The sequence below is a fragment of the Diadema antillarum genome, unplaced genomic scaffold (genome assembly GCF_040938485.1).
Source record: "Diadema antillarum isolate AM-2024a unplaced genomic scaffold, OU_Dant_1.0 seq00000420_RagTag, whole genome shotgun sequence".
Lineage (NCBI taxonomy): Eukaryota > Metazoa > Echinodermata > Echinoidea > Diadematoida > Diadematidae > Diadema > Diadema antillarum.
The window spans coordinates 796,948-941,126 of NW_027271405.1; the positions used below are offsets into that span (position 1 = coordinate 796,948).

The window sequence follows — 144,179 nt, forward strand, 5'->3', positions numbered from 1 at the left end:
AGGATTTAATTTTCAGGGTTGCAAAAAGGACACAAGAACTATCGGGTAAAATTTCTCATCTTGTTTACCGACCCATGAGTTGATGGTAAAAAGTGCAAAATAATCAGACGAACGGGAAGGTAGAGGTCTAGTAAAAAAAAAAAATGAACAAAAAGGAAAGAGAAAGTTGTGGAATTATAGGGCTTTACATGTTCACATCAATACAGTGCACTCCTGTTATAACCAAATTCCGGTTACAACGAAAAAAAATTCTGAAGAGATCTCATAAAATGACAAAATTTCTTGAAGATCGCCTATATTTCTTTTTTCTCTGAATTCTACGGATACCATGACAACAAGATTCAACCACTCCTTGGTTATGGAAGACGGTAAGCATCGTTGTGGCCGAGAAAACACGCTGTAATGGGTGATATCGGAGTAGTTAATGGCACTCTTTGGTATCATTTTCCATTAATTTTCATACTTGATTACACGCTCAGAATACCAATTTGTAATTAACTCTGTGATTAAGTCCTCTTAGAAGTGCACGCGCGTTGATACCCGCAAGTGTGTAATACTTTCCTGCCAAAATGCTTGTTGTCATGGTAATAAACCCCCTAATTAATTAAGCTCTCAGAATATCAATTCAGTAATTAAGTGCTAATTACACCTTAATTAAGCCCTCAGAATACGGCCCCATGTTTTTAAACATGATTTCGCAACTACAGTATACTCCCATTATAACACACATGGTCATAACGAAAATTTACTAGTAGTTACAAGTCAATATTCAGGTTCCAAAATTATTATCTATGTAATCTTTATATAGCTTTTTGTTTGGATGTAATGAAATTTCAATATAATGAAAGGAAACTCTAGTCAAATCTTTACTGAACAGATTGAAAAAATAAACTGCGGGTAGAAAGAAAAACAACATAAAATTCAAGAGAACTTGACCAAATGTTTCATTAGTGACAAAATTACGTTTATTCATTTATTTAAAAAAATGGCGACACAAACTGAAATATGTTCAGAAGTTTACAAACATACATTTCTTAGTTTGGGTTAAATGTTGTTGCAACAATCCTGCACCCATAACACTAACACTTTACTTAATTTATCATACACATTAGGCCACAGCCAGAAGAAATGGCTGCACATCACTGAACGTCAAAATGTCTCCACAAGCATTTCTCTTATGTTTTGTTTTTTTCTTCCACAAGTCATGATTTAACAAATACAAATATTACAGTGACAGCTATCTTACATGCCTTTGGTCTTTAAGTTTGCACATTACTATGTGCAAGCAAGGTCATGAGGTACCCCTCTTTTTTTTCATTAATATCTTTGTGTTTTAAACAAAATTACATTTTCTAAAGAAATGACATACAACACAGCATGACCATTGTGATCTAACGTCAATACTGATTCTTTGAATCCATTTGCTTTGCTTAGTCTTCACAACCAAACATTGCGATAAACAGTGGCGAGTATGTGAAGAATCTAATGTTTATTTCTCCACCATCGCTTGCCAATTGAAAATTCCGTTACCAGGACTCTGCGATGTATGAAAAAAACAAAGAAATGCTCTGATTAATTAAGGGAGTAAGGCTATTACTGCGACATAACACACGAAGACAAGTACATGTTGGATATTGTTATGCGGCCGTATTGGGAAGAAGAATCGATGGACCTCACAAAACATTCAGTCGTTGAGACACAGTAGCTGTAGGAGATGTGAAGACATTGGGCATTCTATGTGCTGTTCATTGGCATTAAATACCATCAGTATTGAGCACTTACCGTAAAAACCAGAAACATTCATGAACTGCCACTGGCACTCAATGCGCTGGGTAGACAAAACTCAAAATTCATGAAAGTTTGGGGTTTTACAGTAATTTTCAAAGGTAGGAACTTGACGTTACGGAGTGATGCAAGCATTGAGAGTGATAAACCAGATATTAATATCAATAATTATACATTAGGAATAATCAGTGTCATCTTGGCATACATAATACAAAATCTGCTTGAACATAACATGCTACCAGTAATATCATTCGATAACACATATAAATATATTTATACAATCATGTGCATAAATTTAACACCACCCTCCATAGGAAAAGTGATAATACAACCATGTGATGTATTATGACCTTTTAGTGCTTGTAGCAATTTGTGAACTATTTTGCTGCTTTGATGATACATTGTTATTTCTTCTTCCAATGATATTTTTCACATAAAACAGCAACTCTGTATCAGGTAGACTTCCAGTTATACTGTACCAATGATGGCTTGGAATAAGTTGTCATATAGGCAGTTGCTTGCAAACACATATCAAATTTTGTGTTATTTCGTCGCATTTCTCTTGCTTACAACCTACGACATTTTTACGATTTAGCTTTTCTGACAAATATATCAGCAAAAGCATCTGAAATTAGTCATTTTACAACATTTCTCAGTCAAGAGTCGCACACTGGAATGAAAACGAATTGTGACTTACACATATTTCACAAAACAACGAAACAACTTTCTGTCCCTCAACCACAGATGGTTTTCCATCAGGACTCCAACCAAAATCTTAACGCTGATAGTTTCCAACCCACAAATTTGAGTATTGTGCGTGTCATACATCTCTGGTGAAAATCTCATACATACATATTCTTGCGGTCGGCTACACGTCACTTCCGGTCGACTGGAGTGAAAACAAACAGCTTGCAAGCACAAAGCGCTAAGCCTGCATTATGCGCATACTGCATGCTGTGCATGTGCGACGCGTATAATTTATGTGCAACTCTACGCAGACATCATGGGGATCGACTGTTTTTCATTATTCATTTTGTCATTTGTGCCATCATTCATGAGATCCCTATTCTACATGCATCATGTCTTGCCAGCAATATTCTAATAATCTGGATCCTGTCGATCGATCGGTCCCGGTATTTTGCCAAGTTTAAGGCGGCCGGACTGGACCTGTGCCCGTAAGAATGAAATCGCGGCAGGACTCTAGATCAACGACCCAACAGAATGGCCAGATGTGCAGTAGAACCTCTTTGAGTAGGCCCTACCCCGATATCTACGCTTACTTAGTACCTCATATAGAAACTTCAGGTAGGTCTAACGTTAGTACTGTAGTACTTAGGGTAGGGCCTAATTTAGAGTAGGCCTAGGGCCTAATCCTGCCGCCCGCACAGCTACAGTACCAGCTTGCGCTAGCGCTATGCTCGCGGGGCGCCCCGGCAGAAAACACGTACAGCGTTCACTCCAGGCTCACGCGAGTGGTTTGTTTTCACTCCAACGCTATCCATGACCCCGTGACACGCAAAATACCCGGATGTCCGACCATGAGAATACACACATATATACACATGTACAAATCTAGTCGTACTGTACTACATGTATAGCTCCATACCAACATTCACCACGATTCACTAGCAAATTACCAAGTACAAATACTTTCAACATTGTATTTAACAGGACCTCACACTGCAAAAGCAGCTTTTCCAGCCTGTTTGCACTTTTGTTCATGCCAGACTAGACAGAAAAATAAAACTCTCCACGTGATACACATCACACACAGTGTGGGTAATCTTGCAGCTACACAAACACATACTGAGTTTTTACGAATGTAAAGCAATATACAACTGTCACCAGAATGTAGGATCTTCTTTATGTTGCAGTAACATTTATCTACTTACAGACATTGCCTCCTTTTCTTTTTTTCTTTTTTTTTTGGCAAAATAATGCAAGAAAAACAAGTTAAATAAACACATTTGAACAGCCTTCTTTCACAACATGGCCTGGGGATAATGTGAAATGCTTCCATGTGAGCTGTACTGCTATATCCTGAGCATATTCATAATCGTTGCTGTTAACTATAAACAATAGGAAACTTAGAAATGGAAATTCTGCTGAAACAATTAGTACTTTACTTTACACAATGTGTCTCCATATATTTTTATTTACACTGTAACACATATTCAGGCTGGTCTGTATCTCATACAGTAGAATCATCTAACGATATCTACAGGGAAGAAATAAATTCTAATTGGCATTCCTGCAGCATGAAAGAAAAAACCAAACAAGTAGTGTGATGCAATTTTTTTAACTTAACACCTGATCTTAAAATAAATGAGACCTGATTACCTCTGAACAGCAGATATGTCATCACGAAAATTCACCCAAAGAAAAATTGTTTTATAACTGCATCATCTTCCTGTTTGGCCAAGGGATTCATAAATTTGCCATCTCAGAGCTTCACGTTACAGTGGCACATCCTGAGAAACGACTGGTCTTCCAGCGCGCTCTTGATCTCCCTCTCAGCACACAGGACGCTGGATCCAGGAATCCCCCCGCAGAACTCCTGGTACCCACCCAGGCCCCTACACGCTGACACGGCCCCTTGCTCCACGCCAGTTACTTTCACGTTCCTACATGTGACACACCCCCAATCTGTCCAGAGCCTATTATCCTGCCACCAGTCGTATGTGTGCCCTGACCGTGCATTACATGTAGTGGGATCCTGCCGGGCTCTTGTCCCCGCTCCACCAGCAACGACGGACAATGCACTTCCTTCTCGCTCCTATCCCGCAGAGAGCGAGGGAATGAACAGGGTCTGCATCAGGCCGTTAGCTCCTGCATGTAGCTCCTGGTGAGCTGCCGAAGCTCCTGCAGACTGTAGTCCTCTGGGAGGGGGAGCTTGGTGACGTGTGGAGCCAGGAGCCGAGACGGGATGAGGGGGTTGGATCCCGATGTTGGTGGCGATCCAGCAGCACTGGCCAGACTCTCTTGCTGCAGAGAAAAAGAAGGGGCAAAACCAGAGAGAAAGAAAGAAGAAAAGAGCACAAATTAAAACACCAACCAAATTCAGTCAAAATGATACACAGGCTTAGACATAGTAAAATATGGAGGTGAAAGCGCACACTTTGTTATTTCACACTTCAATCAACTACCTTGGCATCCTCCGCTGATTGATTCATCCATCTCTTTCTGTGCAGAATATTTCTTTTCAAATTTTCAAGTTACTGGCATTTCTTTTCACTACTCATGTGTGTTCATGTTGGGGGTGGGGGGAATGGGAGAGCTGTTTGATCTTTTTTCCCAGTAGACACTCATTCATAAAATATTAAGCAAAATATGAACAGGATTATTGTACACACCGTATATCAAGCAAGTCTAATTTTTTGTGAATCGGGACTTTCCAATTATTATGTGAGTGTTTAAATTTGCGATCTCTAAATACAGTAATAAAAGGAGGAATGTATGCATGCATGTCACATTCATATCAGGATCAGAGTCAATAATTTCATGTGTTGTTAAATTTGCAAAAAATATAAATCCCATGAAATATATGGCATATAAAGTATTCTATTGATGCCGGTATGGAAGCTGAATATTAACAAGCTATGTCATGCTACATGGACACGGTCCCCCAAATCGATCCCTTACCTGAAGTGTGAGCACAGCCCTCATCATGTTGGCTGTCCGCTTGGCCATCTCTGACCGACACACCCGGTCCTTCACTGACTGGCAGTAGACCCCGCCCACCCTCAGGCAGAGGGAGGCGATGTCCGGATGGAGCTTCTCGATCTCAAAGGTGGTGGGATCACGGCCACGCAGCTCCTCAAGACGCTGCAAGATTGTTTTGAAGACGAGAATAACATGTGTAAGGACAGAGCAGGTGGGTCCAATTCTATTGCACAAAAGATCGCTTGGAAAACTTGTTTTTTATTGCAAGCTAAGCCACATGGGGCCTCTATTGACAGTTTGTGCTGCACGACTGTTACCAGTAGTAATTGAGTTAAGAAGTTTTTTTTTTACTGCTGTATTCTACATACCTTTGTCTTTTCAGGGTGTCATTTTTTCCCTATTATTTGTCAACTTATGTCTGTCATCTTCATCATCAATCCTCTTCTGTTTTTCAATCATGCTGTATGAAAGGGACACGTGCATAGTGGTGTTATTTTGTACACTACACGCAGTGCTGGTTAACACCTGTCTATTGAGCAACGACAAATATCTACTGAATGTATGCATTTTGATCTGCGCTTATCACTTCGACTTCTCCAGCTCCAAAGTGGATGCTTACAAGATGTCCACGCCATTAGGGACTTCTCAAGGCTTATAAGAATGAAACTAACTTGCATGGTCTGTGTTCAGTTACACACAGAGAATGAGATTAATGAGAACAGTTAATGGCCAAATCATGCACCCTGGGTGGTTCACAGGAGTCGCACACAATATGCTCAGCATAAGATTAATAGCGGGAATATTTCATCAGGAATATCATAACTTGTATAGCACTTTGGACATGTATGTGCTCTGATACAATCCAAGAAAACTGAAGTTTGTTACTCATTGCTTTTTAAAATAGATGTACTGTAGGCAAACTGATATGAGGAATACCTTGTTGATGTTGATGAAGTCCAGGTACACTTGACCATTGGTTGACCAGTCCTGAATCACAGATGACCTCTCCACAAAGCTCAGTTCGTCTAGGACACCCTTGAGGAATCCATAGCTCTCTACATAGTGGAGGAAAAGCAAACAACAAAAAAAAAATCAGTAGGAAGCAACTATCAGCATGAATCTGACTTTAAACTTTCATTTACATAAGTGAGCCTTGATGGTATTGATACTTATAACCCAGCATGATTATAATAAAACTTTTTAGCATACTTTAAACATGGAATACCTTGCAATGTAAAAATTCCACTCTATTGAAGAAGTGTAAAGATCTATTTAAAAAACAAACAAACACAAATATTTTGGGAAGATATACTTATGTACAAAGATAATCTCATTCCCAAATTAAAACACATGTTTACTAAAATTGGTCAAGTAAAAAATGTAAAGGGAAACAATACTTGTGTGAAAGTTTCCACTTTTACACTACAGGCAATATTTGCAGTAGTAAGTTACTTCCATTCCAGTGATGTCATTATCGCCATGCCTACCATTGATGATGGCATCAGCTGCTATCTTCTTGATGAGAACTTGGTGGCAGTCATTCCATCGCCCCGCCCTCAACAGGTGCCACGCCTCCTCGCGCTCCCTGCCCTCGTAGAGCGCCCTCAGCGCCTTCGCATCGTGGATCCACTCCTGGGGGACGTGCAACCGCTCCACCAGGAAGTGCTCTCTCGTTGTCAGACGGTCGCCCGACAGGTCGAGGGTCACGTGGCGAGACAGGAGGGAGCGGAGGAGGCCCTCGCGGGCCAGGTCGTTGGGGACGTGAAGCAGCACGAAGGCTGCCCAGTGCCAGAGGCCCAGGGATTCCAGCTGTGAGGCGAAGCTCGTGTGAAGGTGGGCCAGACGGTGTGGGGAGAGGTGAGAGTATCCAAGGGCCTGGAGAATCTGCAGAACATGCCAGCTAAAAAGAAACAAAAAAGAAATTATCATCTAATCATCCACATTCATACCTCAAACTCTTGCAGCAACTAAAACAAAACAAAAAATCTATATCCAAAGTTGATATTCCTACCTCAGTGGCAATATTAAAAGTGAACCCTGCCCCATATTCATTTTGACTGTAACTTATAGAGCTGAATCAAATCAAATATGCCAGAAGAAAGTAATGAAATTTTAAAGTTTCATAATTATGTTTATAATACAAAACAAGTGTTTTTGGTTTGTGATTAATAAAACATTTATTTATAGATATTCGCAATTCGCAATTCGCGTTTATTTCATTCAAACAGATAAAAAACATTCAAAGTATACAAATAAATTCAAATTGACAATAAAAATGTAACAGAATGTGGAGACAGCAAGAAAAACAAAGTTTTATAAGCAGCTGCCACCATAACAAAAGCATTATAATAAAAGTCATATTAAATTGTACAAATAAATATGCATAGATATTAAGACCAAAGAGATTGAAAATACATATTCAACAATAGACACATAGAGACAAAACAAACAAACAACAAACAAACACAGAGTAATACCCGAATGTGTAGATTACTTTTCTTTTTCCAATAAGAATAATTTAAATCTTCGTTTAAAAACATTTAAAGATGGACTCATTTTAATTGACTGTGGCAAGTTATTCCAAATTAGAGGTCCTCTATACAAAACAGAATATAAACCAACATTTGTTCTATTAAGAGGTAAATGATAATTCAGAGGATTTCTCAAACAATACGAATGAATAGCACTATTTAACTGAAACAAGGAAGAAAGACTTGGGGGAATACAATTTTTAAAACATAAATACATAAATACACCAATAATATATTTGTTCAATTCAAAAATATCTAAAACATTACATTTCATAAAAAGAGGTTTAGTGGAGGCAAGATAATTGGCGTGACATATAATTCTCACTGCTTTCTTCTGCAGACGGAAAAGTCTGACCATAGAATAATTTGATGTATTTGCCCAAGCAATGTTTCCATATTGAAGTTGACTTAATATAATAGCGTTATAAATCATGCATAAAATATTGTGAGGAAAATATCGTAATTTGTATAAAATACCGATACATTTAGAAATCTTATTGCAGACTGAATCAATATGTTTATGCCAAGATAATTTATTATCAATAATGACGCCAAGAAATGACAATGAACTCGTAATTTTTATAAGATTGTTATTCATATAAATTGCTGAATTCTGTATATCAATTTTCTTATTAGTAAAAATCATACATTGAGTTTTCTTCACATTCAAAACTAATTTGTTCATAAGAAGCCAATCATAAATTTTTTGAATCTCTTCATTAAAACGTAACAATAAAGTATTAATATTATCATCAGACATAAACATACTGGTATCATCTGCATATAAAATGAACTGTATTTTTTCTGTGACATTGCAAATATCATTGATGTAAATGAGAAATAAAAGTGGACCAAGTATTGAACCCTGAGGCACTCCACATCCCAGGCTACACAACTCAGATTTACATCTATTAACCAATACAAATTGTTTCCGATTATCCAAATAACTTGAAAACAATTTGAACAAATTACCTCGGATACCATAAATATATAACTTATCTAATAAAATAGAATGATCTAAAGAATCAAAAGCCTTGCTTAGGTCTAAAAACAAACCAATAATTAATTGATGAAAATTTAGTGCATTAGTTACTTTTGAAATAAGGTTAATCAAAGCATGGGACGTGGAGTGCCCAGAACGAAATCCATATTGACATGGTGTTATTATATCATATTTGTCTAAAAATAACAGTAATCTATCATATATACATTTCTCAAGAATTTTAGAAAAAACAGATAACACAGATATAGGTCTATAGTTATTAACATCATGACTTGGACCACTTTTAAAAACTGGTATAACTTTGGCAATTTTAAGTTTGTTTGGAAAAATACCAGTGGATAAAACACAATTAAAAATGTCACATAAAGGATAACAAATTACGTGTATTACTTTTTTTACAACAGCTATATCAACGTCATCATGACCAGAACTTGAACCATTGTCACAATTACATACAATCTTTACAACTTCTCCTGGGGTAATAGGGCTAAAAAATGCTGTATTCTCATTTTTCTTTACAAACTGAGTATAATTATCATTAGTACAGACTTGAATTGTGTTCTTCAAATACAAACCTACATTAACAAAATGATCATTAAAAACTTGAGCAATTTCTTTACTTTTTTCAACTTTCCTATCATCTGCCATAAGATAATCAATACTAGATTGTACATTCCTTTTGCCCAAAGCCTTATTAATAAGTTGCCAAGTTTTTTTAATATCAAATTTAACTTCCCAAAACCTGTTCTTAAAAAAATCATTCTTGACACGCTTAATCTCATTATTCACTTTATTACGAAATTGCTTATACACCTTTTCTCTATAAATTGTTGGATTTTTAATGTATTTTTTATATAAAACATACTTCTTATTACACAATTTTCGTAAATCATTGTTAAACCACGGTTTATCTATACGGCGTTTACATCTGCACTTCTTTTTAGGAAAACATTTATCATATAAATACATAAATTGAAAATAAAAATTATCATATGCAATATTAGCATCACAGTTATCCACATGCCAATTAACTTTTAATAATTCACCAAGAAAATATTGCATATTTCTCTCATTTATCAATCGTTTCTCAAAATATTCAAAATTAGCACTTTCACTCATTTTGTACCGCCTCAAACAAAAAACTGGAAAATGGTCAGATACATCTGCCAAAATAATACCAGATACCAAATAATTCATTTCATTAGTGAATATATTATCGATTAGCGTAGCTGAATGATTTGTAACACGTGTGGGAAAGTGAATAATTGGATAAATAGCTTTAGTCATAAACATATCAAGGAATTCATTAACTTGTGGGCAAGAATCAATATCATATAAATTAAGGTTAAAATCTCCTGAAATATACAATAACTTATTTTCCTTAATAATATTATCTAATATTGCGTTCAATGAAAATAAAAATTGAGGCAAGAGAGCATTTGGCGGTCGATAAACAGTAACAAATATAATATTTTTTGGTTTAAAATCAATTTCAATAAATATACATTCAATCCAGTCTGTGCATAAATCTAAATCAACTCTCTGTACAAAATTCAAATCATCGTTGATAAAAACACCAACTCCTCCCCCTCTGCGATTGTGACGAGAATTTCCAATAAAATTATAACCTTCAATATCAAACTTAGGATCATCACTTTTTAACCAAGTCTCGGAAATTCCAATAACAGAAAATTGTAAATCAATACCACTCAATAATGAACACAGATTATCAAAATTTCTTTTCAAACTTCTTGAGTTTAAATGTAAACAGGTGAAACCTTTCTTGCACAAAGACAAATTGCTATTATCCTCTAAAAATTCATTGAGTTCATTTGGAAGAAAACATTTTTTATTAGAGTCAGATGAATCATTACAGACAGAAGACAAATATTCATTAATTTTGAAAATATCATTTTCTTGAAGTTTTTGTTTATACAAATCAATATCAGGCATTACAAGGACAAATGTTACAAATTCAACCAAAAAAAAAAGAAGAGAAAGAATGGACACTTAACAAAAGAGAAGAATAAAGAAAACAAAACAAAACAAAACAAAATCAAAGAATCTCAAATTCAGACACAATGAGAGGAAAAAAAAAGAAAGAAAAATATTAACCAGGTATGTGAATATCAGGAGCGAGTAAAAACCATCGGGGATTATCGTAAAGATAACTTGCAAAATTACATGTACATGTATATAACGATTGATACTGTTTAGAGACATAATACTAGACAACTGAAGCATAACATTGGCAAAGTGTAAGGCTAAACGAGTTCAACGAATCATCTCAGTGAGTTCAGTTCAGACAAGTTTCTGATGGGTTTCTTGACCAGGCGACCATTGTCTTGCTTTACCATTGCAAAGACACGGCCATCTGAAGTCCATGAGGTAGTTACACTTGTGTGACGAGATGTCTGGGAAAGTAGATCAGCGTTTTTCTTTGTCAGATCTTCAACAATCACTATGCCAGAGCCTTTCAGCTTCCTACGGTTCCTCATCATCTCGAACTTGGCCTTGTAGGAAGTGAACTTCACAATGATGGAAGGTGGGGAAGCTCGACTCGCAGCGTTCGCGTAGGATGGCAGACCATCAGGCAACTGAGAACGACGACTAGGTAGGCGATGGGATCTGTCAATGTCGATTGGCCTGACAGTGACTCCAATGCGCTGGGCGATGTCACACACGACTTGGTCTGTGTTTTCACCTGGAGAAACCTTCACTCCTTGCAGACGGATGTTGTTCCTCCGGGAATATTGCTCGATGTGCTCAAGTCTCAGACTGGCATCCTGGATCTTCGCTGAATTGCTTTCGACAGATGACTCAAAACTGCGAAGCTGGTGAAGCTTGGAGTCGACGGCAACCTCCAGCTCATGTAGGGCTGCCATCTTCTCGTCCAGCAGTTCACGGAATCTGTTTTCACTTCTCTCAATAGCAGCATGTATCTTCATCCTTTCTGTCTCCATGGCTGCGGTAACTGCATTCTGAACCGCATTCTGAATTACAGCCTCGATGCTTTTGAGGTTATCTGGGCTCAGGCTGAACGTTTTGGGCAGGTGTGTCACCGTTGAAGGAGGAGTGCCATGAGATCTACATCTACCCTCTTGAACAGGCGTAAGAGAATGAGAATCAGACTTCATTCGAGGCCGTAGGTTGGGTTTTCTCGTATCAGTTTTGTCGACTGACATGATGAGGGTTTCAAGGTAAGTATGACCGATACACAGTAACACGAAAACACTCTGGTGGGACTATTCGAGAGACTGGTACGTATGACGTATACACTAACGCGAATACATAGGTATGGGACACGGTTTACGTTCAAACCTCTGATATGCGTGTTCAGCTGATAAACAAATTCCGTGTAAAGTAAATTTAGGTCCCCCGATGGTTTCAACAGGTTGTCGAGGTGAGTCTTTGCTACATCACAGGTAGTTGATCAATGATGCAGGTAGATTTAGGATTCTCACAAACACGGAAAACGGAGACTGAAACGGGTAGTCCCACGATCCCAGGCTTCTACAATATTACCACTCACCTGAGTCTGTAATCCAGGTGATATGGCGAGTGGGCCGTCGGAGCCAGGACGGTGCGCATGTGGTAGGTTCGGTCGCAGTAGAGCTTGAGGAGGTGGTAACACATGTCCCAGACGGGGAAGCGGTCCCTGGGCTGGGCTTCCTCCCCTTCCTCCATGGCTTCCAGGGCACTCAGGTCCTCCTTGTAGAACCCCGGGTTGCTCTCCATGTAGGGTGGGCGTGGCGGTAGGCAGTAATCACCCAGGGCCGATTCACCTGCGGTACCAGTGGTTGGGAGACCAAAGTAAAAAGTTTGGCAGAGTTTCAATGTAAAACACCTGAAATATACATCACATCACAATCAGAGAGGCAATTAACATCAAAATTTGATGATGACTTACATATCCCTTCCCAATTCCAATACATTCTCTGACACAGATTTTATGACATGTTGTTCCGCTGTTTATGCTATCATGATGATCTATGCCAATTTTGCAGGACTGTCAAACTTGCACCTTTAAAGTGAAAGCAATATTTTACCTTACTAATGCACAACCCACTTCTTGCTTCCTGCCCCTTCTGAAGATATTCTTCACCTACTGTTTCTCACCTGTGAAACCCTCCTCGTAGGCATGTACAGCATCCACGATGGAGGCTACAGAAGAGTTGTGGTACCAGAGGTGAACAGCGAGGGCTCTCTTCCAGTCCAAGTCTTCGCAGACATTGACCTCCCCCCTGGACGACTGCCAGACCAGCTGACCAGCCAGGAGTGAGTAGACTTTCAGGTACTCGTCCGCCACAAACTGGTCGGCACGGAGCTGCTCCCAGTGGATCAGCTGGGTCGTCACTAGGTGGCGCACTTCGTGGGTAGCCCCCGCTTGAGCCAGCAGGAATGCCAGCCTGTGGTCGCTAGCCTGCTGTGCCTGGACGCAGGCCTCATTAATTTGCTGCCCAGTGAGGAGGGCGAAGATGGCCTCCACATGACCGAGGTGACGGAACTTTGAGTCCTGCACCTCGCTCTTGATGTGCCGCCTGCACGCATCCGACAGCCAACGCGACAGAGCCTTCCTTCTCGCTTTGCGGTAGGGATAGCCGTTGGAGTCCAGCCTGGGTTTGCCCTCTTCCTCTGGAAGTTCGCCCCACAGGGCACCCATGAGAGACCAGACCAGTCGGGTGTGCTCCAAGAGTTCTAACTCGTCTCCCGAACCCTCCCGTTTGTCCTGCTGGGACACAGCGATGTACTGGTGCAAAGCGTCGATCCCCGGTTGAGAAGCGAACGCCGGGCACTGCTGATCCGTGGCACACATGCTGTGCTGCAGCTCCACTTCCAATGACTTCTCGTACATTTGGGTGGCTAGTCCAGGTTTTCTGATCATGGGAGCTATGTCCACTTTCTCCATTGTCACCTTGAAAGGGGAGCTCTCTGATGCTGGCTTGATGACAGACTTGGATGTGAGGAGTGTAAATGGCATAGGCTCCTCTTTGACCTTTGGCCTGACACCCTCCACACCCACAGCCTTTCCTGCGTGGACTAGAGTCCAGTTTGGTCCCCAACCCACCCTGAACGATCGCCCCATCAAAAGTCCTAAATCTGCCACGTTGTCGTGGCGACTGTTCGTGACTGACTGCTCAATGGGGATGAGACCCAGGTGGGGGCGAGATCCTACCACCTTGGGCATTTTCTCACGGGGACTCATACTGCTGGGTATTACGGGCATCTGGTGGGGTATCCCCAGGAGTGACGATCTGGACGTACCAAGCTGACTTGCATCCCTCGCATCCAAGGATTCCCTCAAGAGGCGCGGGAGAGGACTCCCAGGTCCTGCTCTGGTAGTTGGTGCGGACATCCCGGCCAGATATTTGGCTGGGCTACCCATGGTGGTGGACTGCCACATCTCCTGCGTCGATCCCCTGTCCTTCAACGGCTCCCGAGTGGGTCTCAGGAGGGAGCCCTCTCTGGCATCAAATGCGGAAACCTTGCCGGCTGGCCCCGAACGAGAGTGGGTCTCGTACTCCAGGGGCTCATCCTCCTCACCAAAGAATGATGCCTTCATGACCTGCATCCGGTGGGAGCTGACCCCCAGGGCTGACGCCAGGCGGTGGGACACGTCGAGCGACTTCTGACCTTCCATGTCTGCTTCTTCATGGGGTTGCTGGTCACGATCTGCACCATCATATGGCATGAAGGTGTCCAAGTCACCAGCTAGGGGCAAAATGGAACAAAGTATATCTAGTTTTTGCTGAGTAGGACATACACAGAGGAAAATTTTGCATCATATTCATCTCACAGAGTAGAGCATTATCTATGACAATCTTTATAGCACAATTATTTCAATCATCTTCTCCACACCATTATCTAATATGTGGCATGAAAAACAAGTATGAAGTGAATAAGCACATCTAGTCTACTTCCTCTAAAGTTTTAAAAAAAATGCTAATAGAAAATTGTATTTTATCAGATTTTTAACCACTACACTCCTTGTGAATGAAAGAAATAGAAAAAGCTAGTAAATTAGATTACACGTACAACAGATTGCCGTTAAGCCATCTTCTTAGAAATAGTAGGCACTCTATGTAAGCTGGGAAAGGTAACGAGCAGGATATGAGATGAATTTATGCACTGCTGCAAGTTCAAAGGCTGATGATGCAGCATTTTCCTGCCACAGTGAATACTATTTACAAATGTACGGTTAAAGGGATTGTACAGTTATTGTTGAGACCTAATTTCAGGTTTCTAACATTTTTTGGTGAGATAATGAGAAACCTCTTATAAAATGTGAAAGAGCATGTAATTCTATGAGGAATTCAACGTTTATTTGATGAAAATTGGTTTTGAAATGGCTGAGATATCAAAAAAGAGCGATTCTAATAAAGTGTGGGACCCACACTTTATTACGATCGCTTTGTTTTACTTTGTTTTTTGATGTTTCAGTCATTCCAAACCCGATCTTCGTCAAATAAACTTTGAATTCCTCTTAAAATGGTATGTTCTGTACTATATCATAAGTGTTTTCTTGGTATCTCGCAAAAAGTTAAAAACCCAATTCTCATCTCTACCAAAACTGTACTATCCCTTTAAGAAAGGCTAAGATACAAATGATAATAAAGTCAGGCCAAAGATAAGAAACTTCAACCATTGAGGACGAGTCGGTCATACTTGAGCAGGTGTCTACGGGAAATGCTTGTCCGTCCTCAACGGGTTAAAAAATGAGAAATAGACTCACCATCCCCACCCATGAAGTGATCCTGAATCATCTGACTGCCAAGTCCCCTCATTCTTGGAGCATTCCTGTCACTGATAGTGTCCATGTCCAAATCAGGCTCCTCCCTCATAGGCTCTTCACTGGGGGGCTGGGCGCTTCCATTCTCCTGTAGGGGTGCCTTGGATTTCTGCTTCTCCTCTGGCACTTTGGGTGGAACTTTGACTTGATCCTTTGCTGGCAGCTGTCGACATGAGGAAACGTGACGAATGAATGGTGAGTGCAGTTTCCAGGTTGACTGGAAAAGAGGAATCTTTTGATTCCTAGGGGACTGCACTGATACAGCATTTTGATAAGTTCAAGCTCACATTCATTTAACTATCACTCTATGGGAATATACACTTATACGCATTTTTTATGGATGAATAAAAGTATTCTTTTTAGAAGGTGGGGATGGGGATAATAAAGTAGACATATCACTGCATGCCTTTTAAATATTTGGCTACATTTCTCCCTCTATCTCTTCCTCTCTGTCCATATATCTATTACTCTATCCCTTTATCGCCCATCTCTCTTTTCCTGTCATTCTCTATCTCTCTATCAATCTACACTGTATCTATCTGTGCACCATCTCTTCCCCTTTATCTCCCTCTCTGCCACATATTTATCATTATATCACTCTATCTCTCTCTCTCTTCATCTATCCATCCATCAGCTACCTCTTCCCCTTCATCTTCCTCTCTGTCCACATATACATAATTCTCCTCTCTATCTATCTATCTATCCATTCATCCATCCATCCCTCCATTCATCCGTTAGCTATCTCTTTCCCCTTCACCTTCCTCTCTGTCCATATACCTACAAGTTTATCCCTCTATCTCTCCTCTCTTTCTCCATCCTTTCTCTACCCACCCACTATCTATCAATCTATTTATCAATCAATCTATCTATCTATCTATCATCTTTCTCTCTCTACTTTAACCTGTTGAGGTCAGACTGATTTTGCTATAACACGCATTTCCCATAGACTAAAAGACACCTGCCCGAGTATTCTCGGGAGTCGTCTTCAACGGGTTAATACCTTCTTCTGGCCCTTCTTGGCAGTCTGTTGGGCCTGGGGCTGTGATCCATCCTCCTCGTCGCTGTCCGTCAGGCCGTACTTGGAGAAGTGCTGGACCTGGAACACCCAGGACCCCGTCTCAGGGCGGTACTCGATGAACTTTGCCCCGAGCTTAGCCGTGGCTCTCTCCAGTCGTTCCTCGTACTCGATGCTGGCCAGCCTCTCTGGGTCCTGCACAAAAGAAGCAAAAAAAAAAATTGTCAACCAAAGCCACAGAATGATTAGTCTACTTTAAGATCCTAACAACCATGGCATTGGATGAAGCACCATAGAATGCTGTAAGAATGAAATCACATGTAACAGTATGTCAATTTACTGATGACATCAATTTTTTAGCGTCAAATTATTTGACATGGCAACTTATAAACTATAAATACCAGCAAAATTACAAGTTCCCTACAGTCCTACGAAGGGTCCAGTAAGATGAATTTCCTGTGTTTGTACTTTTGCCGACTGTTGGTATACTACTACTAATACCATAGATTCACATGGACAAAATACCTGTGTGTCACCATGTCCACACTCATGAAGTATGCAAGAATGTCCACATCGTGGAACCATTTCACATTCACAGTACTCTACCTTCCTATCCTCGGTCCAGCACATGAAATTAATCAACAAAGATGGGAGATACAAGGCTGCATCAGTATAACAGCATTGGGTCAAGAAAAAGGAAAAAAAATGTTGCTTTGGTGTAACGCGACCGACCCTAAATTTGTCCCTGACCCTAGATATTTCAAAAAAAAATTCTTCCCTATCGCGATCACGATAGCACAGTATTTCGATATCTTTCTTCATTTGAGTTTCACAACTTTTACCTCTTTTTTTTTTGCAATTTATCCGCTTGTTTTTATTCAATCCGCATTCTAGTAGCGGGATTTTTTTTTGTTTTGTTTTAGAACATTTGGCTGTTTTCACAAGTTCGTTTTTTTTTTCTTTTTTCTTTACTTAACCATATGGTGTTGCACAGTGTTCGCTTCACTGCAAAGTGCGGTGGTAAAAAAATTGACATATCGACCCTATTTTCATATGGCCCGATAGGCCAATACAACTTTCTTTTTTTTTTTGCCTTACTGAGCACTTGGTTTGTCTGTGGGCCTAGTTGGGACAGACAGAACACATTACCTTGATCGGTTGCCTTGTTGACTTGTCTATGGGCCAGGTTTGGTCCAGGGTGACCTCTGCTTTCTTGTTCAGTCCGTCACCCACCTCTGGTTTGCAGGTGTCGTCTGGATAGATCGTGATCTCCTTCCGCCGGAAGTGAACTGTGGAGAGAACAAAAAAGTGTGTTTTTTACTCACTAATCTGGCTAAACAGTTTCTGCACTACACAATACAGAATAAAGAGAATGAGGTAAAGGTACTTGAGCATTAATTTCTAACCTACAATCCTAGAAGCCAAGGTACACTTTCAGCAAGTTTTACCTTTCTATTTATTGCATCTTGAAGGTCAAAGGTTGAAAAAAGTAGCTATAATTCTCCCTATTTCCCACCTACCCCCTCTCCAGACCATACATCAAATGAGAATAATAATCAATGCCTGAGCCCCAAAGAGACACACACACTGACATCCATGACCTCATCATTAACACTGGACATCTTACAAACTTGCATGATGACACGACCCACCTATTTCGTCCAGGTTCAGACCCTTCACGTTGGTCTTGCCGGGAAAGAAGACACTACCGTAGCGCTCCCTGCCCACTGTAAAGTCCTCCACGTAGCAGTTGCCACTGTCATCCGTCAGCTCTGCCAGCTCCTCCAGGTTGGGGATGGTGTAGTAACCGGGGCGACGCAGGACCACCCTGGCCGGGTGGGGTGGGGGCTGGTTCTCCTGGTCTATGACATCATCATTTTCACCTAGCAAAACATTCGGTGGAGAAAAACCTAGGTTATGGCCACAGCACAACCATCAACATTCTCAAAGACAGGTTTTAAATCATGAAATAAAAGAGAATATTAAAATTGACCAAATTCTCTTCTTCCTAGAAGACACAGTACTGGCCTGAATGAGATTACATCGGATGAAACACGTGAAATGGAATTGCTTTGCCTATGTAAAACAGAAGTAGATGGCTGCTAAGGAACTACTGACAATTCTTTCTTTTTACAAGCAACATTAATATCGGCTTAAAAGTGTGCTCTACTCTACTCTGTGCCAAAGTAAGCGTCAGAAAAATAAATAAATAAATAATGCACAAATAGGAGAGTACAGAAAAGATAACAAAAACTATGTATCCAAGCTGCATTTCTCACATGAAAATTATTGAATAAGCACCTGAGACAAAGGGATTAGAGATATTTTTCTCCTTTCATCAGATGGCACACAGGAGTCCAGCTGATGGTTTGCTGTCTTGCAAGAATGCTTTTGGAGAAATCCTAACAGCTATGCAACATTTGGCACGGCTACAATACCTGTGAGGTCATGCGATGAATCCCCATGGCTACCTCTGCTGGTGTTGGCAGAGCCCGCATCCCTGGGCGTGGTCGGAGGAGGGCCGGAGGTGCCTGGCGGAGGGTTGGTGGACATGGAGCTGACGGGAGAGGTGCCTGTGCCAGAGGAGTGGCGCTGCCTGCCGCCAGGCTGTGAGTTGAGGGCCTGGATGGTGCAGTCTGCATCCTCAGACTTTCCTCCAGGGCTTTGGGAGGTAAGCAGGTGGATGGGATGAACACAAATGAAAGGTTATTATTATATATAGGCCAGTCATTTTTACATGATACAAACAACACATGATAGCATTCACTACATTACATTACATTATGAAAGCTGTACAGCACCTTTTCCAAAGGGTACAAACTGCTTTATACTTAGATATCAATGTATCAGAAAAATTAACTTAAATTGGATATCCAAATAAACAGACATAGCATTGGAATTGGAATTTCAGATGCTTCTTAAACAATAAGTTCGATGGTTTATTTGCTGGTGAGGGGGTTAAATGAATTCCACAGTTTGGGGACGATGTGCAAGAGAGGAATGATGTCTAACCCTTTTGTGGATCTCTGGAATGACTAGAAAAGTTTGCTTACACAATCACTGTAAATGATATGCATATTAATGGGTATGATGAATGTAATTAATGTATTGCGGGCTTCTTTATTAACGGATTTACAAACAATGGTTAATATCTTATTCTGATTTTTGGGGGGAATTCTAAACCAGTGTAGTTTAGCAATGGGGGGGGGGGGGGGCCTTCCCAACAGGCAAATCCAAGGGTAAACATCGGTGCTACGTATATGATGTCTGCTTTCCATTGCTTTCATTTCATTTTCAAATCTTACTAGTTTTCTTTTTTTGGCTGCTACAGTCTGATGCACAACCATCTATTATCCCGCTGAACTATTCCTGTTTTACTTACTATACCTATGTTTAAACACCTAACACTGCTGATTACCAAACTAAAATACATGCGTAAATGTTTCAGTATTCAAGTGAAAAAACAACAACATTACATACTGTGAGGATGCACATAATATCAAAAAGAAATAGAACATATCCAAAGAGTACAGAGATTTCTTTTTTTTTTTTTCTCAAGGCATGTCTTCCTGAATACTACAAAAGTTTTGATTTGTCATACCCTCTTAAAATCATTTTTGGTGGCTATACCTTGTAAGTGCATAAAAAGTATGTGTGATTTCCTGATGCCTAAAGAATGTTGGGAGTTGATATATGTCTGCATCGAATATCATTAGCATGCTTTCCTACAAAGATTGCCTCTAAATTACCTGTCCATGGCACTGGTGTCTGCCAGAACCTTTGGCTTGCTGAAGAGGGAGATTTCTGGAGTGTTGGTTTCATCCAAAGACCGTCTTCCTGTGGGACTTTCCCTGCTACATAGATATATAAATAGTGGGGTAAAAAAATCAAGTGTGAATGCAAGAAAGAAATATGAAGGTTTACATTACCAAATCATTGTGACAGACAATTTCAAGGAGAAATCAGCCTCTTATATCAATTTCATGCATGCACATGTATCCTTCATCATACGGTTCTTCTCTATCAAAGGAGAATGAAACCAAAATATATATGTCAATTGAGTGAAAGCAGCAACCTTAGTAGAACACATCAGTGAAAGTTTGAAGAAATCGCACAATCCGTTAAAAAGTTAGGAATTTCACAAGTTTGTGTGTCGCCATCGCTGGAAGAGAAGACTGCAACATCTTTTTATGTCATGTGTAGACAACGATATGAAGAAAATAAGACAAAAATTCAACATATTTTCACTCTAAGAAAGGAGCGGAATAATGTTAAGCTCACATATGTCAGTAACAAGTGAAAGGAAAGAGTACTTTCCACAAAAACTAAGATTTTGTGAATTTCTGGTAACTCTCTTTGTATGTGGAAAATTTAGTTTAGGGAAATTAGTTTTCTTCCTGTTACAAGCAAAAGTATAACTCAAGTTTTTCTATAAGCAATAAAGTACTTAATGCTTTGGAAATACAATCACAGATGTTATCTTCAAATTACAAAAAGAAAGGAAATAGAGAAGATTTGAAAAAGGCAATTTTTGCTTAGCTGCCTTTTCAATCTGCTTTTCTTGCAAGTTTCATACACTGGGGGCACTAAGGACTAATCATTCACATATCTTTAGGGCTTATGATGGATGTGCTTTTTTTTCTTCTTATATTTATTTTCATTTTTTTAAAAGAAGTGCAAAGGGGATCTAACTGACTCATTTTCTGAGGCGTCGTGCACGGAGGCGTGCGTCTGGTCCCGGGGGTAGACGGGCAGGGGCGATGCCAACTCGTCTGGCTTGACAGATGTCCTGGTGCTGGGACTGTTGCTCTGGGTCTCCTGGGAAGACCAAACCAGTCAGCAGAGGGAGGGCGGGGCAGGAGGAGAGGAGAGAAAGAAAGCAAAGTCAAAGACAGGGCACACGTTATTGCGAGAAGAGACTTATGTTTCAACCACACATTGAAATCAGTTCGCAGATGCGGTGTGCAGAGACCGCAACTAATGCCGTCTGTCAAGCTGCAGACATTCTCCAGGGACAAAACTGCAACGTTTGAAGCGAGCCTTGCATCTCGTATTTCTGTATCTCTGGGTGGGAAAGCTTTAATCAATCTTTGCTGGGAGCTGTTTCCAATGTAAACCTGTCATCATTGCCTCTTTCTCGTGAAGAGTATCAAACCAATGAAAGATATTCGATACAAGTTATCTGTTAAAAACAAATCAAACAACAATGCCACAAACCTTTAAAGATAATCTCTTCAAATCTGACATGATGAACATCACGAAAGGACGACCTTGCACTTATCAAGCACTCTGCAAAGATCTTGAGTCTTTCCTGTTTCCTGCCAATTTCTCATCCCAAAGCGCTCTTTCCCACCCCCTACAGAAATAAAACATAATGCCTCCGGCACCACTTCGTGGCGGAGGCATATAAAACCCATCCTCTTCTGATTTTTTTTCCTAACAGATGGATTCAGAGAAATTGGGGGAAAACCCCAAATAATCTGTCAAGATGCATGAAGGGCATTGTCAAATCAGTGCCAAATATACTCACATCAAGGGATTTGTTCTTGATGACAAGTTTCTTGATGCTCCGCCGGGTCACAAATGTCTCCGAGTTCAGCGTGCTGTCCTCCTCCTCGAGGCCATCAAACAACTTCGACTGCCAAGGAAAGAAAATAGCAACAAAAGTGATTAACAAGGGGGAAAAAAATTAAAGGGATGATACAGTTTCAGTTGAGATGGGGCTTGAGGTTTCCAATGTTTTTTGATGATGATCTTTTGAGACACTGAGAAACCTCTTATGAAATATGAAAGAGCATATAATTCTAAGAGGAACTCCAAGTTTATTTAATGAAAATTGGTTTTGAAATGGCTGAGTTATCTAAAACAAAATTATTCTAATAAAAAGGGGACCCACTTTTTATTAGGACCACTTTGTTTTTGGATATCTCAGCCATTTCAGAACCAATTTTCATCAAATAAACTTTGAATTCCTCTTCGAGTTATATGCTTTTTAACATTTCATACGGTGGTTTCGAAGTACCTCACACAGAGTTAGAAGCTGAATTCTCACCTCAACCAATACTATACCATCCCTTTAACCCAGGAGCCTAGAACTTTGGCGTATCATCGGGAAGGTTTACTGACTTTCCCTTCAGACTCTCTCTCTACAATGTGCCTTCAGTGTGTGGGTACCTCCTTGGCCACAGAACAAACAGAGAGTTGATAAAGATGTGTCTGCACACTGACGGAAAGTCAACCCTTCCATGTTTACATGAGGCACTTTTATTTTTAAACCGAGACAGGTCTCAGGGTTTGAAGCCACCAGTTTGGCCTCCATTTTGGTGTCTGCATACAGCAAATTTCACCATAAATAGGGCAGACTTTGTATAACATAAAAAGTCATTCGGAAAAAATTTTACAGCATGACAAAAGCAAGAAACATTGACTGGATGCTTGTCCATCTTTACACATTTACACACACAGTTTTGTTTTCTGTTTATTCTAAAAATATTTTGTATCAGTCCTTTTATCAAACTGCATTTATAGTAATGTACTTATTTGTAATGGAGATGTCACTTGTACAACATTCCTTATTCTTATGTCTAAATGTATATCAGTTTTGATAATCAATTTACCACATTCTCAATAACTTCGAATGAGTGACTCAAGATTGAGGTTAATTTGTATCACAGTCCTAAATGAAACATGACTTAGTGATGGGGGTGGGGTGTCACAGACAGCCTCCATGAATGTTGGAGCACTCTATAGCCATAATCAAAGACAGACTATCACGGCATGAGATGATACTTCAGTCAGAGTTACTTCTATGTGATAAGCTCACCTTCCCGACTCCTCTCTGTATAGGCTTTGGCTTCAACTTTGCTCGGGCAGACACCTTCAAAATAAAAAAGAAATGAAGTGGAATCATCAAATCATGAATTAATTATGCATGAATATGTGGCAGGAGTACATGATATTTTGCAAAGGGGGGGAGGGGGGGTAGGGTCATCTCAAGACAGGTGTTAACCTGATACAGAGACAGAAATTTCCCCCAGCCTATCAAGACAACTCAAATACCTCGTTAGTTAACAGAACTCGTCTTGTGCAAGATGTCATATGACACAAACAACCCTTACCTCACAGAAAGAGGTTATATTATGAAGATGCATAGTTTAAGGAGCGAGATAAGGATCATCCACATTGTTGGATTTTTTTTTTTCCTTCTTTTTTTTCTGGGTAATACTCAACAGCCCTCTCAAAAATCTGGAAAAAAAATAAATCTGCTAAGACTCATGACTATCAAACAAAGATCCCAGGTTCAAATCCCACAAAGTGCTTACATTTCTTTATTATAAGATCATTTCTACCCACAATGTTCCTCTTACAAAGGGCCCCACTGCATAAAACTATAACAATGTTACAATTAATGGTAACTCTACAATCAATGGCAGCCATCAGTGATTTCTTGGCTTTGATTGGCTATGAAATAGTACTGCTATGGTTTTTACCAGTGACTACTGTAAAAGTGGATATTTTCGCACAACTAATTTTTCGCGCTTGGCCAGGTAAGAAGGGTTTCGCGTGTTTATAACTCCGCAGAATCAATACATCACGCACAGGAACATATGGCAAGCAAAAATATTCGCGTGCTTCTATTTTCGCGGTACTTTCTGGTTGCACGAAATGTGCAAAAATTTCAACACTGAAAATTTCCACTTTTACAGTATTTTAAAGTTATAGGTGTATGAATGGGTGCCTTCCCTTGTGTGTGAGTGCGTGTGTGTGTGTGTGGGGGGGGGGGGGGGTGTTCAAATAACAGCAGGGCCCTGAGGCAGAGCAGTGGCAACACTGAAGTGGCTACTGGTTAAACCACATTATCATCATTTGTTACACCAGAACAACAGATTAAAATTTCATGTGACCTTGCTGAAACTATGGCAACAAAGTAGCCAGTGTCTTGGAACCAGCCGCTGGAATTCATAAGCCTTCATACCTTGTAGTGGGATGGTGAGCTCAGAGACTTCTGTGCCGACAGAGTGGTGACTGCCTCCTTCTTCTTGTCCGGGTCCTGTCATCAAAAAATCATGAGCATTTCATCTTAAAGATGCAGAATGATAGAATGGTGGATAGAATTGTAGAGAATATTCTCCCACAATCACAACAAAAATGGAAGACTCTGTACTGTGTCTGTCTGTATAAATGCTGACATGTAGAATTGTGCATCTCACGACTCCATGCCTTACAATATCACCACAGCTTTCACCACTCAATGTTATCACTATCTAATTCATTCCAATCACACACTTTTCTCCAGACATCACCAGTCCCGAGTATACTCTGGCAGGGGTTTATGGGAAATGCGTGTTGTAGCAAAATCAGTTCGTCTTCAACAGGTTAAAGAAATGAAGCCAGTACACAGTACTCACCACAAGAATGTTCTTGAACAAGGGATTGTCTCCGTATGGCGAGTTGAAGAGGGTCATCAGCTGCTGCTGTACCTGGGCATTCTGGTTGGTGTTGGCAGCTTGTCTGTTGGCAAAGAAGTGGGCAGACACAATACAGAATGTGGCCAATGTATTGGAAAGATGCAAATGTCCTCAGACGGATGCCACAAATGATCACACTTGATCACTGAGGAATGTACACTATATATTCATACCGGGCAGTAGGTATATACATATATATCATAGTTAAAGTCTGCATGCCAACTGGAACATGATGAATTTAAGTCAATTTGATTTGCTTCCTCCATTTATGGAAAAAACAACCAAACCAATTTTTTTTTCCATTTTTGGAGTTTTGACCATTGCCAAATCAAGATGATGAAAATGTGCCCACCATTTGATTTGTCTCTTCCATTCATGGAAAAAAAAAACACCCCATGACTAAACATACTGTCATCTGAAATATAAAGACAAGAAAGAAAAAAGAAAAGAAAAGAGGAATTGTGGATATGAGCTTTTACCTTTACAAACCTTTCAAGCATTTATGGGTTAACCTACTGTGAAGCTAACTAGACTTGACTATGGTACAGTGCTCTGAGAAGAGAAAAGGCAATTAAATAATGAGGTTACTCTCTTTTGACATACAGATCAGCAGAAGTGTGAAGTCCTGGACTTACCCCCCAAGTCCTGTTCCTGCACCCAGTCCTCCTCCTGCAAGACCTCCAGTTCCTCCAAGTCCACCGCCAAAGGTTCCTGGTCCAATGCAAAGGAGCACAATATGAGTAAGACTACAGCAATTCAAAGGCAGTACACTGCTGATTGGATGCCCCACCCTTCTTACACAAATTCTCTGTCTCCCACCACAAGTGTAGCTTTCATTCACATTTGATGTTCATTGGTCACTGACCAAAGGGATTGACCTTTTCACCTTTTGCTCAAAGAAAATATATCCAAATTTCATACTTACCCATTATACCAAATAACACTGCTGCTACGCAAGAATCATTATAAAAATCACGACAGTTTTTAACATTTCCTCAACTGTGACGCTCAATAATGACCTACTGTGATATCTCTCTCCTTATTAAGTTCAGCCTTTGTCAACAATTTCCAATCAATTTACCTTTGCCTATTGACAATTCTGAACTGGCTTGAATTAGCCGACATTGCATACTCCACTTACACAAGTAACCTATGGATTGTGGGGGTCACTCGATATCAGGTTAAAAGAGAATCAAAGTACACCACCCAATGTAATTGAAGTCACCTGTGGTTCCAAATGTTGTTCCTAACCCTGTTGGTTTGCTGCCACCAAAGAGGGAGCCAGAGGTGCCGCTGCCGAATGTGGTACCCAGTGAGGACCCAAAGCCGCCAGCGGTCTGGCCTGACGTACCAAAGCCGGTGGTGCCTTTACCGCCAAACAGACTTGAGCCGCCAGATGGATTTGACCCAAAACCTGTTGAACCTCAAAAGAAAACGAAACCGATCAAATAAAACTTGGGCCTTCAGAAGCAAATTCATTTTGATTCTTACAATTATATTGCAAAACTCTCTGCTTTCTTGTTACCCCAACTGAATATGTTATCACATAAAACAATACACTCTACATGTACATCTGTCTCAATGTTTTCATTACATTGATACAACACCTTTCTGCACACAATGAAGGGGGTACCCAGATACAATGATGTTCTATTTTACAAAAGGTGAATGCTGATTCAGAGCCACCAACCTATTTGAATACATTTTTAGCAATGTTCTATTGAAAAATCAGCATAATAACCCGTTCTGCCCCAAAATGCAATACATTTTCTTAATGAAAGAGACAAATCTGGTATCTGCAACATGGATTGCTGTAGGCCGTAGAAACTTTCCTCCAAGTTCAAAGTGTTTGGGAGGCATGAGTGCTTCAAAAATGTATCACAGAAGAGCTAAACATACCTAGTTCTAGCAGCATTTAGTTTGTTTTTTTAATGCATAAAGTAACTTGCTTCACATGATGATACAAAGCTAAGAACTTTAAAATACATATAGTTATGTTATATACCAGGGTAATCAAAGATATTCCTACAGGCTTTATACAGCAGCTAAAAATAATATGGTATAGCAATTTGCAAATTTCTTGTGATTTAATACTGGAAGTGGAAAGGAAACCACAATAAGAAATCCTGTCTTTAGTGCTGAAATATCTTATCGTCTCTAACACAGCAACAAAGTTTACAAAGTCGGGGTTACGTCCGACGAGGTAACTAACCGAAACCTGTTCCCGTTCCAGTGCCCAGCGTCAGGCCCGGCTTACTGGTGCCCCCAAACAGACCACCTGTACCGGAGCTGGTGCCAAGACTTAGCCCCGGCTGACTGGACGGGGTGCCAAAACCCGGGGTAGACTTTCCAAAGAGACCACCCTGCTGTGAGAAGCATTCAACAACAAAAATGAGAAAAAGAATGTGATAGATGACATAAAACAAAACCTCTAGAGATTTCATTTGGGGCAAAGGAAGCTAGGGTTACATTAATGCTAACATTTGTTCGAATGAAGCCTTTAAACCAAGTACATAGAAACTATGGTGGTAATTGAGCAGCACCAAGTGGAGATTTTAAAGGCAAAACATGCCATGTTCATTTTGGAGGCAGAAAGATATTTCATATCACTTAGGGAGTAGTCAATGAGGGAAAAAAAACACACACATATCACAACAAAAGATAAAGAACGATACGAAATACAGAACTGAGAAAGGGTTGCTCACTGAGAAATCTATACACCCTGGGTAGTGATACCCCTTTACACTAAAAAAACAGCAACAAAACAACAAAATTTGAGCGATTTTCTTTAAAAATAATCAATCAAAAAGAAAAAGTACTGAAAAAAAAAGAGTACACTCATTAGTATTGGGGGTATTAACTGTTGATCACAAAACACTCCTCCCTTCCCATAGTGCAATTTCTCCACGAAACTTGAGATAACTGCACCACCACTTAAAAACACTTGTATTTTCCTGCCCTTGTACTGGTAGAATAGGTTGAGCACCAGCTAACACAGATTTCTCTTGATTTTGATTACAAATAAAATTACATCTGCAACCTAAGTGCCAGCCAGAAGTCTCTGATCTGACAAGATCCCTTTGATTCCCAATGATACAGACATCTAATTGTCCACAAAAAATGAATGGAGGCAGCATCAGAGTGACCATTACAAAATCTCTGAAATTACCCCGCTTTGTTGTCCAAAGGTTCCTCCGCCGAACCCGCCCGTCCCAAAGCCGGTGGTGCCCGAGGCCGGGGTGCTCCCAAAGAGGCCCGTACCCTGCGCCTGGGGCGTGCTGCCAAAGAGACTCTGTGCATCGAACGGGCAAAAAAATTGTGAATGAAGAAAAAGAGAGATATGAACACAAAAAACAGGAAGAACAGTCAATGGATGCATGGGCGTGTCATGTCTTCCAACATTTATGGTATTCACTGCAACTTCACATCTTACATTTCTCAGGATACACGAATATTGGCATCACACACGAGATACATGAATTGAACGCCAGCAATCATACAAAATATAAAATCTCGAGAAATCAAAACACAGACATCCTATTCCAATCTTGAATGTCGGTGGGGGGAGGGGGAGAGGGGCACAGCCTTCTCTGACGTGGCTTGTGATTGGGAGAAGATGCATGGTAGTGTAATATTCAAATTGAGATGGTGATTGAACAAAAGTTTAAGTGGAAGCTGATGAAAAGAAAACAGACGTTTTCATTTTTCTTTTTTTTATATAGTATGGACAGTAGCTGTAAAATGGTTTGTATCTGACACATCTTAGCAAGAAATAAAAATCCTTCATCTACTTGCCCAAGAGGGCATTCTGGCAAGAGCCCAATACTTAAAACAAAGGCAAGTGCTCATTCATATCACTTGTCCAACAAGAAGTCTTAATTGCCCCCCAGTAAACAGGCACACACTTATAGCACCCTGCCTGGTCTGAAGCAAGCTGCCGTCTACAGAAGAAGACATGGGGCTTTCACCTTTTAGGATTTTTTTCCCATTTTGTAATGTGTCGCTTGTGTCATTCTAGGGAGCAGGACAGGAGAAGCAGGTTTGCACGAGGCGGCTGTAAAAGCTGTTATTTTTGCGAGGGTTTAATTTTCACAAATTTTGCAAATCACTGTTGGGCCAGGAATTTAACACCACGCAATCTATCGCCACCTGATCCTGACTGCATTGAATTTGAACCGGCATTAGTGCACTTACGATACCCTTGATGTCAAATCACAAAAACAACATCTTGCGAAAATGTCTGTGACCTTCTCATTTGTAAAGAAATATCTGTACGTGAAAAGAGCAGTTTTTACAATGAATGAAATGCACACACAAGCATAGAAATACCTTTGGTTGACTCGGTTGGCTCTGGCCAAAGAGACCGGTGCCCGTTCCACCAAACAGCCCTCCGCTAGTGTTGTTGTTGTTCTGTCCAAAGAGACTCTTGCTGCCACCAAACAGGCCACCACTCTGTTGCTGCTGCTGCTGCTGCTGTTGCTGCGTGCCGGCGGCACCAAAGAGGCCAGAACCCGTCCCAAAGGAGCTGGGGGCTGCAGATTGTTTTGTGGGTCAAACAACACAGAATCAGAATCAGAATCTTGAAATCTCCTCTTTCATCCAAGACTTTTACGACTTACATGTATGTAGCAGACTTGAACTTATGTTGAAATGCTCTCTCTCATCACTTTTGTCAACAATTGTTCATTTTTTTTTTCACGATACCTTTTGTTCTGACAAGCCAATCATTCTACATGTCAAAGAGAAGTATTCACACGGCAGACTAATTTTATACAGACACACAAACATACACACACATATACATGTGCATTCATTGTCTCACAGGTAAAAAGGAACAAGAAAACACTGGATCTTAAGGATTAAAAGCTTTAACTTTAGTCTCAGGCAAATAATACAGAACAGAGTTATTCTGTGTCTGTGTCAGGCTAACATTCAACATACCAGAAATACTACTACTACTACTACTACTACTACTACTACTACTACTACTACTACTACTACTACTACTACTACTACTACTACTACGACTACTACGACTACTACGACTACTACTACTACGACGACTACTACCACTACTACGACTACTACGACTACTACTACGACTACGACTACTACGACTACTACGACTACTACGACTACTACTACTACTACTACTACTACTACTACTACTACTACTACTACTACTACTACTACTACTACTTCAATCTCAATGAACATTATATTCATTAATCGCTTCATAAAAGCACACATTATATACAATAAAAGATTTTGGTGATGTTTCAATGACGTTTCAATCATGCTTCTCTCCAGTTGTCTCGACAGATATCAAAGAGCAGACTTACTGCTTCCAAATGTACCCTTGGAGGTCTGCCCAAAGTTGAAGCCAGTACTGGCTGAAGAGCTGGTCTGTCCAAACAGGCCACCCGGCTTGTTGTCTGGCTGCGAGATTCCAGTCGGCCCTAGCAACCCGCCTCCTGACGAGCCGCCCTTCCGGTTGCTAAGGTAGTCCTCCACTCGCAGCTCCTGCAATGTTATCGGGCAAATAGATGCAACATAAATTCATCAAAATACAAAGGTCTAAAGAATGATGATGCACATTTTGCATTTTCAGGAACAAATGGCAATATAATTATTTCACAGTGCACATTCTGTCTGGTATCCAAGATAATCATGCCTATACGCACACAAAATTGGAGCAAGCATTTCCGTTACATAGCTGCCAACACATCCGAGTACAATTTACTAATTGAAAATTACTAAGAGGGAGTTGTTTTTGCATAGAAGCACACAGTATACTTATTACAAAAAATGAAATATTAATATGCAAAATCTTAAGAGGCCAAAACAGGGGGTCTCATGCTCGAAGTTACTTATAATCATTAAATTTTACTAATAGTTGACATCTATGCCGTTAGAATACAACTTGGGGTCGCTTCCTATGTGCCGATATAACACTGAAACATACACCATCATGGATGGGATTAAACTTTGCATCTCACACAGAAATTTTGTCTCAAGGTGAAATTCAGCAACAGATACTTCAATTATCATTGTATGCCAAGTCAGTTTACAATGAAAGTGACAACAGCAGTAACTCTACCATACATGGTGATGTTAAAGGGAACCCAAACCCAAAAAGCAATGTGGATTGAGTGAATGCAGCAACATTAGTAGAACACATCAGTGAAAGTCCATATGAGGAAAATCAGACAACAATGCAAAAGTTATGAATTTTTAAAGTTTTGGTGTTGGAACCACTGGATGAGGAGACTATTAGAGGTTATGACGTATGTGTGGACAACAATATAAAGAAAATATAAGGAAAATTCCACAAAAATTCACTTTTCTATCATAATGAAAGAGCACTTGACTAACTGCTTTCAGAAAGCAGTGGGAATAATTGCTACCCTTAACATATGCCAGTATCAAGTCGATGGAATGTGTAATTTTCATGAAAAGTGAATTTTTGTGGAATTCCCTCATATTTTTTTCATATTTGACACCATAATTTCTAGTAATCTCCTCATCCAGCAGTTCCAACACCAAAACTTTAAAAATTCATAACTTTTGCACTGATTGTCCGATTTACCTCAAACTTTCACTGATATGTTCTACTAGTGTTGTTGCTTTCACTTAATCCACATTGCTCTTTGGGTTTGGGTTTTCTTTAAAGGCACATCTCTCTCTCAAAAGGATTTGGTGTCAGTGTATGGACCAAAGGAAAGAGGAGCAATGCACACTTATATGCAAAACCTACCTCAAAGCTTTTGTTGGAATATTCCTTCATTGCGGTGATAACTTGATGCTTGGTGGTCACATTAGTGGACACACCGTTCTTGACCATTGTGTCTGTCCCTGAAACAGGCTGATTGACAAACAGGACAAAGAAAAAACAAACAAACATATGCATTAAAAATTCATTATTTTGCTTTAAGCTGCAATGTATGACAACTCAATGTTTACTTATAGTTGTATTACTTCGCAAAACTGTTGTATCTGTGTGATAGATTATATACTGTTCAGCATGTTAACCTCAGTTTCAACTAAAACACACACACATACATACACACAATTCTACACTACACTACAATTAACGGTATCTTTATGGAAGCTTGTGCTTACAGTTGCATAGAAATTAAAATGTCTCATTTAAGTGACATATATATATTAGAGTGATTTGAGAGCGTGTATTGAATCCAAGAACCTTTGATCCAGTTACCATGAATACTTGGTTAAGACATGAAATTTGACCGAAGGTCTGAACAGCTTTTAGAATCACAAATCAGCTATCAGAATCCAAGAGCACACTGTGTAAGAATAACAGAATATGGCTCAGATTGACACAATATATGTGTTGCAATTCTCACACAGTAACAGTTAGGAATTTCAGCCACATCTGCACAAAAAACAAAAACTTTTTATCTCAATCAGAGCTTGCCCACTTAAACATGGCTTCAAAACGATGTTGCATACACTCAACCATCTCTATTGAGTAAATATGGATTAAGGACGACATGAGACTGGCATGAGTGCAAATGTAGGAGTATTTTTTTTTCAAACTTTTTGGCAAAAGAGGAAGGGAAGAGAAGTATAATCCGCAAGTTGACAAAGCAGGCTGCAAGTCAGGTCTCATTCATTCCATCCTGCCGAATGGATTGGATGGGCGCCTGGAGTGCATCTCTCTCACATTTTCGGATCTCGATGTGAGGAAACAAAGTTCCGTCCGACAGTCCTCGCTAATTTTTCGCTCCATCAACTCCCTAATTGGGCCGACCTTGGTCATGTTGTTTTTCTGACTCGTTTCCCCCCTTCGGAGGAGGGGCGCATGCCTCCGCTCCCCCCGCTTCCAACGGCATCACGAGGAAGAGATGGATTGAACGAGAACATTTGAAGCATCAAAACCAGCCCATCCTGAGGAAGCGGGATGCAAGACTGCATCATGGAAGCTGCCCTGCACAACAGGTCACTCATCAGAAGCTAGTTTATGCTAATGCCAGGCTCATCTTTGTAAGACAAGGCTCCTCTTAATTGAGAGATTATTAAATGAGAAGAGATATGATATTTGTTCCCTCTTCCCTTTTCAAATCTATTATTCTTTTTTGTTGTTGTTGTTGCTTATAAAGCAGGGGTCGCATTTAACTTTTTTTTTTGACTAGCCAGGCGGACTACTTAGAATCAATTTTGACACTGAAGCAATATTTTGGCTAGCCAGACGGACTAGTTACTTCAGAATTTTATGATTTCTGGCTAGTCCGACGTGATTTTGGGTGGCCAATGGCCAGCGGACCATTGCCAATTTCGAACCCTGTAAAGGCAACCACTGATTATTTCCCACTCACAATGATAGTATCTATAAAAAAAAAATCAGCAATAATCAATCAAACAAACAAAACAAAATCCAACAAAAATAAATGGACATCTATCAATGACAAGTCTCTCCACTTCTAGCAAATTCCTCCACACTGATCACTGGAAACAGGAAGTTGAGAAAAATTTATCCAGGTTGAAACATGCAATCTTGTATTCATTTTACATTTGTTGGTACAAACAATTTTTCATCTAAACCTTTTCCATAATATGTTCCAGTATTTTTTTTTTACTTCTTTACCAGAAAAAAACAAAACAAACAAACAAAAAATGTTGGCCATAAAGTTTGTATCCCTTCCATATGGTAAATTTTAAAAGAAGCATGACAATGAAGCACAGTGGGGGAAAGTCTAAATGTGATAACACGTCCCACAATCAACCCCGTAACTCCCAAATCAAATGTCAAGTCCAATTTTTCCACCCAAATCTAGACATATCAATCCACGAAGCTCCACAGTAGAACCCTAATCTCTCAGGATCTGTTATCACCAGTGATCTAAACCATGCTTTTACAAGTCTGCAAGATTATTCGGGGGGGGGGGGGGGGGGGATAGGACAGAGAAAGAGAAAGAGAGAAAGAAACAGAAAGACAGAGAGAGAAGAGAGGGAGAGAGAGAATGACAAGAAAAGAAAGGATCTCGAAACTCCCTGTTGGGCTTCAGTCCCATGCTGCTGTGGCTTTATAACGCGATATCTAGCCTGGCATCGGGGCGTGAGTCAGGCTTACGGATGGGTTCCCTGTGATGACATACGCAGGCGCTGTGTCATCAACATTCGTGCTGACGGACCCAGGAGTGCAAATGTTAGGCCAATGAGTGAGATGTGGGGGAAGACTGCAATCTGCACAGACAATGACTAAACAGAGGCAGAGGGGTGGGAGGGGGCGACATGCTAACCAGCAGGTGGATACGAGTCTGGGGAATTATGAGAAATCAAATAGAAGCCAAAGTTTTAAACGCCCTGTGCAATGGGACCACCTAGTCCTTTTGAACCTGCCCTTTATCCCTGAATGTGCCCCTCGAGGGATAAAGCCTGTGCCGAGATGCCAGTTCAACTCTTTCCCCCCCCCCATCCCCACCCCATGCCAGATTTAGTTTGCAACATTGACAAACAATCTCTCTGATACTAAGCAGTGATATTTTTGCCATCATTGATTTGACAAGCCCACCTGAGATAGAAAGACAGACAGAAAGATAGAAAGACAGACAGAGAGACAGACAGACAGAGAGACAGACGGACAGAGAGAGAGAGAGGGAGAGAAGTTTCATGCCCACAATAGGATAACTTCCGCACACAATGTAAGCCTCAAAGAACAATAGGCCTTGGGACAAGTGAGTAATATGACTCCCAGTTCGTACTATCTTACAACTGTGACTGTGGTGCACATCTACGTATAAATTTTGCACTCTGCGATGTGTGTTTTTTTCCCCAAGGACAACGTCAGCTACTCTTCCATGCACATGGAAACCGTTTTGGCTCGCGACTCCTGAGCCGCAATAGCGTTCCCTGAAAACTAGTCAAAGCTCAATGACCATCTTTGAGCTTAGAGGTGGCTATCCAAGCAAAAAGACAAGATGAATGTCGGCAAAAAAAAATATCACTTGATATCAATGTGAAGGAGGACGCTTGATGCGAAACCTGGTGAAACTAAATGAAGAAAAACAAGATCAATAAAAACAAACCAACAAACAAAAATATCACTTCCCTCTGATTCACAGCAAAAGCATTTCATCATATTCACTAGCTTATGGAAAGCAGTGAAACTGACACTTACGTTGAACTTGATGGTGGTCCCATTTTGCTGCGTGGCCCCAAACAAGCCCCCTGTGCCCGAGGATCCAAAGAGACCCCCTCCGGACTGAGTACTGGTCTGGCCAAACGGGGTGGAGCTGGCTGAAGACTGACCGAACAAGCTGGTCCCTGACGTCCCTCCGCCAAATACTGGACAATGCAAAGAGGTAGGAAGTGAGGTTAAGGGTTAGACAGGTTAATGAAGACATCGAATATAAGTTGATATAATGATAAATGTATTTCGATCATAGGCAATAATGAAAAAATGCAGAATAAGAAGCAGGCATGGCATGAACTCAGTCTGAGCTTAATTTCTTCCAGCTGCTTCTCAAGGCACTCAAAGCATAAATAGAATTGGTCGTAGCACACAGATGTATATAATTCCATTCAAAAGATCACATGCTCTGTCAATATTAGATTTTATCATTCTGTCCTTGGCTTATCTCCCTCTCTCGATTCCTCTCTCCCTCTCAGAAAGAGAATGTTGCCATCTTAAATCAACACAAAACATTTCAGTCCTTCCTACTTACAAGACATCATCTCTGAGCAGCGCAATTCTACTGTCGGATGTGTACATTAAGGTCAAGTTTTTCCCAAGAAAAATCAATCCCCCTAGTCTCATTTCACATCAGAGATTGCAATCTCGCTTTCCACGGGTCCCCGCGAATCCGGCCCCGTGTGCCAATCGCCTTCACGAGTACACGCTGCCAAGGTGTATGCACGCAAACAGAAGAAAAAGGCATGCTGGACTCGGGAGCACCTCGAGACCACACTGTGGGAGTGAATGAGCGGTAAGGAAATGCTGCCTGACACGCTCCGCTCTGTAATGAGGGGTTCAGCGGGTCATGTGTCTGCCCAAGCTCCAGAAGGCTCACTGGGATAATCCGCAACATGAGCCGCCGTGACAACTGCTCGCCATGTCTAGCATGCCAAAAAAAAAAAAAAAAAAAACCTCATCATTCCACATCCAACAGCAAGAAGAACCTCCCAACTGCAAAACCGAAAACCAAACAAACAACCAGGTGGCTCTCACTGGCACAAAGTCATACAGGGTGTCACCTCTGTACGCTGCACATCATGGTTGTAGTTTCCTCCGCGGCTTTTGACGATGCTCCTCAAACTTGACAGTTGCACACATTTCATTTGTTCACCCCCTTTCCGTGAAATGATTCTGATATATACTGATGACACTGCTTTGCATCACATCAGAGAAACCTGGTTTTCCCCCGGTTCCAGACATGCACGTCACGACATGTCAAATTTTCGCAAGGCTCCACCTGGTTTCATGGACAGTCTAGCATGCATGGTCCCTCATCTTCACGTCTGTAAGCATCACACACTTGGATGACCCTTAATGCAGGACAAAGATTGCAAGCACTTCCTTGGCAATACAAATGTCATGAGTTAGTATATCTTCTCTGTTCCTTTTATGTCATGAGGGACACATTTCATTCAAAACAGAAATGAAGATCTGCATCAACTTGTGTAAAAATACATAGTGAATGTCATCCAAGCACATGACATGACAAACAGCAATGGGAAAGAAACATATGTGTAATAAATAAAGCTACACTCCTTACAATAGTCTAGTGTATTGGATGACAGTTATGTGTTTTGTTTTTGTTTTTTCTTCAGTCGTAAGTACAGCTTGTCATTATCAATCTTGGAAAATATACTTACATGGCTTGCTCCCTCCACCAAATGCTGAGCCACCCCCGAAGGAGGTCGATGATGAAGGGGTGGAGAAAAGACTCCCTCCAGTGCTTGTACTCGTTCCACCGAACAACCCAGATGAATTTGTTGTCTTAGCTGCAAAACTGAAACCTATGGAAGATACAGTAACACATGTAATAAAAATGCATGTTGCATCCAACTTTGAAGACGGCACAGGGCTTGTACTGTAACACACATTGTACAAACTGGGGTGATAAAATCATTACTGTAAAAGAAACATTTGCTGCATGAAACTTTAGCGAATAGCCTTTTTCACGGCATGAAACTTTTGCGAATTACCGCTGGCATTTAATGCATTGTTTAGACAAACCCTTTCATATGCATTTCACTTTCCCGAATCTTCGCTCCTTGCAGAAGTTTCATAAATACAAAAATTTCTAGTTTTACAGCATTGCACATTTTCTTTTTGATTCTTTACAGTCTTGAACAAGAACTGTCCCACTGTGAGCAGAGCAAGAGTATATATGTATAATTGCAACCACTGATGTTTCTTTATGGTGTATCAGAGTAAACTCCAAGCAGGATATTGTTACTTTCAACCCACATCCTATTATTCTCATTAAACACTTCATATCTGACAGCATGCTTCCTTCCTCGCGGCTGCTGTCACAACATAAACTGCTAATTAGGCGCGAAGTCTCAAATTGTGCTCTTTGATGACCAGGAGTGTGCAAAGCTCTAAAAACCACACCGTAATTAGGTTGGAAAACCTGAATTACGGGACTGAGGGCACAGGGAGGTGTGAAAGATCCAATGTGAATCATGTACAAATGTTCTTCTTTCTCTTCAAAGTCCTCTTTTTCTCTATCTCTTTCCGCTTTTCTCTCTCCTCCCCTCCCCCTTCTCTTTCTTACCTCATCCCTCTCCCCTCCCCCTTTCCCCCCTCTCCCCTTTCTGTCCTAAGGATGGTCAAATTTAAGTTGAGTCTGGAGGGGAAGTGTTGTTGGGTTATATTTTGCCTGCAGTGTACCCACTGCTCCTTCACTGTCGATTTACCTCAAAGACACTGCTTATTAGTGCGGAGTGAAGGGCCGTCAGGAGAGCGGCTCTCCCGCGCGTGGAAACAGACTTGACAGAATCGTACCCACGATGCCGCGGGGTATGGAAGTGAGTCAGAAAAGGGAAACAGATTAGAGCTTTGGCCATTCAACCACCTTCCCATGCTCACAGCTATTCCACTTGATTTATCCGAGGACAATTACTTAATGTGAAATGATTATTTCAGCTTCCTTTTTTTTTTCAAATTTCTCTCTTCTCTCTCTCTCTCTCTCTGTCAGTCTATCTTTCCATCTCTATCCTTTCCTTTCCCCCTCCTCCCTCCAATATGGATTGCTATCATCTCTTCTTTCACAGAACTAATTCTAATGTGGATATCTGCTCTTGCACACCAACCTCACCATTTTCCTGTTTGATATTTTTTTAATTTGGTAATCTAGTAAATAATGTATTGGTGATTTATACCATCTGAAAATGATATTTGGAATCAGAGCTGCAAGTGTCAAAGTCTACAATGTAGCTTTAACGAGCAAAGAGTTTTGAATAAGAGAGAGAGAAAAAAAGGTATTACTTGAATGCTCTTATACATATTGCCATACACTTTGCCACTATTATTTTCTACAGGAGAACGTACCATGGCCACTTATTTTTACTAGTGATTAACTGGTAAGCTGGCATATTTGTTATTTCAAATGATACACAGAGAGAGTGCTATTAAGGTAACTTCCATTACAGTACCAGTATTCATTTCAGATCCCTGAACATGATATATCTGTATGTTCATGCGAAAATGGGGGAAAGACATGTAGAGCCAACACACATGTGTGTCATCTACCATGGATTTGCATTTGCCTCCCTTTCTAGTTGTAATTACCATAGACTTTTGATTTCTCTGCTGACAATCTATTGATGACATCAAGAATGATGTATTTTCGAAGCACAATAATGGAAACTGCTTTCGAATCCCAAATTCATTATGCAAATAGCAGAATACAAATAAAAATTTTCTTAAGGGTAAAATGTCCGGCTAAGGAGAAAAATGAGTGTGCAACAAAGACACACAATCTAACATATTTCATCAACATCTTGCAGAAATGGTGTAGAAGGCAAAAAAACCCCAAAAAGCATAAATTGAAGAAAAACTGCACAAAGCGTTATGGCAAAGGAAATTGCTGACGCTGTACGTTACATGCTTAACATACTACAAGCAGGTGGCTCCTGGGTCTGTACCGAAAATACATTGGACACTTGAAAACAAGTCAGCGCACACAGACAACCTGTTTCAAATGATAAGCCGAAGTCTTAATTGCCTCTAATGCACAATGTGGGGAGGCCCTCAGCACTTTTAAACATTTCCCCCCGGCTGGTCTGCGTTCAGCCTGGGTTTACCCCCACTTTCTTGTGGACAGAACTTTGTGACTCAAATCCCAACTGACATGAACAGGTGTGTGTGACAACTGGATAGATAATGGCTCTATGTGCCAATGATTGTAAACATCGGGGGAAATCTTTAGATTATACCCTTTTGGTTGTGTCAAATGTCCTTTATTGCTAAATACCCCATGCACCCCCCAGCCCCACCCAGTAATATATTCCCTTGTTACTTTCTCATTCTAACAAGTGTTTGTCAGTGCCTATTTGAAGACTGCCCCTCCCCCCCCAAAAAAAAAAAAAAAAAAAAAACCCAACAACAACAACGAGAAAAAAATGATAAATAAATAAAATCAAATAAAAAGGTTTTGCCTCCAATAAATACTATGACCCTTGCAATCAAATCTAAGATACACTATGATTTTAGCAGCTATGTGACATGCACGTTATATTCAAAGAAATGTAGTACCTACGGTGTATGATTTGTACATTATCATATAAATGTAAGCTTAGTATGTTTAAGGCCAGAAAATATCAACACTATGCCATTTTAACATAGTGCCATCACCTTTATGCTGTCATCTACTCACTATTGGAGTTCAAATTGCATTTTGAAAAAGGGCAAGAACTTTACACATCCCTTTACATAACTTGCCCCTATAGAATTTCCACTTTAACCTGTATGACAGGTGAGAGCATGGAGCGACTGTCCTTGATCACTAACAGTAAAGTAGTAAGAAAACCACACCTGCATAAAACATTCCGTCACCCTGTTATTTTATATTCTCATCGAGGGCTTTTTTTTGAGTGATCTTTGTTTTTTCTGCTTTGTCACTAGCGCACAAAAAATCATTTGCCAGCAATTCTGTCGACAGGCATCGCCCGGGCTCAGAAACGTCCTCCGGGTACGGTGTGCAAACCAAATTTCCCCATGATGCTGCACTCTTGCACTGATCCAATTCAGCAGTGCTCGCTTTGCGTTGCCAGCGACGGACTGAACAGCTGCTCGCCAGAGCGGTGGCGGGGCAACACTTTTAAAAGGATAGGGTTATAAAAGTTCCCCTTGGTGAGTCTATTTAAAACAAGGTATTCTCATCTGCCTGGAACATGATGAAGCCAGATTAGAATACACATGGAAGTCAAAAAGACAAACCTCTTCAGGAAGTATTCAATTTTTGGTAGAAGGGCAAAGGGAGAGCAGGGAAAAGAACGAGAGTGATCCTACGTTGACAACACTCCTAATCATGGATAATCCAACTGACAAATTATTGTCCACGGATACTAAACTGAACAAGGTATAGTGGAAAAAGAAATATATTTTAATCTTATTATACATGTACACAGAAAAGGAAGCCCAAATCAGAGAGTATCTATTTCCAATGAAGAAATATCTGATTTTTCCTTACTGCTAAGTACTATGCAATCACTGCACAATTAGCAACAGAAGCTTAATTTCATGATAGACATAACTCCACCTAGTAAAGTTGATACAACTTTCACTATTTAAGTAAATCACATCTTTGTTGACTTCACTCGTCACAGATACATTACAAAACGCACCTACGACTCTCCTATGGGTCTATAATTAATGTACCCAATACTTTAAATTCAGCATAAACTGAAAACATACTTTCCCCATTTTAGTATGATATCTTACTGCCATATCTTTGTTCATGAAGAAACTAAACAATATATCAGGTATGTAGTATATACATGTACCTGGTATATTGTTTAGTTTCTTCATGAACAAATATTACAGTAAGATATATAGTGCTAAGATATATATTAGCACTGCTCTAGATTCATAGGTGACTCAGCCAAGTGATGAATCAATCATCCCTGTGATGAATGATATCAAAGTTAAATCATCTTTAAAGCACTGGGTACTAACAAATCTATGCGGAACCTACTGATATCCTGTTGCTAAAGGTTTGCCAACTCACCTGCACTCTGACCAAAGGAGCCTGTCCCTCCGCCACCAAACAGGCCACCTGCTGAAGAGGTACTGGGGTTGGCTCCAAACAGTCCCGTGGAGGGCGTTGACTGTCCAAAGGCACTGCCCGACCCGAATCCGCTCGACCCCGACGTGGTCCCGCCAAAGCTGGTGCTCCCTGGGGGGTAAAGATAGACGCCAAGATCAGAGAGGTGTCGGGGAAGACCCATGAGCCCCTCTAGGTAGAGCTCGGAGCTCTCCGGGCCCAGCGGGTGCAACATTGTCTAGGAGGCGCGGTGGCCGAGGAAGAAGAGACTGGGAAGCCAGAACTGACATAAGGAGCGGTGAGGGCTTCAGCAAGCATGCATCGCCTGCGGACGGGACTAGAGGGGTAAAACAAAGGCAAAGGGGCTGGCAAACGAGTGGCATCCCGCACGCAACCACAGACTGAGCCTTGACTGACGGCACGAGATAAGCTCAGTCGGGACAAACCAGGCAGTTCTCACTGTCTGGCCAGTAGGGAGCGTCATTTTTCTTTTTTTTTTCCTTTCTCTCTCTCTTCTCACGCTCTCTCTCTCTCTCACCAATACCCACACATCACTCTGTAGGAAGAAGAATAAAAAAAAAAGTGCCAGTTATAATTACGCAACTAATGCATGGTGACTTCTCAGTTTACATTCTGCTCCCCTCGTTGTCCCCCGAGCATGCTGCAAATAAGTGAGTTAAAAATGTCAAGAAACTTCCATGGATTTTTTTTTTCCACTAGGCAGCGCTGATGTGTTTTTTCATGTGTTTTATCCCCCCTCATTACATTAACAGTGCATTTGTGTGGAAGGGCATTTATGTGTGTGGCATGTGTGCATGTAAAACATACAATGTATGAGTGTGTGAGTGTGTGGGGGCATGCATTTGCGTGTGTACGTGTGTGACATATTAGGAGTATGCAGTGATCCATGCTGCTGCAATAGGGGCGGATAATGTGGTAAGGAGGGGCATGGTAGGAAACAATAAAGGCAGATGGGATAAGGGCGGTCTGCACCCCTCTGCTCTTTAAGGAGTACATCCTGCCCATTTACCTTGTCTCTGTTCGGGACAAAAATTCACATTAATGTGTGACAAGCTCAGATGTACAGTGTACAGACTGTAGCTACCTCTTCTTGCTTGCTTTCTTTCTTTCTTTCCTTTATTTTTATGGCATACAGCTGACTACAGGTGACAACAAACATGAATTTCTAAGCAACTTTTACAGACATACTGAACCCAAGTACAAAAATGTTTGCTTAGCTTATCTAGGGCTGCACACTAACTAATTTTTTCTACAGGTCCATCCTTTCTGTCGGACCAGTAGGTACCCAGTTTTTCCAGTTTTTACTGGCCCATATTCCTGAAAAAGGTTACAATGTACTGGTCTGACAATGATTTTTACTGGTCAGGGACCAGTGCCACTGTGCAGCGTTGGCATGTCATTCTTGCAAATGACAAAATTGAAGTTCGCTCCCCAACTCACTGTTTGTCAAACTTCTACTTAAGTATTACGGTATTACAACAGTAAAGTTTTGTTTTGTTTTGTTTTGTTTTTTTTAAAGATTAGTTCTTTTCATGGCCGTGTAATCAACACCAGAAATCCAGTGAGTCAGAATGTCTCAAAATACATGTGTACAGTGTATATCTCCATGCAGAGGGCATTTTGTTACTTTCCATGAATATCACTTTTGCCACTGCTGACAGTGAATAGTTCTGCATAACTGATCAGTGCTCTTCCATCATGAATGCCAAATGGTCACAATTTTTGCTTTTTCTCTTTTGCAAACTGGTTATTTGAAAAGAGATAGACAGAGAAAGATATTTACACTCATTACAAGTAATTATTGCATATGTCTCCATTGGTGATTAAAGAAAAAAAACAACATAAACAAGAGACCCGCGGGTCTAGTGCTCACCTGAGTATCGCAAGTTCACCTTTCACGCAGTCACTAATCTAAATTATTCACAGCTCTACCAAAATTTGACCAGGCATTCTCAAGTAGAAGATGAAAATGTACAATAAGGGCCCAATTTTTTTAAGATTCCTTAATTTGGGGGGGATTGGGGCCCCCTGGGGCCCTCTGGGTGGGGCATGGTGCCCATTTTGATAAATTGAGATCCTGACCCCCTAGGGATGCTATCTGCCAAGTTTGACAAAAATCCATCATGAGGTTTTCAGGAGGAAGATGAAAATGTACAATTCAGGCCCCCATTTGAACCCTTCCAACCACCCCCCCCCCCCCCCCACCCAAGAGGGGCACCACTGGATCTCCTATGAACAAACTTGAAACTACAGTCATTAATGCACTCACTCATAGTATTATCTCAGCTCTATAACATCTGATTCTAGAGAAGATTTATAAAGATTCCTTCATTTGGGGGGTTTGGGACCCCTGGGGGCCCCCTGGGTGGGGCATGGTGCCCATTTTAACAAATTGAGATCCTAACCCCCTAGGGATGCTACCTGCCAAGTTTGGTGAAAATGGGTCATGGGGTTCTCAAGAAGAAGATAAAAATGTACAATTTAGGCCCCATTAGGACCCCTCCTCACCCCCTCCCCTGGGTCCCATGGGGGGCACCCCTGATTCTGCCATGAACAAACTTGAAACTACAGTCATCAATGTACTAACTCATAGTATTAACTTAGCTCTATCACTTCTGGTTCTAGAGAAGAAGATTTTTGCAGATTCCTTAATTTTGGGGGGTTTGGGCCCCCTGGGGGCCCCCTGGGTGGGGCATGGTGCCCATTTGAACAAATTGAGTTCCTAACCCCCTAGGAATGCTACCTGCCAAGTTTGGTGAAAATGGGTCATGGGGTTCTCAAGAAGAAGATGAAAATGTACAATTTAGGCCCCATTAGAACCCTTCCCCACCCCCCTCCCTGGGTCCCAAGGGGGGCACCCTTGATTCTGCCATGAACAAACTTGAAACTATAGTCATCAATGTACTAACTCATAGTATTAACTTAGCTCTATCACTTCTGGTTCTAGAGAAGAAGATTTTTACAGATTCCTTAATTTTGGGGGGTTTGGGCCCCCCCCCCTGGGGGCCCCCTGGGTGGGGCATGGTGCCCATTTTAACAAATTGAGTTCCTAACCCCCTAGGGATGCTACCTGCCAAGTTTGATGAAAATCGGTCTTGGGGTTTTCAAGAAGAAGATGAAAATGTAAAAAGTTTACGCACGACGCACGACGGACGACGGACGACGGACGACGGACGCCGGACGCCGGACGAAGGGCGATCGCAATAGCTCACTTGAGCCTTTGGCTCAGGTGAGCTAAAAAGTACTGTGGTATTGGTAATCACCTTTTCTGCCTGGCAACTTGCCATAGAGGGCAGTATGTAAACTTTGACTATAACCAGTAAAAAAAAAATTTCAGTGCAGGAATACAGTAACATTTCACTATTCCCAAAGATTACATTGTATCTCACAGACACTGTACCAGGGATGCCAACCTTACAGTATTCTATAAACCACACTGCTGTATTCTGACAGCTGAAAAGGTGTATTCTTGTGGAAAAACAGTATTCTGATTTTTCCTGTCACAGACATGTGCAGTTAATACTAATACAATTTGGAAAATAGTAGACAGCATTTTCCATGAAACCTGCTGTAAAGTTATGTTTGGCAGAAACAGTACAAAATAGTGGAAACAAAAGAATAACTATTAGCATCTTTACTGCAACAAGGGTTAAGATAACTAGAAATGTCGCTACAGCGACTGGTTATACCCCCACCAAACAACATTTCATAAGCTTTGGTCAAAACAACATTTCATAAGCTTTGGTCAAAAAACTGAGGAAGTAGTTAAATCCGCAAGATCTTTCCTTGATCTTCTGCCATTAATATGCCGTTACCATGGCAACGTACTTTCGGGTACTGTCGAAAAATGCGTCTTGCACATCTACAACCAAAGGCACACATCTGTACCAAGTTTCATGGAAATTGGGAAAAAACTGAGGAAGTAGTTTGCAACACAAAATTTTCCATCATTTTGGCTCATAATATGTGAGCTGTTACCATGGCAACATACTTTTTGTCACTGTCAAGAAATGTGTCATGCTGACCTATATCCTAAGACAAACATTCAATATGAATTCCATGAGAATTGGAAGAACACTGATGAAGCAGTTTTGCCATGAAGCATTTTGCCCTATATTTTACCAATAACATGCCGTTACCATGGCAACGCACTTTTTGCCACTGCGGAAATATGTGTCTTGCACATTAACATATTCAGATGAACATCTGTACCTAATTTCATAAAAATTGATCAAAAACTGTGGGAGGAGTTCGCGACACAAGATTTGTACCCATTTTTGCCCATAATATGCCGTTACCATGGCAACGTACTTTTGGGTACTGTCAAAAAATACGTCTTGCACATCTACAACCCAAGGCACACATCTGTGCCAAGTTTTATGGGAATCGGTTGAAAACTGAGAAAGTAGTTCGCGACGCAAGATTTGCAACGGACCGACCGCCCGACCGCCCGACCGACCGCCCGACCGACCGCCCGACCGACCGCCCGACCGACCGTCCGCTGATTCCTATATACCCCCTTCAAACTTCGTTTGGCGGGGGTATAAAAATAGAAAGATAATGTATGATTGTACACACAAAAATAAGTTCGAGAGCCAAACATGGAGACTCGGCCTACGAGTGATTGCCGATTATTGTTGCATGAAATGTCTCTCACCCCATTAGACCATGATACAGTGTATAGCAAACAACATGGTATGTACATTGTATACACACACCTTGCATTTCATTGCAAAGTTCAAGACATTGTATATACATGCACACACACAAACACAAACAAAATATGTATCAGATACCTACATTAACACACATGGTGAATAATGTGCAATTTCTTTTGCAAAAGTGTACAGTACATGTTCTTCATGAAAAGTCAGTATCATGTGACTTCAGTTACAGTGTACATCCTTTCTCGAGGAAGTCTCCAACTCGAGGCGGGGGCATCTTGTCTATTTTAAGTGCCGATGATGGATGTACACGTACAGTAGACAGCATTGCAAGTTTAATTAAAAATAAAGCTATCGGGTATACCGGTATATCAAGGGTGCATACAGTAAATCACCATGAACTCACTTCAGACAAACAGACAAACAGGAAAAGATGCCAGATGGACTGTAACAGAGTTGGAGCGAAATGTACATATTGTACTTTCGAATGTGAGGGATAATGTTGGGGCACCTTTTTCTTTAGAATCACAAAGGGTTGTACATGCTGGATGTTACTTAACATACAATGATACAATGTATCATAAGGAGAGTCTTTGATCTGCAAATCAAATTGGGGACTGCCAAGAGTACATAAGGATCAAAGCTAATATGAAAATTCCCCAGGTGTATGAATATACATTGTAAAACTTGCCTTAAAGCCACCCAAAATGAAAAAAAAAAAGAATAAGTGATACCTCTGGTATGTTTTGGTATGGGAATATGCTTTTACCTTTATTAGCCAAAAGTAAAGATGATAATTTTTCAAAATTTCATATTTATATGTGAAAAATTGTGAGGGCTTGAAATCAGTAACTCGCTCATTTGAATATTCACAAGGAATGGTCAAGAAGTGTTTTCTGAAAAAATGTGAAATTTAAAAATGTCATATCTTCCTTATTTTTTATCAAATTTTGTCATTTTTGGAACGTTCTGTAGACTGTATCCATGGATTTTTTTCCCCACTTTCTTTTGGAGTTTACTTAGGGTGGATTTTCTTTTTATTTGTATCACTTGAATTCACACATGGCATGGAGAAATGCTCAAAAGATGAATAAAGGGAAAGCAGTATGTCTACCAAAACAAACATCCAATCTACCCTTACTGACAGTATACATGTATTATCACAAACTATACAATAAGAACAAAAATTAGTTGAATCAAGAAACTGGAAATAAACTCACTGTTGCGACGTTTCGCCAATTATCAATTGGCTTCTTCGGGCGAATGAAGCTCCCGATGATAGAATGGCCCTAAAATAGTGCGAGATTGTGCAGAGCGCACTGGACCTTGTCCAGCGCGCGAAAGACGGCTTGGGATTTTGCGAACGGCCCGGTCCCACGGAGCTTCATTCGCCCGAAGAAGCCAATTGATAATTGGCGAAACGTCGCAACAGTGAGTTTATTTCCAGTTTCTTGATTCAACTAATTTTTTATCTTGTACTTCGACTGGATGAATGAGAAGAATTTACATCAATCTATACAATAAGAATTTTCCATAACATACAATTGTACATGTACACTGTATCTCTTGACTGAGATATACATGTACTTGCATGTTACAGACACTATTTTATACAAATTATATGTATTCCATGTCTTCTTAAGCAGTTAGGTTATAAATGTATTCTTTTCACATGGTAGTCCAAAATGAAAAAAAAAAAATCCTTGTTGTATTCCATTCCAAATCATTGTAGAGTTCCAATCTATAGAGGGCAGCGTATGGAAGTAACCAAAACTTTGAACAGATTTCCTCAAACTTTCACTGAGTGTCATGCACACTCATTTTTCTGCATTCAATGAATCCACATAAAGTTAGTATAAATCATATTTGATGGAAACTTCCTCTGTAGTAACTTTATCTGAGCAGTGTCATGAAAATGAAATTTATAACAATCATCTTACATTGATATATGTACATGTAGCTGATTCTGGGTGCATGCACTGGTCGGGGAAGAAGGCCTCGAACCTTGGTGATTAAGTTTGCCTTTTCCTCCCCTGTCAACCAGTGGTATGCACCTAGAATCACCCCCATTCTTTATATCATATATGATTTGTATCTGTATTTTATGTTTAAATGTCACATAGATAATGATAATGATAATAACAATAACAATAATAATAATAACAATAATAATAATAATAATAATAATAATAATAATAATAATAATAATAATAATAATAATGATAATAATAATGATAATAATAATAATAAGAAGAAGTTAACTGTGGTAATAACTTTCTACTGAAAATATATTGCATATATCCTTATCGCCATGCACTCAAAATTACTAAGAACAAAGTCTAACTCTAAATGTAAAATATTTGTCAGTGTCACCAATTTTATCAAATGTATTTTGTAATGAGATGAATAAAAGCCATGCCTCATGTGAACTTTACAGCACTACCACATGTACTCTCATGGCAAATTACAATGTACATGTGAAACTACATGTACAATGTACAGGTGTACATGAAATAAACAACATAAACACACAAGGTACACATATATCAGACATTTGTAGAATAAAACGCAAAATTAATTTGTGAGCACCAAAAACAAAAACAAAAAACAGGTTTGTTTTCAAGTAAAATCTCTGTTAGAGGGAAATGGGCCAAAGTTAAAGTAATGTGATATGTCAAAAAACTTTCTTGCAATACTGTATAGTGCAATATGAATTTAATTTGTTTTTGTATTGTTTAGCTCCCCCTTCCCCAAGTTGATAGCATCTCTGGTCTACAGGAAGTCTTGATCATCAACCATCCACTGTGAGATGATTTGTGGAATATGAGCAGGAGCAACACTGTGACCTGATTTTGGGTTAAGGCAGAGACAGGATGAGGCCCAGAGAAAGGGCGAATTGAGCATCACATCCCGTTGGATAGAGCCACTTCGCACTAAGTTTAGTCAGTACATCGATACATGTACAGTCACTCAGTGTGCTGCAAACTCATTTGCTCGCTTGCAACTTTAACTCACTGTTGGGCAAGTGACAGACATATTTTCTCTGTAATCTCTCGTCATTTCATGAACTGGGCTAGATAATCCATGAATACATTGTAGGTTACTGTTCGTATTGTAACATGCAGTGCCACAAACTTGGCTATTAGAGAGTATCTTTCTTATGGAAGTATCAATGCACAAAGCTATAAATCAGATAATTGCAAACAAAATTAAGTAACGGATGAGATGTTTTGGAGAGAAGAGTATGTCTGGTGAAACAGTTAAAGATATGATTAAAAATATAGACTAAATGAGGAATACAACACATTCAAGCGATGCATTATCAAGGCAGTTTTATTACGAAGAAAATGGGGCATTTCCTCAACAAAGTGGAATTCAAAACTATCATTTTTTTGCCATTTATTTGGTTTTGCTCAAATTCCACTGCATTACATGGTAATTCTCCATTTCTTTTTTATAATTTCAAACAACTTTCTCATTAAAGTAGCAATGTTTGCTCAATATTCAATTTACAACAAAGAAAAGAATAGAGAAAAAGTGGCAAAGAATATGAAAGGGGGAGGATGGAAATATGGTAGGCAAAAATTATCATAATGAAAAATGGTAATGGTAATGGTTTATTTAAAAATAGATTTGACAAAATGAATAAAAGGGGAAACATATTTACAATGTATGATGTTAGTTACTCACCAGTGCCGAATGTGGACCCCCCAAATGGGGTTTTGTTTGCGCTAAACATCCTGGAATCCACTGGCTATTATCTAGATGCTCTTTGGCTGTGTTTCAAACCTGAAAATAAAGGAAACAGCTATTAGTAATACATGTATTCATCAAGAATACTTGACAGCATTATAAATTTGCCAAGTCAATCAACTTGAAAAAATATACGGTACACTCAGTGTAAGCATCAACCTCATATCTTTGAACTCTTTCAGGAAATATAGGAACCTATAAACTGCAGAGTTAATATTTCTGGAGAAGGAGAATGAAAAAAGAACAAGAAAGGTGTACAATGTATTGTGTATTTGTGTTACTGATCAATGACCCTAGACAAAGAGAGTCTGCCATCACAATTACCTTCAGTTCCATGCCATAATGAAAAACAGTTCTAAAATCACAATAACTATAAGATGTAATTTGAGATATTGTATAGTGTACATGTACATGTACAAAATTGTACACATATTGTGTAGGCTATTTTGTGAATTTTCGCAGTGTTATTTTTATTTCCCCTCCGAACTTTGCCCACCCCTCAACCATTATTTAGATCCCCCGTTCTCACGCAGTGTGTCCCTCTTGAATGTATAATTTCCTTTCTTTTCTTAATAGGCTAAAACTATAGCAATAAGATTCATAGAGTCACTACAATTTGTATATTGCACAATCTGATTGAATAATCACATTCTGTGTCTGGCAACAAAAACCTCACAAAATTCATAGACACACAAAGCTGAAACAGTCAGACAACTGAAATTTGTGCACAGCTGCATTATAAACTAGAAAAGAGCACAGACCTCCGCCAAGCAAGCAACTCATTTCCCAAAATAGAAGCCTTTTGTTTACAGGTGTATGTCATTGCACGGTGCCTTGCCCAAGCAGCGCAGAGCACGAGTACGCATTTTAGTGCATGTATGTAAACCTCCAGTACACGCAGCTTTAACCCAAGTTCGTTGACCTTATACGCCAAAAGATGAAAAAATCCTTTAAAAATCCATAAAAATTTCCGGATCACTACCAAAATTGAATGAGGTGTTTCTTGTGTAAATATTGACTTTTTTTTTTTTTGCAAGTTTCATATTAATCCGTGAACAACTTGTTGAGTTATTTTGCAAACAGACAAACAAACGCCAATGATCACTTTACATTTGTACCTCCTTCCTTGGCAGAGGTAATGAAAGTAAATTGGTCACAATGTACATGAAGTATTAGCATACCTATTGTACTTGTAAACATAAAACGTACAAATACCGAATCACTACTGAACATACACTGTATGTACAGCCTGCACATTGAGACGCAATTTATGATTTATTTTAGTCTTTCAAAATTGGCTGGCAAACAAAATGTGACTGCACTACTACATAGTAGCATTTTATCTAATAAATTATTTTGGTTTGTGAGCCACTCACATCTGCTGGTTGGTTTTGTCATTACAGTACATTGTGTATTTCATGAACCTGCAAGTACCCACAAAAATTACAAACAAGAAGTTACTACGCATATTAGGACTAGTATGTTAATGGGAATTCATTGGTATAATCCTGCTCATGTGACTTGTAGAATACTTGTACAAGTACATGTATATATCATTAATCATCATGGGGCACAAACACCATAGAAAAAAAGACCTTATTAAGAAATACAAAATGTATGCAGAAACAGGCAAATATGTGTTGATTAAAGGGTCACTAAACAATTGCTAGAAGTAGAATATTGTATTATTGTTTTTGTCCCTTAATGAAAATGAGACATGAAGTACAACATAGAAAATTACAACTTACAATTGTAAAACATTACTGTATGTAGAATGTATACTCTTGTCCTTAAACTTTCAAAAAAAAATTATAAAGAGTTTGTTTCAACACACTAAAATGTCTTGCCCTTCCCATTAGTTTTTATGTACAGTTGTACATCACATGTACAGTGCATGTCTGTTTCATGTGACATACACTGTAATGTAAACATTTACTACATGTCATGATTCACTGATCCCAGTGAGTTTGTTTTGTACATTTTACAAGAGTCTAGTGTACATCCATTTCCAGCGAGCAAAAACAACAACAAAATAAGGGGGGGGGGGGGATCGGATTTTGATTATCACAGCAGCAAGTCAGATCTTTGATTAAAATTTTGAATTAACTCCACACACAAGGATCTTGTTTCTCTCGATCTTAAAGGACAAGTCCACCTTCATATACATAAGGATTGAGAGAATGCAGCAATATTAGTAGAACACATCAGTGAAAGTTTGAGGAAAATTGGACAATCCGTTCAAAAGTCACGAATACATGTATTTTAAGTATCTGCGCAGTCACTGCTGGAAGAGAAGACTACTACGGTGTATGATGTCACATGCGTACAACTACTGTATATAAGGAAAATAAAAAGAGAATTTCACAAAACTTTACTATTTGAATAAAGGGCACGGTTCTTCGACTTGCTACTGACGTATGTTAAGGGTAATATTATTCCCCCTGCCTTCTGAAAGAGAGAAGTCGAGTGTTCTTTTGTTATGGGAGAAAAATGGAAATATGTTGAATTTTCTTTATTCTTTCTTTATATCGTTGTACTCCTGTGACATCACAAGCTATAGTAGTCTTTTCATCCAGCCATGACTGAACAGAAACTTCAAAAATTCATAACTTTTTAACGGATTGTCCAATTTTGCTCAAACTCTCACTGATGTGTTCTACTAATATTGCTGCATTCACTCAACCCACATGTCTATGAAGGTGAACTTGTCCTTTAATAACACAACCTTTTTGACATACTGAATAGTGAGTTGACATCTCAATCCCATGGTCATGGTACAGTACACAATTGTATATGGGACAAGAGCAAGCATACTGCAAAAGTGGATATTTTTGTGCCAGTAATTTTTTTGCACTCAGCCAGCCAAGATGAATTTCGCATGTTTTTAAAGGCATTGTTTACCATTCACAGATGAAACAAACACCAAGCTTTAGTGCTTCAAAATAGTTATACAATATGAATTAGGGATAGTAAACAACCAGTGTAAAAAATAAATCAGTATATTCAATGTTAATTGTTAAATACACAAAATGTGAACAATAGTTATAATAAAATTGTTTCTAGACTAAACCGTCTACAGTTCTGGTTTAGTGAGAAAAATAGTGATATCTCCTTATATTTTACGCTTTATTGCAAAACTTTTATATGGTACATTGTAGGATGTACATTGTATGTCATAGAACTTACCTACACACATGCATCAAGTGTGATACATATAACTCAAACTTTTTTAAAATCACTGTTCCCAATGGTAAACAGCACCTTTAATTCCGCGGAATCAGGACATTAGCTACATGTGTCCTGGAACTTCAGGGCAAGGCATGCAAAAATATTCGCCTGCTTTTATTCTTGCATTTGCTTCTGGTTGCGCGAAATGCATGAAAATTTCCACACCGCAAAAATATTCCACTTTTTATATGATAATTCTTTACCACTGGTACAGTGGTAAGTACTGTATATTTTATGGGCAAGTATCATCTGATTCTGAACCTGACTTGTGTCATAGCACCTTCATTTTCAACAATCAAAGGTGTGCAGAAGTTTGAAATATTCTTGTGTCTGTTGCTGCACCTCATAAGAGTATAAACGACGTATGATGGCTAGCCGTAGGGTCCTAACCGATTTCACCCTTTGGCTTTACACCTAGAAAATAATCCCGGAAGATCTTGCAATTTAAAAGAGTAAACTGATGACATATACCTTGTAATTCATAAACACCGACGCGGCCCTGTATATAAAATTGTAAATGTATGTGTACTGTAGTGGACATTTTTGTGTTCAAATTTTCGCGCATTCTGCGCAACCAGAAGCTCACGCAAAAATAAAAGCACACGAAAATATTTTTGCTTGCCATCATACAAAGGTATGTTCCACTATTGTCTCCATTCCGCGGAATTAAAAACATGCAAAACTTTTCTTACGCCGCCGAGCGCAAAAAATTTAATAGTCGCGCGAAAATATCCACTTTTTTTAACACTACAGCACAGCGCACAGTACTTACATCACGTCACTTGCCCTCAGGGAGAGGGAACCCTTCACAATTTCAAGGCTGCGTGAGATCATACAATGTCTGCATAATAAAAGGGAGTAACCTATCAATTATCATGTATATCAACTCCTCTTCAGCGGGCTTTTGAGAGTTTTACTATATTTACTTTTAGTTTGTACGAGCAAACCCGCCCGGAGCGAAAACAACACACAAATGCCAGGCTATCCCATATGACTTTTGGCCGACTTTTGACTCACTCTAGTCACAGATTCACTCACAGCGAGCTCTGCTCAGCATCTATTCTCACCTTAGTCAGATCTCTGTTACAGCCACTGCAATTCACTGAACACTGACTCACACAGACATCATTACCATTTCACTCAGCTCAGAAGCTAGACTAGTCCTCGCTCAACAAGCTCAAATCATATTTCACGATGCAAAACGAGACGACAAAAATAGAGATTTTTATGAGTTAAACACAACACGAAGCACCCTGCAAAGCGTGTGGCCTGATTAATCAGACAACTAGATATACGAACACAACGCGAAAATCCACACTTTTATAGAGACACTAATCTTACCGAAAAGAAAATAAATCCAGCTACTTCCGTCCACAACTGGTACACGCTAGTTGTATTACATGTGCGACCAATATAGCATTCAAATGCATGCAATAGCTACAACACACGCTTGATTGCCTTGACTCTCTTGAACCCGCGCATATTCCTCTTGTTTGTATCTCATCTAGAGAGGGCGCGTTATTCAAAATGGCGACCAACGGAGAGGATCGAAAGTCTGCGGCTGATCAGCAAATGGTTGACGAAAAATCTGCAGATACCTCCAAGATGGATACTGAGCCATCTGTCAGACGACCAATTAGGCAGGAGGTCTATGGCAGAAGTTTTATGAGGGATATTCTATCAGAAACGATAATTGGTACGGATTATTTTGTTTCTACTTTACATACATGTAACGTTGGCCTACGCTTTCTGGGCTTCATACATATTATAGCATGTGTGCCGTTATGCTGGAAATACAACAACAACATGACAGCGTGCGGACGAACTGGTCCGTCCAGCATGAACCAGTGCTATCGAGTCCGCCTCGCGCACACGTGTTATTATAGCATGCTTCTCCGCTTACTTGATTGTGTTCGAATGTAGGCGGAAATTAGGCCTAGCCCAGGCCAGGGGCCTGTCTTATGAAGACTTGTGATAGAAATCAATCACAAGTTTCATGTGAGCTTCAATGGGCACACTCGTGAAATAGGCCCCACCACTGCGTGTCCGTACAAATACTACGGCGGCTCGCCTGTTTATACTCGTGAATTCAGCCCCACCGTGTGGCGTTCATCGGTAGATAAGCACGGCGGTGGGGCTTTCTTCCACATAAATACTCGTGAATGCGGTCCCACCAAACGGCGTTTATACGCGAGATGCATACGGCGGTGGGGCCGATTTCCACAGCATAGCATCTTTCGTCCTCCCTTTCTCCCGTTTTTTTCTTTGGTCTTCTACTTTTTGTTCTCGGAAGGACTCCCTAATGTCCCTTGAGTAATTTAATGGCCAATTTAACCATAAATACAACCCTACCTAACCCTAAACCCTAACCCTAACCTAACCTTGCTTGCTAACGCACGGGTGCACGCGCACTGCGGTGGGGCCTATTTCACGATTTTGCCCTTCAATGCAAGTTGCGATTGATTTGGGGACTTGTGATTGATTTGAAGGCTTTATAAGACGGGGCCCAGAAATACTAGATAGAAAATCTAGACACTAATGAGGTAATTATTTTGTAGAAGGACCCTTTGTAGAAAGGGACCTGGTAATGTAACATTTTGACCGAAAGATCGGTCTGTATCTGTCCGTCGGGGAATGTTCCGCGGAGACTGCGTCTGGCTTCACGGATCCCCTCCGTATACAGACCGAAGTCAATGATGCCAGCTCCTGTGTGGCAGTAGCGCACAGATCAAACGTTACGATAAACCAAATTTCAGACAGCTTTTTTACATTCAAACAAGTTTGACATGACATGACACATTATGCAGCAATATTTGGGGTTAATTTCTCACATTTTGCAATCGAAATAGAGTAACTGCGTCAGTAAGCGGCTGTGCAGCCGTTCGCGGTAGGTACAACATACACGGTAATATACCGCTAAACACTGCATTGCCCTGTTACATGCACACTACACATATACTAACACACTAGCAATCAACAAAAACCAACCGATAAAATGGGCACGATCTCTGACGAAAGTGAAATTTTCTCACCTAAATGACAACATATCGCATCCAAAATGAAATTTTCGGTACTTCTTAACATAACAGTTAAGAAACAATGGTCCAAGAAACTTGATTTTTTTTTCGTTTTCTCGATGTTCCTGGATTTTGAAAACATATCCTCACGTAAAATAGAACTTTCGCGAGCCGATGTGGGCCGCCATTTTTTTCGGAAAGTGGATGTTACCATCGAAAAAAAATGAGAAAAACACGAGAAAGACATCAACAACACCACCAGAATTGCGATCTTGTTTGCGGCCAACGCATGTGCGCCCGCTATATTCACGTGCTTTCGCAATGGGAATTGGCGCTTACGCAATGTTCGCGAGACATGTGAAGGCGTTCAGCTACAGATCGCGGAGCACGCGCGTATTGCATAGGGATTGTACATCGTGCCGCAAGCAGAAATACTACGTCGCATATCGCCCTTATCGGCGAAAATTGTGCCGGGTTTTGCCCTGGTAAATCATGAAAACTGCGTTGGTCAATGGTAAATTTCTTTTATGAAAACAATTGTGTTAATGAATAATCTTGTCTATGATATATGAAATTGTTGAAAATAATTTGCCTGATTTGTTTACAAGTTGGAAAAACCCTTAACAATGCTTAAACTGCCGCAAACGGGATATTTTACTCTACTCACAGTAACGTGGTTATAATGCAGAAATTTTATCCATATCGCAACATCGCCGTTCGCTAGCTGTAGGTCGCCATTTTGAATCTGTAAACCAATCACATGCGAGGTACTTTATTAAGTAAAAAAAACACGTAGAAACTACCTCGCATGTGATTGGCTAATAGATTCATACTGTATGTTTCTGCAGTTTGAACGTGACGACGCGACGGGCTGGTTGATGTGTGTTTTGCGTTGAAAATTCGACCGAAATATTGGATTATTCATTAATCTGGTGAGTGTAGTCTATTCTTGAATAGTTGATTTAACTATTCAAGCTTAAATTTGCCGACCTAGGGCCGTGAATTAGACGCAATCGAGAAGGGTGAGGTACCTCACCCAATTTTCCATAGAGACAGTGGTTAAGAACATCCACACAGCAATGGGTACTACAACCTTCCGTCTGTCTACGGAGGACGGCGTTAATGGCAAAATACAAAAGAGTCCTCCGGACAGACGGATCTTTCTGTCTATGTAACATTATGCACTTGTCAATGTAATGACTCACCCCACTACCCCCGGACATGGGTGCGTCATTTCCTTGTTTGGTCCGTCAAATTTGTGGCCCAGGTGTTCGTCATTTTACCAGCTTTGTCCGTCAAATTTTTGACCGAGGGGTGCGTCAAAATCCCATCATTGTCGGTCACATTTTTGACCGAGGGGTGCGTCATGGTACGTTACTTCGCTATGGAAAATAACACGCATTTTTGCACGCTACTACCGGATACACGTATCGCGAGTGAAATTACAGTGAGCGCTTTCCCGCGGCAAGTGAAATTCAAAGTCGGGAAGCGTTTTGGAACAATTAAGAGGGGAAAATGCTTGCCAGAATCTGGCAAGCAAATAATTTAAAAGCCACCCTTTCTCCTCACATTTTCCCTCCAACAAACCCATGAAATCATGAATACTCGATCTCAAACCAGGGACTCTTCAGCGATGTAACCAGTTAACAATTTCAACCTTACTAAGTTACTGTCAAACACTTAGTATAGTTGGTCTAGAGTAACTGCGTCAGTAAGCGGCCGTGCAGCCGTTCGCGGCAGGTACAACATACACGGTAATATACCGCCAAACACTGCATTGCACTGTTACATGCACACTACACATACAAAATTGTATACTAACACACTAGCAATCAACAAAAACCAACCGATAAAATGGGCACGATCTCTGATGAAAGTGAAATTTTCTCACCTAAATGACAACATATCGCATCCAAAATGAAATTTTCGGTACTTCTTAACATAACAGTTAAGAAACAATGGTCCAAGAAACTTGATTTTTTTTGTCGTTTTCTCGATGTTCATGGATTTTGAAAACATATCCTCACGTAAAATAGAACTTTCGCGAGCCGATGTGGGCTGCCATTTTTTTCGGAAAGTGGATGTTACCATCGAAAAAATTCAGAAAAACACGAGAAAGACATCAACAACACCGCCAGAATTGCGATCTTGTTTGCGTCCAATGCATGTGCGCCCGCTATTTTCACGTGCTTTCGCAATGGGAATTGGCGCTTACGCAATGTTCGCGAGACATGTGAAGGCGTTCAGCTAAAGATCGCGGAGCACGCGCGTATTGCATAGGGATTGTACATCGTGCCGCAAGCAGAAATACTAGTCGCATATCGCCCTTATCGGCGAAAATTGTGCCGGGTTTTGTCCTGGTAAATCATGAAAACTGCGTTGGTAAATGGTAAATTTCTTTTATGAAAACAATTGCGTTAATGAATAATCTTGTCTATGATATATGAAATGGTTGAAAATAATTTGCCTGATTTGTTTACAAGTTGGAAAAACCCTTAACAATGCTTAAACTGCCGCAAACGGGATATTTTACTCTAGTGCCTATTGCATATTGCGATGCAACACCAACACACATTGCTATCGAAGAAAGTTCGTTTATATTCCAATACAATGTGCGTCTAAATAATGTTCTGTGGCGACAAAGGCGAATTTTCGACAGTAAAAGAAGAGGCAGCAGAAGAAACTGCCTGCCGCATGCCATTTTCTGCTCGCGGGATGCCGACCAGACGCGCGACGCTGTTGAGTACGCTGTGCGAATCTCTACGTACAGCGACTGGGCCGTGTATAGTTACTCGCGGGAATGCCGTGGCATGGCGTGGTGTGTACCTGCTCTGCAGTATGCATCCACCGGACTAGCAATGGCCGCGCACACACAGCGCATCTGCACACATGTGATTGTCATGTATGGATTGCATGCACAGAATACATACTCCCTTACGGAATATCGTAGCTGCAGCAGTGTGATGTACGGTGAATGACGGCACGGTGCTTACAGGGCCAGGTTAAGGGAAACTTGCCGAAACTTTTACAAATTATGTTTACGAACCAAAAGAAAATGAAATTGCTTGAATAAAACGTATGCAAAAATCGTTTCAGTATTTTTGGGGGTGCGTCAAATGTACCAAGGATGTCCGTCAAAAAAGTGACCGAGGTGTGCGTCACTTTCAACGTGTTGTCCGTCAAAAAAGTGACTGTGGTGTTCGTCACTTGCAGCGTTTTGTCAGTCAAAAAAGTGACTGTGGTGTCCGTCAAAAACCCTGTGTGGTCAGTCAAAAATGACCATGACGCACCCATGTCTGGGGGTAGTCGGGTGCGTCATTACATTGACAAGTGCATTACTAACAATGCTGCGGTTATTGTCATAGCTGTGTGTTTGTTTATCATAGACAAATAGTGGACCACCACCAACTCAACTGGTAAAACTAATAAAAGTTGTTCTAGTTAGCTGACAAGTACCGTACTAACATTAGTATAGTAGTAGACACCAGGGGGGCGTTTTATCAACGAGTTCGTCGGAGGTTTTCACCGACAAATTTGCTATCAGCCAATCAGACGCAAGGATTTCATTAGCTTTTAACAGTTGTCAGTGTAAATCCTTGCGTCTGATTGGCTGATAGCAAATTTGTCGGTGAAAACTCCGACGAACTCGTTGATGAAACGCCCCCCAGGCCAAGCCCAGGGGGGCATTTCATAAAGCATTTTGTCCGACAAATTTGCTCTCAGCCAATCAGATGCAAGGATTTCAGTAGCTTGTAACAGTTTGTCAGAAAAATATCCGACCAAAATGCTTCATGAAATGCCCCCCATGTTCTCTGGTCGATCACTGGTATGGTAACCCTACTAACGTTACTACTACTACATATCGACCGCCCTTTGAAACCGACCGCGTAGTGGTAGGGTAAGAGCACCAGTATTTGGTCAGCTATCGGTATTCGGTCACTTATCGCTAGTCACCAGCCAGTATGTTCAACTGTCACAACACACGCAAATCACATCAATTCACATACTTGCACACTCATTCACAACAGGAAACTCCCGTAGCCCCCTCCAAAAATCCATCAAAAAATCCCAAATTTTACCGTCAAAAGTGCAGAATCAGCGCTACTTTCCAAAAGTGCGCGCGGATAAGGCCCAGTTTTAAGAGTACGGGTCGCCGAAAAAGCGCTAAAAATTGAGAAATAGGCAGTTCTCTCGCGGGATATTTTGCTTATTGCAAGCTTGGAGTGTGATGTTATCCCTAAAAACGCAAAAGAACAACAATTTCCGTACGTGCCGATACAGTGTTTCAATGTACAAGGGTTGAATGCAAGTGCCGAGTCCCCAGTATTCGATCACCAACGGGTGCTGCAACGTCCCCGATGCAATTTTGCACCAATAAGGTAGCGCACGTGTGTTTTTCAGCTGCCTTGAACACGTATTGACTTTGAACGCGCATATCGCGTGACCGAATACTGGGGGCGGTGACCGTTAACTGGGGAATTTTCAAGGTGATATATTTTGCGATTTTGTGAAAATATGTGTGATAATTAACAAAATGAAAATTGAGATCAAAGAAATTTGATATATTTCACATGCATTGTTGTAGATATGATGTATGTACATTGTATGTATTATTTTAGTTTGAAAATTATTGCAAAAAAGCTTAAAGGGAACGCAAACCCAAAGAGCAATGTGGACTGAGTGAAAGCAACAACATTAGTACAACACATTAGTGAAAGTTTGAGGAAAATCAGACAATCGATGCAAAAGTTATGAACTTTTAAAGTTTTGGTGTTGGAACCGCTGGATGAGGAGACTACTAGAGGTTATGACGTATGAGTGGACAACAAAGTAAAGAAAATATGAAGAAAATTCCACAAAAATTCATTGTTCATGAAAATTACAAATTCCATCAACTTGATACTGACATATGTTAAGGGTAGCAATCATTCCCCTGCTTTCTGAAAGCGGTTAGTCAAGTGGTCTTTCATAATGCTAGAAAAGTGAATTTTTGTTGAATTTTCTTTATATTTTCTTTATATTGTTGTCCACTCATACGTCATAACCTCTAGTAGTCTCCTAATCCAGTGGTTCCAACAACAAAACTTAGAAAATTCATAACTTTTGCATCGATTGTCCGATTTTCATCAAACTTTCACTGATGTGTTCTACTAATGTTGCTGCTTTCACTTAATCCACATTCCTCTTGGGGTTTGCGTTCCCTTTAAGTGACCGAATACTGGGGATGTTACCCTAGTAGTAGTAGAGTAACTGCGGCAGTAAGCGGCCGTGCGCCCGTTCGCGGCAGGTACAACATACTCGGTAATATACAGCTAAACACAGCATTGCACTGTTGCATGCACACTACACATACACTAACACACCACCAATCAACAAAAACCAACCGATAAAATTGGCACAATCTCTGACAAAAGTGAAATTTTCTCACTAAATGACAACATATCGCATCCCAAATATTATTTTTGGTACTTCTTAACATAACAGTGAAGAAACAATGGTCCAAGAAACTGGACTTTTTGTCATTTTTCCCGATGTTCATGGATTTTGAAAACATACATGTATCCTTACGTAAAATAGAACTTTCGCGAGCTGATGTGGCCCGCCATTTTTTTCGGAAAGTGGATGTTACCATCGAAAAAAATGAGAAAAACATGAGAAAGACAGCAACAACACCTCCAGAATTGCGATCCTGTTTGCAGCCAGTGCATGTGCGCCCGCTATTTTCATGTGCTTTTGCAATGGGAATTGGCGCTTACGCAATGTTCGCGAGACCTGTGAAGCCATTCAGCTGAAGATCGCGGAGTACGCGTGCATTGCATAGGGATTGTACAACATGCCGCAAGCAGAGCTACTGCGGCGCATATCGGCCAAAATTGTGCCGGGTTTTGCCCTGGTAAATCATGAAAACTGCGTTTGTCATTGGTCAAATTTTTTAATGAAAACAATAGCATTAATGAATAATCTTGTCTATGATATATGAAATGGTTGAAAATAATTAGCCTGATTTGTTTACTGTGTGGAAAAACCCTTAAACTGCTGCAAACAGGATATTTTACTCTAGTGGCGCACAGAACGCTCAGTGCGCACTTCACTGCGCGCTGAGCACATAAGAATGGATTGGCTTTGACTTTTGATGAGGATGTGTGGGAAAACGCGAAAATTCGATGTTCATTAATGGTTTTAATCAGGACAAAATTTCGAATGAATATTTCAACCGAATCGTAATGTAATGTCTATGGAAGGTTCTAAAAGGCTTCGTACAACACGGTGTTCAATACAACTCGGTTTGCGTGCATTGTCAATGCAAAAACAGCGGTCGATCTCAATATGGAGCGTTACCGCGGGGAGCTGAAACGAGGCCACGCAAGTTCGACGTTGATATTTTTGCACTGAAACTTCGAATCGAAAAGGGAACAACGGCATTTGATAGTGCTGGATTTTCTCAATCATGTAGGTCAAGTTTTTACGTGAAGTTCAGTGTTAAATATTCTTATCAAGCAAATAAAGATTAGGCGGTCGATGTGTAGTAGGTCCAACCATACTAGGCGACTGGGAAAGTTTAGTGCACATGCACTAGTGCAGTGGTACTGCCCTACTGCTACTGCACTGGTTATTGGGAGTTGTTCATTTTTAATGTGGCCTTCCCCTACATATGTAGATATACAGAGTGGTCTAGTTCACTACATGTACACTAGAACATTTCTACTCACTACATAGATTGTAGAGAACAGAGTATCGGAAGAAGTCAGTTGTGGCATGCTGCTCAGGAGTCCAGATCAGTGGCGGATCCAGAGGGGGGCACACTGGGTGTGCCCCCTCTTTATTTTTTGTTAAAACAAAAGAAATGAAAAGAAAAAAAATGGGGGTGCATAAGCCCCCCCACTTTCTGGATCCGCCCCTGCAGATTGGGGCATGCTACTTGACTGTCTTTAATTGCAATTATGAGTACAATTTTGATTATCGTACTATAGAGTAAAAGCCCCAATTTTCGGCCGGCCTCCAAAAATCCGGACACTTATCACTTATCACTACTGTCACAACACACGCATATCACATCGTTTCACATACTAGCTGGCACACTCGTTCACCACAGGAAAATGCCCGAGTCACCTCCAAATAATGTTATCTGTCACCTCTCTATTGGCATACCATGTGTACATGCATCTTCACTGCATATCAAGTTTATGGAGGTGTACAGAGAGAAGGGGAGGATGTCCCCCCCCCCCCCATGTAAGCGAGGAAGCTTTCGCATTTTCAGTATTAAAACTCAGCAATCTGGTGCACACTTTTGGTGGAATATTTTGGACATTTTCAGTCATTTTGTTCAAACCTCTCAAGCATGTTACCAGATACAAAATCAGTCAAAAAAATGCTAGAGAAAAAAGATAGATAAGAATTAGCCAATTAAGCTTTAAAAATCGGGGGGGGGGGGGGGGGGGAACCTCATCCCCATCTGATGTAATGTGCTACATGTTTCACAAACTGTACATTGTAAATGGTTATGTTGTGACTGATACTGTATCAGCATGCTTGCATCAGTATACAAATTGTACTTACCATACAAAGGTTTTTCATTTTATTAATCTTTCAGGTTACAAATTTTTCCATCATTTATACATTGTACAAAACTCTTGAACAATTACTATGAAGCCTACAATTTTATTTCTATCACAAATTGACTGTCTTGTGTTGAACTTCTATCTTGCAATCAAATAGAATGTAAAATTGTGTGAAATATTGAATATGGAACACTGAATAGATTTTTTAAAAGTAATACTTTGGAGTATTGTACATATATGTGAATAGTCTTATCATTAAAATATGTTCTTTTGAAAAAGTGGACCTCTTAGGAAAAGTGGACCTCCCCCCCCCCCCCTGCACAAACAGAGCATCTATGTTACCATTGTCTGCAATTGTGCTCATACAACAATGACTGAAACAAAAATAAACAAACCTGTAAATTATTCTTTTTTATTATTACAATTTTCCAGAAGATTTATCATGCAATTGCTGTATGAAATATCACCAGATATGATATTGATTATTATTGATCAAGGCTTTCATGTGTAATATTTTGTTCTTTGAGTTGAAGTGGTATCTATATTTGCATAGCTCAAAGCTGCTTCTTTTCATACTGTGACAGTGGTACTCCAATGTGTGTTTTCTGTTTGGCTACAACAGGGTTCATCTTCTGGAGCGTTCTCCATGGCTTTGCTCCCATGGTGTGGTTCTATCCACTCAACCTGCTTGAAATCTCGGGCTATGAGGCTCTTGCGGTCGTGTGGTTTTCTCCGCTCTTGTGTGCCATACCTCCAGTCTTCTCAGCTCTCCAGACCAGGTTGGGGCTGTTTCTGCTGCGAGCAGTAGTCATAGCCAGCGTCGCTTCATTCCAGGCACCCACGACCCTCCAGCGGTTGGTTGTCCTCACTGTTGGCAACTTTGCCCTGCCTTTACTGTGGTGTGCAACATGGTGGCATAAAACAACACAACAGAGGTATGTTGAGAACAGACACACACACACACTCACATTGAACAGACATCATGCACATGAATTGGGTTGTCTGTCCAAGTGTATCTTCAGATTTTTTTTTTCTTCTTTTTTTCAATCACTCTGAATGCACCCGTCAGCTATTCTTCAAATTTATTATGAGGATCTATAATGACAGGACAGTTCAGCTATGAAATTATGGCGAAGTATTCAAAGGGATGGTACAGTATTGGTGGAGATGAGAATTGGGCTTTCAACTTTTTGCGAGATACCAAGAAAACACTTACATAATATAGTACAGAGCATACCATTTTAAGAGGAATTCAAAGTTTATTTGCTGAAAATCAAGTTTGGAATGACTGAAACATCCAAAAACAAAGTAAAACAAAGCGATCGTAATAAAGTGTGGGTCCCACACTTTATTAGAATCGCCCTTTTTAGCTCACCTGAGCCAAAGGCTCAAGTGAGCTACTGCGATCGCCCTTCGTCCAGCGTCCGTCGTGCGTAAATTTTTACATTTTCATCTTCTTCTTGAAAACCCCAAGACCGATTTTCATCAAACTTGGCAGGTAGCATCCCTAGGGGGATAGAAGGGGGGTGGGGAGGGGTTCTGATGGGGCCTAAATTGTACATTTTCATCTGCTTCTTGAGAACCCCATGACCCATTTTCACCAAACTTAGCAGGTAGCATCCCTAGGGGGTTAGGATCTCAATTTGTTAAAATGGGCACCATGCCCCACCCAGGGGGCCCCCAGGGGGCCCAAACCCCCCAAAATGAAGGAATCTTAAAAAATCTTCTCTAGAATCAGAAGTTATAGAGCTAAGTTAATACTATGAGTGAGTACATTAATGACTGTAGTTCCAAGTTTGTTATAGCAGATCCAGGGGTGCCCCTCTTGGGGCGGGGGTTGGTTGGGAAGGTCCAAATAGGGGCCTGAATTGTACATTTTATCTTCTTCCTGAAAACCTCATGATGGATTTTCGTCAAACTTGGCAGGTAGCATTCCTAGGGGGTCAGGATCTCAATTTATCAAAATGGGCACCATGCCCCACCTAGAGGGCCCCAGGGGCCCCCAATCCCCCCAAATTAAGGAATCTTTAAAAATTTGGGCCCTTATTGTACATTTTCATCTTCTACTTGAGAATGCCTGGTCAGATTTTGGTAGAGCTGTGAATAATTTAAATTAGTGACTGCGTGAAAGGTGAACTTGCAATACTCAGGTGAGCGCTAGACCCGCAGGTCTCTTGTTTGGATATCTCAGCCATTTCGAAACAAATTTTCATCAAATAAACGTTGAATTCCTCATAGAATTACATGCTCTTTCATATTTCATAAGAAATTTCTCATTATCTCACCAAAAAATGATAGAAACCTGAAATTACGTCTCAACCAAAACTATACGATCCCTTTAAAATTATAAACTACAGCAAACTCATGCACAAAAGGTCAGGGTAAGATGCTCAAAAATAAAGTTAAATGCAAGTGCAGTTAAATTGGTGTGGTTTGACATCAGTTCAGTGACCATCCTTTGGGAAAATTGAAAAAGTGAACAAGGTCCACAAAATGAATAAACTCAAAGGTAAGCAATAGGTTGAGACAAAATTGATACAGATGCAAACGTTGTAGACTAGCAATGAGGGTTTAGGATATCTGACACATGAATGTTGAAAGTAAATCATCATTCTGTGAACTACGAGTAGGTGATTAATCACTGTTCTTGCCCTTCTTCCACAGAGTAATTTCGTTTTGGGGCTCCATGCTAGGCTTCCTAGCCCTCCTCGCCTCCAGGATCTGGTTTGTGTCCATTAACCCCACGTGGAGTGACACCAGAAGCAACAACGTCATCATCAGCCTTGGAGTCGTAGCGATACTCGAGAGATACTTTGCAGGTGCCTCCTGTAGATCTGTCATTAAAGTCTGTATCTTGCCTTTAAGATTGATTCTTCATGTACAAGCTGCCACATTAAAGTATTTGCTGACATTCAGACTGGTTTTACAGCACCGTTATTGTGTGCCCAAATTGGCTGAAATTTTCTGTTTCTGCCTTGCATTGTCATCCTTTCAAACCAAATAACTCTTTCGGGCAACTTCCGTCTCTGTTGATTTTTTTTTTGTTTTACCCACAATCATGTGGCTTGAATGTGAGAAATGATATGTTTGGCACTCAAGGGTTCATGCAAGAAGTTGTACCTAATTCTACCCTACTAGGGAATTCTTTCTAGAAAATGTTTAACAAATACATGTAAGATGTCCTTTTCTTAAAGTTGCTGTTTACCTTTGGGAACAGTGATTTAAAAAATTTTCAAGATATGACATTTAATGCATATGTGTCGGTCTGTTGTACCACAAAACATCCTATCATATAAAATTTTCGCAATAAAGCCTAAAATATAAGGAGATATCTGTATTTTTCTCAATAAACTGTAACTGTAGACGGTTTAGTCTGAAAGCATTTTTATTTTAATATTGTTCACATTTTGTATATTAATAATACCGTGTACTGAACATCGATTTTACCGATTCAAATTTTTACAGTGGTTGTTTCTATTCCTAACTCACATTTTAGAACTATTTTAAAGCACTAATGCTGGGTTTCTGTTTCATCTGCAAATGGTAAATTATGCCTTTAAATGTTGTGATGTGTTTGTATGTACCTTTTTGCTTTTCCTGCTGGTCTGTAGCTGAATTTCCTAGTCCATCGCCAAAGCCAAATGAGACTACTGCTCCATACTGGAAGTCTGTGGGTCTTGGATTCGGTAGTTTGCTTTTTCTGACCCACTGGATCTTTGGAGAGGTTTCCGTTGTGAGCCGGTGGGCAGTTATTGGGCAGCCTTTCTCGGGACCTCACCCTTTTCCCGCAGGGTAGGCTCAACTGTGATTGCTTTCATAAAAGTATAATTTTCTTGTGAGTTAACTAAAAAAAAAATTCAAATGTTATCCTATGAATAAGGACAACATCAACGTAATCCCAGCTTATGTCATTTCCGATTTCAAAGGGAGCTGATGAATATTCGTTTTTCTCTTTCTTGTCGTCATTCCTAGTCACTTAATGGAGGCAGATATGTTGAAAAAAACAGTCATGATTATTTATGCGTTGCTAATTGCCTGTTGACTGACATTTCCTGTATGAATATTTCTTGAAATAAGGTGATGATCTGGTATATTGCAATGCATTGTACAGAATAATACATAGATACTGGCATCTTTCATTTTCATGTGCTGAATACTCAAAATTAATCGAGTGGTGATTTCTGTCAGAAATTAAACTCTGGTGTCATATTCTTCACTTGTGAATTTGCTGCAGTGCGGCAGTGTTTCTAGAAGTCATCACTGGCCTGCTGCTATCTACCAAGCTAGACATGGTCACAAACTTCCTGTGGATCTGGTTCATTGGAGGGCACACAGCCCTGGGGCTGTACTACTTTTCAGGCAAGCATCACTGTTATTTTAACTCTCAGGCCACCACGTGGTCCCCGCTTCTTTCTCCAATTCTTTGCCTATTTTCTTGTGAGTCAGTAGAACAGATACGATGAGTTTGTAGGCCATTTGTTGTACTTGGTATCCTGGAATGTGACGTCAAAAGTTATCTTGCTCTATAAATGTGTGTGCATAGGGCAATATTGCCCTTTTGTACTTTACTTCTATATTATTATGTAGCGGATGATTTACTGCTGTGATACACAGTATGAGTAACCGTCCATGATGAAACGAAGAAGACAAATGCTCAATATTATTGTATTATGTTGTAAAAGTATTGTGATTAAAGAAATAACAATTTTCCCTTAGCATCTTCTGTGTTGCATCAGGCAAATTCCTGTTAAATTGGGTAGCACATAATTTATGTGGCAGATATTTACCTAGCAATGTTTTACATATATATGCATATTCCAAAAGCTAGCTGTATGCAAGCGTGACATGTAAGAATGAGTGGCATGTGATAGTAACTAATCACAAGCATCAGGAAAGAAGACATTTTAAAACTGTCATTTTGTTACAGATTTGATTCGGCAAGTGATATATTGCAAGATATTCCGTGTGGTTTAATATTTAAGCACACAATGAGTGAGTACAATATGATTGAAGCCAGTCTCATGGGCAGCTGGATTGTTCCTCCCTCCAGGTTTCTTTTCCTTTGCCTGCGGCCTCCTCTTAAGCCTCTTCATCATGTCTGCCTGGCCTGAGATGAGTGACCGGCTAACCAGCTGCCCTCCCTTCAAGACGCTGACCATGGCCATGGGCACCTACCTGGTGGAGATGCTGTTCTTGGTCTGGACAGTGGCCTTTAACTTTGTACCTGGAGGCTATCTCACCAGGTATTATTGACAACATTTGATACAGACAACTCCAGCCTCAAGAAGTATGGATGTTGATAAATTCCCAGCGTCATGATCAATATTTTCTGGCTCATGAACAGGAGGTAAATGATAAAAAAATGATGGTCTATTGCAAGATTGTTACCAAAAAAAAAAAATAAAGTGCAATGTTGTAAAATGCCAATGACCTTGATAAAAGCTCAAATTCAATTGCTGTAGCAGTGACGATAGCATTGGTGGTTACACTGCATTCTTAAATGGTACGTTTGTTTTTTTCAAACCTTGTGCTTCCAATGATCTTCTGATGCAAGTGTAACCTTTTTCTTTTTTTATGCCTCTGCCATGAAATGTTGTTCTATCGCAGGATTCTGTTAGAATCACAAATAGAAAAATTAGGTAATACATTCTGGATTTTTTTTTTTCTTTAAAGACATACATGTTTTGCAGTTGTTTCTCTCTCACCTTTCTTCACAGGGAACAGAGCGTCATCCTCCTTGTGTTCTGTGTCTTCACTGTGGGCAATGTCTTGAGGAAAGGTTCCCCCCGAAACCTGGAAGAGAAGGACAGTACCCATCTAGGCTTCACCAATCTGGATGGGACGGGTTGCTACCAGGCATTTGCTGACGTAAAGATTTGTGAGTGATATTCAAATCGCCAGGAGTCACCAACTGTGAACCATCCTTTCATATGAAATTTGACTTACAAAATATTTACTGTTTAAGTTATTTATATGAAAATCAATATGTATATCAGATATGTAAAGGCTGATTACGTTCATGTATGGCCAATATCCTTCTGGCACACTGTATAGTATCTTGGTATGTGATAAATGTTTTAAATTGCCATCCAAGGCAGTAGACTACAGAATAACCTGGTGGATAAAATGTTCTTATCAGGCATGATATTTTCAAGATTGAAATCTAATTTCAGATTTTTTTTTTCTCAAGTCTACACACATTTTGCTTTTTCCATGGATCAAAATCAACTGAAAATTTTGATTTCTGATTTTTTCAACAAACCTCAATATCATCCCTGTCTTATGCAAAGAGATGATTACATCTATTTATTATATCTTTCTCCTCTTTTTAAGTACAAGTTCATTTTTTTTGGGGGGGGGGATGATATATGGTTATCAATGTATAAATCTTTAATTTGACTAAAAAATGACTTTGTCAGCCCCCATGGTTTGTAAAAATGTGCGATACAAAGTACTGACGTTGGGCATTATTGCTGTTACTTTGCAGTGGTCATCCTGATAGCTATAGTTGGAATTGTGGGGTTTGCAGTCCGCCTTCCCGTTCACACCAGGATGGGACTGAAGAAGTTTGAGCAAAAGCAGTTCACCAGCGCAATTTGGACGGCACACTTCATGTACGACAACGATGGCTGGCCCAGCTATGAGAGAGCAGCACAACTCCTGGAAGATACAGGTTTGATATCAGGATGAGAGAGAGAGGAAGGGAGGAATATATTTTTTAACAGTCATTGTATTTCTTTCTTTTTTTTGGGGGGGGGGGGAAAATACCTACTTTAAGTGAGAGCATTTTACTTTGCGAAGGCTTCTTGATGTTATGCAGTATTTAGTACCTTGGTTTACCGACTAAAAATCTGCCATTTTGTGTGTGTGTGTGTTTTTTTTTTTAAGTGCTTCAATGTGGGTTATCAATTGCTACATTTTGATCACCATGATAGCAGTGTGTAAGCACACATACAATGTATTACTAAGAGAATGAGGTGAAGCTACACAGCGCTGTAACTCTGTGGTATTACGGCACTCCGAGTTACAGCTTGCGGCATCCTGTTGAAGATAACTTTCAGAAAACATAGGATGAAATCAAGCACCTGCCATACCCTTTGACCAGCACTGCATCGAAAATGACATTACATGTACTGTATACACCATACATTTTTAATACTGAGTGTAATTTTTCGCGAATTGGAACTTGGCGACAATTTTGTGAGTAGTTAAATTTGCTATAATAAAGTAATGGAGTCAAAAGGGGCCTGAGCTTTCGATCCTAGCAGAATCTGTGTCAGAGGCAAAATGACAAACAGGCAGGGAAAGCAATCACATATAAGGACTTCACACAACAAGAACAGTCAGGGACGGGCTAGGGACACAGAACAAAGAAAACAAAAGTGAAGGGTTGGTGGTCATGGGCAAGGAGCCCAACAGGTAAAGGGAGGGGGATCAGAGCAGGAGGGTGGACAGACAAAAGGCAGAGGAGGGTCAGTGAAGATCCCGAGGACCAAGGGGGGCAACCTTTGAAGGATAAAGATGAACAGGGAGGCAACATCAAACAAGATGAGGAACAACAGAGGGATAAAGAAAGGAAAGGAGTGGAATAGCGACAGCAAGTGGGAGGTTGGGGGGGGGGGGAGGCTGAGCAAGCAGCAAGCCCTAATGAGGTGTTCCAAGAGGAGGCAACAAAATAAAAGTGAGAGTCAACCAAAAAATACAAGTTATCAAACATATCAAAGCATATATACAGTATTGATAATATACAGTATTGATAATATAATAATAACAATAATGATTTTGATAATAGAAATGAAAATGATAATTGGGAAAAAACGTAAGCAATGAACGGAGAAATGTACGTATGCACGTCACAGTCATGTCAAGATCAGAGTCGATATTTTCGTGTGGTGTTAAATTTGTGAATATCACCAAACTTGCAAAATTCACGAAAATGAAAATCTTGCGAAATAAATGGCATGTACAGTAATTGCATGCCTAACTTTGTATTGAACAACTGTTTGTGCTGATTAGATACATACTTTCCTTTCATCATATTGTGCTTCATTGCTGATGTTATCATGAATGTTATTGACATTATTTCATCGCGTAAATAGTTGTACATGCAACCTTGGAATCCTTTATCATTGTGAATTATCATCATATGAAAGTTGCATGATTGTGTCATAACAAAGAGTGGAGGAAGTGTGATGTTTTCTGTGCTGGCCTACCAATATACCCGTCCTGAAAGATTGTGTTTCTGCTTTATACAGTAGCTATCCATGCTCATGCCCCCGCTCATTGTTCCCTGATCTTTTGTGATTCTTTCAACACAGGAGCAGATGTAATTGCACTACTCGAGGCAGACGCCTCCAAACCATTCCTGGGTCATAATGATATAAGCATGTGGCTGGGGGAAAGACTAAACATGTATGATGACTTCGGACCTGCCACCAAGAAACACACCTGGGGGTCAGTATGAATGGAAAAAAAAACAAAAAGTTTCATTTAAATACCCGAACATCAAAAGTATAGTTCCAGCACTTCCATATAAATATAACTACAGTACATGTGTGTATGTCTTAATATATTGAGTTCTTCAGATTCAAGTAATCCTCTCCAAAAAGGCACTAAAGTACTGTTGAAATGTCACATGGAAGATTATTATTGCTGTGAAAAACACACACATTTTATATGTATATATATATATTTTTTTTTTTTCTTCTTAACGTAGCTTCAAAGAATGGATATTCACGTAACCTCCATGGGTTTCCATTACTGACAGATGCAAGAACAGTATGCAGCATGTTTGTTAATTGCCATGTATGGTCACCATACCATTTACCATGACCATAGGGCTCACAATCGAGTCATCAATTTGACAATACCATAAGCTCTGAGTGTGGAGTGCTCATGACTAGATTCACAAGAAAACTTGGCTAATAGTCCTAGGGTTTGGTTTATGATCTATTGACTATGTATTCTAGATAATGATTTTTTTTTCTCTCTCTTTCTCTTTCTTCCCCCCCCCCCCCCCTTTTTTTGTCTCTGAGTAGAAGTCTGATCTTGTCTCGTTTCCCCTTTGTGAAGTCAGAACACCATCTCCTCCCCTCCCCCCATGGGGAACTCGCCCCCGGAGTCAGCGCCACAGTCAACATCTCGGGCACCCTGGTGGATTTCGTTGTCACCCACATGGGGAACGATGACGACGACCTGGATCGGAAGGAGCAGACGACCTACATTGCAAACATCACCAGGAAAAGGTAGGCATCATGTGTCACGAAGTCAAGTGCAAACAGTCTGTGTTGTTTGGTGCATTTAGTTGTTTTTTCCGTGGATGATTTATTACAGTAGACTCCTGTTATATTGAAGTCTTCAGGACCAGGCAGTTTTCATTCGTTGTATCAAAATTTTGTTATAACCGAACAAATAAACAGTAAGAATACATAAAGTAGATAATGTTGTGGCCTGAATTTTCACTTCGTTATAAGAGGAATTTCGTTAATGGGAGTGTACTGTATTTTGATTTCTGTATTTAGCACCTGACTGTTTAGCCCATGCACTGCTTGCTCTTCTCTGTTGCAGTAATCCCTCCTAGAAGAAATACAAAGATAGCCTAGAGCTGACCTCTGTGGAGGAATGAACATTAGACTGAATTACAAGATTTCTAGTAATTGAACAGGCTTCAATCTGTAGTCCTAACAGAGCAAGAAAGCTCAACCCATGGCATGTTTTGCAAATGTTTGATATTCCCCTACTTGATAAATCCCTCTCCTGTTTAGACAACAGAAGAAACCCTAAAATTGAGATTCTTCTGTTTTCTTTCCAGTAAAAACCCAGTTGTTTTCATGGGTTATGTGACGTCAAAGCCAGAGAGCAGAGACTACAAAAAACTGACAACATTTGGCAAATTGAAGGTAAGTGAAAAGGCTAGTAGGCAGTGTTCATAGTGCATTATTGTAAAACGAGTCTGTCAATCTGTATTTTTACCTGTTCTATGATAAATTGTACATTGGATGATATTTGTTGGCTCATATATTCAATTCCAGTTGTACTCGAAAACATATATCCTATTTTCATGCTCGCTTAATGTGGAAAGTTCTGTTGCATAGTATGTGCACAGTTTGTGTTTGTACCGACTACCAAAATCTTGTAGGTATGTTTTTGCGGTGCCAGTGTCTTGTAGAAATGTGTTTCTGTAGTGTATTACATGAGAATGTTTGACACTGCATGTAGGGTATGTTTAACACGTATGGTGAAGCAACAAGTGTTTTGTTAGAAATCACAAGTTCAAGCAATGTCTCAAAAAAATGTCTTGAAAAGCACATAAGTCCTCTCTATAGTTAGAAGTTACAACCAGCCTCTGTAAGTCACACTTAGTTTGAGAGATGAAAAATGCTTTAATTACAACAAAACACAAGACACCGTTCACTTTTCCACATACAACAACTCCATTGGCATCAACAGTTTCTGTGTGCATGTAATTTGGCCAAATTACAGACACTTAAAGTCATGGACCCAGTTTGCTAATTTCCATTCTCTGTGATCGCGATTGTGCCATAATTTCAGCAAAACTTGGTGAGCCTGTATGACAATTTTCTTGGGGCTGTATGTTGGTTGCTGTTCACCCATTTCCAGTAAAATTTGGATTTGATGTATATGTAGCTGAGACGATATATAGTATTGCTTTTATTTTTTTGTCAAATGCCAACATCCTGGTGAAATTTTTAGTTTGAAAGAGGATTTGCAAATCGATCCAGGCCATTTTTTAGTTTAATATTGAGTAAAGCCATATGATTTAGTGCCACATGTTTGTGTGGGAGGGAGGGAGAGATAAATAAGTTCATCATCCATAGGAAAATGTTGCCAAAAAGTGAAGTACCGTCATCCTGGTAACGCATCGTACTAGTATGTCAAAAGAGAAGGAATAAGCAATTTGGTGAAAGTTGATGTTTGAGGCTATGAAGTTGAGAAATAGCTGCTGTTTCACCAAATGTACAGAGAAAAGCTGAGAAGGTAGTCCAGTGAGGATGCATTGCTGAAATGTGTCTCTCACAAAATAGAATCAAATCACGCTATTGCCGCTGTATATTAATTGTAGAAATGCAAGTTCCTTAACCCTATTCTAACTGGGCTATTTGAGACCAAGTTTTTACTTGACCCCCCCCCCCCCCCCCCCTTCAGATCTCAGCCACCAATCACGCGATCGCCGCGAAATTTTGCCTGCACATAGAGCTGGATGACAACTACAAGATTATATGGTCACACAATAGAAAAAATTTGATTTTATATTTTTCAATGAATTAATTATGCAAATTTACGCATGAAATCATATTTTCACCTATAACTCCATTAAAAAGATTAGAGGATTGCTAAATTTTTGTGTCAGAGTTCCTCGAGACACATCAAACAATTTTCTTGTAAAAAAATAGCGCAATCAAAATGAGTTTCTTTTGTTTTTTATTGTTTTGCTAATTTCTTATTTATTTTACTGTTTTTTTGACCTTTTGTTTTTTTGTGTTTTTTTTGCCAAAATTTGTTGCAGGCACTTTTTCAAGCTTATCTACATTAGAATTGATTAATTTCAATGGTTAAAAGTTGAAATAAACTAATTTATATAAAACAAAAAAACACAATTTGCATTGGATTTGCCCATGAAATCATGAATTTGAGCTGTTTTCGGGTAGACATACATATGCAAAACATTGCGTAACTTCAGAACGGTGTACCCGGACGTCACAAATTTGGTCTCAAAATATGCGGGAGACTTCAATGAAAAAAGTCATGAAATGACGCGGCAAAATCTTTGCGCGTTGCGGAATCGGGGCGCGAAATGTCGAGGGGGGCGGGCAATTTGACCCCCCCCCCCATTAGAATAGGGTTAAACATCCCTTTACTGGTGTATAAACGTCGCCATATATCATATCTGCTGTAAAAGTCTACAACGTGTCTGAACTGTTGTGCACTGGTAGAATACCCAGGCTTGGCAACAAAAAGAAAAATGTAATGTGCCAAGAAACGTCGGGGGTGCTTGTACTCATAAACACATTGAGCATGCAATGTACATAAATTCATCATGTACTTGTATAAACTTAATCATTACAGGTGCTAGGCAAGGTCATGCAAATACAGTGACTGTGACTTTAACTACAAAATCATTGACATGTACATGCTAAAAGTCTAATAAACAGTAACTACAAGTAATGTGCTGTTACCATGAGAACATACATTCTGCTTCTTATCGAAATGATATTTGCACAACTACACATCATGATTACATATGCCACAAAATTGCTACAGAAACACCGAAGGGGTAGGTCAGTCCACAAGATTTTGTATGAAAAAGTCATGTTGCCTTGGCAACATATTTCTTGACACTCAAAGAAAGTGTGTTACACCACACAGTGTGTCGATATTTTCCTCTTCTGTGTCGTTTGATTTTGAATATAACCAGACAGGTTGAACATTTAGTGAAAACATTTGTTTCAACCTTCTTTCTACCAACCAACCTACCACCTAATGAAACACTGCCAATTACAATTAGATATATTCTGACATAGGTGTGAATGCTGACTATACAGTTGTTCTCTGATGGTGGATTTGTATCTATCAGATTGACCATACAAACAGTGATGCATGGATTGCATTTGTTTGGAAAACGGAAAATCAGTGGTGAATAAGTTTGTGGCCCAACTTTTAATTTGATTTCTGTGTTTTGTGCTAGTAAGATCAAGATATAGCGATCTTAGAAGCTGGATTTAGCTATATTTCGTTCAGAGTATCTATCATGTCTTTGTTGAGTATGTACTGTATGTTTGTTGTAGCATTTGCATGGTGTTCAAAATGTGGAACATTGCATTAGTTGATTTGTTTGGTTTTTTTATTTGTACAGGATGATGTGTGATAAAACTGAATGAGAAACGAAAGTGAAATAACATGCTAAAGAGAGGAAGAGGTTTTAACATAAACCATGATTCAAATCCCTTACAGTATGATTTATGTAGAAGAAAGGCAATGCAAATGTTTTCATATAAGTTCAAATTCATGCAGCCATGCTGTTGCATTGTATATGCATAGCATTTCACGTTACACATTCAGCTAGTTGACTTATTGCTGAATGGAAACACAAGATTATTATCACAGAAACTGGTGAGGATGACTTTCTCATGTATGATGCTTAGGCCCTTGATGTCAGGCAAGAAGATCCACAGGATGGCCCAGCTGAAGCGGTAACAGTCCCAAGGATTTGCAGGATCCTGCATCATCCTTTCATTTTTATTTCATTTTATTTTTTAAATCAAATCCTTCCTCCTTTCCTAACACCCTCCTTTTCTCATGCACTTTCAATTCTCCACCAGTGAGGAGTGAATTCCACAGTTGTGGGTGCACGTCAGGAGCTAGACACCCACGAGTCTTACAATGCACAAGTTATACTGCTCATGAGACATGCAGCCCATGGGCTAGACTCTAAGTGAAAAAGGCTCACGAGTTCGACATCAAGTACAATAGGCCCATGCGCTATACGGTCCACAAGCTTGATGCTAGGCAAGCAAGGCCCAAGAGCTAGACACTAGGCAAAAATGGCCCATGATCTTGGTATTACATAAATGAAGCCCATGGGGCTTCATTTATGTAGTATCGAACTTGTGGAGCTTATTTGCCTAATATCTAGCTCTTGGGCCTGTTTTACTCTGTGCCTAGCTGGTGGACGGTATAGCTGGTGGACCATTTTTCAATGTCTAGCTCATGGGCCGTATGACTTGTGGGTGTCTAGCTAATGAGATGATCCCACTCTGTCAGCCTTCTATTTTACCTCAGGGTTTTTCTTGTTATACATTTTACCAAGCACTTGAAAAAGAGGGTATCTTAAGAAGGACTTCCTATTAACACTGCTTGATCATCCACTAATGACATCCCAAGCTATTGTTTTATTTTGGGAATTTTTCATACATTATCTCATAGTACTGAAACTGGACATTTTTATTTTTTTCATTGAAATGTGAGATGATACGTGATAGGTAGTGCGCAGGTGGCATAAGAAATCATTAGATTGTCATAAGAAATCATTAGATTGTCATCAGACTCTTAGCAATAGTTGTAAAACAACCTGATTCAAAGTAGTTTTCATATGAAATTGTACTAGGGACTAATCTTTTGTCACTTGTGTTGTTTTTGTAGTTATGTAGCACCATCTGCAATTTCCTCTTGGAACTGACTGAGTTCATTTGATTTTCGCCTGCTGTTCAGAACTAATTCATGAGTGTCTTGCCATTAGTTTGTTTGATACCTTAACATTTTCATTTCACACTAATAATGCATGAACTTTTCTCTCAAAGTATGGTGGTTTAGATATTCATTCAAGCTGTATTTTCCAAGTCTGTGCATGGCCATTCTTTATTGAATGCTCAACTCAATAATGTTTGGTTATTGGTATTGCTGAAAGGATATTTCATATCCAGAAAAGTTTCATATCCAGAATTTTTTTTTTTTGTATACGTCATGTGTTTGTCTCATATTTGGTGTGAGAAGGCTGTTATTCAGCTGTTTCAAAGCCCACCCAGTTAAAACACTGTGCCACACACCTGTTGTAAGTTGGCTGTGTGGTTTGGGCTTTGGTATATGTCAATTTGTAGATATCTAACATTATTTTCTACTATAGTTTGACTTTTTTTGGAACAGGCACCATCTGTAATTGCCAGATTTTGCTTTCCTCAAATTCATAAATGCATGGTTTACTCAGGGCTTCCCACCTCCTTGGTTTACTGGTATATCTAACCCCTCATCATACAACATTTTGCTGTTATGCTTTGTTTCTTTCTGCTTACCTGTCTTTCTTTTAGCATGATTATTTTTCAAGATTTTGTTAGTGCAGTGAATTTATTTGAGTGCTACAAAGTGCTCTGTGTGTGTATGTTTTTGGTGCCTTCATAATGTATAAGCGATTCAGAAATTGAATTTGATGATATGCACTTTTTCAGGCTTTTCAAGCTTAATTATCCTGCTCCTATGCCCTGTATCCAAAATATTTGACTTGACTTTTTCTACCGTTCCATGTATTTCAACTAATTTTATGTATACATTCTTTGTCATTTTCTTCCCCATCTTTGCTTGTTTTACTTATCTTATGCATGCATGTGTGATATGTTATGTACTTGATTGAGAATGTGACTCTCTTCATTACATCAATAATAAAATATGAATAACGATAGTAAAGTATTCAAAAAATAAATAAAGGAAAACCAAAACATCAAAAGGCAGATTTTTTTTTTTTTTATCAACATGGGTTTGCCTCTATCTACCGTAGATATGGTGATATTTAAGATGTTTCAATTGCTTGTATATCAAAGAAAAGCAAATAATCACAATTTGGGGTTATGTCACATGTGCTGTAGTATGTATTGCCCCCTCTAACTTCTTTTCTAGCATGTTTACTTATGGCTCATATATTCTGCACAAAATCCCAACTTCTTTTCCTTGTGCTGCATGCCACTTCTTTTAATAATGTCATGTCTTTCTGCATTATCAGCTATAAGTCTGACCCAATATTTTTCATGCACTGTTATCCAAGAAACACTTGATGATGTGATAATGCCTTATGGATTGAGGTTACAGCATGTGTCACACGCTTAACAAATATTGAGTTAATATATTCAGTGGAACTAACAAATTTGTCCTATACATATTCCCACCCAATCCTAATTCCTTCTTTGATGCATGTGTGTAAATATATGTACAGTAGTATAATATGGATGTATTCAATGTTGATAACAGGCTTTGATTAATATTCAATCACTACTTGACAATTATTTGCCATCACTAAATGATTTTGATCATTTCTTTTAGGATACTTGATAAAATGTGAAACTCAAGTATACATGTGGATTGAGTGAATGCAGCGCTATTAGCAAAACACATCAGTGATAGTTTGACAGAAGTTGCACTATCCTTTTAAAAGTTATGCATTTTTTAAATTTCTGTGCAGCCATCACTGGATGTGAGGACTACTACATTTTGTGACATCACATATGGAAAATGATGTTCACAAAATATGAAGAGATTTCTACATAACTTCATTTTTTTTATTATTATGAAACTTATAAAATCCTTTGACTTGTTACTGTCATATGTTGAGGTAACAATTATTCCCCACTGATCTGTGAGAGAGGTAAGTCAAGTGCTCTTTCATTATGCTAGACAAGTGAAAATGTGTTGATTATTTTTTTTTCTCAAGTTATATTTTCTTTAAATTGTTTTTCATATATGATGTCACAAAGGGTTGTAGTCTTTTCATCCAGCTGCAGCAGCGCCTAAACTTTTAAATTCATATATTTGGATGGATTGTCCAATTGTCTTCAACCTTTCACTGATACTAATATTGCTGCATTTCCTCAATTCACATATGTATAATATCACACACATTTATAATATTATGTTATATATCTGATATTAGGGTTTAATTTTCCTTTAAAGCCTGCATAAAGTAGGAAAAAAGATATGCACATGTATGTGATATATCTGTTTCAATTTTATTATCTGCTGAAAAGTCAGAATTATCCACCTTCTTCTGTTCATAAACAATGTTGTCCTTATCAAAGGGTTGATGAATATGATACCAACCTGGCCAATGTTTGAGCAAAACCAAATGTCAGGGTCAAATATTGCCCTCTACTACACATGACTTTTAGGGACAAATTATTGTACAGTGAAACCCCGTTATAACGAGTTCGGTTATAACGAGGAACCGCTTATAACGAGGTGATCGCGTCGGTCCCGTTTTCCTTTGCGTGTAAATCTATGGCAGAACGAACCGGTTATAACGAGTTTGGTTATAACGAGATTCCGGTTATAACGAGGACATTTTCGGTGCATCATGATAAAGAAAAACATAAGAAATTTGATCGGATATAACGAGGTTCCATTTCTTAGACCTGCCTCTATCAATCACGCCACGAACGAAACATTGAAAAGCGATTTCACGCTATCCCCGTTTTACGTATGTGTAGAATGCAGTAATGCACTGCACAAGTGCCCGTCCCGTCTCGATCTCTACATGTACTCTCTGAAGCAAGAAGACTCGGAAACAAACATGATTCAGTCCCATCGTTATCCTTCTTTACCGCCCATTATCAGTGACGAATAACCGAGTATAGGGCCTACCGTTCTTTCCATGTTAAACCACATACACTGTAACATAATCATAATCATTCCATTTTCTTTTTTGCGAGGTTCCATTTCCTGACTGCCGCTTTCAAACACGCGACAAAGGGAACATTGAAAACCAAATTCACGCTATCCATGTCTCTTTCCCGTTTTGCAGAGTAGTTCATGTTTTCTTCTTAACCACGCCATAAGACACAGAAATACCTTCCGATGTTTCTACTAAGTTATTGAATAAAATCATTCGATTTTGTATTTCGCGAGATACGCGTGCGTGATAGGTCAGACCACAGCGCAACGAGAGAAAAAAAATATAACGCATTCAAAAACTTTTCATGTAGCGACACTCGTGGCCAAAATGGACAATAACATTGAAATGCGTGTGCAACTCATCATTGTACCCTTTCCATTTTTAGTTCCGACTTCCAGTTGTTTTGCTGGCTAGTAACTATTATGAGTGTATATGATTAAAGCCGAAATAATTAATGAAATCATAGCGATCCCGCCGGGCGACAGTAGCGTAAAAATAGTTGAATATCGCATGTTAATCTGCTTAATTGAGTTGGTGTTCAGAAAAAGAAACAAACGCTTTTAACAGTTTGAATAGATCTGCGTTTGTTCGTTATCATGTAACAAATGATTATATAAATATGAGTGTGTATGATTAAAGCCGAAATAATTAATGAAATCATCGCAATCCCGCCGAGTGACAGTAGCGTAAAAATAGTTGAATAGCGTATGTTAATCTACTTGAGTCGGTGTTTAGAAAAAGAAACAAACACATATAACAGTTTAAATAGATCTGGGATTGTTCACTATCATGTAATAAATGATTATATAAATATGAGTGTGTATGATTCAAGCCGAAATAATTAATGAAATAATCGCAATCCCGCCGAGTGACAGCAGCGTAAAAATAGTTGAATAGCGCATGTTAATCTACTTAATTGAGTTGGTGTTCAGAAAAAGAAACAAACGCATTTAACAGTTTTAAGAGATCTGCGTTTGTTCATTATCATTTAACACTGCATTTCACAATGAAGACCAGAATGGTTTATGAGGTATATTTGCGCAAAAGGATCACAACATTCCAAATTCAACCTTGTAGCGTATTTTTCAAGAACTGGTGTACAAAACGCGAAAAAATTTTTGGAAGGAAAAAAAGAACGCATTTTTTAATCCCTTCGGACGCAACGATCATTATACATTGTATAGGATTACATCGGAAATGATTTATGAAATCATCGCATTCCCGCTGGGCACCAACAGCGTAACATACCTCGCAAGTTACGACAAACAACGCATGTATGTTACTCATTTTGCGCTGGTGTTTAGAAAAACTTAACAAACGTATTTTAACAAACGTATTTTATACAATCTGATTTTGTTGTCATTTTACGATGTTCACTGTATTTCACAAACGAAAAAAAAAAATCTTTCAGGATGGTTCGATACAAGAGGAAGAGATAGGTGTAGAAAGAATCCCGAATGATATGATCTTGCCGAGTAGGCCTTCTTCTCAAGAACATAATTATGTGAACTATAATGAGAAGAGAGTTTTGGAAGAAAAATAAACAATTAACACATTTCACCCCCACTTTTCCGTCTTTTTTATGAATCAATTCACAAATAATTTCCCTTTATTGTCTCAATAATAACGATTCATAATTGTGTAATAACAACGCAAAGGAGGTTCTTATAAATTTGATTGACGGGTATGATTTCGTGCTTATGTTTTTCTTTGTTTTTGATGCGTACGGTTATAACGAGGTACCGGTTATAACGAGGTAATATCGCCGGTCCCACGGACCTCGTTATAACGGGGTTTCACTGTAGCATGATTTTGTAAGGGTGGTTCACAACAACATAAATTCTCCAAAACAAGTAAGCTAGTCAGTGGTAACAAGTCAATTGCAGCCAACTATTGGTATTTGTATCAAAAATATTGTTATAGCAGAACTGGTTGCTCCTGAATGCAAAATGAGTTATGTTTAGAATATTTCCATGAATATTTTCAAGCATGCAAGGCTGCTTGATACCTCACTCAGGAGAAAAATTCATCCTTTTTCTAATTTGGAATCAGAAAGATGTTACTGAGGTGTATCTGCGGATCTCTAGAATAATTGCAGACAAATACAGCGATTTGAACCTATTTGTGTTTACCGGTAAACAAATTTGAGGTTAATGTTTCATCGAGGACATTTCCTAGAAACGAAAACAATTATTTAAGCTCACTTCTCCATCGGAGAAATCCATATTATCTTGAAAAATTGGGGGAAAAAAATCAAAAATTCCAGTAAGCATATTCATTCTCAGACATTTTTTGTCATACCGATGTATTGATTTAAGAATTTTAACAGCTCATCATGTTATTTATACCACAGGACATTGACAGTACAGATCAAGACAGGTTCTGTGAATACATCATGTACAGAGGGCTTAGAAGGCAAGTATTTCTCGCACATTGTTGGTGAAGGCTTTAGAGGAGAGAGGATTTACGCTGTAGCAATGACCTGTTATGATTAACGACTTGCAAATATACAGCACTTGTATAAGCTACTGTGTCACATTGACAAGTAATTACCTTGAATATCCACACTGGCCATCATTTCCCACAGAGTCAATACTGAACACTTTTGATATCTCTAGCGATGCATCAGGAGAATTGGTTATTCGTATCAGAAAAGTTTATCATTCACGGTGTACTGTTTCTTTCTTTGCGTACTTTATTGTAGACTTGGCTTTGCCAGAATTGTTCATGGAGATCTGAATGACACAGTGTATTAACTATCACATTGACAAGTAATTACCTTGTATGTCCACACTGTTCATTACTGTCTTTCTGTTTCAGGACTGCAGATTTTATATATCTCTAATTCCTATCGGAAAAGTGAATTATACGTGGTATACATTTTCTGTCTTTGCATACTTCACCACAGACTTGGCTTTGCCAGGATTACTCATGGAGGTCTGAGCGATACGGAGGTTCAGGTGGCCAAGTTTGAGATTCCTGACTCCAAGAAGTTCGAGGACAACGACATGGTCGTCACAAGCAAGAGTGCGGTGGACCGAAGCGTGCGATTCTCAGAGAAGTGAGTGGAATGACCCAGCATTTGGGTGAAATCAACAACTGTTGAATCAGATCAGCAGCATTCAAGGGGGATGGGGGCTTGGGGGTGGGATGGGGAGGGGTGGAGGGGGGGTAAACACTGTGTCCCATTTTTGAAAAGGCAATGACATTGATACATGTTTGTAGAAACTCGGCCATACATCTGGGCCCTGTTGCATAAATGTTGAGATCACACGTATGTCCGAAAATCAGACGTAAGTTCCTGGATACTCAATTCTGATTGGCTGATACCGAACTTGCATTTGATTTTTTTTACTTGTGTTTGATTGCATCTTTTTGTGCAACAGGGCCCTGGACACACAGGCTCAAATCATAGTAGCCGTATCATGCGAGCATGTAATTTTAGGTGAATTTCATGATGAAAATTAGCCTGAGCAAAATAAAACAATGACAATAAGATGTACAATTTACTCCAGAGCCATGATGCCATGTGTTTCGTGCACATTCCACCTGTAAGGTAAACATTTAAATCATAAGGACCAGTTGATACCAGTGATTCTAGGGTAACAGGAAGTCAGTTCAGCTTGTTTAGATGAGAGAAGTAGCCTATGTGGTGTTTGCTTGATGAATACATGCATTGTTGTGTTGGTTTTGTGATGTGGTTTTGATTCAAGGTGTGTATCACCAATGAGGTATGATTTTGTTGCACATGTACTCGTGAACCCCATTTGACAATGCATAAATAATTAATGCAATGAATAAATGTGAATAAATTTGTAAGAAGTCTTTTCCATTGTTGCATTGTCCCTCATTACTGCCATTTGAGTCTTGAATTTTGGTACAATTTTCATATGTTTTTATATACATTCACATTTTCTTTCATTGTCAGATTCGGTGAATTCAAAAAGGGACATGGGAGTAGCGACTACCATCACTACCACATGAGCACACCTAAGTACTTTGTCAGCAAGTCACGGCAATGATAGCACTACTGCTCCTTGATTATTATTATTATTATTTTTTTTTTTGTAAGAAGACCACTGCACAAAAATGGAGGTTGGCACAGAAGAGTGATACTGACCAAACAAAAACCAGAATTTCAGCACCCCTACTTGCTGCAAAGCTCAGAAAGAAGATGTACATGGAAATCAAGAAATTTTTGGCCAGTATTAACAAAGGGTATGTAAGTCTGGTCCGTGGATTATGCAAGCCTTGAACGTGAAAAATGTGTTTGACACTTCATGTATGCCAACACACATCCAATAATATATGCACAGTGAGATCCGAATGGGCAAGGTGCGCCTATTTTGCACTCATTTCAATCCATGGACTCAATTTTAACCTTGAATTGAATTGTAAAATTACCTTTGTGAATTCCGGGCAGTAGGAGCGTGTTTGTCATGGCCTTCCAAGGTCTGTTGATAGGTAAGAGCAGATGAAATGTGTGGATGGTGCATGTTGTCGTGGAGAACTTGTCTTCCTCTGTACTTTATGGTACCAAATTGACACAGCATCTGTATGTCAAAGGATGTGATGTTCAAAGTTATCAAATATCATTGCCATTGGCAATTCATCTGCATTCTTTGTCAGCAGCTGTTTATGGCAGCAGCCTTGAGGAGGTTGAATGTCGGTGATCCTTAATGCTCAAATTAATGTGCACTTTAAACAATGGTTTGTATGTTTTTGATGATTACATTCAACTCACTGACTTTTCTTGATTGCAATGCAGATGGGCCACACATAACAGGTAGCAAGATCAAAAGGTCCAAATTTGATGCTAACAAGCATATATGCACATTTTACAGTACACTGTTAAAGCAAAGTAAAAGTAAGGATAATCAGTGAACTTTGGTAGACTTTAAGTAGATATCACAATCTTTCTGTTCATGGTAGCTTCTTTTCTCTTTGGCTTGCCACGCCAATTGACATTGCTGGAAGATAATGCTTCGAATCAATTGCTGGAATATGATTTGCTGGATGAAATAGGTGGATTAATCAATGCCTCATACGTACCCCTTTGTGATGAAATTGTAGTAGAATAAGATGATAATCATGTCTGATATACCTGTAGAGTAATGTATAGAAGTTTCCCATAAGTATGTTTGGTAAGTCAAGAACAACGAGAAAGGTTTTCTCAATCATGTTTTGTATTATCTTGTAGTTACGTGTAATGTTGTAAGCCTATTCATATCAGATAATTGGGTAAAATCCTTGTCACCATTGTGGTAAAGTTTTTGAAAAAATTTGCACAGTCAGCATACTCAAGCATTAAAGTTGATGTGGAAGAAGTGACTCTTCTAAATATCTCAAGACTACTAGCGAAGACTTGATACTGAAATTTGACATGGCTTGTCACTCTTGAGTGTTCCAATATGACTGACATGGGAAGGAAGAGAATCTTATGCTGACATAATCAGAAGCATGTGGCGTGTCTGCAAGAGGTAGAGCTGGAGTAATTATGATGAAAGATGATTTGTATATATTTGCAGGATATATTGGCCAAGGCTACATTGCATAGCAGAAAAATTTCAGCCCTTCAAGTTAGAGGTAACTACAGTAATTGACAATGGTAGCAGCTACTGTGGCAACACTAGTATGTACATGCTGATTGTCATTGTACTTACGCTGTGCTTGTTTATGCAGTTGCAGAGTGCTACGCAAGTACTCTAAGTCTTTTCTGCAACATAGACTTGGGACTGTCAGCATTATATTCGAAGACACTCTACATAATCCCTTTTTTAAAGCTGATGCGCAACTTGCTTGTGTCTGAACATAAATGATGTAGCAGTTATGTGTAACCAAGTGATGCGAAGCCCCTTTTCTCATTTGTATTGACAACATCATCATGTAAATGTACTGTGATTAGAAGTAGACAGTGGACCTGTTCAGTATTAAACAGACAACAGGCAGTTAATAAGTGTACATTTAATCAGGACAGTCTATGTTATGTAAGTTGTGTTGTTATACCTGGGAATAGTCAAAAGCAGTTACAGGTACCCATGTATTATGGCAATTGACTGCCATGTATGTATGCACATCATCGCAATGTACACAATATGTTAGTATTGTACGATCACTATAAGCATGTCCCACACCTCAACTGAAATTTTGTGTTTGTGTGTGATGAAACGTAATATGCGCTTTATCTGTCATTATGTGTGAGAATATATGTCACTGGATTACATGAGTCAGGGTATATTGTAACATATGAGGCACCTCAGTGTACATGATATGCAGTGGAGTTGATTGTTGTACTGCAAGTGTATTAATTTTATTTTGCATAAATGACAAAGCAGAAGCTGGTAAAAGTGAGAAGGAGGGCTAAATATCTCATCTCCACCCAGAGGTGACAATCTACTCTTATGGAGGAGCCATAGTTTGATATCTTTGATGTGATAATCTGATAAACTGTTTTCCACATACACTATTTGAGTCTCATGTATTTGTTGTAGCATTCTCATGGCGCCAATGGCACAGATGAAGCAACAATTCCAATGCCTACTGACAGTTTCCACTGGAGATTATTTGAAGCACTTGAAGGGTCTGGTTGATGGAAGTGGGGGAGCTGTTACAAATATCCGCTTACAAACACATTCACCTTCAGGTATTCAAGAATTCAGGAGAGGTGAGAAAATAAGATACCTTACACCGTCCTCTGAGTACCATTTCTATCGGGCATTCAGCACACTCGTGTTTATCAAGAAGTGAAATTCAGAGTAGGTCTAGTAAAGAGTCGTAGTGCTCTTCCAAGTGGAATGTTTACCAGTTTATGAAATGTCGATCGTGTCCATAGAAGGAGGGGGTGTCTTGAGAAGGAAGAGGAGAAAATATTGCTGCAGTTGTGGTAGAGGGGAGACTTCCAAAATTTGCCGTCTGCTCATGGTATTATTTGGCCATGTTTATAGATGCATGTGCCATGTTAGATGTTTGTTGTCAAAAGATCATCACACTGTACTGAATACCAGAAACATTTCGCAGTTTGGAGCCGATGGCCTTTTCATGTCGTGAAACTTTCACCAATTTAGACCATGAGAAATTTCCCCGAGTACAGTACCAAAAACATAACAGATACACCCAGTGTCTACAGTTCTGAAATAGGTCTGGACAAGCTTTGGAAAACCGAACCCATCAACACAAGTTTAAAGAGTGATGCCATTCCTCTTTGCAATGACCCAGCCAACTTGAAGCATCTACAAAATGTGGACCTGAATACAGAGGCTTAGTTCATCTTCTATTCGTTTCATGTATTTATATGCTGTGGCATGGGAGCTTGATTCTTCTATGGCATGGTGAATGGTCTCCATGGTGTTTTCATCACATTATAAGTTCTGTTGTATTCTTGCTGATGCTGATAAGTTTCCTTCCCCTTTGTATACAACTCTTGTCCGTATTTGTGTGGCCTTTTCTGGTGGAGGATGTAAAGATCCAGACTGGTAATAGGCTTGTCTGTAAATACCGAAACAGTACGGCCCTCTTTCTGGTGGAGGGACCAGCATTGCTCCCATTGACTCAAAGGCAAATGAAGAATTGTAATACATGCTTGTACCTGATGCTTTCTTGGAAATTCTTTGATTGTGTAGAGTCCCCTTGGTTGCAAGTGTAGGTGGATATGGCAACAGATCTGGCAAACATACTCTTCCATTATGGCAGTAGTTCAGTGATTGCTTTGGAAATCGCAATGCCTTGCAGTAGGGACATATTCTGGACATTGGGCCAATATGGAGTTTCTCTGGTGCTTCACAGTGAGTAGATTCAGTGCTTGGGCCAGACCCATGTTTTTCGATGAGACGCGCTGCACACTCCAGTGTAAAGGTGTAGCATTCTTTGACACAACTTGAACTTCATGGATGTCTGCATTTGGGCCAGACATTTCTGTTTCAATGAGGCGTGCTGCACACTCTAGTGTAGCCTCCTTTGATACAATAGAACTTCATGAGCATTTATGCTTGGGCTAGGCCTTTCTGTTTCGATGAGATTTGCTGCACACTCTAGTGTAGCCTTCTTTGATGTAACTTGAACTTCAGGGGTGTCACTGCTTGGACCAAACCCATCTGTTTTAATCTGGTGGAGGGTATAACGATCCAGACTGATGGTAGTCTTGTCTGTGTATATAGAAACAGTATGGCCCTCTTCCTGGTGGAGGGGCCAGCATTGCTTCCATTGATGCAAAGGCAAATGAAGAATTGTAATACCTGATGTTTTCTTGGTAATTCTTTGGTGGTGTGGAGTCCCCTTGGAGCAATGTTGCAACTGTAGGTGGATATGACAATAGATCTGGCAAACATACTTTTCCATTATGGCAGTAGTTCAGAGATTGCTTTGGAAATCGCAATGCCTTGCAGCAGGCTCAGATGCTTCATGGTATGTAGATTCAATGCTTGGGCCAAACCCTTCTTTTTCAATGAGACGTGCTGCACATTCCAGTGTAGCCTCCTTTGATACAATAGAACTTCTTGAGTGTTCATGCTTGGGCCAGACCCTTTTGTTTCACTGAGACATGTTGCACACTCCAGTGTAGCCCTCTTTGATGCAATTTGGGCTCTTTGAGTATTTATGCTTGGGCAAACCTTTCTGTTTCAATGGGATGTGTTGCACACTCCATTGTAACCTCCTTTGATGCAACTTGAACTTCATTCTGTGGCCAGACCCATCTGTTTCAATGAGACATGCTGCACATTCCATTGTAGTCTCCTTTGATGCAACTTGAACTTTTTAGGTATCATTTCATGGACTTGGTTATTTCCTATGTTTTATATGAAAAAAAAATCAAGCTTCTGCATGGCTTCGGCATCTATAACAAATAAAGTAACATCATTCAAAATATATTCCAATGTGATTTTGTGAGAGTAAATTGGGAAAGGTGTAATTTAGGTGATGAGCAGCTCTTTGTTCTGAAAAAAAAAAAATGCAAAAATCTGATATTGCCTTAATGCTGAATTATTTGGGCAGATTCAGATTCTGCACCCTCAAAATAGGGAAAAAACATCTAAAAACATCGGGTGGACAGTAAAACAAGGTTCAGCCTCTGGCACCCAGAATATCCAGTCCTACATACTCTCATAATGTAGTTTCAGTGTCATCCAAAGATATGCATAGGTACATGTATACAGGGATGCCAAGTTCAAAATTTTTTTATGAGTGAGATTTGCCTGACTCAACGTCTCGGACGCGCTCATGTGCGCGTGAGCGAGGGTGTGGGAGGGGTTAATACAGAGCTTTTTCAATTTTTAGCTCTTAATGGTGCAATCAGGTGCATACTTAAGTGACTATTTTTTACCTATTTTGAAAGACAAAAGGGAAATATACCTTCAGTTGCAACTATCACTTTAATCCTTTGAGCTATGCTCATTATTAATAGGCCAAAGTTGCATACTTCACCCAATGCGTGAGAAAAATGGATGCTATGCGTGAGATCGTGAGATGGACCCTAAATGCTTGAGTCTCACGCAGAATGCGTGACACTTGGTAGCTCTGTGTATATAGGCCTGTAGGTATACTGGTACTACATGTCTTGGATTGTGCAGACAAAAACATAAATCATGGCTCCTTTGCTAAATTTTCATGCACAAAATAATTTCTGTAGTCGAAGGAACCAGAGTTGATGTTTGTGTGCGTAGTGACATGATGTATTGAGGTACACACTTATGTACATATTAATGTGTACAAATTTTTCTTTGTAGTATGGTAATACCTGGTGAAGCGGTGAGCAGTGTGAGATGGTATTTGAGCGATTGCTTCCCTAAGCAATAGTATAGAATGTTTGTGTCATGTTCTTCCTTGCAATTACAAAGATTATGTAATAACTCAGCTGTGGTTGTGAATACCATATGAAACCATGCATTTGTCTTGATATGAAACGGAAAAAATACATTTTTGTGACATCTTTTGTTGTTGCCTGTAATATGTGATTACCAGTGAGTTGGAGTTAGTCCAGGCTAGAAGGCACCCAACCTTGTTTTTTGATATATACAATGTTTTTTGATGGTTTCTTGTCAATTCGAGGGTGCTGATTCCAAATCCGATTGATGCCACTCGCGTAACCTTGAGCATTTTCGGCAAAATGCAAAAATCCAAAATGGCCGCCAGATATGCTAATTCGGCCGTGATAAACACAATAATGTGCCTTATATGACCAATTATCCCACCAAACTTTATACATTTTTGTTCCTAGAGTTACTCCATCTGCATTTGCAAGAGAATTTTCATTTCACATAGGTTCATATAGTATTTAAAGGTCATTTCTTATTCAAAATGGCCGCCATTCCTATGCTTATGTGCTATATGAATGGCAAAACATATGCATGGAAATGTAGAACAAATTTACTGTATTTCCAGTCCCGTATACCTACGCTGGCATGAAGTGTTGCATGTGTATACAAATATGTTAGGTGTCACTTACAATATAGAGGGCCTTCATGTATATTTGAGCATTTAATATTCATAAACCTTACGATGTTTAACACAATTTCTTATATACTTCATTTTGTCTCAACAACGAATTCAAGTTCACTAAACGTCTCGCAAGAAATCAGTATACCATCACATTCTACATGCAGGTTGAATATAGAAATGTAATACTAACACAATATAATAAGAAGTCTACATGAATGGTATTTATCAAATAATGTTGAAAATGGAGGGGAAGCTAGAAAACAAAGCTTCTAATATGCATTCCCCTAAAACCATATCAAAAAAGTACAGAAAAATCCTATACAGTAAGTGCAGAGATACATGGTTGCAGACAAAAACACATCGGACATTAATGACCCAACTAAAAACCCTTTCCATTGTACATTTGTTTTTACCAGCAAGGAGTTGGGGGGGGGGGAGGGGGGGAGGGAGGAGTCCTGAGGCGAGTTTGAAATGGATCATAACCTCCATCACTTTGATATGATATAATTTAGAAGTACCGCCTTGATATTATCGAGCAAACTTGATTTTCCTCTTGAATTAAAACAACAAAAACTGGTGAAGGCATAAACGAAACTGTCCAAACGCAATACGGTACAAATTATTAATTAAACATCAACCAAGGAGCAATGTAAATACTCTTTCAGTTCTCTCACAGTTCCCAGGAGTTGATAATATACACTTTGACATCATGATCTCCTTCAGTCTTGTCTTAAAAATAAAACTGTCATTTTTATTGTCTTCAAAGAACCCTGCAATTGGATGTTTGGTAGCAGGCGACATCAGCCCCATATTTGAAGAATTCTCAGGCTAAAGATGCATATTAGTCCTGCAATTGCTTTAATTGCAACCACATCTGGTGATGTTCAGCACTTCCTCAGGATTCAGAGGGCAATTTTGCCATAGAAACTAAATGAAGACATGAAGACTTGCTTGATCACCACCCGTTGAAGCCCTATGGCTTTGTTGCCAGGCCAGAGACAGTTGTAGGTAACTTGGATGGTATCAGAGATGACATCAGACCAGCATCTGCACCAACCTGTTTTGGGGTCAAAGCTTTCAAGTTACGGGAGGGAAATCTAGGTTTGTGGGATTTCAGACGCATTGATGGCAGGTTGTTCAAGGGGGCATTTCACACTCTAAAAAAAAAATCCGAGTCAGAACTGACCCGGAACTGGGTCCGTTGTGGTCACACACCGTTCCGGGTCAGAAATGACAAGGAATGGGGTCAGATATGACCCCATCCAGAGTCATGATTGGATCAGGGTGACCCCATTCCGGGTCTTCATGACCAAATTCCAAGTCATCAGGTGTGTGACCCCAACGGACCCAGTTCCGGGTCAGTTTTGACCCAGATTTTTTTTTAGAGTGCATGAAGCGCTTTGTCAGATCTTTTCTTTTTGACAGTTGTTATAAGCTACTAAAATCCTTGCATCTTATTGGCCGAGAGCAAATTTGTCAGACAAATTTGTCAGACAAAACGCTTCATGAAATGCCCCTATGCTATCGTGTTTAGAAGGTCAGGGTATGCGTTGACGGCACTGGTGAGGTGGTGACACTTGTCTTGTCATCCTTTCCTTCCAGCGTGAGGGAGAGTGATCGAGAGCCAGTGAAGAAGGGTGGACTTCCTTAGCCCATGCTTGGAAGGCTTGCCACAGAGGGCTACCTTGAACATAGCGTTGGCAAGATGGTTATTAAGATGGAAGGCATGGGTCTGATGATAATCTTATAAAGGTTAGGGCAAAGTCGCCAGAAGGTGAAGTACTCCTCTATTGTCTCGAGATGGGTCAGTACTCGGCTGAAGTCATCCAAGGACTTTCTATGAGACGTAAAGGCGAGATCATCTGCAAACTTCCTACGTGAAGCGAATGTTATGTCACCATGTATATGTTAAAAAGAGCTCTAGTGGAGTTAGTTTACAGCCACCATTAAGGAGGCCATCATTCAGAGTCCTAACACAGCCGGTCTGGTTACCTAGAGCAATCCTGAATCTGCAAGTGCTGAAGATTAAAGACAAGCAGTGTGAAGTTGTTATAACACTGCTTTCAGAATGAGGCAGCACTGCACAGATCTCAGAGTCTCTCTTGACATCATATACGCAAACACATTCACTTCGAAAAAAATGGTGATAAAATTCATCTACCATATACAATTCATCTGGGTTAACATGAAAAACTTCGGGGCATTGTTTTCATTTCAGAGATTTGACGACAGGAAGTGAGGTGGTCCGTTTTTTCCTCTTTCCCCTGCCTCATATTCTTTCTCGCATGAGGGGACTGAAAAGTTTGTATAATATCGCTTTTAGATAATGTAGAACAGGACAGGTAATTGGAATTTTCATTTGTGTGATCATCTAGGATTCAGCCTTTTAATTTAGTAAATGAGAGTGAATATTATACTGTCAAACATCTTAAGGCAAGTAAGTGTCAAATGTTCATATCTAATAATTCCTGATAAACAATCTTGATGTTGGCGTCAATTCAAGCTTTGGTGGATTTTTTCCAAATTCCTAGGGAAAAATTCAGATTGAGGTACGCAGCAAATTCAGATGTTTGCATCAAACAATAAAACAGCTTTTGTTACTAACAACCTTCTGATTTATAATCAGCACACAAATTGATAAACAGTGTACCTGAGTGACAGAAAAAAAGAAAATGTGTTTATTTCCATGTACACTTTGCCGTTCATATTGTGCAGGGGTATATGAGTGGCATCCATTTTGAAGTTTTGTATTAAGAAGAATATAATAAGCCTAAAAACAATAGATTTTCTGTTTGTTTCCTTGTTTTGCTATTGGCACTCATCAGATTTGCATTGCACATGCAAAACTTGATAAAAGTGAAGGTATGTGACTAAAGATTCGTCGTCTATTTCTATGCATATTTTTTTGCCATTCATAATAGTACATGAGTATAGGAGTGGCGGCCATTTTGAATTGAAAATAAGCTTAAAATACTAAATGTGCCTCTCCAAATGAAAAATTTCTTGTATGTGTAAGTAGAATTACTCAAGGAACAAAAATTTAAAAAACTTTCATGGAATAATCGGTCATAAAATTGACATAACTGGGATTATCATGGCCAAATTAGCATATATGGCGGCCATTTTGGATTTTTGCATTTTGTCGAAAATGCTCAAGGTTACGCGAGTGGCATCAATCGGATTTGGAATCAGCACCCTCGAATTGACAAGAAACCATCAAAAAACATTGTATATATAAAAAAACAAGGTTAGGTGCACTTTCTATGGAGCCTAGCCTGGACTAAGTCATGTAATGCAGCAGCTCAAGTTTTGCATATGCGTATGGCACATGGTCATGCTGCTGATGTCTCAGTAGAACTGAAGTGATAGTTTTTGCTTTCACACATTAAAAAAAAAAATCCAACCCCCTCATCCTCTTTTTTTTTTAATACCTGTAGTCAACGAATACCATGTACTAGTACTCTATAAAGATAATAATGAATCACAATTATATGTTGAATCTTGCCCATCACTCATTCATGAGAACTTAGTTATAACTAGCTGATCGGGACCACTGAATTTCCTTGTTGTATCAGATATCTTGTTATATCAGGGATAAACACAAATGAATATGAAAGGATGGGACCCGCAAATTCTCACATTGTTATATCAGAAATCTCACAATATCTGACCTTGTTACAGTGAAGTTACACTGTAGCTGTACAAATCCAGACCACAAGACTGTCTACATGATATACAATTGTATGTACTAGTACTTTAAAACCATCAAAGAGACCAATGATTAGAACCATGAACAGGTGTGATTGCAGTTGATCATTCTTCATTCTCTGCAAAAATTGTTAATAAACACTTAATTTCTAGGGTATATGGCCACACTGTAGATGCAGTGTATCTGCCTGTATTAAATAGTGTATGATACAGACAAAGTGATTATGGTCACTGATTGAAACTGGGAATGTGGTTTGTTTAGACCCTTTTTTTTTTCTAAGTAAGAAGTTGCAGGACAATCCAATTTTTGCCACATGTTTAATTTCCACAACCCTTTTCACACTTTGTTATTGTTGTTCATATTTGCATTGACTTACGTGCCAAAATAATGGTAATATGATTCTTTGATACCTGTATCCTTCAGTAATATGTGCTGTGATGATAATTGGGCATGCATAATTTTTGTCAATGAATGAACAAATACATGTGCCAGGTAGGCTAATGCCAGACAGGGTACAGAATGTATTCTTAATAGTCACTTATCGTAACAAAGATATTAAGTTTATACTGTGTATCTTTACTTGAATATTCAGTTTCAATTCACCTCTAGCATAGATGTGTCATTGAAAGATGCATTTTATAGATACCAGAAATGCTGATCATGCTTCTTCATGTATCATACAACATATGAACAGTAAATTGTTGACTTGTAAACTGTTTTTGAAGAAGTGTGTGAGTAAATGGTTGGGGTAGAAAGTGTAAAAATTGCATTTGTCATACAACTCAAACTTAGACGCATGCATGTCTTGATTTCAACTGTGCATTTCTTGTTCAAGACTTCACTAAAGATGTAAATACAGTGTACAATGAACTGCTGCATTGATGGTGGCTCAAAAAACTGGGTGCTTCAACACAGAAAAAAAGAAGAAGAAATTTGTACTTGTACATGTATCATTATGTGATTCCATCCATATACCAAGAGAACTTCAGTGTGCAACTGTATTCCATGTAATGATGTTTTCACTGTGATATGCCAATGGTCCTCCCAAAACATTTGTACATTTGCATGTATTTTGATGGGAAACTTGCATAGCGTAATTGTGTGCGTAAGTATTAAAAATTCCAGCCTTATTTTTTTTAATTTTTTTGGTTATTTTGGAGGTGATAATCTATCCAAAAGAACAAAAGTTTACCAGCACAAGGCACTCTTGATGCGTGTATGATATTTGTGGTCAGTACAGAGGGGCTGAAATTATATTCGATCAACTCTCTGTAATTAATGTGCTCATTGACATGTTTGGTTTGTTTCTGTTCATGGTTCACATCTTAAAGATTGTCCTGAAGTCATGTATGTGTATACCCCATACTTGTGATCCAATACCCATGTTCTATATATTGTTGACTTGTTATAACCATCCAAGATGTGATTTATGTGAAAGCAATAAAAGTCACTTTCATGATAAATACAGTGTGGTCAATCTTCTGTCTGTGTCTTCCCCCCACCCCCGCATGTCATTTAAGATTTAGTGTGTAACATACAAACACACAACACATGTATATCAGTCACAGAAACTAGCGCAAAAATAAAGGCATGCAAATATTTATGTTGTTATGTGTACCACCATTAAATGTCTTGATTCTGCAGAATTAAAAACAGGAAATTTATCTTACCTGTACATGTAGAATGCAAAATATTATTTATGGAAAAATATCCACTTTTAACGTATACAAGTAGTGTATTGTACATTGTTGTACCATCTCGTCAAATGAATTGCTGAAAAATGCAGACTATAATTCACACCAACTTACTGAAGAACACTGGTATCGGGAAGCATTTAATGGATGGAATTAGATGCATGCTATGTATAGAACTTTGAACCATCCATCTGTAGGCACATTACAGAAATTATGCATATGTGGTTGGCTCACACACAAGTGTAACATTTGTCAAGTACGGTATGTAACTGCAACATGGTTGCATTACTGCTCTTATACACTGCTTTTACTGTTACTTCTTCCTTCTGGTATGAAATGCTGCTAATCATACCATACTCAAAATTTCTCAAGACATATGTCATGCTTGATCTAGGAGAGAATACTTACAGCACCTGTAATCATTTATAAAAACAAGCCCAAAGAAATAGGGCAAGTTACCATGGCACAGAAATCATCATTTCATACCACCTTTTGATTATCAACATGTCTGGAGCATGCAGTACTTACATGTATTTGCATGGGATCCACTGTACATGTTTCATACAATAAGAGTCTCACGTCTATGCAATAAAATAGAGGATAATGTACTGACATAGAATTACAAGATGGTAGCAAAGCTGACTTTGATATGTTTATTATAGGGAGTTGAATTTCTGGAATTTTTCATCAGAAAGTCATCAGCTATTGGCAAAACTTGTAAAAAAAAAATGCAATGTCACATGTAAAGCAAGTACATTTTCATAAAACAGCTCTGCATAATTCTCCCATAAACAACAGCCAATATCAGGATGTGTCTTGACATGATATACATGTACATGTAATCTCACTGTACTGATACAAGAGAATCCCTTGTACCTACCAGGACCATTTTATCAAAACTAGAAATGTCGCTATGGCGACTGATGCCTCCGCCATAAGGCATGATTCTCCCAATAGGTGTATAGTATAATGTCTTCACAATGTGAGATAACAGTTTCACATAACTGGCAAACAGTCAGTCCGCAGCGTGTGCGATAATGAGGCACGAACGACAATTTTATTCAGAATCACGTTTACGCAGTTTGTGCCCTTGAGACTGACGAGATTTCGCGATACTTTGCAAGAGTTTTTGCAGAGGTCACAACAACAGCTTTCATAGCTTTCACAGTGCATTGTTTGATCCAGGATGGTTAGGTACGTTATAGAGCTGATTATGCACATTAATTTGATACCTAATTTCCCTATTTTTGATGTCAATATAGTAGTCCATTTTAGCATCAAAGTAAACGATTATTTTGCCAATGTTCAAGAAGCCTTTAGATCATAGTTTGATGTTTTGCTAGTTCCTGACTGGTATTGAAAATAGATCTCCGTAATTTCTTCGATTTCACAATCGTGAAACTTGAGCGAGTATGATCAATTAAAAAACGAAGAGGGGCACCATTTTTAAGGTTGTGAATTTTCCTGTTGAAAACAAGGCAAATTACGTTTTCTTACTGGAAGTGGGGTAGTGAATGAACACGCGTGGAATGTGTTGTTGATACCCAGACAATGGTCGTGGACAATGGCCAGGATTGGAATGTTTCATGAGGAATTCCACTATCGCAGCTAGTCTCTGTTCATTCTGAAATGTGGTGTGTGCAAGCACATGGAAACATGTGCTTACTTCTTTCATGTGCATGCATTTCACCCTGTGTCAAGAATTCAGACTAGCAGTGCTCGGGGCAATCCACATGAATAATTGATTAAGCATTCATGTGCCTTGCAGCAGAGCTCGGGACAGGTGGCAGCCAGGTCCATTGTTCAGGGTCATTGTAAGTGCACACTCACATACACATCATTGGTTCCTGTGTAAAGTTCAAGTTTTGTATAGAGAGTGAAAATTCGATCACAATCTGGAACCTAACATTTAAAACTCACAGCATTGAGTCAGCAGCCAATGGATACTACGCAACGCGACACGACGCGTCTTGCGACAGATTTCGACCAATCACAGACCCGGAATTCCGGTGCGAATGCGAGGATAATCTTTTTAAACTCGACGCTAGACATGTCTCTGAATGTTGCTAGTTCCTGACCCGTATTGAAATGAAGATGGGAAAACGTGCTCTTATTGTGATACTATATACTTTAGCGGACATATTCTTCACCATATTTTAGAGGGGCATGAAAGATTTCAGGTTATTTTTTTGGCGTCAAACGTGAAGGAATATTTTTGAATACAATACCGAACGTCGAGAGGGATTTTGATATTCTATATTCCTCTTTTCTGTTTATTTTAATCATGAGCATATTTGCTTATGTTTTCTCTTTCAGTCGATACTAAAAGTGTCGAAAACTGACGAGAAATACTCGTTCTACACGGATTTATTCATGACCATGTATCTGCTCATTACGCATGCAAGCACCGCTCAGCCGTGCATACGACTTGAATAAATACTTGCGTTTTCGCTCGCGCTGCGGACTGACTGAAAAATATTGAAATGACAGGTTTGTCAGAAATATCTTGAATGTTCACTTTCCTTGGAACTACATTTGCTATAATTGTCTATTAAAGAGTGCAGGTACATTGTACATGTATTTGGGGACTTGAGGATTTTTACTGGACTTCTGACTGACCCTTTCATAAGTTTATGCATTGAGTAATTTTCAAGGTATAAAGAAAGAGTGTAATTACAGTATAGAATAGATTTTTTTTTGCATTTAAACCTGGCCTTGACCCTTAACCTTTGACCTTTGACCTTCTGGCAGGAAATTTCCAAGAGAATCTCCATCAGGTAATACATGTATATTAAGTTTTAAAAATAATAATGCAAGCATTGCATATACTAGTATATGAGGGAAATAGTAAAATTTTGACGAGTTGACCTTGACCTTTGACCCCCTGGCTATTGACCCATGACCCCTAAATTCCCTAGATAATCCCTGCCAGTCAGTACATGTGTATGTACCAAGTTCCATGAAGATACATTGAACCATTTGTGAGAAAAATGAAATTGTAACATTTTCACCTAATCTTTGACCTTTTGACCTTTGACCTTATGACATGAAACTCTCTCTGGAGAATCTTTATGCAGTAGTACATGTCTACACTAAGTTTCAAGAAAATACCTTTGGGCATTGCATGGATATGGGGAAATAGCAACATTTTTAGCATTTGACCTTGACCTTTTGACCTTTGACCTCTTGCCAATGTCACTAAAATCTACTCAACTAATTGCCGTATCATACATCATCCTTGGACCAAGTTTGGTGAAAGCTGCTTCCTCCAGTTTTGAGTTATCACGTAAAAAGATAAATTTTAGGATTTGACCTTGATCTTTGACCTTTGACCTCTGTCCGATTTCACTCAAAAATTAATCAAGTAATTGTCCCACCATACATCATCCTTGGACAAAGTTTGGTGAAATTTGCTTGATCCAGTCTTGAGTTATCGCGTAAACAGATACAATTTCATGATTTGACCTTGACCTTTGACCTTTGGCCGATTTCACCCAAAATTTAATCAAATAATTGCCTCATCATACTTTATACCTGGACCAAGTTTGGTAAAATTCCAGTCAATATCACTCAAGTTATCGCGTAAACGAATGCGGACGGACGTACGGACATACGGACGGACGGACAACCCGAAAACATAATGCCTCCGGCACCACTTCGTGGCGGAGGCATAAAAAGATGAGATCACACTGCTTAATAAACTCAATCACAGCCAACAACTGGCCAGTTGATGTCAATCAAAGAGTCACACTAATGACATTGTTCAGAAAATGTGGATTTCATCTGACAGATTTACTGAATGTCACAATTTGAGTCTGCTTTCAGTTGATCAAAACCTTGCTGGTTCTGAGAGAAAACAAACATATAAGCATCAGTGCACAGTTATGATCAGTCATTTAACAGATGCATATATGCTCAGAGGAGACAGCAACACAGATTTCAATACAATTTTTCTAATAATATTGCACACTATTCTCTATCATGAACATCACTTAATCTTTATTAAATACTGATCTTGTCAATGCTCTCTGTAAAAGATACCTGAATGTAGGTTTGTCCTGCTTGTTTCAGAAATAAAAGCAGAGAATTTCACATGCAGACATCAGGGCAAAATGTACCAAAGACACTCTAGTCTAACCCTAAAAAGACTGGGCTATTTTGATGCCTCACAGGAGTGTGTGTGTGTGTGTGTGTGTGTGTGTGTGTGTGTTTTTTTTGGTTTTTTTGGGGGGGGGGCCTCATTGCCCCCCCCCCCCCCCCCCGATTTTGGCCGTTGACCGCGTGATCGCAAGGAAAATTGGTACGCGCATCACCCATGAGGTAATCTGCAAAACTGAATAGGTAACTATTTTGCAATTATTCAAATTCATTTTAATAAATTAATTATGCTAATTTATGCATGAAATTTAAAAAATTGGGTGTAAATCTGTAATTAAAGGTCCAAAACTGCTCATTTTTGGTCTAGTTACTTTTTGTAGGATTCTTATTGAATGTACATCAAAAATATGGCGATATCAAAATTTTTTTCTTATGTATTTCATTGTTTTTAACATTTCTTACGTATTTCATTGTTTTCGACTTTTGTTTTTTATTGTTTTTTATGGAAATCATCGGCGACACTATTTTGATCATAAACAACATGAAATTAATTAATTTTAATCAGTAAAAGTAAAAATAATGATACATTTATGAATTTTGGTCAGAAACAGAATTTGCATTAGATTTGTACATGAAATCATGTTTTTGAGCAATTTCGGGTCTGATATGCACTTACAAAATATTGCGTAACTTCAGAACCACATACCCGGGCATCGCGAATTTGGTCTCAAAAGTTGCGCAAGACTTAAAAGAAAAAAGTCAGGGAACGTCGTGGCGCAAGATTTTTACGTTACTGATTTATCGTGAAAAATGTCGAGGGGGGCCCCAAAAGCCTCCCCCCCCCCCCCCAGTCTTTTTAGGGTTAATACTGTGCTTGTACTTATCTATGAACATCAATCAATTACATCATGACGTACAAATATATGCCACCCAAAAATTCTTTGGCTTCAAATCGGGACTAACTGGTCATATTGGCCTGAATTCACAAAGGTGGTTTAAATTCTGACCATAGATTATGCAAATTTTGCCTATGCAAATGGGCATGACAGATCAGTTTATAATACACAAACAGACATCCAATTATGAATGTGCCCTGATGTGCGCATGTGAAAGGTATGTCTATCTTGCACTTGCTTTAAACCACTTTTGTGATTTCGGGCCAATGGGTCAAAGCAGATATATATACACATACAGAAAACAAGGAGAGTGCTGCAGAGTTGTTTAGATATAGCATTCAATGTTGCAAGTTTGTGTTACAAGATTTGGAGGATAATTCAGCCAGCCGTTTCTTCACACACAAATCCATTGACAAATAACTTCTTGGTCATCAACAAGATACTGTTTTTATTGCTTCAGATAGCCTAGCCATGGCCACATCTGTGTTCTCCCTGGCACCTAGGAGTGAAATCCTCTCAGCCTCCACTCTTTCCCTCCTCAACTCACGCTGCCTTCCCCCAGAGCTTTCCCCGACAAACTCTCTCCGCAGTCCCTTGAGCTTCTCCACATCAGGGTTGTCTAAGGTTGCATCACTTTTGATCCTTGCACCGACACTTGTAACATTTTTACCCTTATCTGCAAGTGGGTTTGTCCTTGTCTGTGGAGACCCTTGTGCTTCTTGCAGGAACTTGTGTGTGTGCTGCAGTTCTTGTGCCACATGGGAAATGCTGTCTGTGATGGCACGTTCCATATAATCCAAGGGGGTGTGAGATGAAAAGTGCACATCCTCGGGAAAATGGGACACCAGTGAGTGATAAAAGAGCAGTAGTTCTCTTTTGTTTCTGAAAAACAAAAAGGATGGAAATGCACACAATTTTTGATTAAAGTCAACTTTCAATGAAATAAGCTCAAACTTACAAAAATTCTTTCACTCTTTAAGAAATCACATTACACATTGAGCTTTTGTTGTTAAAGAAAAAACAGAGATTGAGACAACCGTTATGTGAAGAAAACAAGGGCTATAATATGCAAAAATGCATGCATTACAAAGTTGCCTTGTACTAAAAGGAAACGGGGAATCTAAAATCTTGTTCAACCATCAGTTCTTTTTTTGTATGCCTTTTCTCCTGTTTTGTTTTGTTTAGAGGCTTTCTGTGGTGAATTGGTGTGGTAATTCTACATACAGCTTTGTTTATAAAAAACCAAACATGTATATCACAGATGAAATAGGACTATGTTGAAATACACAGAAAAGCAAGGATGTTTTGTACCCGACTGTCACGTGATTACGTAGTACATTTAATAGCTGCCTTCAAAGCTCCTTACATTACTGAAATGTGTTAGGTACAAAATGAGCTATTGCTCTACGACGCAAGACTTGTTCCAATTATGAGCAAGTTGGAAGGCTGATATGGACAACTCTTGAGAAGGGATTACATCATAAGAATATGAATGTGAAGATACCAGTAAGCCAATCTATTAATCTCACAGGAAGAAGAGTGCTGGTATAAACTCTTTTGCAGTGTGACTCACTTTGTGCACACCATCATTTGGGCACTTTTGCTCTTCAGCTCACGGAAGAAGACCCGCACTCGCTTCAGGGTCCCAGCTGTACAGCATAAACTGCGCTGAAACAGCGTGTGCTCTCCTGTGCGCATTTCACGAAACTTCATCTCCTGGCAAAGCATGCTGGGAAGGCATGTGAGCTGGGTGTAGGTGGAGGAGACCCTTAGATGAGTTTGATTCTGGAATGTGTCCAGAGCTAGTTCATCTACCCTTGATAAAACTTCACCTTTATACAAAAAAAGGAGAAAAAAAAAGGAAAGGTATCAATCGCGATGATAATTATCATAATAGTAACGATAAAATTATTTAGCATGAATCATGATAATGATGGCATCATTACTGATAATGATAATCTTGTAGATAACAATAAAAAAAAAGGATGGAGTAATTCTGTATTTCCAGAAGTGATAACATGAAGCACTTAGAATTATAGGGAAGTATGTTCTCTAGCTCGTAGATTCACAAGGAAGACATCACTAGGCAATGTAAAGCTGTGTTTATATAAATACAAATATTGGCTGTATTTTGATCTGGATAAGCAGACCATACCAGTGCAGCACTGTTCCTGTTTTCTCATTCAGTTTTTCAGTGAGTGTACCATCATGATACAAATGCGACACACATTACAAATGGAAACAGCAACATCATGTTATGATTCACCTTGGAATGCCCACACAAATAAGGATGTGATACGTCCTAAGTTGAAGGTCACATTCCTATGTATGTGTGCGTGGGGGGGGGGGGGGGGGGGGGGAGGGGGAGGAGAGGTTACCTTCTGGAACAAACATAAGCTAAAGACACTAAAACACAGAAACACATGAATTGGTGTTGCCTTTATTTGAAAATGGGTCACCTGAATTTTCTGTTTCAAAGGGTAAGCTGACGGCAAGGTTATCTCCAATCACATCCCCTGCATTCACAGAGACCTGCCCACAGATGACTGACTGGTATTCTGGATGCTGTGAATCGCAACGTCCATCTTCCCTTCCAGCACCTGAGGAGAAATGACTCCTCCACTCCACGGCAAGCTGGTAATGGACCTGCGGACCATTCTCAAACTCGGGAATGGTAGTCATGGTAACAACATCAACACTCTGAGCAGGCTCCAGGGTGATTGGTGATGTCCTAAGATCATGTGCAGCTGACTTCATAGTGTGAGATGCTAGTTTGAGTCTCTTGGGAGAGGGCTCACATCGAGTTGTAGCCACTGTCTCTCTGCCCTCGTGTTTGGGTGGGATTGAAATGTGTGAGGAGGGAAACTGTACCGGGGAATCTGACTGGTGAGGCTTCGAAGTGGAGCCTGTTGCCCGGGGCAACACCAGCAGATGCAGGTCTGTTATTGGCCTGTGCATACAAAAAAAAGATTGAATAGATGCTGATTAGAGAACTCCTGAATCACACCCATACAATGTCACAGTGATTACATTTTTTTTTCTTTTCTTTTTTTTTTCAAAATACACAATCAGTTCCTTCAAATCTTCTCATCCCCACACAGTCAATGTGCTTTCTATCTACCCAAATTACTGTCACACACAAACACTAACAAATGGTTCATAATACCTGGTACACAAATGTATATGATTAACACACAAGGTTGGCAGACATGCACAACAGAATCAAATGACGAAATGCAAAATGCAAACAAGAAGCCGCCTTCATTCTCTCTCACATAACATCACTGCAGCAAAAAGAATGCCCAAGACTTGAACAAGCTGCACTCACCACTGACTGTCATTTGTCACTCTCAGGCCAATTATCCATTTCTCTTCGATGACACGCTGCCAGCCAGAAGTGACCTTTAACCCCTTAGTGACATCATCACTCAGCTGAGATGACCCAGCAGCCAATGGTTGTTGGAAGCTTGACTCCCCACATAGCTGTATCATGGTAGGCTGGTGGAAGTGACAGGAGCAATGGAATTAAAGAGTAGACCAAGTATCACTAAAGCCTAACAATCATTTTTCCAATATATGACCAGCAAAAGACAAAAGATTCTGACAGACAACAATCAAAAACAGTTTTGAGAACAGACTACCTTCTTTGTATCACAGAGAACTTGTCATATGCCATTTTTCACATTTCAACTTCATACGCAGACTAAAATCATGTTCCACGCAAATTTAATCAGTTGGATATTGGAGATTGGACCCCCTAGGAATCTGGAGGCTCTGAGCGCACAAACATGCACACAATACTGTGTGTGCAAAGTGCACTTTCACTTCATGAGCACAAAGTGCTATATCTCTTATTTAAGGCTGGCATCCAAGGCCCTGGAAACTCCAAGATTATAGATGCACTCTGGTTTTATTTTGGCCTTCATTTTGAGCATACATGACAAGTTGGGCAGATGACAGCTTAATCTTACATGGGCAAAAATAACCTTAAGCAGGAGACACATGGCCACGGTTGGAGAAATTCAAACTCAAGCACGAGAGCGGGAGATTTTGAGAAAATGGACTCAAAGCCAGAGAGTCTGAGTCTCTGGGAAGGTATTGTGAGTAAAGAGATCAGCTCCTTTTACCTGTCGACACAGCTGAGTTGACTGGCCAGCAGCCATCTGGGAGAGATTCCATGCAGACTGGTGAATCATCCCTTCTTTCAGTCTCTGTGCCATTTCTTGTTCCTTCAGTGATGTTTGTCCATGCTAGCAGAGAAGTGACAAATTTTTTTTTGCAAAGAATATTTGCATTATTTGATCTAGATACAGACAAAATCAAAGAACACAAAAAATTAGGAGGCTATACATTTTGCCTATCACAACATTGTTGGCCTTGGTTACTGTAAATGTGATATATTTTGCAGTGTTTCCATTTTTGCCTCTTGGTATTTATCAGGTCACCCAACATTTGTAAAATTCACAACTCACAAAAATATTGCTTTCCCTGACACTTTTGAGTTGTATATTGTATCCCAATTCACAAAGTATCATACTTGTGAAATATGTTGGGTATACAGTTTTAAACATGAATTCTTTAGTACATGTATTGGATATTGAGGTGGGTATCTTATGTAATGAATCCTCTTTACAGAAACTAGCTGCTTTATACTAAGATACTAAAAAAGGGGGGGGCACTCTCAGAGCCCCCTCCCCCATTCTGCAGCCCATGCAATAAACACGGAATCCACCGAAAAATATTTCATATCAGTGTCATAAGCAAATGAACATAACTTACATCAATAATTTGACAGCTTCTAAGAGGTAAAACTTTGTGATAATTACGAAACCACATTAAAATTCCAAAAGTGCACTATAATTGTTCATGAACCAACATTCACATTGTAGAATGTTAGATCATACTGATTTTGGTTGACGATGATTTGAATCCTTCTTGGCACCTAGACTTGCTCTGATCTAACAACATCCTTCCGATGCAAGATACCTTGACTCTCATCTCCAGTGCCTGCACTGCAGTGAGAAGGTTCTTGGGGCATTTCGCTGACCGGGTGCCCCCTGGTGTACTTCCTTCCAAAGGTTCACCAGAAACGACCTTTGACCTGCCCTCCATCTCTGGCAGCAGCCGGTCGCTGGTGATGAGCTGCAGGTCCATGTCAGTCAGGATGAAATCCGGGAATGGTGCCGTGGTGCTGCTTACCCTTGTTTCCAGCAACAGAAGTAATTGTTCTCTGCCATTGTTCAAGAAGCTATCTACATGAAGTGATGATACACAGTCCCACTTTCGAACAACCTGGAGGGAAAAAAAATAAATCTTGGCATAAAGTGGTTTATGATAAGCAGAAAATTTCACACTTCAAAACCGTTCATAAAATATCAAAAGCTTTCCTCACCTGGGAAGAAAAAGCTACACAAAGGAAAAATGTAGAACCTACCCACTTCTTATTGATTTCCCTGGCTACAGTATAATCAGTATCAACACACCCTATGAGATGACACAAATACTTGACAAGACAACAGAAATCATTGAAACAGCAGATGTACAAAAAGAATTTTCTGATACTGTTAATCTTTAATGGTACTCCGGTATCTTGCAAATCTCTCCATTTTGAGTAACACTAATGTGTTCTAAGCTGCAATCCCTCAGAGATCTATACAAGAGAAGTAAAATATCAAGCAATACTTTTGTTTCCATTGATATTGCTTAGAATGGACAGTGACTCCCACACATCCACTCACCTTAGATGTTGAGCCTTTTACGACACAGACCTGCCCTCCATCAGACATCACCGCTGTCATCTTCTCACCTCCCATTTCCATGGGAACAACACGGACTGCATCATCAAATGGTATCCAAGCCAGTTGACAGAACTGTCCATTCTTGAATTCCAAGAGCTGCCTCATGGAAGTGGCAATGTAAGTCCAGTTTGGGGTGGACACAGCTGGTCGGTGTGATTGTGTCCACTTTCCTCTTTTTCGATGATCACAAGAAGTTGGAGCCATCCCTGAAATACTACTGTGCATGCATTGAGTGATGGAAGCATATGCATGCGGCACAAAACTCGTCTCTTCACATGCATTCCCTCGAGAATGCTTGGGAGTTGCCTTTGCATGTTTGGATTCATCCATACAAATGTTACAGTAGACCCATTGAGTGTCGTAACAACAGTTTTCATCAGTTCCCCTTTCTGAGCTGTCACTGCCTCCAGAATTTGATTCTGCTGCTACAAAAATATGTAGAAAACCTTCTGAATCTACAGAGCAGAATTTGATGCTATTGTCTTTGCAAATGCTGATTCTTTCATCCTGTAAAGTTTTCACATCATAGAAATTCTTGGCAGTATTCTTCATGGCATACTTCACCCTTCCATTTTCAATCCAGCAGACCACAGGGCCATCTGAAAGCCATACCGTCTTAGAAAGGAAAGGAATGTTGGATCTGAATTTGCCAAACACAAAGCATCGCTGCACATCTGGGACATAAAACAGAACTGAATTCACAAAATGCTGGCGTGATATCTGACTCTGCATTAGAATGCAGGGCAGGGCCCGCCCTGTACGTTGTTCTGCAATGTTTGCAACAGACACAATTTTCGGAACACCTAATGCTGGAATGATGGTCTCGTTTTCTGCAACTTTTGTGAATCGTCTCGACTCCAGAGAAAATGAATGTGAGACAGTCCTGAGCTTTGCTGAGTCACTGACTAGTGCTGTGCTCCTGTTTCCATCATCACCGCTCTGGGTTCCAGAAGCTAACTCAAACTTGAGCACATGCCCCTGGTAGGCAAGCCATGCCATGTTTCGCAGCTGTACCATATGTACACCTCTTGAAGTCAGTCTTCAGATATGATCTGTTCAGGAAAAAAAGATAAACAAATCCAAAAATACTATAAACAAATATAACTGGAAAATATGAAGATATATTAAATTATGTGATGTCAGCTGAGTTCGGCATTATTTCATGACCATAACGAATATTATCATTATTTTGCCAGAAAGGACAAAATCATAACTCTCGTTTCCAATAGCTACCATAACACATAGTGTAAAGTTTCTCAGGACTACAACAGAAAATATCATCACCGAGATAGTGAAACAGACAAAAGAGAGAGAGAGAGAGAAGTATTGCTTCCGATACTCTGTAGTGTTGGGATACCAGAGAGTGGTAAGGCTGACACAGCTTGGATATATTTGAGAATCCCCCATAACAGATTGTGAACAGCTTTATCACTGATCTCTATGTAAATACACACACAACCAAAGAATCTTGACTGGAGTCAACTATAACCAATGAGCGTATACTGTAAAAGTGGAAATTTTCGCGGTGTTGAAATTTTCGCGCATTTCGCGCAACCAGAAACTAGCGCGAAAATAAAAGCACGCGAATATTTTTACTTGCCATATGTTCCTGTGCGTGATGTCTTGATTCCGCGGAATTAAAAACACGCGAAACTCTCCTTACCCGGCCAAGCGCGAAAAATTAGTCGCGCGAAAATATCCACTTTTACAGTATATGCTTCCATATACACATTTGCCGATGGGTCGTGTTATTCGTGATTTTTTAATGTTCCCTGGTGGACAGTGCATGAACAACGTGATGAAGATCAATTCAACTGGATCACACATATTTCCTCACACTACCAGGTACAGGTTTTAACACATCATAATATTGCTGCACCACTGAATTGAACTTTGAAAAGATTGAATTACACTGTACTCTATTTTGAATATGAACTTGTCCCACACTCGGTCCAACATGGAGAATCCACCCCCCCCCCCCCCCCCCCGAACCACACACTAGCAATGCAAAGCCCACTGACTGCAAGAAACTTTACAAACTTGGAAAACTACACAGAAATCTTTAAAATGATCATCACATGCAGTTACTGTAAAATTTACACACACATTTTTCCCGACCAGACGACAGGGCTGTGTATACAGTAGGCCTTTGGCTATAGTTAATTTTTTCCCTGATAAAGATAATACCAAAAGCTGTCCTAGGTTCTAAATGACACAGGCTAAAACCTGCCTGCTCCATAAATGTAATAAAATTTAACTAACTTAATTTACTGTAACCTTCGCTTTGATGTAACGGTTAGATCTTCATCTTGTATAAATTAAGTTGTATCTTATAATCTACATGTATACAAGAGTAACTGTGTTAGTGTTTCACTGACAGTTAATAGTGTCACTGTTGAGACATTCCAAAGACCTTGGACCTTGCCCTTGGGAGATGAGCTCGAATTGCTCTACAACAAACAAATTTGACCTTAACTTTAATGCTGTGCTTCGCACAGCGTCTGGTCGGGCTAGATCTCTAGGTCTAGTCTAGTTGGAATAGGATTGTGTACGTACCGGGTAAAATCCATAAATTACAATACGATATGATTAGGGCAACGAGCTATCTATGGCACTGGTGCAGTGGTGGTACATACCAGCCGACGATCCATTGTCGTGCCTTGGTAATGGTTGAAACGACGATCCTTTCCACATTTTACAGAGATCACAGTTTCCATCTCAAACCACGCGCCAAACAAGCAACATAGGCAACACCGCACTGAAATGAGATACGCGGTACACGTTATGATGTAACGTGTGTGGTTCTTCGTGAACGTCAGGCCCTTGTGGCGGTGATACGTTGGGGACCAGCGTGTAGAGTTCAGTGGTTGGGGACTGAGCAAATGCGTGACGTCATCACATGGGTTTTCCCCTTCGTTTTGATGTCGTGCTTTTTACTTACTTCGCTCGTTGAGAGAAGCGAGGCGCTCCCACTTATCTCAAAGTACTGTAACTACACCGCATGATACGAACGTGGATTACCAGTACATGTATGTTTATCTTTTCTGGACGTACAAGAACACAGGCCTGGTGAATTATTCATATTTCAGAAACACTGCAACCACTTTTACTTTATCATTTGAATTTGTCTGATAATTGCTCAGTTGAATTGTAATGATTGTAGGGCCAGGGGATCATTTTCAACAAGCCTCTTGTGTGCTTTCTATGATCCCTCCATTCAAAATGTTTAAATTGTACAAAGGCAATTGCATTTTGTTTGTTTGTGGGTTGTTGTTTTTTTGACGTTGTGTTTTGAAATTGAAATAAATGAATGAATGAATGAACCGTACTAAGACGTAAAGAAGACATTAGCAAATACTCAACACAATAACACATCCAGTGCTTTTAATCAACCCGAGCACAGGCCCGTAACTATAGATTTTTTTTTTTATGGGGGGGGGGGGGGTGGTCAAAGTTGGAAATACAAAATGTAGAGGACATTTCTGAGGGAGTGAAGCGACCAATTGGGGTGGGGGCAGGTAGGAGCATGGCCGTATCAGTTTCTTTTTTGGGGGGGGAGAGTTGGGGGCAAGAATACATGTATATTCAATCTTGGGTAAGAATTCGTAAGTGAGAGTTTGGGAAGTGGATATCCCTCTCCCATATTATAAGAGAGCTTTTAAATTTTTTATAATTGAAACGCAACTATCTAAACAACACCTCAAAATGAGTGGCATATTTGGAAAATTCTTAAGACCCCCCCCCCCCCGCTCCTACTAAATTTTGTAATTATTTTTGCATGATTCTTTTCATTTACCGATCAAATTACTTTAAAATCTTATAAATTATAGCGAATTTGTGATATAGTGAAGTTTCATTATTATTTCAAAATAGTTCTCGAACAATTGATATGAATATTCAAAGCTTTTAATGATAAAGTTACACATAAACATCGCAATTTTACGTTGATTGTGTACTCAAGAAGATGACAATTATCTGCTAAATGTAAACCGTAAGCCTAATAACTTCCTGCCTGAATAAGTACAAAATGATGATCAGTGAGATATATTTGGATTTGAAACTGCTCTCAAATCCAAATATATGAACGAAGATTTGTGACTGTATTATATGAAGATTGACCCAGGTCCTATTATAATTCACCGTAATCCTTGTGATAATCTTTCAATTCATCAACTTGTTCACAAACTCCAGTTTCTATCTCAACGATAAAACAGTCTACATGACTTTTTGTGGGGTGTTTTTTCTTTCTACAGATAGGAATATGCTCACTTTTTCCATCAGTGTAAATCAGTGTAAAAACACCTAGTAAATTCTGGGATGAAGCTTCTGACATTACTGTACATTTTTTTTTTATTTTTTTTTTTGCCCATAGGCCCTACATAGGCCCCACTTCTTCAAATACATACAGACGTACTCGATCTTCTCATATCCGTACATCCTAAGCACGCTCTTCACCGGGGCTCTTCTAAAGCATGTCAAGGCTCGTTCAATGGCAAGGTCTGACTTAACACTGGCAAGTCTTATCATTTTATTATTTAATTTACCTAATTGAGGTTGTTTTGCAACCTAAAACACTGCAGGACGTGAAAAAAAAAACAGTTGAATTGTTATTTGTCTGCTATGATATTAGTATACTGTGCATAAGTTATGTACGTCCTATCTTTTGTTCGCTCTTTCTTTTTCCGTGGATAATAAACTGACCGAACTAAAAAAGATATACCTTGTAGTTGTTTTTTGATGCTGTTGTTGTTGTTTGTTGTCACCCTCTGCAGAACCTACAAATATTTGTGACGGATTTGAAAGCAAACGCCCACATCTCCGATTTCAATTTTATGCACAGTACATGGCCTACTTACCACGGTAACTAGAAATAGAAAAATCCGTCGTCCGGATGAGTTTTTCATCCTGTTGTTGTTGTTGTTGTTGTTGTTGTTGTTGTTGTTGTTGTTGTTGTTGTTGTTGTTGTTGTTGTTGTTGTTGTTGTTGTTGTTGTTGTTGTTGTTGTTGTTGTTGTTGTTGTTGTTGTTGTTGTTGTTGTTGTTGTTGTTGTTGTTGTTGTTGTTGTTTCTTCATAAAGCTGTTCGTAAAGTTACGAACGACTGGTGATCAGTTCTGATGAGTGATGTGCTATAGAACTGATCACCAGTCGTAACTTTACGAACAGCTTTATGAAACGGGACCCTGCTAGATCTTTTATGGCCTACGTGCGTGCGGCCACTTGGTAGAACATTCCACCTGCTACCGACTGAACCGTGCCGAACAAGCGAGTAACCTGTAGTAGCTGTACAAGAGAGCGAGCAGACCACTTAGCAGAGACAGCACTGTAATTAGGTAACGTTTTCGAGCTTTAATCCTTCGTTTCGGGTTTGTAGCATTTTTATATTTTTTCATATTCCCTTATAATTTTATACAACTATAAATAGCCTATCCCTCGTCTACAACGAGATCTGTATCGTGTTACTCCAAGGACAGACGTCCATGTAATTGTTATTTCGGTCCCATGTATTGTTTTTGATGTATCCGGCACCCGCAATTACCAGTAGTGCAGTGGCAGTGCAGTGACAGTCAGTGTAATTTTACTGTAGGCACCTAACTGGTGTAAGAAAGATAAATTCAATTTTACAAGTATTTTATATTTATTGTTTCACGTAATAATACTAGTGACGTGTTTCACCAGCTGACCAATATTCACGCTCTAAACTTAACGTTAGAGGAGCGAGGAGAGTAAAATTTACTTACTTCTAATCTCTTATTTATTATTATTCTTAGCCTTAGGCCCCATCATGCCACTGGCACTGCACTGCCACTGCACTGCACTGGTCTGTCTAACGTGTTAGAGGATTCTAGTGCTAGTTCTAGATACTAGTTTAGTTACCTTGCCATAGTTAATGTTTATGCATATTTGAATCACATTTCGTCACTGAGGTGAAGTATGAAATCCCACTCACATACAGAAAAAATGCTGAAGATTCCAGTGGAACTACAAGTTCACTGTTCAATGCCGGAAATTTGCAGCTATCGTCCTCAAACGCGAATGATGCGGAATAGTTGTGCGCTAAGGAAGGGGCCCGCAACTCACCACCCACGCTCCCATAGACAAAGCACGTAAAATACGTGTGCAGGTGACCGTGATGCTCCCATAGACAAGCACGTAAAAGATGCGTGCGGGTGACCGTGATGATACCTAACACGTATTCCTAATATAAATTTCAAATTTTTGCGAAAAACTGCTCGTTTTTCACCACAGCACACTTTGCTTGTTTGTGGTAACCCTGCCAAGTTTCAAGTATCATGAGGGATACTGAACACAGTCCCGGGCATAATTTTTTGTTCAGTGCGTTTGTAACAATTTTAAGCCGGGTGGCAGTATTCTGGCCCCTGGCGAGGTGGTGGCGAGAGTGGTGGCCGGTGCAGTGGGGCTTTCTTCCACAGACTGACAGTATAGTATTGTACTTGTGAATGTGGCCCCACCAAATGGCGTTTACACGAGATTGATACAGCAGCAGGGCTGATTTACGCAGCATAGCATGTTTCACTTCATCCTTCCTTCTTGACTTCTTTTTCTTTGTCAGACTTTGATCTTTAATGTCTTTCATTTTTATTTTCAGAAAGATTTCCGAATGTCCTAACCATAGATAAATTACAAAATACAACTCTAACTGCGATCAGCCCAAACGCAAAGTATAACTGTACAAGGAGCACCCCGAGGTTACCCTAACCCTAACCTAACCTTGCCTGCTAGGGCCAAGTAAAAAAAGATAGTAGTTTCTCGTCCGGGTTTGTTGAGCAAGGCGATGAGGGAGGTCCTTACTATTTGATATCTTACTATTTTTTCGAGGATTGTCAAAATGAAAGTAATGTGTTTCTCGTCCGGGAATTCTGAGAAAGGTAACGAGAGAGGGCTTTACTATTTTCTATATCCAATCTATGAAATGAAATATCACTCTGGTAGCTGTGTTATGAGAGACCAGGTCCCAAGTGTATGTCTTGCCTACACTCTGTGCATTTTCAAACAAATAGATTATGTACCATACTTGAAATGAAACTTCATGCATGCAGAAATATATTTGCTTTTTCTTTCCATTACAGATGTCAAGGGAAAATTACCATCTTAATACTGGTATTTAGTGTTGTAATGGCATTTCTGATGCCAGTGTACTTGCAATTCTGATGTATTGTGCTATTAAATTAAACAGGTGTAAAACATGTCTTTCAACAAAGAATGTACGACTGAAATGAATTCCATGATATTCAAAACACTGCTTTATTCATCATTGGTGTTTGTGACTTTTTGTGTCCACACAGCTGGTATGTATCTGCATTTCTTCACAGTACAATTGTAGCACATTCAAATGGAAACTGGCTTGTACAATTGCAGATGGATGTCAAAATGATACTGCTATGGCATTATAGCATTAAACATTTAAAGATGTTTCTTCATGTTCTAAAAAGACATTTGATAATCACTCATCATTTGAATGATCTTTGAACGATTGTTTGTATACCACACTACAGATGATACGACTCACGGCGGCCGTGATGTCCGTGAAGTTACATCGTAAAGAAAAGTATCCCGCAGAAATACGAGACAAACCAGAATCCGTGGAAAAGCTATTTATTTTGTAGATACACCCATTTTTTGATAATTCTACATATGCTGGAAAAGGGCATTCATTTTCTCTGCAAAATAGAACAATACATCGCCGTCTGATGCAACGTTACAGAGCAGAGTGTACGGGCTTCTACACATTCGAATGTGTTCATGCGTGCGTGCAGACAGCTGACAGACCAGAGGGAGGGGATGGTACCGGGGACCCTGGACAGCTACAGACACGCACACTTTGCCAATACGGTGCGGCGCGGCACGGCCACATCGTGACTGCACCGGCACCGTACCTTCCGACACTGCACACACATGCACATAGGTCTAGTCACAATGACATGAAAATGTATACAAACTCGATACAATCCTCACAAGCATTTGTACAGTACAATTCATCCGCTTGAAATATGAGAAACGGGGAAAAATACGAACAATGCGCGAAATATGCGTGGAATATCAGCGATTGATCGCAAAAATGTTGCCGCTATCGCATTCACGACGTACCGAGTGTGCTGTACATCACAGCTAGCCCAGGCCGGCCCGCCCGCGCCTATCCAACTACAGTTCGACTGTTTTGTTGGTCATTCCTTCTTGCCGAGCTCGCAGTGTGAAATGCATGCGTTATTACATACGCACTACAGAAGCTACAGCTGTACTACAGCTAAGTAGAGGACGCAATGCGTAATTAGAAATGAGACATCACGATTGGTAGGTGAATTGTCGATTTTTTTTTCGGCGGCCGAAAAATAGTAAATATCAAAAGAGTCGATGCGGCAACTGAAAATCGATGCGGGCGGGGAGCGGGCTGGGACGAGAATTAAGAATTTCTTGGTATTTTCAGCGCCATTTTGAAAATAGTAAATATTAAAAAAATCGATGCGGCGGCCAAAATCGATGCGCGCGAGGACGAGAAACTGGTTTCTTTTTTTACTTGGCCTAATGCACAGATGCAAGAAGTGGACTCCCCCAATCCTATATTTTACTGATGATGTGTGTTTATTTATATTTTTGTTCTTTTTTTTTTTTGGTTCTTTTTATTTTTACAGGAACAAGAAGAGACCCAGAGCATCATCCACGAAAGTTGTCTTCTGTTGGCAAAGTAAATCTTCATTAACCATGCTCACCCTTCAAACAATATTGTCACAGCTCCTTACTCGGATGGGAGGAGGTACAGGAGGTAAAGACATATCATATCCTTACTTGTTTGTTGTTACAATCTCTCTGCAGAAGGAGGAGGGGATTTTGCAAGTGTGATTTACATTGTACCGACATATCTTTATCATGCAGCAAGTCTTTGTGGATTGCATGATTGCAGACGTTTTGTTGATTTATTTTTTCTTGCAAAGTTATATCAAGCTGTATCATTTTTTCTTTCTTTTATATTGAACGATATTTCTACATTATCATGATCTATTAATTTCTGTACATTGTATATCATATATGTATTAGCACGTGCTTTGAATTTAGATAAAGCACATTAACTGATGACAAAAGAGGGTGATACTAACCAGAGATGACATTTTCTTTTGAACTAGTGGCTACTGAGTGAATTTTGGCATAATGATAGCAGTGTGTCCACTTTCCTCTTCAGCTGCAGCACTGAGCACTGCCGGTGAAAATGTTATCACCACCCTGACTGACGGGGGGCACATTATCAACATGGTCCGGTCTGTCGTGCCCCCGTTGAGCTATGGCAAACACAAAGGTCAGGATGGACGAATTGCCACTATCGGTGGTTGCCGAGAGTACACGGGAGCACCTTTCTTTTCTGCCATATCAGCCTTCAGAGTGGTAATAATTATCTTAAGCACCAGACACATGTTGCAGTTAAATTTTGTATGATTGATGGATGGGGGAATAGATAAACCTCATTAAATAGATAGAGGTTTGATAAATAGGTGGCTGCCAGTTGTCATGTCCTTTTAAAATGCCATCAAACTTTATCCTTGTTATTTCTTCTGCGTCACTCACACATATGTGCTATTCTCTTAGCAGTGGGACATTACTATATTCATCCCACATTTTATATGTTTTGAATGATAACCATCACATGAAATTGATGCATGATTCATATGAAATGCAGATAATTATACAGCTTTATCCCTATTTACATATATATGGAAATCAAACAGGTTTGGTGATGATCACACATTTCTTAGAAAAAGTGAACAGGCTACTTTGTGGTACAGTGATACAGTAACATGGAAATGATCATCTCAATGCGAGAATTTCATGAATTTGAATAAGTCAATCACTGTCAACTATAACTCACTGTGCAGATTGACATTGACTGTAATATTAGTTTATCTTTTTTGTTGATGAATTTATCTGTACCATATCAGTCAAAGCTGGATAATACATGAGCACAAGGGCCAGTGAAATTATAAAACTACCCTACCTCCCCCCATCCCCATTTTCTTCTTTCATTCTCAATGAAACCATTAAAAGCAACCTCTCAGGTACTCAATGAACCCCGTAGAATGAAGCACAAATGATTCTGTGCTCATTCCTCTACATTTTTTTTTTGTAGAAAAAGGCCTTCCATATGCATGATCTATTATATTGCCTTTAATCTGTCCATCTCTGAAGGGGTGTGACCTTTCACACATATTCTGTACGGGGGATGCGGCACCAGTCATCAAGTCTTACAGTCCAGAGCTCATCGTGCATCCCTGCTTGTAAGTTGGACAGATATATTGTAGCTATTATTTTTGCTTTCTGATATTGTCTGTAAAGTTTATGGCTATTTTCATTCCAGTGAAATATGTTTGCTGAAATCCAAGCAAATGATTCCATTTGTCTACCATCGGCTTTGATCAGGTAGTTTTGATCTTGATACAAAATATTTTTCTTATCATCATATTGGAATTATATTGAGATCAAAATTTCAACACAAATTATAGAATTACCAGTGCAGATGAACTTCTGTAAAGATTTGATTATTTTGAAAATAAACTATCACATACTGAATGTGGTTTTCAGTTTCTCAGCTTCATCATGCGTTTTCTCTCAAGAGTTACTAAAGCTCTCGAGCTACAAGTAGTCTTGTTACCAGGCTCAAAGTTATCCCCATCCCCACTTCTCAGCATAAGCTCAGCATATTTAGTAAGAAATATCTTGCCCCAGTATGTGTACAAAGACATGTGGTTTGCCAAGCACTTGTGCACACCAAAAGACCCAATTTCTCAAAGAATAATGCTTAATCTGTCCTATGGTATTGGAGATTTACAATCCACAGTATGTGTAGGACACGATAGTCTCTCACAGATTTATCTTTTTGGGTAGAATACTGCACGAAGTGGGGAAGTTGGAATTGCGAGTTACAAGACATTTATTTTCAAATGATTTAGAGTAAGGTACATCTTCCTCAGAAAGGTTCCTCAGCATTTGAGAAACCAAAAATCATTTTAATGTAGTGCTTTCCAGTATCACTTGGATCTTGAAGACTTCATAAAGTTGCATAATCTTGTAACTTCATTATTTTGTTGTACAGCATGTCATACATTTATGTATGTTGTGATAGAGCTCTAACTTTTTGACCTTTGACTTCTTTGACCTTTGACCTTGATTTTTGACCTATATTGTACATTTTGCTACAAAATGCTACTCCTTCGCCATTTCTAACCCGATTTCGATTCCGTTTGCTTTATGTGATGGCACTAGGTGAGGGCTTCAAAACTTCTACACAGAATTTTGACCTTTGCCTTCTTTGACCTTTGACCTTGATTTTTGACCTATATTGTACATTTTGCTACAAAATGCTACTCCTTCGCCATTTCTAACCCGATTTCGATTCTGTTTGCTTTATGTGATGGCACTAGGTGAGGGCTTCAAAACTTCTACACAGAATTTTGACCTTTGCCTTCTTTGACCTTTGACCTTAATTTTTGACCTGTATTGTACATTGGCTACAAAATGCTACTCCTTCGCCATTTCTAACCCGATTTTGATTCCGTTTGCTTTATGTGATGGCACTAGGTGAGGGCTTCAAAACGTTACACAGAATTTTGACCTTTGACTTCTTTGACCTTTGACTCTCATTTTGTCTCACTAAAAATTAAATAAAAAACCAGAGATGCACCCAATGCAGTGGCAGAGTTGGGCAAGTGGCTCCCTCGCATGCATTCAGTCGTGATTGGTCCTGGACTTGGCCGTGACCAGGGACTTCTAGACACTGTCAAGGTGAGATTCAAGCTATCTCTCATTTCTCAGATTCTTACAAGCTTCTTGTAAACATTGCACAAATGTGAACATTGCAGTTCATATAATGGCAGATTTTTCTAGGGTTGTTTATTTTTAGCAGTCATATATTCTCAAATCATAGATATGAATATAGATTTGTTAAGTTGTAACAGTTCATTATAGTCTTGTAAAAAGTGTTCCCATAAATTACAAATCAGAGCTATCAATTGTTGGCCCATATGTAATACATGTACAACATTCTGAAGAGTCAATTTGAAATTGTAGGTGACTGCAAGTTTTACGTAATGGGACCTTGATTTTTTCCTTGTCTTTTCAAAAGGGAATGGAGACACTAGTCCATGTAATGTACAATATATCATTTTAATGCATAAAATTTGTAACCCTGTTTGTCTTTATCATATAGGATGTCATTTCTGCAGCAAGAGAACTGGAATTGCCTCTGGTAATCGATGCAGTAAGTCCATTCTCCATATACTGTACTCATCTTTTAACTCTTAACATGCCATGGTCGTCAAACGGCAACCTTAGTCCTGACGTGCCATGGTCGCCGATCGGCGACTAAGAACAGCGAGAAAAGCATTGATCATTCAAGTTCTTGTGGTACCGTAACGTGTTACACCAAGCAACTGCCAATGATATGTACTTGCAGCTGATTAGCATAGCCATCGTTTCCACTAAAAATATGAGCATGTATACATTGAAAAATTTTGAGTAAATACACACTTTTTCAGCTAGATGTATTTTTTTCACATCGGGAAAATCCGCAGCGGGCGCACCCTCTGCGAGATGTGTATGGATCAAAAGTCTCATAGATAAACCACGCGTGTGTATGCTATTGACTCTGCGTGTATTGTCTATGCGGTCCACTCGCATTGTTCCGCTTGGACGCTGTCCTGCGGGAAGCTGCTTTGATTTTGTCCCTCAAAGAGGGTCAGCTTTCGTTCGTCGGTCAGGTCTTTCATCCTTTTGTTTTGGTGAACGTCACTAATCGTCCCCACGCTAGCATAGGAACTGCGCGTGAACAAAGGCCTGCCGATTTCAATAGAGTACGCCCGCCCGCGGTCCGCGCAGACAAAAGGAGGATTAGCAGGTTCTTCCTTCTCAGGTGGACAAAAGACATTCCAGGGCCCGGGACAATTACTTTAGTTTCAAATACAAGATCTGGGACTAAAGGACTCAAATTTGGGAATGAATTACTGAGGCAGAAAGAGAAATTGCTAAGACAAAATAAACTGCTAGTATCTTTGGAATCATACAATTCTAGAAGGCAATTTTGTTATCATTTGAAAGAGGAAATGTTGCTCTAAAACTTTCTCACAGAGTCAAGGGAGCGTTCCATTGAAGAAAAAACAAGACTGACTCTTTTTTTCCATACTACACAAAAATGTCTAATAATTTTTGTGATGTATCAAATATTTCTGCAATATTTCAGATTCAGATAGATATTGTGGCACACTGACTGCATGACACGAAAGAGCAAACATTTCTTGATATATGTTGTGTAGAACTCAATTCAAAACAGTCAATAGTTTCAGAGATATGGCGGTTTTAAATTTCATTGTCAGTCCAGTTTCGAAACGTTCTGGCGTTAGGTAAAAACCTCTGGCACGTTAGGGGTTTTGGGCCTGGCACATTAACAGTTAATATCATGATAACGTGCAAAAAAATTCGTCTCACAAATTTGAGAGAGACAGTACAGATTATAATTTACTTTAGAACCACGAAGCTACAAAGTGTATTATTATAGCTCCATGGTAGAACTTTGTAAAATGCACTCCCATTATAACAAACACACTTATAATTAAATTTTGTTACAATGAAGTTAAAATTCAGGTCCCAAAATTATCTATGCATCTTTATGTACTTTGTGTGTTCACCTGTAACTAAATTTCAATGTTACAAAAGAGAATGGCTCTAAGTAGTTCTGAGGACTTTGTTACGAGGGGAGTCACCTGTATAATTGCTAGAGTAATATCTTTTTTCACAACTTCTGTGGTATACTATATTACAAAAAGAAAAACAAGAACTAATGCCCTTAGAGTAGATGTACATTCATATCCCCAATGTTACTACTGTTGTTTTTGATGAAATTCCCTTTCATATTCCCTTTGTGTTTGAATGTATTAAAAAAAAAAAAGTTCTTTGTACAAGACAAGACTCATGTCAAGCAAACTAGGAAATTTATGACTGCAGTATTATGCTTGTAGAGAGATGTCTTTTCACCTCATCTCATATGATGGAAAAAAAATATGAGTGATTTGCTTGAGAGAAAATTTAGTCCAGCACAATGCAACCACAAACTACATTACAAATTTACTAAAGTGCACTCCGTTATAACAAACATGGTTGTATCAAAATTCCGGTTAAAACGGAGTAAAAATTCAAGGCCACAACATTGTCCACTCTCTGCATTTTTATTGTTTATTTGTTCAGTTGTAACGAAATTTCGATATATAATGAAAGAAAACTGCCAGTCCGGAGGATTTCATTATAACGGATGTCCACTGTATTAGACATTTAGTACTGAAAGCCAAGTACCTGCAAGTGTTGTAATTATGTTGTTGTGTTGTGATGACACCAGAAGGACACTCGCACTCCCATTTCCCGAAATGTAACCCTTGACCTGGACTATTCCTCCTCTTTCTTGCAGGATGGAGTTTTTCTTCTTACCCAGTCTCCAGAACTCATCTCTAACTACAAGAAGGCAATCTTGACTCCCAATGTGGTAGAATTTAAACATCTTTTCAAGGCTGTGGTAAGTGCAGTAATGAGCTATTCCGTACAATTCATTTTTTTTTTCTTCCTCTTAGTATCCTTCTACCCAATCAAATTATGTACTATTTTCAAATCTCTCGGGAGTTATTACACATTCATTTTCATCAAAGAATATTAACGCCCTGTATTAACTGTTGATTTATAAAGGCACATGTTCAGAATACTTCCATGAAATCCTGACACTGACAAAATTCATTGTAATGTACAGTTTTAGTCATATTCTTTTCAGATAAATACTGGAACTGTGAAATTTCTTTATGTAACCACAAATTCTTCTCTAATAATCTGTTCCACATTCAAACTGGTAAATAGCCTTATTGTTGCTCATGCTTTCTGCAGGATCTGACCAAATAATCTCCTAAATAATCGCTCAAACAACAGTATTTTGGCTCTTGAGCCGCAATCACAGACCTTTGACTTTTGTCCGTGAAACAAAATCTTATCAGTCCATCTATTTTGTGTCAGTTTCTTTTGGAATACAAGGTTCGTGGAACAAGAAAATTGTGTTCACTGTGATAAGAAAGTTTGATATGTCAGTAATCATAAGCAATGAGAGCCAAGGAATTTGCTCCATTTGGTAACCACATGTTATATCGGATATATTGCTGTGTCAAATCTGCTTTTTACCAAAACTGAACTGCACAAGTGATTTTTTTTTTTAAATCTAAAGGGTAGGCAAGAATACTTTTGAACAAGTAATTACGTATATCTCTTTGTGGAAGCATGGAAATTTGTGCAAATGAAGCAGAAAGTGTGCAAATGAGACATCTTCCAGACACTGCTACACTATCTCCTGTAATCACACATTTCCATTGTGGGATATCTTCATGTATTTTTAGTCTTTCCTTTGCTCTCTAAGGTGGGAGCAGACCCAGATCCAGTGGAGCCCATTAAAGATGTGATGGAACTGTGTCGCTCCCTGGGTCATGTGACTGTCTGCAGGAAGGGAGAGAATGACATCATTTCTGATGGGCACAATGGTAAATTTTAATTTCAGCCAACATCTATGATGCAAGCACTGATACATGTATGCGCATATTTCTATAAGATATGGTATCTCTAATGCTAATTACTGTATACGCCGAATATTTCGTGGTTTTTATTTTTGTGAATTTCGTGCTATTCACAAAATTAAAGACACGCGAAAATATTGACTATGATCCAGATGTGAATGTGATGCACGCGTGTACACTTCTCCATCCAGTACAGGACTCCACGATCGTGAATTTAACCACTCGCGAAATCATCGGGAATTCCCGATTCGCGAAAATTTAGACTCGCGAAATATATGGCGTATACAGTAGTCAGCATGCAGTTAACTCTTCATGTGCCATGGTGAAAATCCTGTGTGCCACATTATTCTGAGACACTAACGTAGTCTTGCTTTGTGAAAACATTCTATTTTTCAAGTCAATGATTTCTGTTGAGCTGGCCAAATAGTGGGTAAAGTTGAAGAGAAAATGCCGAGCTTTGCTTTGATGTATCATTGTATGACAAATCCACAATAGTTTTTCTTTCACGTGACCAGTGGCTACACTACTGTAAAGGCATAACTTTGCACACAAATCAGTGACAGAAACTTACAATTTACATGCAAATCCAGTAGGGAACAACGCTCGATAGTCAATCACCACATAAAATGCAAGCTATATGTGAGAGGAACGGAAGCGCGATAAACGCCTTCATTGTACCGCGGCATTTGGCAATTTATCGATCAGATTGGGCGGGTTCGTGCGTTTGAGCAGAATATGCGAAGTTGGCACGCCGTCGACCGAGTCGAACGTGCAAACGTGGCACATAAAGAGTTAAAGACTATAAAAACTTCCTGGAAACTGTCTGAATATGTTGCAAACATACCCCGTTTCAAAACTGCTTCAAAACACAGACTACAGGGTAAAAATCTGTGAAAATACAGCTACTTCAGAAATTATAAGTCAGAAATTCATTTATTTTTAGCAATGGGACAGTGAAATATGTATTGGTCATGTTGCTTCATCGATGATCATTTTGAAAATAAGCAGTCTCTATTCATCGCTGGTTGACAGCTTAAAGCCATTAAAGGAAATCTGTATGATGTGCGTAATCGTTGAGAACAAAGATGAGGGACTTTCTCATAAATTCTTTCTGACAGTAAGAAATTTGTCTTTCACTTATCTGGAGTTCATGCCTGTCATCACACAAGTCAGCTGTCCTCTGGAAGATGTTATCCTTTGAAATTTTTTGAATAACTTCACTTGGGATGCAATGCACTGCACCTCCTTCTTAATCTGTAGACTGCTTAATACCGGTATATTGGTAATGGGAACCGGATGCTTGAGGCAGGAAATATGCGGGGAATGGTCATTTCTCAGAGACAACAGGTTTATTATATTTGTGGCATTGAGAGCAGATTTTACTAAGTTAACCAGAGTACCAAATAAACAGATGAAAATTATGTTACATTTCGTAGAGATTATATACTCAAATCCTTCTTAACCCTTTAAGTGCCCAGACACATAGCTGAACTTTAAACTGGGCCTGGTGGTACGGTTACCAGGCCCAGTCAGATGTAGCAATGTGCCTCAGTCCAAAAGGAAGGCCATGATAACACAATAGGGATTAGGGGGATGAGGTAATCTCTATTCATTGACAAGCACTATCTGCAAAGAAATGAAGTCCATGGCCCTGTAGTATGAAATTAGCATCGTGATAATCAATGGCAACTCTACTATCAGTGGTAACCATCAGTGATTTCTTGTCTTTGACTGGCTATGGAATAGTGTTGCTATTTATATGGAAGTGCTATTAATTGCGGAGGCACCATTAATTAAAAAGATATACATGTAATAGTTCTATGTAATGGGGCCCAAGGGTATGTGCCCATTAATTTTCTCAGGTAGCAACTTCATGCAGAGGCCACTGTGTTGTGTATTGAATTGTGATTTTGTATCTCTTCCTAGTTTTGGTCTGCTGTGGTGAGGGATGTCCTCGTAGATGCGGTGGTCAGGGCGACATCCTCTCGGGAACCATGGGCGTCTTCACTTTCTGGGCTCATCAGGCATGTCGGGACAAGGAGGCCATTACCAAGTATGTTAAAGTGCCATTTGTACTGAATACCTGTAGAGTTCTCTCTCAAGGTGCATTGGAAGATGATGCTGATGCACATGCACACTGGAATCTGATTACAAACGTCATACAGTGAACTCCTGTTATAACAAAGTCCTTGGGACCAACTGTTTTCTTTCGTTATATCGAAATTTCGTTAAAACCAAACAAACAATTAAAATACGTTGGAGCTGATGATGTAACGGCCTGAATTTTTATTTCGTTGTAACCATAATTTTGTTATAACCATGTTCATTATAATGGGGATGCACTGTACCAACTTCTGATAATTTCCCTGTTATGATGCTAGCATTTGCCACATTATATTTACATAGATGCCAAGTTCAAAAAAAATTTATGAGTGAGATTTTCATGACTTGGCATCTCGGTGCGCGCGCATGTGCGTGAGCGCTGGAGCGAAGCGACTGAGCAAGGGAGGGTGTGGGAGGGAGGTGTCCGCCCTCCCACGGTTGGGAGCTTTTTCAGTTTTTAGCTCTTAATGGTGCATGCTGGTGCATACTTAAGTGACTATTTTTTACTTATTTTGAAAGACAAAAGGGAAATATGCCTTCAATTGCAACTCTTACTTCAATCCTTTCAGCTATGCTCCCAATGCGTGAGAAAAATGGGTGTCATGCGTGAGATCGTGAGACAGACCCTAAATGCTTGAGTCTCACTCACAATGCGTGAGACTTGGTAGCTCTGTATTTACCAGACACATCATGATACAGGAAAGAGGAGAAAGCATCTTTATATTAAAAGGAACTTGTGTGAAATAGATCACTAGTAAGAGATATTGATTAACAACTTTGCTAAATATGTGTAATTTTGATGTGTGTACAGAAGTTACAAATATTCTGCTTCAAATGCCATGTGTCGTGAGCTTTATTTAGAAATTAGAGAGCAATTCTTAGACTTGGATTAATTGGTTGAATATGATCTAAATTGTAGTATAAAAATCTCCAGATTATGTTGTGTGCAACAATAATCAGACTTTCTAGTCTTGGCACTGAGTATTTGGTATATGTGTGTGTATAACCTGCAGTGAGTACCTTGCAGCCTATGGCCCCACCCTCTGTGCAGCCTACGGGGCATGTCTCCTGACAAAGCGATGTGCCATGAGGGCCTTCCACAAGATGGGACGGGGCATGACGACCACGGAAATGCTACCTGAGATACAGCCAGTCTTTGCTGCCCTCTACGAAACATCAAAGTAGCCACATTCTATGTAAACTGTAACAAGATGCACTGGTGAGTATTGCCTTACATGAAATGGCTTTTTTTCCCCCTCATAATTTACAGAAATTGCTGCATGCGAAAAGTGTACTTCAATATGCAAGAGAATTTATTTCACTTTGAACCTCAAGCACCGATCAAGATCAGATCAAAGGAAACTCAGATAAATATGAAGAAATTGTTGTCATCATAATGTCAAAAGAACAGAAAAAAAAAATCTTATCACCTGTGGTTATTTCAATATTGCCATCTTTGTCATGAATTAGAGTAAATCTGTAAAATTCATTCGTCTGTGATCTATTGCTTGACAGTGTCTGGTAATAATTCATGCCTAATTAAATAGGGGAGCATATGACCCCAAATTATTTGTGAAGATGAGAGGGGTGGTTGCTTGCTAAGCTTACAGCAGAATGACATTGTCTCTCCTTTCACCTCTAAAAATTATTTATCATGTTGCTGGCTGATAGAAACTGATGAATGTCTGCCAAATGATACAGTAGTGAAAATAAGCATGCAGCAGTACATATGGATATAAAAGGCCATTTTCTCACTCAAAATCACACAGCAAGGAAACAAATATAGTTTTATCCTTAATTTAATATAGGCTTATTTTCATAGCATTAAGACAGGCTAAGTGAAGGAAATTTGTCAGAACAATTTGAGAACAGTTAGCAGAACTGTACCAAAGCAAGTCCAGGTATGATTACCAAAGCAGAGAACTCCAACTGTGACATCATGTACACCACAGGAGACTGCAATGTTATTTGGCATTTCTTGACTTCGTATTGGAACTGACTGAAATGGAAGAAACTGATCAAATCATATCCAGTATCTTAGGAATCAATACAGTATCTTACTGCAATCTATTGCATCATTTTTTCAATAAAATTGAAATTACTGTGAAATATGAAATATGCATCGGTAGTTCTTGTCCTTGATAATATCAAACTTGTGAACAAAATATTCTTTTCCTTGTTTGAAAAAGAAGTTTGATAGTCTGACTAATTGTCAACCCATGTGAATGACATGTCTTCATCAATTATGGCAAGGTGAAAACAGCATTCAATACTTTCTATGAAAAATCGCAGAGCATACATCATGTATTCTTAGTTGCTACTTTTCATTTTATTTTCCTTGCATTATGAAAAGGAGTGACTGCCACACTGCCTCAGAGATGTCAATACTGCCACTGCAAGGAACACTGTTGACAAGGAACATTCTTGAGGTATGAGCACAAGAATGGATCTACATATCTTGCTGTATAAAAACTTCAGAGAAGACTCTTTGGATGTCCCAGGGCCTCTGTCCAGAACTGTCTTTTGATGACCACGAAGTTGAAAGCATCCCTGACATAGCATTTTTGGTGCCTACGTTGATGTGCTATCTGGGCATCCAGAAGTTCTGGAGTTGTTAGCAGGGAGGCTAAAATGCCCTGTGAAATTGCATGATCCAAGTCCATGCCATCTAGGTAAGCATCAGCTCAAGAATCAAAGTCAAAAGCTTGGATCTTTGAAGATTTCCTTTGTCACCTCTTGAGGATGGAGATGAAAGCATCCTTTGGAACATCCACATTGCCAAATTTCTTCATCCTCTTCTTCCCCTCTGCCTGGCGTCGAAGCAACTTCATTTTCCGTGTGATGTCTCCTCCATACTGAAATGAAAAATAGAAAGACATTTAATGATGAACTTAGCATCGAGAATGTGGGTACTGGTCTCCGTATCACTGAGGTCTTAATCATGTCATGTCAACTTCCATGTACAGATAATATATACATAATTAACACATCTCTGTGCAGGGGTCGCACTTAACTTTTTTTTTAACTAGCCAGGCGGACTACTTAGAATCAATTTTGACACTGAAGCAATATTTTGGCTAGCCAGACGGACTAGTAACTTCAGAATTTTATGATTTTTGGCTAGTCCGACGTGATTTTGGGTGGCCAATGGCCAGCGGACCATCGCCAATTTTGAACCCTGCTGTGTATGTAGTTTAAGTGATGCAGTCGATTCCCGTTACAACAAAGTCCTCATATCTGGCAGTGTTTCTTTTCTTATTATTATATCGAAATTTCTTTATAACTGAACAAATAAAGTATATAAAGATATATATAGCTAATAATTTGGAGGCATGAATTTTATGTTGTTGTAACCGGAATTTAGTTATAACTGTGTTCATTATAATGAGAGTACACTGTATAGGGCATTGGAAGTATGTTGGCTAGCCATCTACAACTCTGGAATTGTATCCAGTGGAAGAGGAGCTGCATAAATATCAACTATCATTGTTATTATCGTCGATAGCTCATGTAGAAGTAGTAATAGTAGAAATTGTGGTAGTAGCAATATCATGATTTCAGATACCATCATGGTTGGCTTTGCCAAAGTTATGGCATGACATTAATTGTGTGAGGTTAGCAGAAAACTACTCATACATTCTATATTCCTGGCATTTGGAAGTGCGAATATAGCTTGCAGAAAAGTTAAAAAAGGTATATGCTAATAATAGAATAGTAAGAGGGGCAGATGAAAAACAAAATTCCAGCAATGATGACATGACATGACATTCACAGCTCAAGTCTCAATCTACATTGTTTAATTTTAGTCATGACATAAAGACAATTTTTACCTGTAAGATATGGCATACTCCATAGTCATACTGTTTATTCATTTTTTTTTTTTTTTGGTGGTGGTACATGAAGTTTCCTAAAGTGAGGAAATACTTGCCGGACAAGTTTCCAACAAATAATGTGGAATATTGTATACTATTTGCTTGTGTTTCCCTGATTTTAAAGCTATGTGATATTTAGTTTGCATGCTATACATTTTGCATGTTATACATTTGTATTTGTCAAATGTGTTGGTGTATGGTTTACATATAACTATTATTTATGTGCGAGCCACTGTGTCTGAAAAAAAGAGTTGTTTTTAGGAGCTTCGTTTTCCCACAGTGTGTGAGAAAGTTTAGAGAGTTAAGTATGCAGAAAAAAAAAAAAAAAAAAATATATATATATATATGCATTCAAACAAGGGAATATACTACGCATTCATCATATCCTTCATTTTTTTGTAAATGATCAAAATTTGACATGGTTGAGGTAAGCATATTTTCCAAAGACAACACTGACTTAAGTGTAACTCTGCCTTATAGACGAAATTCTAATGATGTCATCAAGCCGAGGCTCAACTTGCTGAGGGGCAAAAACTATGTATGGTGGGCAAGCACATAAGCGCGAGATCCCACATCCCATTATCACATGCGATTTTATCAGGCCAGACAGACAGGCAGGTATGCTGTATGCATACTGCGGAGCTGGCTAGAGGCTATGCGCTTTATACAGGGGAAACTCGGTATAACGAACACTGCTATAACGAGATATCGGTTATTACGAGGTAATTTTCCCGGTCCCAAATTTCCTTCCACACAAGTCTATGTAAAATGCTACTCTTATAGCGAGATCGGCTATAACGAAATAACTGCTATAACGAGATACATTTTGTGATTTCCAAACAAAGAAAAACATAGCCAATCAGACCTGATATAGCGAGGTAAAGCAAAATGTCTTCGGGTAAAGCTTTACTTCGCATGTGCTATCATGTTCCGAGATTGTAAAGCTCGATGCGCCAAAAACTGTCTTGTACACACGTATTTTCTTCAGTTCACTCTACAGCTAGCACCGCATGTTGTACATGTATGTGTGTGTGTGGGCGCACTGATACATGCAGAAAATGTGGTGGGACAGTCGTATACATGACATCATCATGACGTTTAGCAAGTGTGAGGCAATCTGATGCTGTGATTGGCTTTCTAAGTAGGGAATTCCCCATCTTCACACACACACAGGCAGTCATAATGTACATACAGAATGTGTCACACACACACACACAGCATTGTGCAGACCATATTCAAGCTTTCCACACACAACACACACCCATACCGTAACCACACACCAATCCACAGACGATCTTCACACAATCGCAAGCTACAGTGCACTCCCATTATAACGAACACGGTTATAACGAAATTTCGTTATAACGAAGTAAATCTTCTGGTCCCAAAATTATCTCCATTAAAGTCTATGGTAAAAGATTCGCTTATAACGAACACGCTTATAGCGAAATTTCCGTTATAACGAAGTCTTTTCCAAGCGCCACAGACAAAGAAAAACAAAAGAAATATGCTCCGTTATAACGAAATGTGAATTGCTTTCGAAAATACGCAGCGGAACAAGCATTTATAGCATGGGTGAACGCTTCACACCACTGTGTGTTCGCTCCTTGTGTCACGCACAGTTTCTGAGGGGAACTTGCGTTTATTAGTGTGATACAATTATCCCATCACTATTTCATATAGCTTTCCACTGTATGATGAGTATTCAGCAAACAGAATATGATATATATACGTGGTTTCCTTGTTTTCGTTATATATTGTATTTGTTCGGTTATAACGAAATTTCGTTATAACGAAAGAAAACTGCCGGTCCCGAGCATTTCGTTATAACGGGAGTGCACTGTATATAGATTTACAAATTCAAACATCTACCATTGATAAGAAAAACATTCTTGATATCGGATTTCATTGGCGAAAAAACATCTTCTTACCCGTAAAGGTGAGTAATTACCTCACACACATTACCAAGTTATCAGTATTGATTGAAAGATGATGGGTAGTCCCACATGTGCAAATTAATGTCTTTATGTTATGCTTTCTTTTATGCCTACTGATATAACGAGATATTGGCTATAATGAGGAAATCGACTCGGTCCCGACCATCTCGTTATATCGAGTTTCCACTGCTTTGTTTTTGCCCCTCATGCAATGCGTTTATGACGTCAAGGAACCTGGTCCATACCTTACAAAGTCGTGTGTTCGGTGAATGTCATGGGATCATTATCATGTATTAAAACTGAAATAGCTTACAAGAAACAATGAATAAATTGCCTGTCAGTTGTGCCAAGCAGCAAAAGTGATTACTTGTGGATTGTTATAAGTACATGTACAATATATTATCCTCATGAGATGAGTAATTCTGTCCAACACATCTACTAGGCCTATCTGTGAAATCATCAACATTGCATTTTGCTATAAAATTTGTTTAGTACACATCAGCATAAGGCGAAAATGTGCCTCACTGTTTGAGTCATGAAGTTTTGTGGTTGTTACCTCTGGTAATTGTGTGTATGTGTTTGGATTCATAGATGCACTCGTTTGCACAAACGTGTATGTGCGCCCAATAGATGTTTCCGATTCTAAGACAATTGACTTTTGTGTTTATGTAAGTTTGTATGAATAGATATGTGTATCATGCAATATCACTAAAGCTTTTGATCTCTTTCTTCACATTATATCTAAAATTACAGTCAACTTCGGATACCTCGAATTCGTCGGGACTGAAGAAAATGGTTCGAGGTACGTGAAATTCGAGGTACGCAAAATTCGAGGTACGCGTACGTACGTCGAATTTTCTTCGACTTATCCGACGTTTATCGATGTTCAACATGGTATCTGTTAACGTGCCTACCGATTGTTTTAATACATGCTTGTCAATTGGAATTGAATCGACTTTTATATGAATGAATTGAATGAAAATCGGAATTGAAATCAAAATTTCAGAAATGAAGATTTTGGTGGCCCTATCGCGCCACTAAAAAAGTCGGATGTTTGCCTTTACTTTTGAAAATGAACAGCGGTAACAATCGGCTCCGTAAGATTAAGATACAGGGGAAACTCGGTATAACGAACACTGCTATAACGAGATATCGGTTATAGCGAGGAAATTTTCCCGGTCCCAAATTTCCTTTCACACAAGTCTATGTAAAATGCTACTCTTATAGCGAGATCGGCTATAACGAAATAACTGCTATAACGAGATAAATTTTGTGACTTCCAAACAAAGAAAAACATAGTCAATCAAACCTGCTATAGCGAGGTAAGCAAAATGCCTTCGGTAAAGCTTTATTTCGCCTGTGCTATCATCTTCCGATATTGTAAAGCTTGATGCGCCAAAAACTGTCTTGTACACACATAATCATTTTCTTCAGTGCACTCCAGCTAGCACTGCATGTTTTACGTGTACATGTAAGTGTGTGTGTGCGCGCACACTGATACATGCAGAAAATGTGGTGGGACGGCCATATGTATACATGACATCATCATGACGTTTAGCAGGTGTGAAGCAATCTGATGCTGTGATTGGCCTTCTACGTAGGGAATTCCCCATCTTCACACACACGTAGTCATAATGTACATACAGAATGTGTCACATACACACACAGCATTGTGCAGACCATATTCAAGCTTTCCACACAACACACACCCATACGATAACCACATACCAATCCTCAGACGATCTTGATACAATCGCAAGCTAGTGTATATAAATTTATAAATTCAAACATCTACAATTAATAAGAAACACATTCTTGATATTGGATTTCCTTGGCGAAAAACATCTTCTTACCCATAAAGGTGAGTAATTCCCTCACACACAATATCAAGTTATCAGTATTGATTGAAATATAATGGGTAGTCCCACATGTGCAAATGAATGTCTTTATGTTATGCCTTCTTTTATGCCTACTGATATAACGAGATATCGGCTATAACGAGGAAAATGACTCGGTCCCGACCATCTCGTTATATCGAGTTTCCACTGTACTAACAATAATAAATGTCGGATGTTTGCTCATACTTTTGGAAATGAAAAACGATAAGACTCGGCTCCGTATGGTGCTAAAACTAATGTCAGATCTTTGATTTTGCGTTCGGAAATGAATAAGGATAACATTCGGCTCCGGAAGATGCTGAAATAAATGTCGAATATTTGCTTTGACGTTCGGAAATGAAAAACAATAACATTCAACTCCGTACGATGGTTAGATAAGTGCCGGATGTTTCCTTATACTTTCGAAAGGAAATAGCAATAACATTCGGCTCCGGAAGATGCTAAGATAAATGTCAGACGATCGCTTTTATTTTCGGAAGTTGCAGTAATATTCTGCTCCATACGATGCTAAAATAACTGTCTGATGTTTGCTTTGACGTTCGGAAATGAGTAACAATAACATTCAACTCCTTACGATGATAAAATAAATGCTAGATGTTTGCTTTTACGTTCGAAAGTAAATGGCAATAACATTCAGCTCCGGAAAATGCTAAAATACATCTCGAATGATTGCTTTTACGTTTGGCATGTTTGGAAGTGAATAGCAGTAACATTCTGTCCCATATGATGCTAAAAAAATGGATATTTGCTATTACATTTCGAAATGAATAACAGTAACATTCAGCTACATTTGATGGTAAAATAAACGTCTGATGTCAGCTTCGACGTTCAAAAATAAAAAAAACAGTAACATTCGGCTCCGTACGATGATAAAATGATTGTCAGATGATTCATTTCACTTTCGGAAGTGGACAGCAGTAACATTCGGCTCAGTACGATGATGAAATAAATGTCGTATGTTTGAAATGAATAACGGTAATATTCTGTTTCGTACGATGCAAAAATAAATGACAGATTGTTGCTTTCACATTTGGAAATGATTAACGGTATTAATCCGCTCAGTTAGATGCTGAAACAAATAGCGGATGTTTGCTTTCACGTTCGGAAATGGATAAGGATAGCATTCAGCTCCGTAAGATGCTAAAATGAATGTCGGTTGTTTGTTTTTACACTTAAAAATGATTAAGGTAATATTCGGCTCCGTAAGGTGCTAACAGACTAATAAATGTTGGATGATTGCTTTTACAATAAGAAATGAATAACGGTAACTTTCGGCTCTTTAAAATGCTAAAACAAATGTAGGATGCTATTAAACAAATGTCGGCAAATGCTCCCACTTTTCCATTTCAAACGTAAGTTTTGACCTCCTAAATATATAGGCATCAACTTTTATAATAATCTACATGCCTCTTTGCTAAATCTTAAAACACAGAATAAGATGATTGGATTTTCTATTCATTTGTTTTAGACATGGGCATCTGTATCACTTTAATAAAGCTTAATATTCATTTTTCTATGTTTAGTAGGACCGGTTTAGTTTTTCTTATTTTTTTCTCCATTTTTTTTTTGTGTGTGTGTGTGTGTGTGTCGCCAGATTTTAATTTCGAGTAAATTCGACCACCAAAAAATAAAAACCAGTGATACTGGTGGCCCGATAAAAGTTGGTGTGGAGCCCTGTCTATTCTATTCTTCATTATACTCGGCCTATACTTCCACATCATATTCCACAATATTTTCATAATCGCATTGCTAAAAAAAAAAAAAAAAAAAAAATCTGTGCTTGCGTTCTCGGGGAAAAATAAATGAAACATACTTCGTGAAAGGCAAAAAAAAAAAGTTTAAAAAAGGCACTATGCTGGAAATTGATGTTTGGACAGTGGACCGTGATTAATGCCAAAGATATACTGTCAACACCTACGCAGGTGCGCCACGACTGTTAAGAAATCTACGCGCACGGTATGACTATCATGATCAAGAATTAAAACACAGTGGTTAAAGAAAAGAAGATGATGGGCAGAGCGTAGTGCTATCGTAAGCACTCTGTTGGCAAGGGTGCTATGTGCATACCGTGTACGTATGTAGGTTAATCGGAGATGCCGAGTGATGTTTGCAATTTCGATTCGAGCTACATGCTGGGAAAAACAATAAGTTAATTAAAATCGGGACAGTAGATTTCACTTCGAGGTAACCGAACTTCGAGTTATTTTCTTCGAGCTACGCGAATTTTAATACACGGAAACTCCGTAGGAACACTCGGGACTTTCATTTTGCCCCCGAGGTAAGTGATATTCGGCTTATCCGACGTCGAGGTATCCGAAGTTGACTGTACTTTAAATGGGAAAAAAACAGAAGTTTATATCATGTGATTTTCATGAACACACCAGAGTTCACATATGGGAACTGCAAGAACACAGAACTGCCATTTCAGCCAACCAACTGATTACCTCAGTATTTTACAAGTGGTTAATATTACATGTACAAGGATTACTGGTGTGACTCCTTATTTTTTATACAGTGCACTCCCGTTATAACGAAATGCTCAGGACCAGCAGTTTTCTTTCGTTATAACGAAATTTCGTTATAACCGAACAAATACAATACATAACGAAAACAAGGAACCACGTTTATATATCATATTATGTTTGCTGAATACTCATCACACACTGGAAAGCTATGTGAAATGTGATGGGATAACTGTATTACAATAATAAACGCAAGTTCCTCTCAGAAACTGTGCGTGACACAAGGAGCGAACACACGGTGGTGTGAAGCGTTCACCTATGCAGAGACGCTATAAATGCTTGTTCCGCTACGTATTTTCGAAAGCAATTCGCATTTCGTTATAACGGAGCACATTTCTTTTGTTTTTCTTTGTCTGTGGCGCTCGGAAAAGACTTCGTTATAACAGAAATTTCGCTATAACCGTGTTCGTTATAAGCGAATATTGTACCATAGACTTTAATGGTGATAATTTTGGGACCAGAAGATTGAATTCGTTATAACGAAATTTCGTTATAACCGTGTTCGTTGTAACGGGAGTGCACTGTAATAAGCAAAACTTTGATATTACAACTGATACAAATAACATTTTCCAACTTTGGTATATAAATACATGTATACTAGTATCTGTAAGCATACTATCCAGCACAAGAAATTTGCATTCACAGAAGAGCACAAAATACTAGCACTATAAACTCACACACTTGGCAAGGACGTTCTTCCTCAGCGCTTTGATGTTCTCCCTAGCAACGATGCGGCCGCCAACCGCCGCCTGAATGGCCACCTCATACAGCTGTCGAGGGATGTTCTCCTTCAGCTTGCCGCAAACCGCCTTGCCCGACTCCCTGGCCTTGTCCCTGTGCACCACAGTGGCCAGCTCCTCAACCTCCCGGCCGTTGAGCAGGATGCTCAGCTTGGCCAGGTCAGCTGACTGGTAGCCGCAGTCCTCGTAGTCAAAACTACTCGTCAAAAGAATCGAGAGGCAGGCTTAAGTTTTCAATAGAGGGCATGATACCAAAACACAGTTCATATGATGAGCGTAACATCTCATATACGGTAGTGCATCACACAAAATAATTAGTACGTACAATCCTCACAGAAACAACAGATGAATATACATGTACTGTCATAGCTGTTATTTTTGTGAGGGTTTAAATTTTGCAAATTTCACAAATCTCTACTAGGTTACGAAGTTTAATGACAACATGCAAAAATATTTCATACAAACAGGCATTAGTGCACTTATGATAGCCTCGGTGTCAAATGACAAAAACAACATCTCAAGAAAATGTCTGTAACCTACTCCTAGAAAATACTTGTACACAAAAATGCAGCTTTTACAGTACATATAAAACAACGAAGATATCATGCTAAACTCTTTGAGATGGGAACAATGACGGTACAATAAAACATAATCACGATACATTGCAGTGTCTTCAATGACAATACACAAAATAGATCTTTCAGCTGATATTGAGAGTCGCTAGTATGCACCAGGTATTTATCAGGCAAATTCCCTAACCATACTCTGTGGGAGATACACCACTTCCTATTGGCAATCAGTACATCAACAAACACACCATGCCACTACTATGGCCATTCGTCAATTCATTTTTAAAGACACTAACACTAACACTAACACTAACACATGGTGTTACACTATTCACTAATGCATGGTGTTAAACACTAACACCATGTTTCAAAACTCACCTGGCATATCCTGACGACAGTGACTTGAGCTGATCAAAGAAGTCCACCACCACCTCATTCAGTGGTAGTCTATACTTCAGCAGCACTCGAGACGTGTCTATGTAGGTGTACTCTTCCTGCTCTCCTCGCTTGCTCTGTAAGAATGCATTGAGGACTTGGCTTCAACAAACTGATCTTGAATATTAAGTCCCCTCAAATTGGCATTAAGGGAGATGCCAATGCCAAACTGAGCAGTTGAATGGAATAGTTAATGCACTTTTTTATCGATACACCTACGAGGGAAAGGAAACCTCATAGTCTGTTTCTTGTGCAGAAATCACAATTTCTTGTCCGGTTTCTTAACCCGTTGAGGACGGACTGATTTTGCTACAACACTCATTTCCCATAGACACCTGCCCGAGTATACTCGGGACTCGTCCTCAACGGGTTGATTTTTAAATTTCTGGTCTTCTCTCCCTTCATGTATGATGATATGATTATTTAGGCCCCTAGTAGTAAACAGAACTGGAGACCAAGAATTTTTCCCAAGCAGGCAGGAAAGGATGGTTCTAACAAATGTATTGGCACTGGGGGAATAAATTTTGTCTTGTTTCCCCAAAGTGCATCTCTAGCAGTCAGTAATGAAGCCTGAAATCTGAAGTTTCGTAAAGTGTGTAGCCAGTACTCTCTCACTTCCAAATTGAGGAACAATATAGGCTTACAGCAACTGAAGCTACGAAATTGACAGATGAATGTTGTTCCAGCTGTACAGACACATTCAAAATGTAAGATATGGTATAAAAAGATTCACTGGGACTCACCAGACAGAGGCTCAAAACTTTGCTGACGTGCTCGTCTGGAGTGATGATGGTTCCCAGTACCATGGGCTCCAAATACTCCTCTGCTTTCTGAGCATCTGGAAACTGGCAAAAACGTAATTATTCATTCACTATCTTGCATGATATAACATTGGATAAGAACTTATATTACAGGCATAATTTACCATTTGCAGATGAAACAAAAACCCAGCATTAGTGCTTTAAAATAGTTCTAAAATGTGAGTTAGGAATAGAAACCACTGTAAAAATCTGAATCAGTAAAATCGATGTTAAGTATTGTTTGATATACAAAATGTGAACAATAGTTATAATAAAAATGTTTCCAGAGTAAACCGTCTACAGTTACGGTTTATTAAGAAAAATACTGATATCTCCTTATATTTTAGGCTTTATTGCAAAAATTGTATATGGTAGGATGTTTTATGGTACAACAGACCTACTCATAAGCATCAAATGTGATATCTTGCACATATTTTTAAATCACTGCTCCCAAAGATAAACATGACCTTTAAAGTCACACATGCACACATCTATACAGAAAAATATATATCTCAAAGAAATTGGAAAATACACTGTATCACAGATTCCAGCCTTTATATACCCCTTACAACCTGAATCTTTGCAATATTTCATCTGAATTAATGGTAATAATTGGCTTAGGAAGCAGAGGTTGCTTGCAATCATGCATGTGCCTTGCAGTAAGAAAATTCAGACACAATGTCTATTAAAATTGTTTTCATTGCAATCGTTTGACAAATTGCTCCCCATCAACATTAAATATGAATCGATTATTCAGTGTTTCTAATAAAAGCCATAATAAAAATCCTGGGCATTCATACTCGGGATGGGATTCAAACCCACAACCTTCTGACTGCTAGACAAGCATCCTACCCGACATGCCCATGATTTTTAGAGATACTCGTGTCCTCTTGAGACAAAAGAATTACATTTCGTGAATGTAACAATAACGAGAATCAAGCATATGCTACACAATGCTCAGATCGTGTAAGTAGTCAATACATGCTACATATACCTCCCGTGTACATCCATGGAGATCCAAGGCAATGTCCGGCTGGCTATGGTTAAAATCTTCAAATACAGGATCCAAAACCAACAATCTGGCAACATATCTACATCATACATGTTGTAAGACACATATCTAGACTCAAGATGGCATAAGGTAATGTACCAAATACCTCTGAAGGGATTCCACCATAAATGGAGGGAGGGGGGTCCTCTTACCACGGAAGGGTTGTAAACGGTGAACTCCAGGTCCTCTCCGTACTCTTGCCGGTTGGCCTTGGTGTCCTTCAAGATGGCCTTGAAGGGGACGCTGGGAACCGTCATGATGACGTTGGCGTTGTGCTCCTGCTCCAGCCGCTGATTGAACACCTCCATGTGTAGCAGGCCCAGGAAGCCCAGCCGCCACCCCTGACCAAGAGCTGGACTGGAGGAGGATGATGGATGGAGGATGGATTGAAATGGGAATGTAGCACAGCAATGCAAAATATTTAAAAAAAAGACATAAAAGATATTTCGTCATAACAACTAGATTGTAGCTACCGTGAGTCCATTTAGCCATGACTTAACCATGATAACTTTTCTACTACACGTGTACCTCTTCTCCCCCCCCCCCCCGAAAAAAAAGAGAAGATAAATAGAATGAATAAAGTGATATAAAAATGAATAGATAGATGAAAAAATAAATAAATAAATAAAAACAAATACATAAATAAGTACATAAATACAATAATCTGAAAAACAAAATTACAAACCTCCTTAAAAATAGATTCCCCCTTGGTTAGGAGAGGCCCACTCATTACTCCTTTGATTTACAGTATGATAGCCGCATCCCAGATATTCATAAAGAGTTCTTTGGCCCTCTGTAAGATACATTTTAATGTCTTCCTGTCATTACTAATGAATAGTGGTTTTAATTGCCAGCTTAACCTGTTGGGGACAGTTTGATTTTGCTACAACACGCATTTCCCATAGACACTTGCCCGAGTATACTCTGGACTTGTACTCAACGGGTTAAATAGCCCTTGTCTTCACGGATGTCAATTAGACTTCAAATCTCACCTGCTGTCACGACTTACGGACACACTGCTGTCGTTGAGGGTCAATCTCTCGATGGCTGACCGCAGAGACAAGTACTCAGACTGGTCAATTGGATAGAGACCTGCAAACACCTAAAAAGATTTATTTGAAAAGCATGTGAACACACTTTGGGTCAGCTTTTGATTTGGAAAAGTGGCTCTGCAACATACACAGCAGAGCACCATTCCACAAAGGAATATGGGGTAATTGAGCATCTTTCAAACATTTTCTGCAGATCCTAAACATACGAAATAAAGATGAATCTGAATAAGGTCAACATTGAGAGTACTGAAAAACACTGTTAAAAAAGGGGAAAAAAAGAAAAAACATATTTATGTGGTGTGGATGCAGCATCACAATGAAACATTGATCCAATCAAATTATACCCTCTACATGTAACATCCACTGTACTATCAAGAAGAGGAATACACTGTACATATCTAGTGAGAGTCAACACAAGAGGGCAGCATTGCAGTCAACCTGTGGACTCACCATGGGTTTTGCCGCCTTGAAGCCAGGGAGAGGTTGTACAGGGCTGTTTGGGTGGTAGAAGGTGTCCCCCATATGAGCCTCTTTGATGTTGTGCATCCCTGGAACCACGTAACCTACCTGGCCAGCATACCTGTTTGAAGCGCAATGATGATATCGCTGTAACATTAGAGGGCATTACTCCACTTACACCATTCAAATTAATGAGTCTAGCATCGAGTTGTTTTTATTGCAACAGGCTGACAAATCACCCTTCTTCGATGTAATACACACCAATTGTTCAGGGTTTTTTTTAATAGTAGCCACAGTAAAAATCATGGGCATACACTTACATCATCCAAACTTAGATTTGTTCATATTTGATTCTGTTCAAGCAAAGAAAAATTAAGCATAAGTGCTTGTGTATTAGTACACATAACAAGTAAGAGCATTCTTCATTTTTTACCATGTTCCTTTAATAGTAACAAACCTATTCCTAAAACTAGAAGGCTGCAAAATTAGTTGAGTCTTTATGTAGCAAATGGTATCTAACCATAAAAAGAAGGGAAAAAATGTATGCTCTTTTCAATCATAATCATGACAACAGTTCACAAATCCCTTGAAATGTGGATAACATGAGGTTTGACACTTCATAAACCACAAATGAATATATCAAAAGATGTCACATGCACCCCCATTTGAACTGAACACTTTCCTTGCAAATAACACACTCGTGAAAAAAACTTTATATGATAACCACGTCTTTGCAATGCAGTTATGTTATACATAAAATCACTTTTAGCCATGTATCTGTGTAATTAGCCTCATCAACCATCACATACTACTACAGCTCATTGGTCATCTACTCACAACTCCTCAGTAGACACTGGTTCCGGGTGCATTACGCCAAGATCATGGACCTCGTACGTTTTTCCAGAGTGCGCCGATGTGACCTTGTCCCCCTTTCTGATAATGCCATCGAAGATGGCCATGTTGATGTAAGCCCCCCTATACTGGTTGTACCAGGAGTCCAGTAGCAGACCCTTCATTGGTCGCTCAGAGCTGGACGGGGGTCTGTATGAAATTCAGGACACATTCATTTTATCAACTTTATTCCTACAACATTTTAAACAAAGTTTTGCACTGCTGAACTGAAATTTGTATTCTTTTTTAACTTATTCACTCTCTTACACAAAAATTTAAATCTTTGAATGACAAAACAATGAAAAGACAACAGAGTACAAGACAAAACAATGGAATATTAAAGATGTTGCCTAGTATTTAAAGACTATGAATGTAGGATATTAGAAACAGCAGTAGATGATCAGTCGCAAAAACGCTTGTTTGCACTTGTCGATCATACATCTGTGCAAACCTTTACATAAAGACCACAAAGAACAATTTACAGAATGACTGAGGTATATCTGCTATTTTTGTTTTTCTCTATAAATCATTCCCTCTATTTCTCTCCATTCACTTTTAATGTGGAATTAAATGTTAATCTCATCAAAATACGGAGGGCAGCTATGGGGATAAGTAAATGACTGAAACAATACAGACAACTTCACAATGATGATATGAAAATGAATGACATACATACGGTGGGATTTTCTCTATAACAGCAGGCAAGACTCGGTCAATGCCGGTCCCAAGTTTGGCCGAGATGGGCAGGATTTCCTCCCGTTTGATGTCGAACAGGGTGTCCAGCTGTCCAGCCACTCTATCGGGGTCAGCGGTTTTCAGATCTATCTACGGAGGGGAAATCAAGACAGACATTGCACAATTTCTTCATTGTCAGTGCATTGATTGATACAAAAATTTGGAGTGAAACAAGTACCGTATATGGGTATGATTATTTTACTGTCTTAACTACTTGTCCATCACATGACATCATCAGCTCCTCATAATTTGGGTGAAAGAATGTACCTTAAGAACTCTATATTTGCAGAATATAAAATAATTTTTTTAAAAATGACAACAAACACAACTATGTAATGGAGAGTGCAGTAGTTGAATTGTTGTAAATATTGAGCAAATTGAATTGGTTAGCAAGCTTTCAACAACAACAACAACAACAAAATCCTTCAAGCTGCTATTGCACAGTAAGAACATTTCATTGAAGTATTCACGTCATTTCCATTTTACCTCCATGCACTTCTGTAGTCGTGACAACGAAGCTTGACCTCACCTTGTTTAAGACAGGGATTATCTCCAGGTTTGCTTCGAATGCAAGGTAGAAGTTTGCCACGGTCTGAGCTTGGACCCCTTGGTTTGCATCAACCAATAGGAGCACGCCTTGGCAAGCTGCCAACGATCGAGAGACTTCGTAGTTAAAATCCACATGACCCTATATCAGACAGGAAAGAAAGGAGCACAGTTGGAATGGGAACGATAATAGTTTGGACTAGTTTGGTTTTAGTTTTGCTTTTTTTCCCAGGTACAGTAAAAAATAGATACAAAACATATATACAAAAGGCACAAATCAATATGATAGAAATTGTTGATTCCATAACACAAGTCAACCAAAGTCAATACTCTTCCTGATAACATAATAGGAGAGTAGTGATATTGCACATCATAATCATAGGTGAGAGGAAAATACAAAATATAGGAGACCGCCATCATAAGCAGAGCACAGCCTGGACGTGCCTCAACAAATAATTAAGAAGCACATTTAATCTTACATTTTAACTATACTATTCCATATATTCCAAATGGGGAGAAAGGATGATGATTTCTTGTTAATATGAGCATGTGACAGGTACAGTAAAATGTGCTATTACACATGCCTCAGTATTATTGATTCCATCGTAATTGCAGCATTTCAGGCTATGCAAAACAAAACCAAAACAAGCAAAAAGATACATATTATACACAAACAAATATATCAATGAACATATATACTCACTGGGGTGTCAATCAGGTTGAGGAGGTAGTCTTTCCCCTGATAGTGGTAGATCATTGATGCAGTTTGGGCCTTCACAGTGATTCCCCTCTCACGCTCCACCTGAAGCTTGTCAAGAACTTGCTTGTTGTCTGAGTTTCTTGAAATGGTGCCTAGGAGTAACATTAGGACACAGATATCTCATCCACTCTATGAATTAAGATGCAAACCATGGATAAATCTGTAATGAGACTTAAAAATTTGAAACAAACTCAGGATGACAGCATTCTATGCAACATGAAGCCAGAATGGAAAATGTGCCCTTCGAAAAAGGCCGAAAATCTTCTCCGTTTTCACTGCCATTCTGTTCAAAGTTTTCAGGGTTCTTCTTCATAATAGATTGCAAGTTTGAAGTCATTCTCTGTCCTGTATTTTTGTTATCCCAATATCAAAGGGAACTTCTTCAGAATCTGAAGAAAACATCCCCAGTTCTATATTCTTCAAAATAATATGTGACAGTTCTTCTCACAAGCAAAAGCAGATTTATCACACTCTCCTCTTCATGTAGACCACACATTACATAAACTGGGGTACCATTATCATTACTGACACCTCTTTCAAACACCTAGAAAATTTGGGTGGTACGGCCATTCTTTACAAGACATAATGATGTGTACAAAGTTTGAATTGAATGCTTCATTACTGAGTAAATGTGAATACCCACTAACTTGGGCAAGCAGAATACAAAATTCACTGTGAACTCTT

The 144,179-nt window shown here is 39.3% G+C and overlaps 5 protein-coding genes across 5 annotated transcripts in view; 2 read left to right on the top strand and 3 right to left on the bottom strand.

Annotated features, from left to right (window-relative positions):
• Window positions 1-4,420: 4,420 nt before the first annotated feature.
• Window positions 4,421-54,553, bottom strand: LOC139732414 (nuclear pore complex protein Nup98-Nup96-like). Its single transcript, XM_071643278.1, has 29 exons — window positions 54,501-54,553; window positions 49,869-49,967; window positions 41,458-41,625; window positions 37,094-37,237; window positions 35,397-35,563; window positions 32,013-32,120; window positions 30,598-30,778; window positions 29,585-29,787; window positions 28,425-28,547; window positions 27,468-27,621; window positions 26,481-26,678; window positions 25,891-25,966; window positions 25,196-25,298; window positions 24,763-24,837; window positions 23,611-23,664; window positions 22,318-22,425; window positions 21,484-21,605; window positions 20,537-20,641; window positions 19,226-19,449; window positions 18,440-18,670; window positions 17,937-18,076; window positions 16,773-16,982; window positions 15,716-15,935; window positions 13,102-14,694; window positions 12,515-12,767; window positions 6,936-7,348; window positions 6,385-6,503; window positions 5,428-5,610; window positions 4,421-4,770 (listed from the first exon to the last, which is right to left on the bottom strand). Exons 2-29 carry the CDS (start codon window positions 49,915-49,917, stop codon window positions 4,600-4,602), a joined length of 5,895 nt encoding a protein of 1,964 aa, XP_071499379.1. The 5' UTR covers window positions 49,918-49,967; window positions 54,501-54,553; the 3' UTR covers window positions 4,421-4,599.
• A 143-nt stretch (window positions 54,554-54,696) lies between these two features.
• LOC139732400 (PGAP2-interacting protein-like) lies at window positions 54,697-85,205 on the top strand. Its single transcript, XM_071643265.1, has 15 exons — window positions 54,697-54,855; window positions 64,358-64,670; window positions 66,400-66,554; window positions 67,347-67,527; window positions 67,970-68,094; window positions 68,786-68,978; window positions 69,453-69,613; window positions 70,223-70,408; window positions 72,054-72,189; window positions 72,774-72,980; window positions 73,547-73,634; window positions 76,899-76,946; window positions 83,259-83,320; window positions 83,814-83,966; window positions 84,834-85,205. Exons 1-15 carry the CDS (start codon window positions 54,732-54,734, stop codon window positions 84,925-84,927), a joined length of 2,226 nt encoding a protein of 741 aa, XP_071499366.1. The 5' UTR covers window positions 54,697-54,731; the 3' UTR covers window positions 84,928-85,205.
• A 16,497-nt stretch (window positions 85,206-101,702) lies between these two features.
• LOC139732409 (uncharacterized) lies at window positions 101,703-108,530 on the bottom strand. The gene is made up of 8 exons (XM_071643274.1): window positions 108,293-108,530; window positions 107,472-107,674; window positions 106,720-107,025; window positions 105,861-105,983; window positions 105,062-105,231; window positions 104,193-104,683; window positions 103,307-103,565; window positions 101,703-102,615 (listed from the first exon to the last, which is right to left on the bottom strand). The coding sequence occupies exons 1-8, from the start codon at window positions 108,528-108,530 to the stop codon at window positions 102,165-102,167; spliced, it is 2,241 nt and encodes a 746-aa protein (XP_071499375.1). The 3' UTR covers window positions 101,703-102,164.
• An 8,199-nt stretch (window positions 108,531-116,729) lies between these two features.
• LOC139732402 (ATP-dependent (S)-NAD(P)H-hydrate dehydratase-like) lies at window positions 116,730-129,421 on the top strand. Its single transcript, XM_071643267.1, has 8 exons — window positions 116,730-116,925; window positions 117,724-117,812; window positions 119,208-119,316; window positions 121,988-122,092; window positions 122,972-123,092; window positions 125,052-125,178; window positions 126,242-126,447; window positions 127,582-129,421. The coding sequence occupies exons 1-7, from the start codon at window positions 116,794-116,796 to the stop codon at window positions 126,411-126,413; spliced, it is 855 nt and encodes a 284-aa protein (XP_071499368.1). The 5' UTR covers window positions 116,730-116,793; the 3' UTR covers window positions 126,414-126,447; window positions 127,582-129,421.
• The window catches only part of LOC139732401 (translation factor Guf1, mitochondrial-like), a 20,837-nt gene continuing 3,948 nt past the window's right edge, over window positions 127,291-144,179 (bottom strand). The window contains exons 3-13 of the mRNA XM_071643266.1: window positions 143,439-143,587; window positions 142,719-142,877; window positions 142,131-142,279; window positions 141,401-141,604; window positions 140,555-140,684; window positions 140,045-140,154; window positions 139,205-139,409; window positions 137,945-138,046; window positions 137,145-137,278; window positions 136,135-136,393; window positions 127,291-128,083 (exon numbers count right to left, since the gene is read on the bottom strand). Coding sequence (XP_071499367.1) covers window positions 127,958-128,083; window positions 136,135-136,393; window positions 137,145-137,278; window positions 137,945-138,046; window positions 139,205-139,409; window positions 140,045-140,154; window positions 140,555-140,684; window positions 141,401-141,604; window positions 142,131-142,279; window positions 142,719-142,877; window positions 143,439-143,587 — 1,727 coding nt within the window. The 3' untranslated portion in view covers window positions 127,291-127,957. The remainder of the gene's footprint in view (window positions 128,084-136,134; window positions 136,394-137,144; window positions 137,279-137,944; window positions 138,047-139,204; window positions 139,410-140,044; window positions 140,155-140,554; window positions 140,685-141,400; window positions 141,605-142,130; window positions 142,280-142,718; window positions 142,878-143,438; window positions 143,588-144,179) is intronic.

Excerpts from the sequence above, each read along its gene's own strand:
- LOC139732400 (XM_071643265.1), top strand. The coding sequence starts at position 54,732 with ATGGTTGACGAAAAATCTGCAGATACCTCCAAGATGGATACTGAGCCA. Across the intron at positions 54,856-64,357 it reads TCTATCAGAAACGATAATTG|GGTTCATCTTCTGGAGCGTT; the intron begins GTACGGATTATT and ends TGGCTACAACAG. Across the intron at positions 76,947-83,258 it reads AGGATGGCCCAGCTGAAGCG|GACATTGACAGTACAGATCA; the intron begins GTAACAGTCCCA and ends TTTATACCACAG.
- LOC139732409 (XM_071643274.1), bottom strand. The coding sequence starts at position 108,530 with ATGGCATGGCTTGCCTACCAGGGGCATGTGCTCAAGTTTGAGTTAGCT. Across the intron at positions 104,684-105,061 it reads GTGACAAATGACAGTCAGTG|GCCAATAACAGACCTGCATC; the intron begins GTGAGTGCAGCT and ends TTGTATGCACAG. Across the intron at positions 103,566-104,192 it reads CTTTGAAACAGAAAATTCAG|GTGAAGTTTTATCAAGGGTA; the intron begins GTGACCCATTTT and ends TTTTGTATAAAG.
- LOC139732402 (XM_071643267.1), top strand. The coding sequence starts at position 116,794 with ATGGTCCGGTCTGTCGTGCCCCCGTTGAGCTATGGCAAACACAAAGGT. Across the intron at positions 117,813-119,207 it reads CTCATCGTGCATCCCTGCTT|AGATGCACCCAATGCAGTGG; the intron begins GTAAGTTGGACA and ends ATAAAAAACCAG. Across the intron at positions 125,179-126,241 it reads GACAAGGAGGCCATTACCAA|TGAGTACCTTGCAGCCTATG; the intron begins GTATGTTAAAGT and ends TATAACCTGCAG.
- LOC139732414 (XM_071643278.1), bottom strand. The coding sequence starts at position 49,917 with ATGTTTAGCGCAAACAAAACCCCATTTGGGGGGTCCACATTCGGCACT. Across the intron at positions 41,626-49,868 it reads GGGGTCCACATTCGGCACTG|GGAGCACCAGCTTTGGCGGG; the intron begins GTGAGTAACTAA and ends TTTACCCCCCAG. Across the intron at positions 23,665-24,762 it reads GCTCACCATCCCACTACAAG|GTGTCTGCCCGAGCAAAGTT; the intron begins GTATGAAGGCTT and ends TTTATTTTGAAG.